The following is a 141,106-nucleotide window of genomic DNA, read 5'->3' as shown; positions in this document are numbered from 1 at the left end:
CTGGCTATTTATAGACATATTTTTAAAAGGAGGTGGGAGCAATTGTCTGAATTGCAGAGAAGCTCATTGACTTTTCCTCGCACTCCCCTTCACTGGGGACAGCAGCTGCTGCGGGTCCTCGCTCAGCGCAGGCCTTTGCTTGCCGGCGACGCAGGTGAGAGGCGTCACTGTCCTGGTTAGCAGTGATCCCGTCCAGCCTCCGAGGTGTGGGTGATGCTCTCCTTGCGGGGGGGGACCCACCAGCTGGATGAGGCTGTTGTTTCGTTGCAAACTGATTTGGGTTAGAGGAGGACGCTCTTTCAGCTCTTCCTAGTTCCCTCGAGAGTCTCCAGTGCCAGCAGGTGAGTGAATTCCCTGGATTTCTCTGCTTGAGCAGCAGGGCTGTAGTTTACATTTAGGGGAGCTCTCATATTAGTTTTTCTCTCCGTTTAGCTCTGAGTGATGCTGTTAGCAAACTCTGTAAGGCTCCAGCTCTCCTGCTGCAAAGGCGAGCTACGATCACCTGCACCACTGCTGGGTCCGGCCCCGTGAGAAGCTGGTCCTCCCTCCCCCAGCATCCTGCACGCTCGAGCCCTTATTCTCAAAGCTGGTTGCTATTTTTCTAAGCGCTCAGGTGAGCTTTGCGATAGTCCTGGACTGAGTTACTGTGAGGCTAACTCTGTTTGACTCAACCCTCCGTATTTTGGGAAATTAGACAAATGCTGGTGCAGGCTTTGCCCGCCTAATCAGCGCACAGTAAGCGAGCTGGCATCCCCTGCAATGTGTACTGATGACACTAACCGCACAGACCTTGCCCGGGGATGGCTGGTTTTGCATGATACTTTCTGCAGCAGGACAGGGGTAGCAGGGATTGATTTTATAGAGCGTTTTTCCTGTGTGGAGTCCTGCCCTGTCCCACCCCAGCAGGCACGGAGAGGCCATGGGGATGAGGTTGGGCTTCCCCACCGTGCCAAGCACTTCTGAATAACACACTCCAAGCCCATTCCCAGGTGTTTTTCCGATGAGCATGTGCAGTGGGAACGGGCACTTTCAAACTGTGTTGTGGACTCCTGTCCCCTTTCCCAAACTGGCCCAATAACTCCTCAGATTATTTCTCCTGATTATTTCTGCCTCTATGAAACCGTGTTTGCAGCTGAGCTGCTGGTGCTGAAAAGTGCTCAGCTTCATACCCGCAGCTCATTTTCCTGCACAGATGAGGCCAAAAAGTCCAGTTTAAAAAATGATGGGGGAGAACAGCTCTGGCAATTCAATTAATGCAACAATAAGGAGATAACAATCTAGCAAGAAAATGTTATGCAGGTGGTACTTACTAGGTAGAAAAATAGTAACATGTTCTTTGAGAATTAATATGAGACCAATTAATCTCAAGGGGTCAGAGTAAAGGGTGAGTGTGAGCCTATGTGCTTAGATCTTTACGCTGATTTTGCTTTATTTTCAACTGTTCCAAAGCAGCTTCACTTTAAACTGTTTCTTGTACAAGTAAGAGTGAAAACAACAATAAATCCTTCATCGTGAAGTGCAAAAACATTACTCTTCTTTCAGACTTGTTTATAAGTTACCATATATTACGGCTGCAAAAGCAAACACTAGCTCAGCTGCGTGTCCACTAAATAACACCAAGCTCATACAGCGCACAGCACGCACCCCCCACAGACGCAAAGCTCTTGCTATTCATCAAAAAAGCCCAAGGATACCATGAATTAACCGAGGAAGGGAAGCACTTTACATTTTTTATCGTCCTTTTTTGAAAGGCACCAAATTCGAGCCTTGCTGCTTGCTGTTCAGAGCCAGCTGCTTCCGATTGCTGGGAAGGCAGGCCAGACTTTTGAGCTGCAGCCCCCAATTTTGCCTGCTCATTACTTGCCTGCTAATCAGAGCTTTTTCACTTGGGAAAGTAACTATTTCCACATGCAGGCCTGGCTGTGATGCGCTTTGCACTGGCTGCTGCGTGCACGTCTCCGTGGGCGAGCGCGTGTGCATGATCACACCCACGTGCGGAGCAAGCTGCCGGCCAGCTGCAAACAGCTGCGAAACCCGCGCTGCAGGAGTGTGAGCCCTTTCTTGGCAATTCCCGTCCTTAATTCTTAGTGTCTGTATGTTTGGTCGCCTGCCAGGTACAATGTTCGCTGTGCTGGGGTCGTGTTGGGAAAGGCCAGCTGGTCGACCCTGCTGGCCCAGCCAGGGCAAGGGGGTTGCGGGCCGGATTAACAGCTGGGATTGTTCCAGGGTAAGGGGATGGGCTTTTCCGATGCGGAGGGACGTGCGAGCAAGCTGCAAATTGGAGTTTCTCCTTTAGTGTCTGGAAGTACAGCCCTGTCCTAAATGCTTGCTGGTGAACGAGGCAGCTGCAGAAGGGAAGTTGTCATGGGCAGGGTGTCTCAGGGGACTGTTCCCTGTGCTCATGGACAGGCTTTAAATGAAGGAGCCTCTTTGACCTTGCAGGAAGGTGAAGGATATATGGATGGATGAAGGCTCCCCTATCTACTCGCAGGAGGTGAAGGAACCTGCCCTGAAGAGCTGGGTCTGCAATCTCCCGACGCTAGCTGGCCCGTGAGCATGCTTAGGTCCTACACACTCTTGCCAAGCAGCGGCTCTGACTCAATCCAGCCAGGAAAGGAGTCATCAAACTCTGCCAACTCCCTGACTGTCTTCCCTGCATGGCTGGCTGGTTCCCCATCCTCCTCGTGCTGGCCCCGAAGCTGGGTGCATCACCTCGGTTCGGTCTCTCCCTTCTCCTCTCTTCCCACCTGTGACCATTGTGTCTTCTCAAGGTGCTGGGGCAAGAAGTTGGGAGTCTGGATTTCTCTGAAGGAAGACAAATATTTTATAGGTCTCATTTTCTCCTTTTATTTTTTCTTTCATTTAAAGTCATGATGCCAGAAGATCAGTAATTACCAAGAAGCAAAAGTAGTTATAATCTCCTGACGCACTGGGGTTTTGTTCAGCTAAAGGAAATCAAAGATGTTTGTTTGGGGCTTGTTTTTAAATCTCATCTCTCTGTGGTAAGGAACAGAGAGGCTTATCAGGATCTCTCTTAATGCTGCTCTCCTCTCCACTTAAATTCCTCCGAAGGAAGATACATGAATAACTTCTGCTACAGGATTTTGAAGCTGCCTTCAATCAGTGTTAGTAAGTCCTACAGCTTCTATTTAGATGGAAATTATTAACCTGCCACTATGGCAATGAGGACAGGTAGGTCCCTGAGGTGCTGGCCAGGTCCAGCCTGGGACTGTGCCCGTCTCCGTCACCGTTTCTGGGACCAGAGGGTCGCTGGGGCAGGGATTGCAGCCCGCTGCGGTCCCCTTCCCTGGCAGCCTGCAGCTCTGCCAATTCACTGTGGGGTCTAATATGGGGGAAAAGCAGCCCAAAAAAGAAGCAAACATTCCCCCACATATTACCTGCACGAGGGGTGGGGGGTCGGAGGCACTGGCAAAACCGTGGTGGGAAGCTGGAGGCGTTAAGCGGGCAGCAGCGAGCATCGATGGTGAGGCTGCAACCGCGCAAGCAGCCACAGCCAGCAGCAACAGGGAGCAGGCGACGAGCCGGAGAGGGAGATGCAGCCTCGAGGCTCGCGGGGGAGCTGGCAAAACAGCCGCTCGGTACTTCTTTATGGACGTTCCAAGGCAGCTGAACCGGGGTTTGGGAGTGCAGGGTGCTTTCCAAGACGTTTTGGGGTGGGTTGTGCGACGGCTGCCTGCCTCGGTTTCCCCTTTGGAAGAAAGGGTTACGGAGAAGTCAGCTCCCCTGGAGCCTGGGGCCCGGCAGCGGCAGTGGGGCCGACCGCAGCTCCCGGCGGGGAGGCGCGAGGCTGGTGTGAAGGAGGCGTTTGGTCTCTGCGTGGTTGTTTTGGGGGCTCGTGAGCAGCTCCGGGCTCATAACTGCATCCGACCCGCTCCTCTGGGAGCCGTTCCCACGCTTTCTCTCCAAAACCATCGGAGCTATTTAGTTAAACTGTGCCAAATCTCCGTGTGGGTGCTGTTAGACCCGACCTGCGCTAGGAAAGCGCTGCCAGCACGGCTATCGCGGCACCGCGACCCGGCAGAAGGGCGAAAAGCTCGTTATGTGCCGCAGCAGCGTGACCCTGCAAGGGCTCGACAGCGATGCGCTTCCAGCAACGGGGAAATATCGCGGTGCATCGTCCCGGCTCAAGGACCTGGTTCTCGAAGACAACAATTTTGTCTCACGCGAGCCCCAGGGAGCATTTATTGCATGTATCAGATGGATGCAAGCAGGAGAGCCCCTGCAGGTATTACACCCAGGCAGATTTTTTTCTTTTTCTTGCATTATTCTTAATCCCCCCAAGTCCTAGGAAGGGATAGAAGGAGATAAAACTTTCACCGTGCGCAGCGTAGAGACGTTATTAGAGCAAGCTGGAGAAGGTACCTCCTCGCGCGTCAATATTTGCCTGGAGGTGATGCGGGGCGGCAGCGAGCGCGCGGCTCTTCGGCTTTGATGCGTCGTCACTTCAAAGCGCAAAACCCCCCGGATGGCTCAGTCTCTGTGCCGACGTTGGCAGGTGATTATAAATCCAGGCAGAGACGGGAAAAAAACGGTCTTTGGGGAGAGCTTCAAAGCTGAAACTGAGAATATTGCAAATGTTATGAGATATTTCAAAGTCTGTCAAAAAGGAGCTACGTTTTTAGATTAAGCGAAGGAGCGTGTGGGCTAGTTTCAAAAGGCTCTCAGGCACTTCTCGGGGATGATGAATTCTCTTTTAATCTTTAAATAGCTGCACCTTTTCATTTTCTCTTTGCAGTAAAAAACTCCGAGAAACCTGACCAGGAACAAGTGTTTTCCCTGCACGCTCGGTCTGTGGGAGTGGGAAATCCCAAATGACCCCGTTCAGTGAATCAGAGCTGGTTAGTAGCTGATAAAAGCGGCCAAGCAGACCCCGCGAGGGGCTGGCGGCTCGGGGGGAACATGCTGCACGCGGATGCTGCGTCGGTGCTCACCCCGGGAGAGCCCTCGTCTTTCCGGGCCGGAGAGGGAGGCTCCCGCGGGAACGCTAAGCGCAGGCGGGTTTACAAGAGACGGCGTCCGGAATGGGTAAAAAGGAGTGGGGAGCGTTAGCAAATTTGGCAGTTTTAGCGATTTGATAATTCTTACAAATTAAATGCGAACGTGGGATCTTGATTCTTGCAGCGTGCTCAGAGCGATCCCCCGGTGGCACTTCCATGCTATCAGCGTAGTTGTGGATGGGGTTGTGGATCCGGGATGACTTTGCTATCGCAGGGAATTAATCCTCAACGGGCTGAGCTGAATGGCTTAAACATCTCCGAGGGGCACGATAGTCTCGGTCCTGAAGAAGAGGAAAAGCAAGAGGATGCTTCTAACAACCGCCCGCTGCTCTCGGGATCTCCTCCCGAGACACTTACCTGCCGGAAAAAGAAACGAGTGGCCTGAGTCTGTTCTGCAGTTTGTTTCCAGCATCTGACTGCAGTCATTAAAGGCAGAGGTAATACCACAGCAATTCATATCAAGCTGTTTTTTAAAGCTCTCCAATAATGATTTCAGTTAAAATCTGTAATTTACCCAGTAGGTGAATTTATGTCCCTTATTCCAACCGCACTAACTTATCTCTCCGGGTGGAGTTAAAATGTACCTTCAGAAGAGGTTGATGTCTTTATCAATGCATACAAAGAAGTTGGGCTGGAAATAATTCTCCTTCCATACAAAGATATTTGTGACTTGGGGGGGGGGGCAAAAAGCTATGCACACTCCAAAGAGAATGAAAAGGAAAATCTCAGAAATCTTTACTAAGTTACAACCCAGCTTCACATTTTTGTTCTAAGGTTTTTGAAAAATGTTACTTTAATTTCAATCTTTAATGTTCAAGCAGAATTGTCTCAATTTTTAAAGCAAAAAGTACTTTCAAACTAAGGACAATGTTGTAGGTATAGGGTTTTATTTTGGATAGGGGAAAACAACAGCCAGCAGAGTCCTTATTTCCTATTCTGTCTTCCAGCAAGTGGGAAGTGATGGCATCCCAGCAGTACCTTTCTTCTTGCTACTTGGAAGATGGGATTTCCTCGGAAAGGCCGCGGAGCACGTTGCAGTGTAACGAGGAGGAAAGGCGGCCGGCCGGCTCCGCAGCGAGCCGGGTAGCAGCATGCAGTAAATCTTACTGTTGTCAAGTCGTGATCAACACTTTCCACCTGTACTCTTTTTTTTTTTTTCCAGAAAACTATTATTTGATGAAACAAAATCTTGTTGAGACAGCTTTCCTTGGACAATTGTGCTTATTTTATTAGAAATGTATAGTTTCTTTTGCTAATCCTTATTCCTCCTTTCCCCCTGACATATGCCCCAGCTTTCCCCAATGACTGATCATCAGCTATTGCCAAGTGGAGGAGCTGGGGTATCATATGAATATTTAGGCTTTTTTTTTTTTTTTTAATCTTGCCAGCAGGAACCTGGACACTTCCGTCAGCCAAAAAACCCTTTCCCTACATGATGTACATGCATTGCTTCTCCTTTCACGAGCCAAGCAAGGGATCGGGAGCGAGTGCAGCCTGCGATGGGACAGACAGCGCACTTGTGCCAGATTTTTAGAAGTGAGAAAAAAATGTGCTTGCGTTTTCCAGTTCCTCCTATTCAGAGATGCGAGGAAGATGCCCATCACCTGGGCATCCAGACACAACTGGTTACAGACTGGCAGATGGACTGCGGGAATCAGGTGTTCTCTTACCCAGCCAAAACTGCTCGGCTGCAAATCCTGCTGCTCAGTCTTTCACTTAAAGGAACAAGGATGAGTTCAGTTTTGCATCTTTGCCTCCTTCCCTATTCCACCAGCCCCGTGGAAGGATGTCGAACCTGAGATCTCTGCTAGGAAAAGGGCCTGTTGGTCCCCCTCGCTGTTAGCCGTGGGCGTTGGATTTACAGCAGGAATTTGCTGGGCTGCAGGTTCCAGCTGCTGCTTTTTTAATACCTTTCTCTGCTAAATTAAAAAAGTCATCGGGCGTGTGGCATTTCCTCCCCGTTTTCCCCAGTGGTGCCTCTGAGCACATTTAGTGCTGCTTCTCCCTTTTCTGTGACGTTTTTCCAGGTCAGTGTCCCCCATCCCCTAGGTGGGCCGTGTTCCCTCATGTGTCGCTTCATGTTCAGTGTATTTAAAGTGCTTTTTGTGTGAACAGCCCCAGCTTTCCAAAGCACCAGATGCTTCTACAAACTGTCATTGCCACTGATTGCCTTTGCCTCGGTCTCCAGTTCCCCCCCTCCCCCAAAATGTTCTCTACGTTCATTTTGTCACTGCTCCCATTGACAAAAACCACAGACCTTTCTGAGAAAGTGGTTGGTTAGTTGAAAACCCAATTTTCCATTAGGCAAAAACGTTCTGGGGGAAGGTTTTCACCTAGCCTTTATGGAAACATATGAACGTGCATGATCCGAGCAGGTCATGGCTGGGGGGGAAATGGGTTCTGGTGCTCGCCTGTGACACCAGCTTTTCTCCTGCATCCGTCCTCCGGTCCCTGCATTTCTTAGGGAGCGTCGCCACACTCATCGGGCTTGGGGATGGACCTGGACCTTCTCCAGCAATGCATCTCCTACGGAGCTTCTGCCTCATCTTTGACTGCAAATCACCAGCCTTCCTGCTGTACCCACGTGTTAACCAAAATATGCTTTTAAGTGGCCTATTCTAGCAAGTCCCACCTGTTAGTGCTGTTTTTTTTAACTGCCTTGGTCCCCCTGCCATGCACCGTGCTCGGCTAATTTTAGCCACATGAGTCACAGCATTGATTTCGAGGGGGGAACAATTATTGCCCGTTAGCCGGTGTGGCTTTGCGCACCTCGGCTGCTGCCCTGGCTTCGTTAGCGGTGCCGGGGAGAACACGTGAGCGGCTCTGGAGGAAAGGCTCTTCGCCGTGCGCCTGGCCCCGGCCAACAGCTTCTGCTAATTAAGGCCCGGCTGCCAACGGAGCACAAGCAAAACACTTCTGTAGCTTGTTTTTCCCTTTTCCTTGCTGTACGCAGAAAAAAAAAATGAGTTCTTCTCTTCTTGAGCCTCCTCATTGTAAGCTAATGTGTTATTTGCTTAAAAACCTGTCAAAAGCAAGAAGAAAGTATGGTATTTTTGATGTTCCACTACATGATTTTTTTCCCTTTAAACCAAAACATTGTTTTAAATGTTTTCAGCCATTAAAGCTTGTTTAGCAGAGATTACAATTCAAAAAGGGTTCAGGAGAAGGTAAAGAACCATTTAGCTTGCTTTAATTTTGATTGTCTTTATGGAAGTTAGTGTGAGTGAAACATAAATGCACATTTGGGTATCAGTAGTGGTAGAGAACAGAAAACAAGAAGAATCTGAGCCTAAAAACCAACATTTATATAGCCTTGTTGTTTTACTTTGCAGGAATCATTCATTTAAGATATTTCAGGAGCCCAAGACATTACAAAAATGATGAAAACGATGAAATGTCCTGCTTTATACCCCAACTAGGCCCGTGGAAGAGGAGGCTGATTTTTTGCAGCATGTTTGCACTTTGCAGCATGGGAATTTTACTCTGGACTTCGCATTAGCTTGAAAACTTAACCTCTCTGGTACCTTCCTGTATCTTTAGGCATCTTCCCACAAATTACACTTCACTGTTATAAGCAAGGGTCATTGTGCAGGAGTGAACGAAAAAGAGCATTTGGGATTTCATTCTATAATAGTTGCTGAATCTCTTTGCAGCTAGAAAAATAGCATTTCTCACAGCAGTGAGTCTCACACTTTTTCTTGCGTTCTAAAATGAACTCATGAGTTTCCAATAAGGGAAACTGTGAACGGCAAAAATCTAATATTTGCTGCTGAATCTCCATCGTGGAGCTCGCTCGCAGACTGCGAGATGCACGGAAACTTTGCAGCAACATTTTCCCCCGATGGCTGGTTGCAAACAGAGCTAATAAGACACAGGCTTATTGCTTTTTGTGCTGGCTGCTTGAGGAGACGGGACCGAGGCCCTCAGAAAGAGCCTCTTAAATCTGCTCCACAGTCAACAGGTTCATGAGATCTGCAGCGGGCTTTTTTATGCCGGTTCCTGAGATGCCGCTTCCTCGGCCCCGGAGGAGGAATTCGCCACGTGAGGATTTGCGTTGTCAGTTCAGCCGTGCTGCAGGGTTTCTTCTGAAAGCAGCCTGAGGGTGTTTTACAGCTCTTCCCTAGGGATTTCCAACAATAAGAGATGTTCCCTTGTCACCCTAGCCAAAAATAAGCAGCTATAATGCCGCATTTTTGTTGCGATTCCCTACTGTCCGCACAACCAAGGGCACATTTTGGAGACACGTGATGGTTCGGCTCTCCAAATACCCTTGCTTGGGATCGTGGTAGGAAAGCCAGGAGCAGGCACAGGAGAATAATCCTGACCTTTTCTGTATCTGAGTAGACAAGGAGTTCAGAACGGAGATATAACAGCCGCATATACTCAGATGTTAAGACACACAGGACCTATAACAAAATTCAGTTTAATTAAAGTACATAAACGCATTGGTGTTCATAGGCATTTGCCAACAAGGCTATGCAGAACGCAAACCTGCAGTCAGTAATTTTAACACATTCAATATTACTCCAGTAAAGCAGTTGCCTCCACTCTGAGGCTGAAGCCTTATAAAGGGGTAAAAGAGGAGATTCAGTGCTGAGGTTTGCTGCCAGCTGGCACGAGACAGCTCTGTGGGGTGCCACCAAGGCCATCAGAGATGAGGCTCATCCTCCTCTTCCTCCGTCCCAGCAGCCTGGGACAAAAGCCTGCAACATGGGGACTAGGGCAGGACTAGGGAAAGCAGTAATAAGCATAGCTCAGTTGCAGGTAATTAATGAACTAACGCTCCTTTCCTGCCTATAAAGGGCAGAGGCCTGGGGCTGAGCTGGTTCTGCTGGGCAGGGGGGCTGGGGGAGCTGCCTTCTCAGCAAAGTTTTAGGTAGGGTTGGTCTGAGCAAATGCAAGTTAGGCTATCAAGGGACAGAATTTTTTTTCCCCCCACATTATTATTACTTTTATTCTTTTAAGTGCTGCCTTTAAGCTGCCAGAAAATTTTCTAGAAGTATATGTAGGAGAACAGGGAAAGCAAAGCTGATTAGTCCCCTGTGCAGTGGCAGGGTGTTACTGTGCAAGCAGATAATATTTTGAAGGGTCACTAGGTGGTGGAAGTCAACACTGTATGAGGTCTTCTGCAAGCGTAGCCTCTTCTGCTGCCTGTGCATCACTGGAGGAAGAAGCTGGGGCCTCAGGTAAGGCCTTGTGTCCACATCTGGGGTTGGGCAGATCTACCTATGTACCTTCTTTGGCTCTTTCCTTCCTCCAACAAAGGAAAAAGCAAATGAAAGAGGCACTATTCATCCTCGTGGTGAAAAATGAGAGCTCCCTGCTTTCCTTTGGGGATCCCTGGTGTTAATTGTATGATCAACAAATCCAAGCATCCTTCCCTTGAAAGGATCAAGAATTTGGGTCCCTGCAGCCCATTTGTACAGCACTTGTGAGGAGGTCGTAGGAATTATGGTTCTGGCTTCAGCTCTGTAAATGCTGACCAGTGTTTGCTGTCTGCCTCTGGGACTGTCTGGATGAGAGGATCCCCCTGAAAAAATAGGTCCTCACCAGAGAGACTTAACTTTTCATCAAACAGTAAATGGTCTTGAAATGAATGGTCACTCACTGAGAAAATACAGAGCTTTCTCTGAATTTTGTGTGAAGGCACAGTTGTGAGGGGAATGGGAGGAAATTCTCCCAAAAGTAAGCTAGGAAAGGTTTTTGCTCAGAAGTTTACAAGAAACTTCTTCGAGCCCAAATTTTTTTGCTTCTTGAAATCTAATTTGATGGATATGTGCATTGCTCCAGCAGGGAAAAAGCTACTTCTCTTAAATTCTTCCACTTCTTTAAGTGATTCTTCCATGCTTTATACATTTTCTGAAAGCCTCTGTTTCATCAGTCTTTCCAAACAGGGCAGTGAACATTTTGGAGACCCTCCCAAGCTGTGAAGCAGGTGATGGAGATGACAAGGGTGATTTCCCCTGTCACTGAAATGCAGCTGGTTCTGGGATGGGAAGAGCAGCTCTTCAGCTGTGCACTGCTAGGATACCTGCAGCTGCGCAGGGCGGCAGGTTGAAAAGCGCTAATGTAGATGCAATTAATTAATCCTCCAGCTTCAACCCCTCCTTGTAAAATACTCTATTCCACCTGGGCACGTTGACAGTCAGACCCCGTAGAGACCCCGAGCAGCCCGAGGCTGACAACCAACAAGAAACCAGGGACCACGATGAGAGGAAGAAAAAGCCAGTAGTGTTTTCTTGATCAAAATCACCAGAGATGCTGTGTAGTAGTCAAGAGAAATAAAAACAAGCAAATATAAAGTGCCACAGGAGGGTAAGAAGGAGTGAGCATTTTTCTAATCCCAGAATTTGACAGCTAGTTTATGCGAAATCGGCTCTGAAGGCTCCTGCCTTCCCCAAGGTATTTTCTTTCTAAATAGATCTATAGATACACTAATTAGCTAAAGGAGAAGCACAGGAGTTAATCCCTAATCATGTAAATGTGTTGTTTCAATTAATGAATGCACATGGCACTTGTGCTCTAGTGATAGGCACCCTAAGGAAAGATAGGCATGAGAGAGAATAATCATATTTAACTGTCTACTCCCATTTATGCCTCCATGTATTAATGGTGTCGAACCTGCCCACAGTCTTTCTCTGTAGCTCCTTGTTGGGCCGTGTTAGAAACTAGCTGGAATCACAGGCTGGAAATGAGTTTTTGCAAGAAGTGTTTGCTCGATGAATTGGTGAAGTCACTAAAGATGTGCATTTGCAGCCATTAAAAAATTCTTCCCTTAATTGGCCTTATTGGCCTCCTTAAAACAGCCGCTCCAGACGTAGCCCGGGAGGTCTGCAGCCTTGCGTGAGCACAGTGAAAGCGAGATTCAATTTCCACTGCTTTTTACTAAATGAGCATTTCGGCTCGGACAGTGACTGCAAAGGATAATAAACAGGACATGTTTATATAAACCCGGGAGGACTATAGTGTCCTTTCCATGCCGTTTCTCAGAACTGGAAGCACCGCACCAGAATTAAAAGCCACTTGGTTAAGGGATGTGCACGAAAAGGAGTGTCGAGCCTGGAAGGAGAGGCTGTTTCTGGTGCAGTTGAGGGACATGTAACCGAGGACCTGAGTGTGCCCAGCATGACAGGAGAGGCTTGGAGGCAGGTTTTGGCTCCTCTGAGCAATCGCCATTTTCTATCATTAAGAAAAAAATAAAAGGCAGCTCTGTGTGCCCAAAGAGAGCAACGGAGGCATCTGTGGAGCCTCTAATTCCCTCCCAGACCTGGCAAATGCTGCCTTCATTAGTGGTCGGGGCACTGTCGGGATCATCTGAGGTCTCTTTGGAGGGGTGGGAGGCTTGCAGAGGTTGCTTTTTTTTCTTTCCCCCCGCCTTGAGGATTTTACTGGAAAAAAGTGGTGGCACAAGCCTTTGTCACAGATGGTCTTGTTGGGTTTGGGGCTCCAGGGTGAGGGGTGATGCTGAGGAGAAGGGCGAGCAGCGTTGCTTGGGGACGTGGGGGAAAGCCCATGGGGTGGTGGTGGTCCCCATGGCACCTGCCGGCCAGGGAGTCCTCTGTGCTCCTCCAACATCGCAGCGACGTCCTCTGCCATGCAACACTCGTGAAACCAGCGGTATTTATCCACAATAAATGTAGTTGTTTGGAAGAGCTGAAGTAAAGAAGTAATCAGACAAGAGGCAGGAGTGGATTAAATAGCAGAGGCCAGGATGTGCCGCAGGTGCGGGGCAGCTAATCCTGCATCGGCACTGCCGGCACCTAGCAGTGCTGCTCGCGGGCATCGGAAGTTGACTTTCTTGATCCAACAAGAAAAATCTGAGTTTTCTGTGACTTTTCCCCCTGATTGCTATGGAAACTGTTCTATCAGGGCATCAGCTTTGGTGTGTGAGTGAGGGAAGGTTTAGTTTTGCCCTCAGCAAGTTAGTCCGTTCCTTTAAGCGCTATTTCCTCCATTGGAAGATTCCTGCTGTAGCTTCCCGTCGCCTCTGTGAACATCCTCAGTGGAGATTGTCTCTCCCCCTTTGGTCTCCACTCAGTGTGAAACCTTTTATTTGTCCCTTCATTTGACTGGCTGCAATGCAACTTCTGTTTTGAGGACCTGTCTCCAATTTATGTGACCTGATGCTTATTTTAAACCACAATCAACTCAAACAAGTCCTTGGTGATTTAAAAAAAAAAAAAAAAAAAAAGGAATGGGGGAGAGAAAGTGTGCAGATTGCATGGGTGGAAACCAAGGGGCTGCTTTGGAGCCTGAGGATGTCAGTGAAAAACCACGTCTGCAAGAATGTGCTGCTTTATCCAGATTGAAAAAACCCTTGTCTCTGCCCAGGGCTGAGCTGTGGCCTCACTAGGAGTGTGGGACTGCGAAGGAGCTGTGGTTGCAATTACCATGCTGTAGCAACTCTTCCCGTACTGGCCCAGAACTACAGCAAAATAAGGCTTTTTCTTTCTTGCTTGTGCTACTTCCTTTCAGACTTTTTTTTAGAACTAAATTGCTCTGCTGCTTAGAAACTGTTATTCTGCAGCTGAAATGTATTCATGGCCAGTTTATCTCCATTTGTTTAACTGAATTGTAATGGGGCAGCACCAGAGAGGACCAGCAGGAAGAAATTGCTTGTTTCCAGCACTGCAAATAGCTTAGGAAGCAATCTGAAAACCCAATATGAGAGGCTGAAAAGCTAGTGTTTAACTCATCGGTCTCTCTTACACACGTACCCCATGAGGCACGTTCCTCACGCTAATCCCATTGCAGCTGGGGTAGTTTCCAGGCACCTGCCCAGGTCTCCTGCTCCATCAAAGACAGATGTTTAGAGGAAAAAGTGCTGAAGATATAAGCCCAGCAAGAGGAAAGGTACCCTTTTATATACAGGGTAGCAAAGCTGAAAATCAAGAATTCTGCTCTGACTCTGTTGTGTTCAGCCTCAGGGCTCAAATAATATTAGCAAAATCACCTGCTCAGCTCTGAAGCAGCATTATAATTTATTACAGCTATTCTTGTCTGCTTGGGAGTTTGCATTTTCTTTCTCAGTTTAAAATTCCTGTGGATGCGTTAACTCTTTATTTCTTTCCCAGGAAAACTTTCTTAGAAACATCAGCAAAGACAGTGTGGCGTGTTTCTTTTTTTCTTTATCCCCACACATGCCAAAATCCACAACAACTGTTTCTGCTCCTTTCCAAGTAGCTACACACCTGATTTACATGCCGATATTCCAGTGAGACTGGAAAATGTGGAAGCAATTTGGCGAAGCAACAACCCCGTTGCCATCAGCAGTCTCCCTCAGCAATGCCCCCCCAGCGCGTAGGGAACCTCGCGTTTTCCGGGAGAGGGTCGTGCAGGTTCCCGTGGCGTTGGGGCTGCTCTGGCTGCAACGCAGCAGACGACGAGCGATGGAGCTCTGCCACCTTGTGGGACTTTAACCTTGCGCTGCCGGTTCGGGGACCATCTTCCGACCTCCTCCGTGCCCTTACGGCAGGTAACGTACCCGGAGGGTCGCTTCCTTTACTGCTGGGGGAAAGTCTTAGAGAAAGCTCTCCAAAAATGCAGCACGGTGGAAAACATGGAAAGTTGTTTGTGGCTTTAAGATTTAGGGAAGCAGGAGCTGTTTTTCATTTGCACTGAAAAAGGTGCAATTGCAGTGCAGCCTCTTGGAAGAAGTGTGACATTTGCCTTGACTCCAGGTGCTCTTCCCTGCTGGTTTTTTTGGTTTTCCCTGGCTCCCTGGGCAGTTGGGCTGGGAACACGGGGGAAGCAGGGTACGGCCGGCCGTGGTCCCCTCCGGGGACGAGCTTTCTGCAGAGCCGCTCTGCCATCGTGCGGCTCCGGGGCTGCCGGAACGCAGCGATGCCGCGGGCCTCACCCGCCCTCCGCCGGCACCGCGCTGCTGCTTCGGGATGTGCAGGGGTTTGTGCGGATGTGCAACCGGGTTGTCTGCGGTGCAGCCCGGAGATGCGGGGCTGGGGAAGAGGCTGCTTGCAGGGTGGTTCTCAGCTGCAATCCCTGGGAAGAAAACTGCTAAACTTATATCTGAACGAAAAAGGTAGTAAGAAAGATGTGGTGAAGTGGCATTCCCCAGGCCGGCTGCATCCTCCCTCCCTGAGCATCAGCCACCAGGAGATGGGGATGGGTTTGGCTTCAAACACCTGCATTTTTGCCATGGACTTGCATGCAATGAAAGCATCAATTAGCAGTAGCATTCGGTGGGTTTTTTTGTTTGTTTGTTTTTTAGCCTTTGAAAAACAAAGGGAATGAGCTAGTGAGGCTGTGGAAATTCATTAATTAGCACTTCCTCTTGCGCACATATGTTCGCTAACAGATCAACAGCGCTTTGAACACCGATATCATTGAATTGTCAAGTGGCAGAAAATATTTACGTGGCTGCGCGTGGCTCAGCCTTTCGTGCGGTGATTTGCAGGGTTTGGCTACGTTGGCAGGCTGCCGCTTTCGGCTCCCCAGATGTGGCAGGCATTAAATCACACCCGGCACCACCCGTCGCTGCTGCAGCCCTTTGGAGGCCCAGCGCTGCCGCCAGCCCGTGTGCCGGAGGTGCGAACTCACCGGAGCTGTGCTGGCTGTGCCCTGGCAAGCGACGCAGCTGCAGTGAAGCTTCATTTCAAGGTTTAAATCACTATTATGCGTTAGTGAGTGGGTCTGAGCTCCTGTCTGAAACTCTAAAACCTCTTGCCATGGGGGGACGTGAGGACCCTGGGCTGGAGGTGCAGGGACAGATGTCACATGTCCGAGACTCAGGCACAGGGTATCCAAAGCACTCCAATTCCACAAATGCCTAAGAAGTCCCCAAGGCTTTGAAGATTTCTTCATCCGACATGATCCTTCTGAGGATCTGACAGAGTTATGAATCTGATCTATTGGGCAACAGCCAAATACTCCGTGGCAATTATTTTGAGTTAAAACTTTTGCTTTAGCACCGGTCTGTCTGTACAGGCAGTGACAAGGATATTGTCCCATCTCTTGAAGTTTATCACCCAGGTAGTTCTTCAGCAATAAATAGCCATGAGCGTCTATTCTGGATGCATATGATCTGTGCTTAGGAACGTTTTCCACAATCAGGGTGGCTTGTTGCAGTTTAATAGAAAGAAGGAGCTTGGCGGGTGCCCTTACCCAGCTCGCTGCCTCGTGGCAGAGTTGGCTCTGCCCAAAAACCCTCAGCAGATGTTTTTGTTCTTTGGTTTCAGAACTATGCAAAAGGTTAAAAACAAGTGAAAATAACCTTTTGTATCATAGGACATGTTTCTGATCTCTGCTGCGTTTACACTCCTACGGACTTGATCTGCCTTAAAAGAATATACCCAGCTGCTGAATTTGGAACAATGAATCTGTTCTGGTTTTTGTTTAGGTGGTTGCTGTTGTCTGCGCTGCTCCTTTGGAAAGCAATGAGTCACCAGCTGAAATCGGTATGTTCCCATTAAATGTTTCAATTTGACTAGAAAGTCAACAGAATTCATTTCCAACCAGCTATAAACATTTTGTGATATCAAGTTCTGTTTGTGACAGTATGGAGTATAAAAACACTTCCCCCCGCCCCCAACCAGAGAATTCATTTTAATTCTTAAAGGAAATTTGGAGAACAAGAAAGCTTGAGCTGACACCACTCAGCTGCAGGACAGTCTGTAGGACTGTGCTTTAGGTATTGATCTCAAGGAAAAGAGGAGCAGCTGCAGAATCCTCCCAGGGGAAAATAAGGGTCTCTGAAAGCTTGTCTGACAACTGATCTGTATCCAGAGCTAAGGAATTACTCTGGCCTTTTTGGGGAGAAATGCCAAACATGATGATTTTGTTTTCTGAGTGGTGCACTTCATGATGTTGGGAATGGCTTGCAGCATGCTAAGTTCTGCCTACTGGTGAATCAGTGAAAGGTGTCTCATTTCCCTGCAAGGAAAACAATCTTTTAGCTCTTGGAAAGGCCACGTGGTCCTGTTTCCTCCCCCTTAGAGCTAATATCCCTCAGCCAGATCCTTCTGAGAAGGCTGCAAACAGCAGCACTCGCAGCCCCTGCTCTGTTCCTGCACCCGGCGAGGCTGCCTGGCTGTTGGAGGGAAGGTGTCCGTCCCCACCACGTCTGTGATGGAGGTGGCAGTGCAAGGACGTGATGACAGATGGGCTGTGTGACCTGTGGAGGTTACACCGGTGGCTGGGGCTGAAAATAGGCGTAGGTGATGCTGGCTGCAGGGCTAAACTGCTCCCTGCAAACTCCCAAAGCGGATCCAGCTCTGAGCTTATTTGCACTGAAACCAGGAACCTCATATTTGATGTTCAGCGACAGGCTCGTGCAACACAGCCCCATGTTTAACACTTGGGGACAATCTTTGGAGAGACGCCTTTCACTTGTGCAAAACACTCATAAGCAAAATGTCCTGAAAGACCTCTTTGAGAGACTTGCTGGTGTTAGCAGTGGGCCGTTCCTTGGTGGTCGGCCCGGGGGGAAGGTTGCCATCCAGTTCTCAGCCGGCACCTGCTCGCTCTTCCTGCTCGATGGTTCCTCTTTCCCATTTTCCTTGCATTTCTTAGAAACATTTCCCCAAATCGGGTCACCGACTGTGAAAAATCAAAATAAGTCATAACAGAGGGCTCTGGCTGCCGCCTCGGAGCAGGCACAGGCAGCTTTTCATGCATTGCTTGCAAATTTGTTTATTTTTGGCAGAGAGGTGCCACAGCCTTTCCACGATGGCTTCTGGTGGCCAAAGGCTGTGAGATTCCGGAGGACGTTACACGGCCGAGCACAGAGGTCTCCCCGTGCGAGGGAAGAGCTGTGCATTGCCGGAGCGATGGGCAGCGGATGGGGAGGCTGCCGAGGGGCTCTGCTCCCCCCCGCATCTGGGGTGAGATGCTCTGTGGGCTCTTTGTGCCCACCAACAACCCGGGGCTTGTTCCGGCGCTGGAGGAAGACACAGAGCAGGAAGGAAAACTGACTGTCCTTGCGGCAGCAGCTGCCACAAAGCGTGCATTGAGGAAGGGGGCTGAGCCGAGATGGTCCTTTTTGTCTTTGGAAACCTTCCTGTGGCTTTCAGAAATGCTTCGGAGTTGGCTGGACTTGCTAAGCGCAGGGATTCATTCAGAGAGCCCGACCTCGTTTCCCCCACAGCACACCCCAGCTATGTGTCATCCCTCGGCTTTATCGCTCTCAAAACATTATCATGCTCACGTTTGTTTGAATAAGTTCCCCGCAGATCTTTCCCAGGCAGGAAAACCTTTCCCAGGTATCTACCGGCGTCTTCGTGCGTGTGTTCTGAAAATGAACCATCCAAAAATTAACTATGGACTTGTTTATACTATAAAGTGTATAGTATAAAGTAGTTCTTTTAAAACCTCCATTGGCATAAAAACCTGCAAATGGAGCTCCCTCTGAATGCCGTGCGTTCAGCCCTTAAAGGTAGCTTAGAGCTATCCTTATCGCCGTCCTTAGCTGGGCTGCAGTTACCCCGGGGGGATGGGGACCCTGCCTAGCCCCCTCCTCATTCCGGCTCCCGTTGCACATTCCCAGTGTGGCACAAGGTCTGCGCAGCCCCTGTCATCGCTGCTCGGCTGCAACGGCTCTGCCCTGGCCTTCGAATGCGGTTACAACTTGGTCCAGGTGATTCTCTCTCTCCGCTCCTGAAATGGATCTGGCCAGGGGGCTTTTTCCATCCAGGCCATGGAAAGTGGTATTTGGGAGGCTGTTTTCCAGACCTGAGCCTGGGATCAGCACTTGCTCCAGGGAGGTTTAGCTCAGGGAAGAGTGGATGCCTGCAGAGATCACAGCTGCTTGGGGTTTGTGGTCTTCCTCACCAAGGCGGGGAAGGGCTTGGGCCAGGGACAAGCTGACACTGGAAAATCCAGCTCGGAGAAGCACCGAGGAAGCTGTCTGAAGGTTTGCAGCGATTCTCCTCTCTAACTTCACCCAGCAGAGAAACAGCTAAGCTGGATGTACTTTGCAGCACGTCAGGCCTAAGGACACCTTTGGGTCTCTTCCAAGAGCGAAGCTTTTTGAGGAGGGACCAGACTGCGAGTCTCAAGGTCTCAGGTCTGGGCAGGTCATCCAACCTCGCACGCGGTGAAGTTACTGCCACGCTTTCTCCTCGGCTGCTGCTCACAGCTCCTTTGCCGGGTGCCCTGTGTCCCTTAGATCAATAGATGGCAGCAACTTCCCGGGCGCTGGTGGAGAAAGCCTTGGCTCGGAAGAGCTGGAATGGTTGTATGGAGTTGAGCCTTTGGAGCCTTTCTCTTTCCTGCACTTCCCCCTTTCTCTCAGCCCAGCCTCCTAGCACAGCCCAGACTGTAGGTGGCAGCAGGAAAAGGTTTTCTTATTTCTTTGTGACTCCTGTTCTGGATGGTGTTTTTCTGCTAATGGCTGCTCTCTGAAATAGCCTTTTGGCTTGGCTGTTTCTCGCCAGCACACAGCCCTCTCTTGACTTCATGCCAGTTTGCGAGCCCTGTTGAAAGGGATCATGAGAATCTTCTACGTGTGCTCCGGGTCCGAAGGAGCAGTGCATTTGCGTGCGAGTGAGGGATGTCTGTGGGTGTGCGTGGGTGAGTGCATGGGCAATGCTTCCACTGGATTTCACATCCGAGCAGTCCAAAAGTTTTGGTGCAAACTGCTGCATCATGGCCAGGAGAGAAATAAGACTCTTGCCCGCTATGAAAAGAAGCAGAGAAGAGCTGAGGGTTAAGCAAGGATCATATTGCAGGGAGGTTGTGGCATCTCCATCCTGGGAGTTTTTCCAAACTCACCTGGATGAGGCTCTGACAACTTGATTTGCTTTGAACTTAACCCTGCTCAGAGCAGCAGGTTGGACCAGGGACCTCCAGAGGTTTCCTGTGACTTTCAGGCTGTTCTCTGATTCTCTGCTCATCCTGTACTAATTGCATTGGTATAGGTTAACATAACTCTTTTTTCTTGCATTGTACAGAGAAATGCAGTTTGTTACCCCTTCTCAAGCTGGGATAGGTGACAACTCAGAGGTACCATCGAAGCTGTTTGCCACCTTGCAAACAACTGCCAGCATGTCCTAGATCTGGGAGCTGGGCCATGAGGCCACATCCGTAGGGGAACAGCCACGCTGCGGCTTTGCAAGGAACTTTTCTGAGGCTTGATTTGGTTTAATGCTTCCCTCTTGACTGATGTAGCTGGAGTTTAACAAGCTGATGTCCTGATGGCTGTGGGTCATTCCAAGTATATAGCAGTCAGTGGAGCAGGAAATTTTAATGTGATACATGCTAGTTAGGAAGAAAAATCAAGTTTAAGGGGGATCACAGAAAAAACTTCCTCAAAATGAGTGCTATTAGCTTCTCGAGTAACTCACGGGGACAGAATCCCCACTATTTAGGCTATTTAATGCATCATAAATTACACAGGGAATTCTTGCATTTTAACTCAGTAGTGACTTGATTTAAATCTGCCTCTGTCTCCATCCCAGCTTCCGACAACTGCAACGTAGCTCCCAGCCTCATCCGAGCTGCCTGCAGCTCCTGCTCCCAGCGAAAGGCGGTTGCAGATGTTCGGCACCTCTGGGCCCAGTGCGCGGGGTCCCGGCCGGTGGCCGCGCAGCCAAGCCCTCGGCAGCGCCGGGGCCGTCACTGCGGCACGCGAGCTGCCCGGCTGCTCTTCACACTGGGTCTCTTTTTGTGGAGCTGGGAAGGAATCCAAAGCAGCTGTGTTCAAACCTGTCAATCTCAAATTGCAAAGTCATAAGGAGGGAAAATAACCATAATAATAATAATAATAAAGTCATCAGCTTGTCTTACCCTCAAACGCAGAAAAGGTTTTGGTTGGAGGTTTGCATTGGTTATAATTTTCTCCAAGCTGATTTCTCCCTGCGACGCCACTCTATAGCCCATAAATGATACTCGGGCAAAATCTCCTCTGACATTCAGCTCTGTTTACAGAGCTCATCCAAAAACAAGAGGCCTTTTCTTCACTTTATTCATCATCGCCAGGCCTCAGTTGCCAAGGAATCAGCATTTGATTCCTGCAGTTTGGCTCTCGCTAGGGATCGCTGACACCTCCGGACGGCCGCCTTGGTGCCTGCAGCTGGGCAGAGCCGCGTCCCGGGGCCGGGCGCTAGCGGTGGACCTCAGCGGGCTCCTCCCCAAGCGGGATGTTGGCATGTGCCTGGGCTTGTCAAAGGCAAAGGAGCAAGTGGGAAGGACTCAGGCACCACCTCTGATAAAATCTTTTTTGCCAATGTGGCCGTTCAACCAAGATCACCTTTGGCCACCCCACTGCATTGAGGGCTCTGGTGCAGGAGACCCTGAAACGGAGGGTGACGCGGCCTTTCGGCAGGTCAGGAGGAGACCTGAGGTCCTTTTGGGCTCTCCTGTCTGCTCGCTCTGTCTCGTACCACCACCACCTTCCCTAGCTGATGCACAGCTGCACTCGGACATCCACACCCCTTGAACAACACTGTTTCCACCTGCAAAACCCACTGCTCTGGATGGCACGAGACTGGAGCGGTTCCCCTCTGCATCCAGTGGTCTGTTAGCAAATCCCTCCGGAGACTCCTGCTCACCCATCGCTGCCAGGTATGATGTTACCGGGACCTCCTGTCCCTGGTCTGATCACTGGAAAAAGATGTTTCTCCTTTTCTGTTTTTCCACCAAAAAAAGAGAAACATCATCAAAACCACCTAGCACGCTAAGGGAGAGGAGAGGAGAAGTGAGTTGGAAAGGGGACAGGTAGTGCATCTCGATGCCTTTAAGTCACTCAGATATGAAGTTCATTTCTCCTTGTCTGTACAAGGCTGGACTCTCTGCATTTTCATGGTAAATTTGTTTACCGAGCCGTTGTTGAAATTCTGGAAGCAGAGAAAATGCATTTGCTCCATAACCTTTCCGGATCTGACAAGTCCTATAAAATCTATTAAAGCCTTTAATGAAATCCCCGCTCAGAGCCAGCTCCCATGAATGAATGTGGAATCGGAATTTAAATTAATATGTTGTTTTTGTAGTCCGTGGGCTTTAGCCTTGACAGAAATTAAAGGGACAGTTCACATTTTGGGGGTGGTTTTTGTTTTTGTTTGTTTTTTATTCCCTTCTGCTTTGCGCTGCCACGAAGAGCCTCTTGCTGCGGTGAGGATGGCTAATCCAGCCTCTTCCTCGCAGTGAGGCGGTGGCCGGTGGGGAGCTGCAAGCACAAACCCCAGCACACTGGATAATTTCAATTAGAAAAGAGTAAACTGGTTAATTAGCAGCACTGTCCATTAAATGAGATGCAGAAGCCTCGTTAGCAAGCGGAGGAGCGTTGTGCCCGGTTTCCCTCTCCAAGGTGCACGGGGAGCACCGGGCGCAGTTCGCCCTCGCCACGGAGCTCCGCAGCCGTGCTGCCACGTGCCGCTGGCACCCAAATTGCCTTTCCCTCTGCCGTAAACCCTGCCAGGACACATCGTGGCTGGGCCCCAAAGCCTCGGCGCTACGGAGATACTTCCAAGCAAGCCTCGGTAAGACGCCTGATCTAAATCCATTGGATGTGCTTGGCTTTGCATAGCCAAGGATTTAATTTCCATATGTAAATAGCGGTCTGCGTGTGCAGGGGGTGTGCAAGCAATTAATTATTTTGATCTCTTCTGCACGGAGCAAAGCGAAATATCCCACGGTGAAACATGCACATCTGAGCCGTGGAGATGAAAGGCCGCTCGGGGCTTTTGCTTGCTGGCTCCTGAGCTGGACCCTGGGTCGGGGACCGCGGCTGGGTGGGCTGGGAGGGGGTGGGTGGTGTGTGCGTGGGCACCAAGCCCACCGCGAGCGAGGGGCTCCAACTGGCAAAGCTCCTGCTCTTTGCAGGCGGCTTGTGAAACCAAACTCCCTGTTGGCTCTGGAGCAAAGAGGCAGCAGCAAAATCAGCGGTGGGTCACGGCGGTGTCTGCCATAACGTCCCAGGCCATTTGGGGTGGGGGTTGACCCCATCCCGGCCCAACGCAGCACAGTTCAGGCACTCGAGCTGGGTTCACGGATCTTCGATGCCTCCCCTCCTGCAAGGAGACCTCGCTGGGCTGGTGGCTGGGCAGAGCGCGTGCCCCTCCCTGCTTTGCACGCTCGCTGCTGTGCGCCTGGGTGCTGCCCCAGTCCATTTGCTGGATCCACCGGTTTGGGCTTCTTCATGAGGCGCCCGCACTGATGCAATCAGCTGCGCCTGCTCTCCGGTGTGCGTGTGTGTGCATGTGTGTGTGTGCGTGTTTTCCTACAAAAAACGCTCCCAGGAGACTCAGCCTGCACTGCTTCTCTGCCCAGGTTTGCCTCTTTCGGGCCCATTTCGCTTTGGTTCGACATACTTGCTCGCAGTTGCATCAGCTCCTGCTGTCCCCTGCCAGGAGCCAGCTACGTCTCCGGAAGAAGGAGATCGTCTCTCTGCCTTTCCTCGATGCCGAAGGCTGCCAGCGCTGCAGATTCCCCCAGCCGCTGCTGCTCGCATCCCCGGGACGGTCGGGGAGGCTACGAAAGGCACCCGACTCCATCCTTCTGCTGCCTCGTTTGGCGGATTTAGACTCGCGGCTGCCGCTTTCACAGCTTGCGACTCCTTTTGTTTTATTCCCTCCCTTTGCAGGGGTTATATTTATCCAGGGATGCTTTTTGCACCTGCGCTGCAGCCGGGATCCCCGGCAGGATCGCTGCGGGGCGATGCGCTGCCCTCGCACCCCTGCAACGGCGGCAGCGGAGGGAGCATCGCTCCGGGTCTGGACATGTGCCTGTGCCCCGGGGTTTGCAGGGTTATTCAGCTTCTCGTTTCGCTGCTTTTCATCATCCTGCTCCCGTTTGCCCTCAGGTTTCCTTGCTGAACAGTTGGTCTCGTGCTGCAAATCAAAGCGTGGTAGCTGCAGCTCCGTTTCCAAGCCTAGAGGGAGACGCAGCCGGCTGCAGAGGGCCTTTCCGCGAGAAAAGCACTCCTCTGCTCCAGAAGGTCCTCGAATCGGTGCAAGGGGCTAGCTGGGCGGCAGGAGGGTCCCGCACCCCGCCCCGTCCCCAGGCCCCGGAGCCCTTCTCGCGGTCCTGCGCCAGCCGCCCTCCCCCAGCGCCCGGCGAAGGCAAGGATGCTCCCTCCGAGAGGAAAGGTGGGAACGAGAAAGAGGGAGAGGAAAATAAGGGGCGAGCTCTCTCTGCCCGGAGCCCACGTGCGTTGATGTGTCTGAATCGAGCCGGATGCACCAGCTTACGGCACACATTGCCCGTGCAAAACACCAAACTTCTGCCGAGGCCGGAGGGAAGGAAAACCCACCGACAGCAGCGAAAGGGTGGGTGAGGGCTGCTTCCAGAAACGCATCCAGAGCTCCCCGAGCCCGCGCTGGTGACTGCTGGGTTGCAGGGCCTCCGCGCAGGATATTAAATATTACGAACTCCGCATTGCGAGAAAGGCTACAGATCACAATAACTGCGTAATAAACACGTGTAAACAGCCCTTCGGTTCACGGCTGATAAACTTTCATGGTGCATTTTATCACCACGCGCGCAGGGGAAGGAGGGCTGGGGAGTCAGGACACTGCCGGCCCGCGGGCGCCCGGCGCTTGCACCTCTCTCTCTCTCTTGCTGGAGGTCTGGGTGTGATCCCGAAGCGTGCACTCATCCGATCCTGAAGCGTGCACTCATCCGATCCCGAAGCATGCATTCTTCCGCCGTGCACTCATCCGCCGTGCACACCAGCCCTTGGTGCTGAAGAGTTGCAACAGGTCGAGCCAGAGGTGAACGTATCTTCCCAGCTTTTTCCTTGTGCTTGCGGCACGGCCAAGCGCAGGAAGAGTCGTCCCAGAAGGGAGTAGCTTGGGCACGAGATGCTCCCGTCTGGTTTTGGTTCAGCAAAGTGAGGGAAATCGTTAGCACCATGTGAAGCAAAACAGAAAACGCTCAAATTTGTTGGCAAGATGGGAGGAGGAAGGAAGGAAATTCTCTCCCTGTGTCAACGTTTTGCTGGAAGGACGGCGAAAAGTTTGTTTGTGTTTTGGTGGCCGTCAAACCTTTGCATTTTGCTCCTTTTTCCTCTTTTTCAACTTGGGTTATTACAAAGCAATCCATGCTGTTTCTAAGAAAAATATCATTAAGTTTCATTTTGAAAATGTCAAAACAAAATGTTTTGGCATTTCTGAAGTGAAACATTTCATTAAAAATGCTGCATCTGAGTGTTTTGACATTTTTTAAATCCGCTCTCCTCCTCCTCCTCCCATTTTTTCAACCTAAATTTGTTAATATTTTTAGTCCTTCTGAAACTTAATTTTCCAGCAAAAAAAATAAAAGTTACCCTGCGTATTTTGAAAGCTATGAGCAGTGAGCAACTCGGGCAGCTGAGGCTGCCACTGTCTTACAGCCTTCGTTGGCATTTCCATGGGGCAAAAGGAACATGTCGTCACATAATTTTGCATTAAGAGCTTTATTCACTTTTTAAACCGTTACAGTCATATTTCTAAGGAAGCCCCAAATGCAAAAATTGTCACTTTTTGGTTGGGGCGAGATCAGTTTTGGGGTCAGCGCACCAAAACCCTACAGATAGTGCGCCCAGCCCTGTGCTTGCAGTGTTTAGTGATAAAACCTCGTGGCTGAAGGTCTCTGCTCCTGGCCGAGGAGCTCCACGGGGCTTCCAGCCGCCCCATTCCCGCGGGAGGCGCGAGGTAGGATTCAGCCACGGGTTGATGCGGGAGGTGAAGCTGAATCATGCACAAAACCGGGGGCTGCTCACGGCGTCCCGCAGAGCACCGGGGCTGTGCATCGCCGCTCGCCTGCGCAGCAGCACTGGGCCCGGCCGGCCCCGGCATCACCACCCGAACCCAGCGTGTCGCGTCCCGCGTGGGACGGGGGAACATGCTGCCGCCGGCTCCAGCCCGGCGAGGCCATATGGCGCCGGGCTAATCCCCCAGCGCGAGCCGGGCTGCTCCGCTAAGGAGATCAGCTCAGGGAGCACCAGGGCCGTCGTAGCCACGCGGCAGCGCGGCGGGACCACGGGAGAGGTTCAGCGTCCCGGACGGGGAAGGCCAAGGGGGAGGCAGAGGGGCTGCTTCGCCCAGCGCTGGGTGTCTCTCGCTGCCGGCAGCAGCGCCCGTGCAGCCAGGACCCCGCCGGCGTGCTTTCGGCACAGCGTTGGGGCGCAGGCCCCCCTCCAGCCGGCAAACGGCCGTTCAAATACTATTCGATTCAAATGCAATCCAAAGCTGCCTTCAAAGTGCGGCTTTTCGTGCAGCGGAGGGAACCACGTGCGGGGCACATCGCCTAAGACAGAGCGCGACGGCCGCCTGCCAAGGCCGGAGGTGTTCGGCAGAGGGATGGGGACGGCTCTGAAGCCAAGAGATGCTCAGCAGAAGAGCGACCGAGTGCACGCTCCGCGCTGTGCTGGATCATCCAAGGGTTTATACCAAGAAATACCACTCCTAGGAGGTGGTGACACAGCGGAGGCTACTTTGCTATTGAAATACCGAGCCTCATCCCAGCTCTGCTGGTCGTAGGGAGACGGACAATGTGGTTGCCCGAGCCTTGGGCTAAATCTTGGCCTGTCCCAGCTTAGTTTGTTGGAGTTTCGCGGATTAGGCTGAACTATGTAAGGCTGAACAGATTAAATTTGTGAGCTTTTGTTTCCTGCAAAAATATTCTGCAGTTTTAAATGGCTATTTGGAAGCTTTCCCGGGACTTCAAGACCCAGAAGCCGCCTCAGCAGTATGAAATATTGACAGTAATCCTAATCTGCTGAAGAAAGATCCAGTTGTTTTTAATCCAGATAAGCTAGTTATCTTGGCGCAAAAAAACCATGCTTGTGCTTGCGGGGAAAGCTGCGGGGGGGTTGGCTCGCTCCAGGCCGCGGTCCCAGCTAACGGCTTCGGTTTCGGTGTCCCTGGCGCGGGCCGGGCAAGCGGAGCAGGCTGAGGACCTCATTTACATGCTGGCTACTTGCAGCTAGATTTCGGAAAATGGACAAATCTCTTTGGAGTGCTGCCCCGTGCGATGGCACCTCCTCGAGCCCACAGCTGTGCAAAGAATACCCTTTTTCCCCCCTCTCTTCTGCAGCTGCACATTTAATTCCCGCATGGTGGGAACAGCCCTAGATCCTAACTCTGCAGGGCTCTAAAAACGACGTCCACATCACCACTTCGGGGCGACGGGGTCATGCTCGGGGATGGGTTTTCGGAGCAAGCGCAGGCACGTTTTCGCACCGAGGCAGCCAGCTTGCCCTGGCAGTCTCCACCTGAAACCGCAGCGGAGACGAGGCACCGGCAGCTTTTACAGGGGCAGGCTCAGGTGTTGGCGACAGATGAAAGGCTGCACAACCAGAAAGACAGCTCTGAAGTGGCTACTTAAAGAAAAAGCAGGAAAAAATCGCCTCTGCTCTCCTCACCTTTGGGCGAATGGATTTTTTGACCACATTCTGCAGTCCCCCTGCCCCTTTGGTGACAAGCTGCGTTCGAAGGGCCACAACGGCCTCGTCCTGCCAGCGTCAGGTCGCAGACCACCACGAGCAAAGCTGCACTGCCCAGTGCCCGCGAGCCTCCTCAGGGCCCCTCTGCTTCTCCTCCTTTCCCCGCAAACATCAAGAAAAAAGGGCGGAAAGGAGGTGGCGGTTCAGGAACATAAAGTCCCACAAAGAAAATTATCTTCCTTTCACTTGCGTTTTTTTGAAAGCTGCCGGGCTGCAGAGGCTGTTCTGTTGATTGCAGTTTCACTCTCTGATTATGAAATAATGGAAGCATCGAAAAATCATCAAGCTTCCTTCCTCAATTTGAGTTTGCCCTTCATCCCGTGGTTTCACGCTAAGGAGAAAATGGTCATTTGGAGAGGAAGGGGGGGGAAAACACAATATTGTTAATCTCTCTTAAAGTCGTAGCTCTTTATTTGTTATTCCCATTTTACAGCCCGGAGATTTTAAAGATCAATTAGCAACTCTCTTACACATGAACAATAAAACCTTTCATGGGGAAACCTGTCCCCAGGCTGCAAAGTGCCTCTCTATCCTCCTCACAGCAAGAGGAAAGGACAGGCAGCTCCACAAAGCAGGAATTCCCAGGGAAAAAGGTGGCCCGGGCTGGAAAGGGACTTTTTTCCAGGCGCTGATCTGCTGGCGCCGGAGGACCGGGGTGGTGCTTGGAGCCCAGCGCTGTGTCCGGGTGGGTTGACTCCAGTCTGGCTGACTCACACCGCCCAGTGAGCCACGGGGAGAAACCTCTGTCCTCTCCCTTTACTGTGCTCATCCCATAATACTCGGGATCATGGAGGAGCTGAGGAGCTAAAACTGCTTCATGTTTATTCGCTCACGCTTTGTCCCAGAGACAAGAGTGCAGCCTTCGTTTTAGTGGTTTATAACACACGCACAGACACACGAAAGGATTTACAGACACCGACCTAAGACAAAATGGGCAAAATAACTGCAAAACCCAAACGTGTTTCTTTAGCGCATGGCAGCTAAGCACGGCCCGTGGCTCGGGGATGCCGAGCGACTCCGCGGGCTTCGCGCCCCGTTCCCGGGAGAAGGGCGAAGCTCTCCCCACCCCGGCGCGCTCGGCCCCTCGCACGTCCCCACGCCAGCTCCCTCTCGCGACGCCTGGACACTTTTCTTTTCTCTCTCTTTTTTTAACTCCAATCTGTTTGCACTTCTCCCCCCCGCCCCCCCCCCATCCATTAGGCCTTCTGGGGAAAGAAAGAAACAGCCTCTCTGTTTTTAATCAACCTAATTAGTGTATCTTTAATACAATTAGAGGGAAATTTTCCCGCTCCCCCCCTCCCTGTGTATCAATTAAAGGCCCACAGTTGCAGGGTAAATTCCTAATCCATTTAGGACCGTCTCCCCCGGCCCCCCCCCGCCTGGCAGAGCGTTGCTTCCTCCTCCCTTTTCTTCAGGAGTCTGTTCAAACAGCGCTTTGTGAGCGGTAAATAAATTACGCCCGGCCCCCGCGGCCAGGCAGCTGCGCGACCGTGCGCGGGCGGCGGCGGTGGCTCCGCGCTCGCCGCGGCGGCTGCCGCCCTTCTGCTTGCCGTCGTGGTGGTTGCTTTTTTAAATTAATTTTATTTTTTTTTAAGGTTTGGGGCTGGTTCTGTGCGGTTTGGGGGCTAGGCGCTATTTTTAGGGCATGCAATTTTTTTTTATTTTTATTTTTTTATTTTTTTTTATTATTATTCCGCCAGCCCCCCCCACCGCGGGTTGGGGTGCGGCCCCCGCAGCTCCTGCCCCTCGCAGCTCTTTCCCTCCCGCGCCTGGGTGCTGGGTGCGGGAATCCCAGCTCAGCACCACTGGGCTCGATCCTGCCCCGCGCGCTGCAGCAGTAACTTGGGGAGTGCGAGGTGCAAGCTGCCGTTTACCAGCTGGTGTAGCAGCACCTAAACAGCAATGCCGTTTCCTCGTTTTGTATTTTTTTTTCTTTTTTCACCCCCCTTCTTGTAATAACGACAGGCCACGGCTCAGGCTGGGAAACCCGAGTGCGATGGAGGTGCGTGCGGTGCTCCTTCCTCCCGCCGCGGCCTCAGTGCCGTCCCCAGCCCAGGCTCTTCGCCCCGGGTGTCCCAGAGCTCGAGCACCGAGACCTGCTGAGTTAGCGCGAGCTTATTTGTAAACTGCCGAGGTGGGTTTAGGGCTCTCGGCTTGGACCGCTGGAGCGCGGCACCCCTGGGCTGCTGCCTGCCGAGGGGACGAGGGAAGGAGCTGGGCTGGAGCCGGGAAGCCCTTGGAAAGGACGGGGAAGCGGGAGCACACAAACAGCACCTGACAGCCTCTCCCCGTCGTGCAGGCGGGGCGAAAGCGCTTGTTTGCACAGGCAGCGAACACCAAAAAGTTGGGCCAGCGGCTCGTTATCGTCAGTGCAAACACAATTAGTAGCTTTGCTGCTGCTTTCTCGAGGTAGACGAGCAAAACTTCCTCCCTCTGGTTTTCTCTCTGGCTGGCCCAGAACTACGAGGTTCTGCCTTTATGGATCACTGAGTCCCTGCGTTTTCTTAATGAACCTGTGTTTAATGCTTGACTTCTCTGTGTCATGTTTAATTACAGCAGCTGTAACTTCCTTGTTGGTTGGCTTGAAATAATATCTAGGCGCTTCTGAGCTTCAGAGCCTTGTTATTCTTCCATAATTAGAGTTTTAAAGCTGGTGTGAGCCCATCTCTATGATCTAGTGCAGCCATTTCTGAAGCACGCGTATTGCCAGGCCTCGGATTTCCCGAATATGGGAAAGAGATATTATTTATGGTCTTGTACGTATAGGTGTAAGGAAGGGTAGGCCCAGGGTGCAAGAGGTGACAGCGGTGCTCTGAGGATTGATGTTAGTGGAATATATTACTGAGCATTTTACAATTCAAATACTGCCAAGGAATAGATATGAAAAAGTTCTGCCTCAAAAATTGGACATTGCAAAAAAAGGAGAAACCCAGCAAGAAAACAGCACGTCCTGATGTGACAGGGCCGGTCCAAGCCACGAAAAGGCTTGTGCGCTGGGAACATGTGCCGAGGCCCCATTTCTTGCTCCTGGGCCTGTGCCCTGCAGGTTTCCTGTGGATTTCCTGGAATCACAGCAAAATCCAGCTGCGGGAGTCGGGAGGTGTCAGAGTCCTCGCGTGGTGGTCGTCGCTCCCCAGGGCGCGGAGGGCACGGTGAGATGGTTTTGGCTATGCGGGGCGCGCGGCGTGTGTGCTGGGCGATGCCTGCACGCGGACATTGGCCGTTCGTCCCGGACTCCAGCGGTCCGGCACTGGCAGTCCCTCAAAGGCTGCCCTGCTGCGGCGAGGGGGACCAGTCCCTGCGGCGTTACTGGTAAAGCTCCTCTTGCCCTCACAGTAACTCCCCGGAGAGACTCCGGAGGTCGTAAAGCACATGGCAGAGCTCCCACTGCAGAGGACGGCACGTGAAGATCTACCACGTCTCCACGTCTGTGCAGCAGATGACCGTGCCGCAGGTTAGGTTGCCTCTCCCGCCTTAGCCTTGCCGTTACGAAAGCAAGATGCCAGTTTGCACCCTCGAAGCTCGAATCTCATGGTGAGATGTCAGCTTGAAAACTGGCATCATGCAGCTGTCTCGATAAGGCATTTGTGTTAGCAACTGTTTATAGCATATTCTTGCAGCCAGCTCTTGGATCTGGCCTGCTCCTGACTTACGTCCTGCAGCAGGGAGCTCCCCGGGTGTCTGCTTTGTCTGAATCCTGAAAATAGACTTTCTTTGGCTTCGGTTTGAACTTGCTTCCTTTCTTTTCTATTTAATGTGCAGCTTCTTCCCTGAGCAGTGCTGGCACTGTGAGGATTTTGGGTTCTCACTGTCCCCTCCGTTTTGGTCTGTGTTTGGTAACGCTCCTGGGAAAACAAGAGGCAAAAACTAGACGGGGATGAGCGTGAACATGGGCCGGCGCGGATGAGTTTGGGAACCTGAGGTGACACTGTGCCTCCCCATGAGAAGATGGGCGAGACACCAGCCAACTTTCGAAACAAGTGGCCTTTTGAGGAAGTGCCAATTCGGGAGAGAAGGGGGCTTTGAAAGGGTAGAGATGACCCCATTGATAACAGCCCAGCACATCTGCACTCCTGGCAAAGGAGACGCAAATGTTCCTCTCCTCTCAATCTCCTCCTCTGTAGTCGTTTCCTTTAAAAGAAAGATTTTTTTATTCCAGTGAAAGTGAAGGGATCGATGTCTCTTTCTTGACTTATGCTCAGCTACCTGTATAGCCAGGGCAGCTGCAGCGGGAGTTTGAGCACAGAGATGTGCACACACACGCACACACACCCACCAGCTGTTGGGGCTTTTCTTCGGCAGTATTCAGGGGGATTTGGGGGAATTCAGCCGTGTAACCCGTCCTCGCTCCGCGTGGAGAGCGCGGGGCCCTCGCACCACTGGCGTTGCTAGTGCCAGTATTGATCCAGAGGGTTGTTTTCCCGGGCTGGGCACGGCTCTTCGGGGTGGACGGGTTTGGGGCATGCCTCCAGAGCCTGGCAAGGCCTGCAGCACCGCATCGCCGGAGGACCCAGGGCCGTGGCCAAGAGGGAGGTGAAAAGAAGAGCTCCGAGCAGCCGGCACGCGGAGCCTGAGGGCCACCTCCTTGCAGAGCCACCACGCGCTGGCCGGGCTCTCGCTGGCCTCGCTGCACCGAACTGCAGCCCGAGGAGCCTGGGGAGGATCTCAGCACCTTGATGGGCCCCTCGGTGCAATGCGCTGCAGGAAGACCTGAGCCGCTCATCCAGCGAGATGGGCACGTCGGGATGGTGCCAAGCTCGCAGGGGCTGGTGCAGCAGGAGATGGGACTCGCTGTGGGCCAAAATACTGTCTCCCCAGTGTGGCTTTGGGAAATCCCTTTGCCCTTTCGAAATCCAGTTCTCCAGAAGATCTAGCCATGTCAATCCATCCCTAAATGGTGGTCAGTAGAAACAGGCAGGGATGAAGCACCTGGCTGTATCCACGTACGCTGGAAACTCTTCACTGAAGCATCTGCCGCTGGCCACGTTTGGAGAGGAGATCCGGCATGCAACAACCCGAGCCCTGGGGTTGTCCCCCTGCGACGGGAGCAGGAAAGCCCACGGGAGGGTCACATCGGCTTCCATCCAGAGCACCCCAGTGCAGCGCCCACCGTCCCGGAGCTGCAGAAGGGAGCTTGTCTCCTTGAAAGGGCCCCGCAATACAACTTCTGCGGAGCATTAAGAGGCCTTTTTCCAGAGAGAAGGGGATGGCTGGAGTGACAGTCTCTGAATTGCAATTTGAAACGTTTACAGCCCAGTCAATCCTAATTCATTATTAGCTGTAATTGTTTCAAAGAAAGTGTCCACTGTTATGTAAAATGCAGTCCCAGATGCTTCTAATGGTTCAGGCTCTCTGATTGCTGTAATTTGCAAAGCTTTTGCCTTTTTTTTTCCCCCTCTGTAGTTATGATGTGCCTTTTATGAGAGAGCGAGGAAGAAAGAGAGAAAAGCACGCCATTAGAGGAAAATAATAATGTTGTACCTGAAAGGCCATTAGCGAGTCTCATATGAAAGTATGCATCTGGTCTGCAGCGAGCCCGGCTCGGATGCTCCCCCCGGCACATGCGAGAGCACCGCACACGCCGGGGACACGCGTGGCCCCGCTGCCGGCTGGGCTGGGTGAATCGAGTGGGGGTGATTCTGCTGCTGAGGGATTTCTTGTCCCGTTTTCTGCACGAGGGAAACACCAGCTTCCCGACCTCTGTCTTCTGATGATGCTTTGCGTGGAGCCAAAACCGCAGGGACGAGGTTTCCTGGGATAGGGAGCTGTACGGCACGGGGCGTTTCGCGGGTCTTACTGCTGGCTCTTGCCTCCAGCGCTGCGTTCAGCTCAGGTGTCTGTTTTAGCCTGGTGCCAAGAGCTTCTTAAGTCCCTAATATCGATCTAATTTAAGGAGGGCTTTACCTGATGAGGCAGGTTTCAGCCCCCGCTGTGTGCAGAAGGAAAGGGATGGAGGTCAGGCCGTATTTCTGCTCCAGCCCTGCCTCGAGCGTGGTCCCACGGGGCCGGGCCCAGCCCTGGGCTGGGTTTCTCGGTGCGTTTTGCTTGGCTGAACCGTGCTAGAGCTGGGATCGGGAGCGGACAAAGCGGCAGCGCTCTTAGGGCCTCCTTGAGTGCTCTTGGCAGAAAAATACCCAAACTCACTGTGCAAGTGGCTAGAGGACGAGAAAGCTGAGATTAAATACGCCGTCCGCTGTGTATTTACCCGGCAGATGCTGCGTTCATAAATTGTCTGGGAGGGAGATATTTTATTAATTGCGTCGGGGTGTGTGTTTTCCCGAGGCCGGATCGGGGAGCAGCAAGGCGGGGATACAAAGGCCGAGGCGGGAGAGCCGGCGGGAGGGGAGGTCCGGCCTTTCACCTCTGCTCTCCCGCTCCTCGGACAGGATCGCTGGCCGGGCGACCCAGCGGGACGAGGGCGGCGAGCGCAGCCCGGGGCTGCCGCTTCCCACCAGCCGACCCTGCCCCGGCTCCCTCCCCACGGCCGGCTCCCGCGGGACAGGCTTTGTCTGGGGAAGATTGAGAGGGCTGATTTAGCGGGGAGGCCGCCCTGCCTCTCACCCCGCCGAGGGTGGTCCTCCGCGGCCGCTGCCGGGGCCATCGGCAGGGCAGAGCGGGCCGTATTGTGCGCTCAAGGCGGCTTTTCCCGGGGAAGGGAGGCACGGCACGCTGCTCCGTCCCTGCGGTTCCCGCGCTGTCCCGGTGCTGGAAGTCTCCTGCTGCTGGGAACAGGAGGGAAAGCTCTTCACTTGTGTGATGGCTTTAATATGGATTAACTCAGGAGTCCTGGGCTGTGTGTCCAGCTCTGGCCACTGGCCACCTGCACGGGCTTGGAAGAGTCAATTAGGCTTTCAGTCATCATTTACTAGTTAACGCGAGGTCACTAATTCCCCTGACCTGACGTTCCGGGGGTGCTGAGGTTGGCTGGTCAACCACGGGCAGCTTCCACGGGAAGGCAGAGCTCGGCAGCGAGCGCAGATGCCCTTTACACAGCCAAGACGGTGTCTTTGGGGCACTGATGGCAGCATCACGGTCTCCATTTAGACGTAGCCCGGGAGGGTCGGGAAGTGAGAGCGGGCGGCAGGGCCGGCCCCGTGTCTCGTCGCGCTGCCAGAGCAGCCGGCGGGGCCCCGATTGCTTTGCTGCCGCCGCGTCCGCTGCCCCGGCTGTGCTGCGGCCGGCGAGCGCCCGGCTCCCGCGGGATGCGGGAGGGCCGGTCCCGGAGCGGTCGGATGCGCGTGCAGGCGGGATGCCGAGAGCAAGCTGTCCGGCATCGGGAAGGGCTGCGTGACCACGCGGCGAGGAGGCTGGAAAGCTCTGCTTTTTAACCTGCCAGAAAATGATGTCTGGGGGGGGCGAGGCGAAAGGCTCTGAACTCCCCAAATTGGCGCTAGAAAACGGATACACCAAACTGGGAGCACAATGGTCACGTACAAACCAACGCAGCCTTTCTTGTTCGATTATTTTTTTCTTTTCCCTCACATCTCAATTAACTCTCTCTATTTTTTCATCATGGAAATTGTTTGTGCCTTTAACAAACGGGAGGAACATTTGCAAATGCCTTTTTGTCTGAAGGCAAAGCTGCTTGGTGCTACTGAACTTCAAGGGATCGTTCCCCGTTTCCGCTCCTCTCCTTTTCTTTTCTGAGGCAGAACGCAGAATAACTTAAAAGTCAGTGATTCAGACTGCAATTATAACCTAAAAGCACAAATAAAAGATAAGCTGGCATCCTACTGTTCCCCATTTGCATCTGTGTCACATGGGATGAAGGGAAAAATAAAATCTGCTTTTATAAAATGTTGAGCCAGAGAATCTTGTCCAACGGCAAGGAGAAAATAAACAGCTCCCCTGAGGCCCGGGCTGCTTGAGCTGCAAATGACGGCACGGTTGGAAAACGGGATGAGGATGGCACCTCCGGCGCGGGGAGAGGTGCGAGGCGGGCGCCCCGTCCATGGCACGTGCTGCACCACGAGCTGCTGCCGAGCTGCCTCCCGCCCGGCTTCGCGCAGACCGTGAGCATCGCACCCCTCCGCCGGGACGTTTCCCATTGCACCTTGGATACCCTTTCCGGGGTCTGTCCTGCGTTAAAGCACTTTTACCGTTATCCTCTGTTGTGGGGAGCAAGGGTTTATTTTAGCATCACTGAAGGTTTCTGTCCTGCTAGCTTGAAAAATCACCTCCCAGGGTGTTTTGGATTTCTTTGTTTGCAGAGACAGTTGGGGAAATTAGTGGGGTCCTGTGAACGTTTGATGAAAATAGATGGGTTTTTGAGGCAGTGGGCTTTTCTTCCGGCCTGCTCTCGCAGGCGTGGCCCTGTCCTTCACCACCTTTTGTTCCCAGGCACCTTTCGATGTTTTACAAAAGCGGATTTTATTTTCCCTGCTGCTACCTGTGCCTGCTCAGGGCCGTGCATGGCCGATGGGCGCGGGAAGGGCCGTGGTGCAGGACAGGCAGTGCCGGGGCCCTTCCCGAGCTCAGGCCGGGCCATAGCGTGTGTTTCTCCGTGTCCGGGACCCGGCAGGACGGAGCGGCTCCTCGCAGGCTGCCGTGCCCACGAGGGAAGCGCGGCAGCTGGACCCGGCTCCGCTCGCCGAACAAAGTGCTTCTCCCCGCGCCGTGCCGGCAGCCCGCGATTTGCATACAGATGCTTCCGAAATCCTCGCCGTCGAGGGGGAAGGGGGCCGTCGGCGCCGGGAAAGAGGTGAGGCCGGCCGCCCCGTGCCTCCTGGCTCAGCGTCTGTCCTGTTCTCCGTCCGTCCGTCCTTCCCACGAGCCCGGTCTGCCTGCCTGCGTTCCCCGGTGCGGGACCGCAAGCGGGCTCTGCTCGTGGTGGGACCCTGCGCGTAGGGAAGGTCCCTCGGCTTGTTCGTGGCTTGCTGTCCCCTGCCCGTCCTCCCACCCCTCCTTCTCTTTCCTCCCTTTTTTGCCTCCTCTTCTTCTCTGTTTCCTGATCTTGCCTTCTTCGTCTGCCTGTGTTCATGCTCCCCCGCCACTGCTTTTGGTTGAAGGCCCTGGGAATTACTTTAAAACGACTTTTAGCTCCCGCTCACAGCGAGCCAAAAGCTTTGGGTACCGCGTGCTGCGGTGGCTGGAGTACGACTGCATCCGACTGCATCCGGCTGGCGATGCTCGGAGCCTGCTCGGAGCCGGGGTCGGCGGGGGGGCTTCGGCGTCCCCCCGGCAGAGTTGAAGGATTAGTGTCGTCTGGGCCCGAGCAGTGGGTTTTGCAGGTGAAGGAGGGCCGAACGGGCCGTCCGTCAGCAAGGGGGGGGAATAGCCCGTGATCCGCTCCCCGCCGCGCAGCGGAGGAGCTCGGACCGGGGCCTGTCGTGGCCACCAGTAGTCTGTCTGTTTTACTTTAAGGAAAAGTTATCCATCAGATATGTTTGAACAGCGAACGAGGAGGCTGTGAGCTGCCGCGGACGGTCCTTGGGCAGAAGGGGAGGATGAATTTGTCAAACGCGCTATTTGCACAGCTGGGCCGCGGAGCGTTTTGCGGCGTGCAGGCAACCGAGCTCGCACACGCATGCGGCGCTGAATTCCTCACCCCTTTTTCACGCACATCTCCCCGGACCCTGGTGGCTTTCGATTATCTTTGCTGGAATTCAGATCCCACCGGACCCGGGGGCGGCTGGGGGCACCGGGCAGCACACGTCGATTCCGCGAGCTTCGAAATGAGCTCGGAAAGGTAAAACACAGGCGCCACAAACACCGCGTCTTAGGCGCTCAGCCACCCCCCGCCTGCCGATGTTGCATGAAAGGGAACAAAACCCAAACGCTGAACAACAGCAAGTCGCTGGAAATGACATAGCTCATCCGTCGTCCTTGTAGCGCCTGTTATCAAAAATGGAGCACGACACCCCGAACGCGCGGCCTCGGCAAATGGCCCGTTGAGTCGGCGTGTCGCGCAGCGGCTGAAGAGGTGCTCGCGTTGCGAACGGCCTTGGCGTATGTTAGCTGAATAAACCGTGCCGTTGTGGCACTCCTTCACGCGCTCTGCTCAGTTAACCCGCTCAATAACTGTTTGTTTGCGCAGATTTCCCCGCACAACCCTGGAGCTGAGCAGATGTGTTTGGAGTAGGCGCTCTCCCGCTTCCTCCCATCAAGGTGTATTGTTGCCTCTTTTGAGAGCGCCAGCTCTCACGAGCGTGACTCATTCAGGCAAAATTTCTGCGCTGTTTTCAGGGACCCTGAAAGGTTTCCAGGCGTAATTTACCTCTTCTGTGGCTGTGTTTTGAACCTAAGCAAAAACTTACTTTGTATTTTATTGCAGAATATCTGCACAGGAGAAAACACTGAATATGAGGGGCACCCGCGAGGTGTGCAACTGCAGTTGAAGCAAAAATTGAGCCAGGAGAATCAGCTGAAAAGCCTACATTAAGCAGGAGGTTTGGATAGATAATCTCAATCCGTCCTGGCATTAACGGCTGCAACGCGTGTGTCAGCATCTCCCCTCCGAGATTCCTCAGCCCGGGAGAAGGGGCCTCGCAGTCCTCCCTAGTTTATCGGTCCTTTGCCTTGCCCTTGCAGCACTGCGCTTCCCCAGGTCTTTCCCTGCCTTGCCGAAGGAGCTGGAAACAGCAATGGCCTGGACTCTACTTCTGGGGTGCGAAGGCTGACTTGTCCCTGCGGCTGGAACGTCTACTTGGCCCAAAGCAAAGCGGGACCTGTGGTCCATCCCTCGTGCAAAGCCGCACCCCGGCAGGCACCTCGGTGTCAGGAGCCCTCGGTTCCAGCTCCACGATCTGGAGGATTTTCACAAAGGTGACCCTTCTCCGTTTGCAAATGGTAAGTCGTTTGGCCTGTAAATTGTCAGAAATACCGCTCGTGGCTGGTACCTCCTGCCTTCTGCCCAGCAGCAGCAAAGCGCGGTCTAACTGTCACCAATTCAGGCTGAGCAGGTGCAATCTCTCCTTGAGACAGAGACCGAGCAATCTCCCTTTTTTTACCGCTCACTGAGTGGCCCAGAGCTTCATGGAAAACCAGTGTTCAGTAGTAAAGACGAAGGGATTTTCCCAGTTATTTTAAGAATACGGGTGGCTTTTGGTAAGGAGTAAGGGCACATCCCTCAAAACAAAGAAGCGGCAGCAAGTTTGGAAGTGCCTGAAGCTGCTGGCTGAAATCAAAGTCAGCTTGAGGTTAGCTAAAAATACGGCAGACACGTTCTGCGCGCCCGTGAATGCCAAGTCCCAATAAGCTATTAAAAGTTCTGGAGATTTAAAATGCTTTTTTTTCCATTGATGTATCACATGAATCACAAATACCCTCAAACGAGCCATTTGTGCATCTCCCTCCAGACGGAGCTGACAGGGAAATAAACCAAACGCATGCAAATATTATTTCAGGGCAGGCTGAGATTGGACGGGGTGAAAGAAAAAAAAAGTTAAACCTAGAAGCATATTTATTTCTGCATATTTTTGTCTGCTTCAGCTTTCTGCTGGCGGCGAGAGACCAAACTTTGGAGGCACCCGACCCCGGATTATCCGAGGGAAGACGTGCTCGCTGCTTCGAAGTCGCCATCTGTGCAGGGAATTGCAGGCGGGGAAGGAGCCTGGTGCAGAGGCGGCTGCATTGGTCCGACCCCGCGAGGGACCACTCGGCCCCTCAATTCCTGAGCATCCTCGAGCCCTCTCGCTGCGTTTATCCCAGCGAGGAGTTTTTGATGGGCTCTTTTAGCTTTTCTATTTTTTTTCCCCCGCTGCCCTCCAGCCCAGCTCCAGGGACTTTCCCCCTCCCCATCAGCCCGGCGGCGGGTCCATTTGCTTTTGTCTCCCGTTAATTGCTTGCTACTTTTCACTGCCTGCTCCTCCCCCTTTCAAAGATAAATTTCGGAGCCGGAGCGGGGTGGAGAATGGCTGGGCCCGCTGTTATTTCTGACATTCGCCCCGGTGACAGCTGGACCTTGCGAGGCTGGGGCCGTCGGCACACAAAGCCTATTAGCTGTGCCCACTCACTTAATGAGGCCTGAAGTCTGGAAGGAAAATTTCCTCCCAGAAGTGTGGCAGGGCCCTTTGTCATTGTAAACAGGCGCTGTTTGCCGAGTGCTGCCTGGCCTTTCTCCTTCCTGCCACCGCCGGCTTTTCTATTTACTCAGGGAACAAAAGCGAGGCCGTGTCGGCGTGCAGCGAAGAAAACGCGCCCGGCTCCTCGGATTCGCATGCATGCGTGCACACGCGCCTGCACCGCCTCTGCTGCCCACCTACCTCGGCCCCAGCGCACACGCAGCCCCGCTGCGCGGGACCCCCGAGCAGATCCCCGGTGTCCGGCTCCGCCGGGGCCGCTCGCTCTAGGGATGGCCGTGCGCAGCCAAACCCGCGCGATGCTCCCCCCAAATCCCGCACCGCAGTGTTTTGGGGCTCCAGCAATTCCTGCACAAAGTCTGATTTCCCCCCCCCCCCCATGAATTTCTCTGGTTGTTTTTTGAACGTATGTCCATTTTTTAGCATTTGCCGCATCCAGTGGCGAGGCGTTTCCCAGCTCTGCGATGGGAGTCACTCCCCAGCAGGATGAAACCAGAAGTCTCCATAAAGCATTTTACAGAAGGAAACACTCTCCGTGTAGCTGCTTGCGTAGGTTTATTAAGACTTCTAGCAATGCGCAAGCAAAGAGCAAGGAAAGAGGAGAAAGCCCAGACGGCTTTCCCGAAGCGCTGCCTCCTTGCAGACGGTCCCTCTCCGGCCCGAAGGTGTTTGGTCACTTGCCATAGGCCCTGTCACCAAGGAGCAGCAGAGTTATTGGGATAAGAGCTTTGGAGTAAAGGTCTTGATTTAAATAATAAGATGAAATCTCCAGGTCTCGTGATTTGCAAGATAACCTTCAATGTAGGCCGAGTATAAAGGAGAGCAGGAAGGTCCATCCGCTTAGGCCAGGCTGGGGATGAGCGGAGAGGTGGGAGTTGTCCCTTCTTTGTAGCATTGGTACCGAAGGCTAAAGGGTGTTTAAACGCGCTGCTTTGGGTGCAGGAGAGGGCAGGTGAGGCTGCTGCGACGCTCCCAGTCTGCGCTGTGGCAGTTTGCTTTTGTGGTTCAAGTGGGCAGAGGTGACTTGAGAGACAGACTTAGGAGAAGAACTTTGTGCTGTTGTTTTCCCGAGCTGCCCTGGTTACAAACTCCAAGTGGCTGCAGAAAAGCAGCTCCCAGCCTGAGATTTCACTTTCTCTACCAGCACCCCTTCCCCCTCTTTTTTTTTGTTCCTTCTCTAGGGGTTTGCTTGCTCGTTTTTTAAATATTTGCATATTTCTGTGCTTGCTTTCTGTCGGGAATGAAGGCTGTTTGGTAAAAGCTGAATCTTTCTATAAATATAAGTCAGGCAAAAAATTGCCTTTTTTGTGTGCTTTGCAATTATCACAGCAAAATGACTCCTTTCTTCCTTTCACAGGCAGTTTTTTATTTTTTAACAGAAAAACTAAAATTTTACTTCAAGAATGCTGGGTTAATGGCGTTAATGCCATTTTCCCTGTGAAGTTAAGCTGGCTTCATGACTGAAGTGTTTCTCTTCAATTATAAAATTGCTTGTGGGTATGTCCCACTTTGGGAAGGCACGAGAGGCATTCGCAAGCAAGAAAACTCAGGTTCCAAATTGGTTGTTTAGTGACAAAGGGAGGGAAAAGACCAATCTTTATCCTGTATTTTAAATTTGCCTTTGCCAGTGTTTCTGAAGTGGCTTCTCCCTGCTCCATAAATCATAAGGCATAAAACTGACTGTCTCAGGAAATATAGAGCAATCTTTAATCACCGAGGCTCTCAGCACGCACTGCTTGCTCCTTGAGCTGCTGCTGCTGACGCCAGCCCACCGTCTGCGTCTTGCTCTCCGGAGCTTCTGCTCTGCCTTTGCCGAGGACAAAAGACGATGAATAAAGAAACGGAATAAATAATGTTGATGTGAAGTCGCCAAGTACTTCCCTTCACGTAGACCGTGGTTGCCCTTTTGGCTCCTTTGATGTGCAGAGGGATCAGGGGAAGGGATTTTCTCCTCTCGTTTGCCTGTGTCCGAGCTCCTTGGATGGCAGCAGCTTTGGTGGAGCTCCTTTTTCGCTTTCCAAACTTCTGCTAACTTGGGCGAACACCACCTGTTTTGCAGCAACCTGGTTTATCTGATGGGACATCGGGTTTTGAGAGACGATCATGATCCAGAAATCTAAGTTTCCTACTTTAGTGGGCCTCCAGTTGAGGAAAGCGTGTGTAAATGTTGATTGAGAGGTAGGAATGGGAAAGCCTGGGTTGTGAGAGTGATGCTGATGCTTTAGCACTCCTAATGGGCTACCATGCTTTATCTACTGCTTGAGCAAGCTTTCCAGGTACTCTGTTTGACCGCTTCCAGCACATGTGAAAGCCTCTCGGTTGCATTTGTCCATAACTCCTTGAAAATTTCTCCAGTTTCAATGGAGAACCTTTCTGTTGCCCCATAGTCACCTTGCCTGGGGCCAGTTTGGAGGGCTAGGAGCCTGCCACGTTTCTCTTTTCCCTTTGTGGTTCTGCCTGATTCTGGGACTGGGTTTTGATACGGAGAGCCCTGCAGAAGCCCCTCTTTCCCGTGGTATCGGTTTCTCCTCAGCAAGCTCTGTGCGTGAGGGGATTACGACACGGCAAAGGTGCCACGCAGACCAGGGAGGAAGCTGTGCTTCCCTTTGATGTGAAACAAGGTGGGGGCCAGGAGGTCTTCTCCATTGCTGTGGCCTCTTCATCTCAATGTCCCTCTAATATCTGCTAATCGGATTTTCATTTGTAGGCTCCTTTCTAATTCACCGGTGTTCCTACCTCCAACGTTAAGTTGGCAAGCTTGCGCCGGTGTAAAAGCTGTAAGTTAGGACTGGGCAAGCAGCTCCAGGAGTGCCTGCGAGCTTGGCGTGTGTCAAAGGGATTTGCATTTTGAAGTCAGAGCTAATCCCTTTTCTATGGTCCGCACTCGTAGGCAGCTGCCCCAGAAGCATTTTGCCTGTCCTCTCCTCCCTTCTCCCTACCAGTGGGGATTTCAGAACAAAGAGGGAGGGTTGTTCAGCGCTGGGAGCACTAACCTGGCACTCAGGAGACCTGGGTTCAACTTTCTGCTCTCAAACAGCCTCTCCGGGTGACCCTGGATGAACCTTGGAGGCGCGAGCAGGCGTACGCGTGCCAACACCTAGCCCTTGCACCTTCTACCCACGATGCTGGCCTCCAGCCCAGCTCCAGCTCGAGCGCTGATGTCCCACCAGGCTGAGAGGACTCCAGGCCAGGGAAGCTGCTGGGGACCTGGCTGTGAAATGTTTTGGTCTGCTCCTGTCCACCCTGTCCTGATAGCACCAGCGCACAGGTACCCGGAGAGCCCACGTGCATTGCCTGCTCGAGCACCAGCCATGGCATGCCAGGCTCAAGGGGGACAGACCCACCTCCCCTTCAGACATATCCTTCGTCCTACGTGGGCAAATACTGCTTCCTTTCCTCAGCCGTAAAGATACACGCATGAGAGCTCAGACACTCTATAAATGAGTGAATGGATAAACATCTTACCAAAGCTTTCAACCAACTTTTTAAAATTGGAATTACAACCAATTAATATTTCTGGAGCTGTATTTTGAGAGGTCTCTGAAAATCTAGGCACTTATTTCTTCTTCAGTCCTCAGAGCCATCTAAATAGCTGATATTAAGCGAGGGTTAGATTTCAGGTCATCTCAGCTTAAAGATGGACAAACTGTAAGAGCTGCTCTGAGTGCAGCAGCTGACGGGGGAGATGTTCAGAGAGTCCCTGGATGAGACTGCACTTTTCAAAGCCAACTGCAGCGTGTAGGTACTCAGCACTCACGGAAATGAATAGGAGTGTTAAATCTCAGGATTCAGCTGCCTTTGCCTATTGAGTGAACAAGAGCGTTATGAACATCCTATTTATCACTGACTATTTCATTAGGAATATTAACTTCAAGATCTGGCCTGAAGGTGGGAGAATTGAATACCAAGAAATTCAGCTGGATTTGAGTAGTGATTTCCAGTGCTTCCTTTGCTTCCTTCACAGAGGCAAGGATGGTCTTTCCATAGTACGAGTGATTATTTGCCCCAAACCGACTGCAATTTTAGGCAGTTGTGATGACAGGCGTTGAAGCTGAGGAGGAATTTTTGGGGCATTTCCAGCCCCAGCTGCGCGATTCTGCAATTACCTGCAGAGGCATCTGGGAACCCGAGGAGGCCAGGCCCTCTGCTTGCCCCGTGTGGAAGAGGTGAGATCGGCAACACCAACTTCAGGTCCATGAATGCTTCCAGTTTTAGCAAATCAACGTTTTCCAACAATGAGGGAAAAATGTTTTCCTTAGAAGACCACCTACCAACTTTACCACTTTGGATCGCACCGGGTCCATCACTAGATCCCTGCATGTGTTTGCAGGTAGCTGGTCTCAGGATGAGCTCCATTCTGCATTTAGTGTGCTTAGAAAATGATCCAGAAATGTCTCGTAATGCTTTTTGTCTCTGCCTCCCTCCTACAGTCAAAGGAGCGGGAAAACTTGCACCAAGGCAAATGGCTCCACATCCACGTTGTTCCCGGGAAAACCGCCCAGGACTGGCAATCCCCAGGGTGACTATTTCTCGTGGCAAGGATGGCCGGACAGCGATGATGCAGCCTGTGCTGCTGGAGCAGGATAACAGCACGGCACAGCAGAGCCAGGTGGGCTTTTATTGGCCAGGAGAGGAATGCAGACCCCCCCCCAAGTGGGGAAGAAAATATATTTGGGTTGCATTTGAAATAAGGCTTGTGCAAAAATTTGCATAATAACATGTAAAAAAAATGTGATGCAAAACTAAATATAGTGCAGTGCTATTTTACCAACCTCTGGTTAATCAAAGTTAACTGCATTATAATGTAACTTGCGTTGTCTCACCGCGTATCAAATTTCCATTCTTCCAAACCCGTGGCATGTCTCTAAAATGCAGCTCTGCAAAGAAGTACAGTGGGTCCCTGGTAAAACAAACTCCCAGCCACGCTAAACCTCGCTGTGGAGTCATCCCTAAACTTGCCTTCATTTTAATAACAAAGTTTTCATTCTTTATTTTAATTCTTGCCAAGTCTTTTGAAACAAACCTGGGTGGAAGGGCTAGCGTCAGAAATAGCTGGTTTCCAGTTTTCGGGGGCTGGAGAGGGGGAGATTTTTCTGTCAAGTCTGGAACAGAGAAACGAAAAAATTTCTTGAATCAAAACCCTGATTCCTTCAGGAAGAAAAAGTTTTCAGGTAAACCCTCTCAGCCTGCTCTGCTTAATCAGTAGTGTTTTGAGCGTGGCAGAGGCAGGTTTAGTCACTCTGTAGCCAAGACTGGTTCTGAAAGAAAGGAGCACCAGTTTTTTCCTTTTCTTTATTTCTTTTTGAAGTGTGTCCTCCGCACCTCAAACTTCCCCACTCGCTTCTTCTGCAGTTGCTGTCATGAACCATGGTCTCTGTCCTGTTTTGCTCTAATCCGTAGCTCTGATATGGTCCTGTGCAAAAGCAAAACCGCCCGAAAACACAGCCCCGACCCCGGGGCAGAGCCGCTCCCGGCGAGCAGAGCGTGCGGTGGCGGAAAGCTTCCCCGCTCTGAGCCGACGGTTTATCAACCGCCCTCCCTCCGCTTTTTGTGCCGCGAGGACCGGCGGCACTTGGCACGTTCCTGGAAACACCTAATACTTGGCGTTAAAAGCCCCTGTGGTTTGAACTCCTCCAAGGCTGCTGTTAATAGGTTAATGAGCCCCTCGTCTGGCGGAGTGAGAGTGCCTGGCTTTCCAAGATAAAACTATCCAGCGACATTCGGAGGCCGGGCCTCTTTATGACTGAACGCCATTCATCCTGAGTACACAAGAGCTCGCAAATTTAATAAGCAGAATCCATTTCAGCCCCGTGGCCTGCCATGGCAACAGGGAGAGGGGGCTCCAGCCTCCGCGGCTCAGGCATCATTATCTCCAGGGCCATCTGCTCCCGGGAAGCACAATCCCAAACTCATTTAAATAGAGCCAGCCTGAAATATGTGACGATTTTCTCCTCCCCGCCGGCCCCCCCTCCCCGCGCGCAGATACACCTCCACGCGCAAGCAGGGTAAGATGTAATATTCAGAGGGTGAGGAGAGGGTACGAGAGATAAGATTATAGCGATAATGAACTGGGGGAAGGAGAAAGGAGGAGGGAGGAACTTTCCTCCTTTGGCTGCCATTCCCAGAGAAAGCGGAGAGGTTGCAATAAATTATAAATGTATTTTTCAACTCATCTTCTTGGAAGAAATATTTCACAAACAATGATTCATCACCCTCCCCAGAACTCAGCCTCGCCGGAACAATTAAGTGGCGAAGAAAACTAACCGGGCTAATCCATTTCCCTGCCGGCTCGCTGACTTACGGTGCACCTTCCTCGTCATAAACAGACACAATAAATGAGCACGTCCCTACACACGTATGCCCCCGTATTGACGAGATGAGGATGTTTTTGAAAGCCAACGGGAGGGCGGGAGGAGAAAGGGGATGCTCCGCAGCAGCTCGGGGGGGGGGCTCGGGCTGCCGGACCGGGCTGCCCGACGGGGCACCCCATGACGGCTCGCTGTTAGACGAAGGGCACCGTGGGCTCTGGGACGTAAACACCAACCTGTGGAGTTGCCATGTGCCTGAGCTTCCCAATTAACTCATTTCTACACGCATTTGGTGTATTTTCTTTACTGGCCCCCTCTTCTGCTAACCAGTGCGGTGGCAGAGGCACCTGCGGCCCCCCCAGCGAGCTGGCTGCAGGGGGGAGAAGTTACTGCAGGAATTTTTGAAAGATGTCATCTCTCATTTGTTGTCTGTCAGGGTTTTCTGACCTCCACTCGCTGGGTCGCGGGAGTAAATCCGTCATGGGGTGGCAGATTAGTTTCCTCCACTGAGGTGGAAGCAGCACCCCTCCCCGAGCACCCCTGTCCCTGCGGAGGCTCGATAAACGTGCCCAGGAGCACTCGCTCCGACTGTGGTGTTGGCTCCTTGTGCTTCTCGGGCTGCATCCGTGCACCGCGCGATGGGAAGCATCAGCGCTGCTAGCTCTCCGGGCAGGCGTGCAACGTGATGTATGACTTTGCCAGCTCCCGGTTCATGCATATGCAGCGCTGGGGTCTCTTTAGCCTGCAGCTCATACCTGCCAAGTTCCCCGGCTTCACTCCGTGACATGTGGAGTTCATGTGGATTATACGCTGCGCGGCTGCAGTACGCTGATGAGATCAAATGGAAGTGCAGAAATGTGGCTGGGGGGGAAATGAAATCATATATATTCATTACATTTATTTAGTGATGTTAAGCCTCCCAGTGCCCGTAACACCCTGTATATGCAGGCATCATTCACCTGCGACGGATCGGCAGCCACTTCTGGCAGCGAGCGTGGCAGATGGCCAGGAGCTCGACACAGCACCGTCGAGCAGGAGAGGTGATGGATGCCTGCGAAAGATGTACGTCTTTGCTGGAGCCCTGGGGAGATCTGGAGGAGGCAGAGTGGAATTATATATCTTGGAAATTGGAAGTTTTCCATCTTCTACAGCATCTTGGAGTATTTTAGAGGCCGCTCCTGCAGCTTTTTGCATAAGCAGTACTTGCTTGGGTGAGGAAATCATGGTTACCAGCGGTGCAGCAATGCAGCCACGTATATGCAAAAGATGACCAAGATGCCTGGTTTCTCCTCCTGCCCCACTGGAGCCTGAAACTGCTTTGGTCACATCTCTTGCTTTGTACAGATACAATCTTTAAGTGTTCACTAACTCAGGTTGTAAAGTCATTGATCAGGAATGCAGACTCAGCAAACCCCTGGTGATAGATAGTGGATGACATATTAACTTACAGAGAAAACCTCTATTGCTTTGAAATCTTTTTCAGTTGATTAATTGGAAGATCTACCAAAAAAATCCATAATAATATATATTTTTTTCTAGCTCTGCTAGAAATGATAAGGTACTAAGTGTTATCAGTGGTGAATAGACTTCAAAGCATTTGCAGAAGTATCCTAATCTATTAAATCTGCAAAATAGTTAAGAAATTTTGTAAGAACTTTTTCCTTGCAAATGTCTTAGCTCTTTCTGTTTCTGGACTGGCTAACAACACACCGAGAACTGCATCTTAACAGGCCTTTTAGTTCTTTTCCTTACCACAGTTTTGACCAATAAAAAAAAAAAACAAACAAAAACCCTACTGAGACACAAGTTCAGCCTCCATTTTCTTCATTAGAAGAAAAAGGATTTCTAGACTATTTGGGATCTTAATTTTGGACCTGTCTCTCTCCTCATGTAAATGCTTGTCAGAAATGTCTCAGGAATTGATATTCATAATAATATGCAGTGTCCACTTCATATGAAAGGAAAACCAGATGTCTTTGCTGGACAGATTAATGCTACAAACTAAAACTGGATGCTGCAAAATCTCAGCCTGGAGGTCCATGGCCTCCCTTTCACCAGCCAGCCTAGACTCTTGCCTTAAGCGCACGCATTCAATTATTTAGCGAGGAAAATGGGCTCCTGTAACTAATAAAATATCTGCTTCAGCCCCTTAATCCCATTTTAACATCTTTAAACCAGTGCCAACACAGGTGAGACCTCTGGGATAGGAAAGCTAAATATTGCTCGCTGCCTGGTGGCTTGCTTTCCAGTGTACGTTTCACTCCGTCTCTGCTGCTCGGAGTTAATGTTGCAGGGTGAGCGGCGGAGAGCTCTTCCAGGAAAGCGTGGCAAACGCCCAGCTCCAGCAGCAGCGAGCCTACCACGGGTAGGGTTGCGGATGTGTCGCGACACGGGTAATTCCTCCTGGATGGCGATGGCTGGACGTGTTTTTGAACTGCTCAGCTGTTAGCAACGTGAGAAAACTAACTCACGGGTCAAAGCTCTCCCAGCAAATCTTTCTGCATTATTTTTCAGGTTTTAAAAGATAAAGCCCAGACGGTGGGAAGGAAGAGACTGAACAGGGCAGTTTTGCATTCTTCCATAAGCAAATTCTTGGCCACAGTCTCTCCAGCTCCTGGTGCGGGGGCCTAACGTAAGTAGACAGCCCGGACCAAAATCTTTCCCGTGTAATTGTTTGCTTCACTGGACTGACACTGGGAATGAATTTAGCTCACCCTCAGCTCAGCTGGGAAGGGGGTGGCTTTCTAGGAGCCTGTTCCGCTGCATCACCCATCAGTGATTGATCACCTGCTCTGCAGACCCTGACAGGAGGTATGAAATTATCATTAAAGATGCCCCTCGGAAATGCTCTAAGCCATTTTCGGGTCAGATTTACACCGTATTGGGAGGAGCGGGGCAACTGGCAGCTCCCTTCACAACCCTGTGTCTAATCCTGAAGCTGGTGGAGCTGGCTGGGGCTGAAGGGGCTGCGCGGAGGAAAGCCCGCTGTGAGAGCGAGGCCCGGGCAGGCCCTGGGAGAGTGCACATACCCTTATTTCAGCTATAGTCTGAGACTACTCGGCTCTAGATTTTGATCACATTAGCAAGAGTCAAAAAAAAAAAAAAAAAAAAGAGAGAAATTAGGCATTTCTTGACAAATAATAATGGGTGAATTGCGTGTGGTGGGGAAGTGTTCGGTTAAAAGTCTATGGAAATTTGGGACAGGCTATCATTATAAATGTACCTAACACAGTTCCTGGCATCTATTTCTCACACAGCCTCTTTTTCTTGCATATTTTCTATTTTTATTTTCTTTAATGGGTTTCGGCAGCGATATTTTTAAGACTGCGTTTCTCTTTGCTGTGTGTGTAGCAGCTGCCATTGCCATGCTGTCAGCCTCGTTGCCATGGTTTATATGCAGGGTTTGTGCCAGAATTTTGTTGGTCAACAAGCCACCGTCAGCGCTGTTGGGCAGCGTGTTTCCATAGATATCCATGGAGAGGTGCGTCTTCAGGTGAAACCATGCTCAATCTCCATTTTCAGGACTCGTCCAAGCACACTTTCAGGTCTGTACTTTTTACTGTGGCTATTTACCACCCTAACAAACAGCTGAGCCCTCTCCAAATTTGCCTGAAAAGCAAACACTATGATTTTTAACACAGGTCTAGCAGAGCAGCTCGTTTGTGCTAATCAGAAGGGAGTGACCAGATTGAAAACATTCCCCTTTAATTCATGGGCTTCCAAACTAAATTTCTTCAGATGCAGGTGCCTTGAGAACACCCATTTTTAACTCATTTGAAGTAGTGAATTCCCCTTACCGGACTTAATTAGGGACAGATAGTAAAACAAATCAAGGAGGAAAATCTAGAAAGAGAAGTGCTTTTATTAGAAAGGAACTATAGTTTTTTGGCTTTTTTTTTTTTTAATTAATGCCAGAACAGCTGTCCTTATGGTGTTTCTCTCTTATGAGTGTATCATCTGAACGAAGGGTAAGTGGCCTCGCCAAACAAGGCGCAAGCTCTGTTCAGGACTTCTGGTCCCTGTCCATGCTGGTATCTTCAGAAACCACAGTGCTTTTCTCTGATCTTTGCTTGGATTGCGGCATATTTCTGTTTTCTTGCATTATAAAGTCGTCTCAGTTTTTTTCTAAGTGAATTGCTTTTTTGTTCATGTTGCATATTCCCTAAACAGTTGAATTAGTGGTGACAGCATGTCATTTTGATGGTGTTATGACAGTATGACGCCAAACTAGTATTAACATAACATTTCTTTTTTAAATCTTGTCTGAAAACATATTGTTCTCCCTTGCCAGTGCTCTTCTGTTTCTCTCACCCTTTACCATGGTTCTGGGTTGTTGTCTTTTTTAATTTAACTCCGTTGTTGCAAGCGGTTTGATATGCAGCATATATGAAGGCATTTCGCTGATCATTCCTTTGGGTGCTTTCACTCCCACTCGAAGACCTAGAAGGTCAGTTCTCACAATGTGATCTCCACTAAGAAATCAGCATTTTCAGCTCTCACTGTGTCTGAAACGCTGTGTTTTTCTTCATGGCTGAAAGCAGGCCAGAACAGCGATGACACAGGTCCGAGGACGGGCTGGATTTGGAAAGGATGACGGTCTAGTGGCAACCACTGCCAGAGAAATTAGGGAGTACCCAATGAGTGACATTAAAAGTGACCTCCATAGATCAGTCTTGGAGAAAAGAGCATACCTGTCTGTGGTGCCCACCCCTAGCTAGGTGACTCCCAAGGCATTTGTCAGCCCTGCAGGCTGGTGGGGTGGGAAAGTGCTTTTACTGCCTTTTAGAGGTGGTGAAACTGAGGCAGAGAAGAGAGAACCCCTTTGCCCAAAGTCATCCAGACGTCTCTGCTGGAGGAATGTCTCCAGCCCACGTTTTCCTGCCTAACACACCACCTTTGTCTTGTGCCCGACCTGGCCCAGGTTTATGGAGTTTAGATTTACGAAGTTTAGATTTCAAGGTCCAGATCGCTACCACTGAATTATTTGTATTTCTTCTGCAACCTCAGTTAAAAGTTGAACTCTTATGTCCCTAAAAATGGTGAAGTTAGTCTTAAATTCGGAAAGTTTGTGAAGAAAGGAGAGCTGTAACTTGGGAGATGAGGAGCTCTCTGTGTACCAGTGGCGGCTGAGCAGACACTCTCACTGGTTCGAGTGTGCTGCTTTTCTGATGTGAGGTCTGCAGGAAGCTCGCTCCAAGATTGAGCTAGTTTGGCCAAGAAATCAAAATTGTTTGCTAAATAGCAGGCATTTTTTAGAAGGAAGGTAAGATAGACCTTTGTTCCTGAGGAGGAGATTTTTATGTTTAATGTGAGCAATAGGAGAGCAGAAGTGATTTCCAGTCCCTGCGACGTGAACGCAGAGAGATGTACACTCCTGTGTAAAACCTGCATCAGAGGGAGGCCAAATTACCGAAGAGGAGCTGCAGTGACTGAAATGACGTGGAGAAAAATCCGAATGGCCTTTCCTGAAATATCATTCCTTGAGGCAGAAGCCTGGCTGGCGGACATCAGCTGGCCCGGAGCCCCTTAGCAGAGTGCTTTTTCACTGCTAGTCAAGAGGACGAGAATAAGGTGAGACCCCAACCCGCAGCTCTGTCCTGGGGGGCCCCCAGCAGACCCCGAGGGCCGGACACCTTGCTTGCCGGCAGCCTGCACTGAGCAAAAATTGGCAGCTGGCAGTGGGGCAGGTGTCTTTGCCTGCCCGCTCTCAGGAAGGTGGAAAACATGCTCCGGCTCGGATCAGCTTAGGGTACGGCTGGCTGCAGGGATTTCCTAGCCCTTGGCCTTTTTTGAGGAGGAGGGAAGATGGGAAGGGGTCCTGTGACACGATGCATGGTAAAGCTTCCTGCAGTGCTCCCCGACAGCCCAGGGATGACCAGGGTCCCTGGGCTCGTGGCCTGAACATCTGCATCCCACAAGTCTTCCTGCTCCCCTTGCCGCAGCCCCATCCCCACAGCAAACCTTTGCTCAGGTTTTATTTGTGCCTATTTGCTTTCCCACCCCTCCCTCTGCTCCCTGACCTGACAAGCGCTCCTTTTAGCAGAGTATTAATTATCATCTCAGTGCTGGGACTAGTAATTATCCCTCCCTCGTGCTTTATGGGCTTCCAGCACGGCTCACGATGAGGACAGGGTGGAACGGCCCAGCTGGCAACGGGCTCGTTTTGTTTTTCTCAGAGCTGTGGTAATTGTCCTGTGCCAGAGAGAATGGAATGAGGGGAAAAAAAGAAGGAAAAGGAGAAAATTGGTTTTTGGAATACCTTAGTGACTTGGAGAACTCACCTTGTAACCTTCAACCAATGTGTTTTCTTCCCATGAGGCCTGCAGACCTTCATGGGGGTGGCTGAACTGGGCTTGGACCACCAGGTAATCAATAGTTTTGCTCTACTCTGAACTGATGGGTAGAGGTGGAGGTTGGATTGCAAAGGGCACCTGATAGACCTGCCCGTATCTGCTGACCACTGTCTCCTGCTGCCTGAGCCCTGCTGAGGATGCAGGTGTGGCACAGACGACAGCAAGGTAGGAAAATGTCTCCAGGCTCAAGACCCTCCCTCCTTCCCTCAGCCAAGTAAATGGGGCTAAAACCACAAAGCCTTCCAGCCAGGCTGTACTGGTGGCTTTGATGTCAGGACTTGGGCCAGAGCTTGCAAGGGAGAGGAATGGAAGTAACCTTAGGATGCCCATTAGATATGGAGAAGGCCGTGAGGGCTGAGAGGATGATGAGGATAATGGTGATTGTCAGTGGTAAGAAATTCCCCTGTAGCAATGTGCATGAGACAAATCCCAACAGGAACCTGCAGAGGGGTTGTAGGGAGAAGATTGCAAGGTTGTGGGTACACTTGCCTGTTCCACGTGCCTAGGACAACTGCAGAAGGCCATTGCTCTTTAAACGGGGATCGTTAACATTTCCTTGCAGCTCTCAGCAGGGGCTGCCCAGGCATGAGCACTGGCAGAGCAGTGTCCATTCACTTGATTGATTATCTCTCTGATATTTGCTACCATGTTATTTCCCCAGTTTGCAGGTCTGTCCAAAGTAATTTGTACTCATTTAATGCGCTGAATTTCACCGAGCGCTTTAAATGAAATCCTCTGTGTCGGCGTTGGGCTCTGCCCCATCGCGCTCAGCAGCCAGCAGGACCCATCAAGGGTTGTGCTAAAACCTTTTTGTCCTCGTGAGCTGCTGGCCACCGCTCCGCCGGGGACTCGCTGATGTGGCCGGTTTGGGTGGGACGTTTGCTGCCTTCTGCTCCCGCTTCTGCCCGTCCAAACCCAGCGAGGGGGCAGAGCCCGCGTAAGCCCAGCGTGGCGTGAGCCTGAGCGTCCGTGGAGCCCGTCCAAGGCGGAGTGCTACTGCTGCTGCCAGAAACGCAACAGCTTTCTCTCGTGAATAGGGTAAAAAAAAAAAAAAATCACTCTCTGGCCAAAACTGTGAATTTTTCTTCAGCAAAATGACAACATTTTGCTAGTGAAAATTGCCTTTCATTACAACAGGGAGGGAAAAGGGAGATAAAAATGAAATAAGCCTTCCTTTTCTTCCCTTTATGTCCTTTTTTCAAACCTGTAAGGATTTTTTCTTTTCTTTTTTTTTTTTTTTTTTCCAGTTTCCTCCAGCAGTGAGAAGTTTTATTACATTTTTTTGGGTATTTGACTAGGAATTTAGGGATCTTGAGCAAATGACAGCCCCAGTGTGGCAAGCACTGCTGACAGAAGTAGTAAGATAGAGTCTGCTTTGAGCACCTTGTACTTTAGAGAGACCAAGTGTCCAAGTGTCAGAGGGAAAATGGATGAAGAGACTTGCCCATTGCCATCCGCAAAAATTGGTGGCAGAAGCAGGAATGAAATCCCGATCTCCTGGCTCCTAGAGCCTTGTGAAAAACTGTCCACCTGGGGATTTTTCCATTATCAAGGAGCAAATTTGGCAACTGCAATGCTTAGGTCCCGACCTGGAAACCAGCATCCTGCTCTCCCTGCCACTTGCCCCCATGCCCAACTGCCCCCCAGTTGTGACAAACTGCACGTGTGAGAAGGGAGGCCGTGTGCCTGTGCGCTGACCCGCGTGCCGGCTGTCGCTGCAAATTCCCACCTGCAGCATCCCAGCAGCTCCGGCTCCGAGGTCAAGCTCTGCAGCCTTCCCCTGTGCCAGTGTGGAGCACGGGAGGTGCTGGGCTTTGGCGGGCCAGCACGGGAGAAACCCTTGGAGAAAGCTTGGTCCGTGGAGATACACTGGGTAGGTCAGTCCCCGAGTTCAGGCCGGGAAGTCTTTCCCTGTGGAATTACACAGGGCCCCTTTGCCAGTCCCTAATGGGAACAGACATAAATACGCCCACTGAGGTGGTGATCAGCTCTGCAAATAGAGCTGTCCGGAGAAACCTATCCCTCATACGTAAACGTTGCCTTTCTGTCTTTGCAGCAAGCGACCTTTCAGCATCTTCTCTGCTAGAGGTGAGCCAGTTGGGTTTTTTGGACTCTGGGCTAAGGAAAATGACATTTAGCTCTTAGCTCTGCTTTTGACTCTCCATGTAACCTTGGTCAAATCACTTAGCACTTTGAAGACAGTGGACAAAGAGCAGCTCTCCTGAGGCAGCAAGCCCCAGCCCTCCACGCGCACGGGGCCACGGTACCCCAGTGAGCTGCTGATTGCGGCAAAGCAGCTCCAGCTTCCTCCGGTCGCTGGCTGGGGCTGCCCTGGGGGACAGGCACTCGGCACTGACCGTCGCAGTCTTGCTCCATCGCTGGCTCAGGGCAGACAGTCCAATATGGTCCCAAATCCCGGTGTGCCTCAGTTTCCCCATCTGTTAAATGAGGATCATCGTTACTCTCAGTTATGTGTTGTCAGCGTCGCCTCTTTAGGGTGCTTGCATGCAGGGGCTGTGTGCGTGCAGAACCTGATAGAAAGGGGCCTCTCACTGCAGGTAAGTGACACCGTGGGAGCTGAGTGGCTCCCCCGGCTCCAGCATCCCCCATCTGCAGTGACTCCACTTATCTGGGGCATGTGCAAGTCCCTCGCACGCATTGCGGTGGGGTAGTGTACTGGCTCGGGAAACCGCCTTCATCCTCCATCTCGTCTGAAGGCAGATTGTTCACGGGCGTAGGAAATCTCCTGGAGAGTGAACCTTGTCAGCGAAAATGCAAATATTTGGAGACAAAGTGTTCATTACAGCAGAACTTGATTTCAGGGTCAGCCCTTTTTGCAGCAAATTGTTAGCCAGCTAAAATGTTTATTGTCACCACACTCTGGCAGTTTTGACAGTACCTATCAAGTTGAGCCTGACAATATCTGCATACTGCTTCTCCATCTTTTTCTTGCAAAAGTGATGAGCGAGGTGGTGGAGTAAGTGATTTAAGACATAAGCAAACAGTCAACAGATAATTGGAAATATCTCCTCCTTTGTGAAAAAGCTGCTGTGGACTGGGGGGAGCGTTTACAATGAGGAAGGTATAATACAGTCTGTTGGTAATATGGTGATGGGGTATGCAGCAAAACGTCTTGGGGATATATATATATTTTTTTCAGATGCAAAAACGCACACATGGACCAATAAACTACACCCCCACCCCCGGTCTGGCACTGCGTCAGCAGAAAGCAAAGACAACAAAGGGGTAGTATTTCCTTCAGTCCTTTTCCATGTGAGCCACGTGGCTTCCCAGGACCCACGGCAGGAAACGATTTAGATACCACTGGAGTTTCCATGATTTTTCTCCTTTCCTTTTTCTGTTCCCTATTCTGCTCGAGGGTTGAATTCTGCCCTCAATGCCTGCACAGGACTAAGGCCAGCAGCATCTGCTATGAGGAGGTGTGATCGCATCCTTGGTGAGCCCATAGCCCAGACTAATAAGCTCCCATGTCTCTGCACTGTGCTCCGAGATCAGAGGACGGAGGAAGTCAGGACCTGCTCTGCCTCGCTGGTAAAGAGCAGTAAAGGCATTTGGGGGAAACTGAGAACCAGTACGAAGTGACTGATAAAAACAGGAAGAGGGGATGGAAAAGGTGGCAGCAGCCTTTTTATAACATTTTGGGGCTCTGTCCACTAGGCAAAAGACAGGAGCTTCCACCTCAAGGATGAACCGTCTTTACTCTACTCTACTCTCCCCCACACCTTCACCTTTTCCCCCAGCTAATGTGTGAGGAAGGTAAGCCATTCTGGAGCCACCGTGAATTGGTTTTGTTTCCGTGCTTGCCAGTGCTGAATGAGGGCTGTTTCATCTCAACAGGCTTCTCCCAACACACCTTAATTTGAGATCTCCTGCATGCATGAAGCAATGGAGTTAAGTGACCTTGCTGAATCTCTGGCCACTGCAACTGCAGGAGAACAGGGAAGGAAAAGAAAGGAGGGGAGGAGGAAGAGGCGCTTTGCTGTCTCCCATTAAAGCCCCAAGAGGCTGAAGATGAGAGAACGAAAGTTTCAAATTGCCAGAATGTAATTCTGAAAGTCATTTTCCAAGCACAGAGCTCTCCACAATGTCACCTCTCATCTTCCAAGGTGGGGATTGAAGGAACAATAAAGCACAGAATATTCTGCAAAGACAGGGCTGCTAATTCAAAGACAGAAGAGTTTCCATTCCCTAAACAGACTGTCTCACACCCCCTTCTTCCGAGAGATCTGCACAGCTAAGATGTAAATGTACTGGGGGCCCAGTTCCAGCTCCTTAGTCATTTCTAACATGGGAGAGTGATCTAGCCAAACTGAGCATGGCTTTTTCAGATTCTTCTAAGAGAAAAGATGTCGAAACAAGCCCACCTATTTTACAGTTGCACTTTTAATTTGACTCAAACTCCTGATGGATGCACGGAAGAAAAGGTGAACTTAGACACTTACCCCCCAGATCCCAGCAAAGCTGTTCCTCCCCTCCCCCTGCTTCCAGCCCTCCATCTTCAAAGAAATCTGGATTAAGGAGTTAGATTCTTTCAACAAAGACTTCAGCCCGAGATCTTGCACCGAAGTGTGAATTAGCCTCTTGTTCTACATTCTTTGCTGACCTTTATTCCAACTGCATTCCCCCTATATTTATAAAATAAAAAATAACCCAAATGCACAGACATGCCCTGCTGAGATAAATTGCATTCAACCCCCTTTCAGTTAATATCAGCTTTGTCCAGAGCTCCTTATTACTGTTGCCACCTGTCTCTCCAAGTTTCCCCTTTCCGTTTCCCAAATTACTCAAGCTGAGGCTTGGGTGGGCCTGCCCTCTCTCTGCGAACACACTTATTTACCCGCCCAGGTCAGGGTGTAGAGTTTTCATACTGACAACTGGGCTTTTTACCATGCAATCCCTCCTCTCTTCCTGCTTTCAGAAACGGCACTTTCCCCAGGGCTGACCCACGGAAGGAGTTGGCCCTGCTTTTATCATGGGTGAGGAGCTGGGTGCAGCAGTTCACCCAACCTACAGAAAGCACTTTGCCCTCCAGGCCAGCTGGGTAACAAAGTTCACTGCTATCATACATATTAAACATAACCCTGGTTAATTTTCATTTTTTTATTATTATTTCCTGGTAACTCAGTTCCCTGCTTTTCCATCTGGGAGGCCAGTGAAAGTGTTCCTTGCTGGCCTATAGCCAGTTTTCTCCAGCTGGGATCAGTTCAGTCCAATGTTGCCATCTGTCCTTTGAGACAGAGGGCCGTCCTTTTCCATTTCGGGTCCCTCCCAGAAGCAACTCCCCTTTCTGTTGCCCCACACACCCTGGACTTGACCAAAGCGTATAGCGAGTGGTACGTGGCTGTCACGGGACTGATGCATTTCCAAGCTGTCCCAGGCCTGCAAGAGGTCCAGCATCCCAACCGCAGGGCTCCCGCGGTGCCCTCCAGCCGATGGGCTGCCTGCAGGGGACGGCTGCGGGCACAGCCCCCTGCCCAGCCCTGGGCTGAGCTGGGGGGGGACGGTCACTCTGCCAGCAGAGATGGTGTCTCTCAGGATCTCCCTGACACAGAGCAGGTGGATGGGGCTCCCCGGGGATGCTCGGAGTGAGGGGGGGGGGTGCATCCCCCCACCCCTCCACGGGCGATGTGCACGTTGTCACCCCGGCTCACTACTCCTCAAAGCCACAAGCGGGGCCCTGAGGTCGCCCCTTCCCCCGCCGCCCGGACGCGTCTCCCCTTTGCCCCCCGGGCCCACCGCGGGGGGGGGGGGGGGGCGGGGGGGGGGCCGGGCTGCGGCCGGAGCCATTGTGCGGGGCCTCGGCAGCGCCGCGCTGCGCCCGCCCCCGCGGATTGGCCGCCGGGTGCGGCGCAGTGATTTTGCGGCGAGGTCCCATTGGCCGCCGCGCCGCATAAGTTTTTGCTCCGGACGGCAACTTTTCCCAGGGATGGAGTGAGCCCGGCCCGGCTGCCCGCTCCCTCCCCGCGGCTCCCGGGAGCGCCGGCCGCGGCCCTGGGACGGCCGCTCCCCTCCTTCGCAGCCCGGGCGAGGCAGGCACCGCTCGCCGGCAAGGATGAAGCTCTGCGGGACTTTCCTCGGTTCGTAACCGCTCGCTGCGGGGTGGGGGTTGCTGGGTCCCCCCTTCCAGCCCCCTCCCGTTCCTCCCCCAAGGAGCTCGCTCTCCCCAAGCCACGCCTTGAGAAAGGGGCTCGGTTGCGAGGGGAATCGCGGACCCACAAACTACCCCGTTACCCCTGTGCTGGGGCGGCTTCTCCCCTAATTGCCTGGTGGAAAGCGGTTCCCTGCGCGTGTTGCAGAGCGCAGGTTTCTCGAGCTTACATTTAGCAAGCGAGTTTCTAGCGTCTCTCACTTGCTTTGCTCTCGGCTCAGCCGCAAAGAGCTGTGAGTACGGGTCCCCGGTACCGCTGCTCTGAGGCTCCGACCGGGCTTTGTCGCTGCTGCCGCTGATTACAGCTAATTTCAAAGGGTGGGGGGGTCGGGGGGAAATGAGGAGAAAATCCTGTTTTCTGGTGCTTCTGGTCAGTTTTGTTCGGGCTTTCTTTGCTCTTGCACATTGTCGAATAACTGGGGGGGGGGGGGGAAACAAATATAAAGTTGGTTCGTGTCTGTTAATCTGGGTGTGCTCCAGTGCCTGCATTAACTGAGGCACAAAGGGAAGGTTTGAGGTAACGCAAGGTGCCTGTTGCAAAAGGTTGTGATTGCTCCAAATGTTGCGCTCTGGTGGAAAAAAAGAGCTCTAGATTCGGGTTAGACAAAGACATTGTCCCTTCGGGAAGGAACCGCCCAAATCAGCGAGAAGGGGCGCGCCGGAGAGCGAGCAAAGGGTTATTAAAAGTTTTTGTGCCTGTGCATGTTGTTCCATCTGCCAGGGGCCTGTAGTGGGCAGGTTTCTTCGCAACCCTTCAGCTGTTCCATATACAATATTAATGCTGGCCATTTCTATTCGGCATACAACAGCACTAATTGTAGTCTGAGGCATTAAGGCAGCCAGCCCATCTGCATAGAAGCTTTCAGAAAGAAACAAGGAAAAATCTTTCACCCCCAGCTGGTAACCGGAGAAGTTGGTGCCAATTACAAATGCATAAAGTTTGAGATCTAAATTACTTTGGAAGAGTCTCGAAGAAGCAAATAAAATACAGCTTAGCATTTTTATGTCTGTATTTACAAAAGTAATGGCCGTTTTATTTTAAATAATCTTAAACTCGAAACGTTTAAAATAATGTGAAAACATAAATGTAGGAAGTCTTTTTTTCTTAAAAAAGAAAACTACTGAAGTGTTGGGGGGGAGCATAAAGAGAACCCACTTTTTAAGTCTTTTTGGCATCCATTTCTGCAGGCTAAACAGTCGGTGACCTTCAAAACACCCGTTGCAACCTGCACACTCCAAAGACCTAAATATTCAAATATTTTTCTACGTTGTACTGTTGTCTTTAGGGAAGCAGCAGCTCTTTCAAACCTGGGAACACACGATAACTATCTCCTGCCTGAAAACGGCTGTAAAGTGACTCCAAGAGCTTTTTCGGCAGAGAAAAGTGGGCAGAAAACGCCCCGCAAGGCGCTGTTAACCCCTGGGCTGCCGGGGCCGGGCCGGGCGCGGTGCTGGCGGCGGCCGGAGCTGTCCGCCCCGGTGGTGCTGACCCCGCCGGCCGCGCGGGGCTCCGGGCTCTGCCTCCCTCTCGGAAACCGAGCGTTTCGCCTATATTCGCCTCTCTGGGCTTCTCCCCTGGAAGGGCTTGAGCGGTTGCTGGCGTGGGGGGTTTCAGGGGGTAGGGGGAGAGCTTGTGGCTGTGAAAGAGGTGCCTACTCGCTTCCAAACTTCGTGGTGATAAGTAGAAACTCCGAGGAAGATGCTGTTTGTTTCACTGTTTCGGGAGGCTTTGAGGGGAGCAAGAGGAGGTGAAATCTGGCGAGTTTGGAAACAAAGAAAAGCCAGGCACCCTCTTCCTACCCCGAACTTGGTATCAAAGCTGTCAGCCTGATATGCCTTAGGGGCTCCTAGGCGCATCGTGTGCTAATAAACACAACAATAAAAACAGTCTGTGCTAATATTTAGATATGGGTATGTTTCTGTGTGCATATACCTATATATGCAGTGTGTGTACTCATATGTATGGGGAAATACAAGCAAGTAAACATGCTTCCCTCCTGCTTTCTATCCTATCCATTGTGCTTTTGTTTCTCAAGTTTTAGTATTACATATCTAAATGAAATAGCGGTGGAGAGCACCAAGCAGCTTTGTTAGCAGAGAGGAGCTGAACCTCCCATCCCTCCCTTTGATTCTATCGCGGGTGCAGAACAATGGAGATGCAGTGTAGCACCAGGCCTGCTGCCTGCAGATAAGAGTTTAATAGAATTTCTGAATGCCAAAGGTTTAGGATGTAAAATATCCCCGTCTTCGTGGTGTGTCCAAAGGAGATAGAAAACGGCTTTTCAGGAGTACTCTCCACTGAATGCGTCCTTTATGTTGCTGGTTTAGGAGCACACTAGGCTTGCAGACCATGGAAATGGGCATTGTAAGAATCTCCAAATCAACTTCAACAGCCTAAAATTAGTATTTGTCACCCTCCCGAAATGTAATGCAAATTAGGAATAAAATCAGCTTCTCCTGCAATGGTCTGTGGGCGGGACGGGGTTGCATCTCGCACTCGCTGAAGGCTGAACTGCCAGGAAGGTGTGTGGCCAGGTCCTGGTCTTGCTGGTAACATGCCTGGGCTGAAACTTTGATCAATGTGCGGGGTTTTACCTCTTCCTGCCTGGACATAACTTGGTTAGGGCGATTTCGACTCGGACAGGGGGGCAGTTTGGGTGCCCGTGACTCTGCTGGGACCAAGGGCTGGGCAGCTCCGGGGTGGAGTGTCACAAAGGCGGAGGCAGGAGAGCTCGTCCCCGGCAGGATTCAACCTTCCCGGCCGGGCATTGTCTCCAGCATCTCCGAAGGCTCCCGGGGTTTCAGCCCATTTGTGAGCTCACGCATGTTTTCGAAAATCTTCATTAAGATGACAGTAAAGTCTTAATCTTCTCGGTGGTGCTGGGGACGGCATGGGGGTGCAGAAAACGTGCTGGGCAGAAAGAAGGACTCCCCCCCCTTGCCCCCCGCAGCTGCAACACGCCTGTGTTTTCCCCACCATTTCCGAAAAGTTGCAGTCAAAGTGCTAATGCTCCCGTCTGGCGGGGGGGATGCGCTAATGCCGCGCCGTGCCGGGGGGCTCTCCCCAGAGCCTTCCTCCAGCCCGGCGAGGGCTTCCTCTTCCCAGGGTGGCCAGATTTCCTTGCAAACGCTTCTTTCTTGGAAAGATGGTGCTAGCTCCCGGAAAGTACAGTTCTTTCCGGGAGAAAAATACGCGTAATGGAAGAACATGCACTTTTCCCCACTTAGAAACACTCCTCAAACTATTTTAGTCATCGTGTTCTTTAAAGACTTATCCTCTTTCCCATCACAAAGCCAAAGATGTAACCATCTGAGACGCGATCCATCCTTCCTGGGGTGAGGCGATGTCTGCTGGGAATATGTTGTGTCATTTATTTTTAAGGGGAGAAAAAAAAATATTTATACACCTTTTAACCACTCGCTTTTGAATATGCATATCAGCTAATATGCAATACTTCCAGGTTCATAGAGGCGATAAATTTCGCAGTCTGTTCTTTATGGTGATAGGTCATCTTCCTAACCACCAATAAATATTGTAAAGTACTTTCGCTGGAGCTGTGCTAACCCAGGGCATCTGTCACTCGCTGCTTGCTGCTATTAGGAATTATTGGGCTGTACCACGCGTTGGGATGCGCGGGGGGGATGGCACGGCGGTTGTAGCACTCGCCGTCCTTTTGTGTTCCTGCCATCAAAGGAGCCCTGAGCCTTGCGCATATTAATTATGAATCAGCTCCGGCAAAATCACGCACCTTCTGCTGGGTCTGGGGGAGGGGGGAGTGCGAGGCGAGAGGGGCTGCCGGCGCTGGGAGAGCCCCAACTCTCCGTGCACTCAAGTCAGCAGCTCCATCTCTCTCTCTCTTTTTGATGCTATACTGTAAATTTATTTCACCTCAGAGAGTAAACAGATATATTGCAACCCCAAGGGTTCATGGGTAGTGTATTTACAAAGGGAAGGCGCAGCAAGCCCCCTCTGTGCCATTTCCATTAATGAGAGCGGTCATTAAGTAAATGAGACATTGCCTTTAGCAGGCTTAAGAGTTCACACACTAAGGAGTATCAGATATTTAATTGAAACCAACAACCCGTCTTACACGCGTGTTACTGGTGTAGGGAAGTGGGCTGCCCTCCAAGAACTCTCCCCCCACAACCTCCCCCATGCAAATTTCATGATTGGTTTCCGTGATGTCATTTTGCAAAGGGGCAGACAATAGCTGTGGGGAAAGGTAAGTCAATATTATGTTCTTTCGCTGACAAAGGCAGATAATGCTGGCTTTTTTCTTTTCTTTTCTTTTTTTCCTTTTTTCTTTTTCTTTTTTTCCCCTCCCTCGGATTGAGACAGAGGGAAAAGGCTTTCGGAGCACACGGTTGATGTAAACAGACGCAGGCTTTTCGCCTTTAGAGCATGAAGGCTGGGTTGTTGTTTTGAAAATTGCACTGGAGAACCGAGGGGATTTTATGATGATCATCATGTTCCTAGGTCCATCTTTGCTCGCTCGCTCTCTCGCTCGCTGCGAGATGCTAGTGGACATGTTATGCTTCTGACTGAAAAGAGGTTGAATAAGACGAGGAAGGAGGAGAGGAGGAGGAGGAAAAAAAAAAAAGGCAAGCACAACATCGCATTCAGCCGGGAAACTTTCTGAATATTTCTGGAAGAGGATGGTTGCTGGGTTTGTGCACCTAGGGATCGGTGGATGTTGCTCTGGAGGAAAGCGTGCGCGCTGCTAGCGGAAGACGCGCCGGGAGCCGGGGAAGAGTTTGGTGCCGCCGCCGCCTCCGCGGGCGCGGAGCTCTCGGAGGTGCTGATCCCGCGGCCCCCCCCCGCCCCTCCCGCAAGAGCTACAGGCCAGTATCTCAAGCCGGCAATTTTCTTACTCTTGAATCTTTAACGAGCTTTGAATCTCCTCGCTCCGCAGCGCGGGTAGTTTTTCTTTCCGTGAGTGTTTCCCAGGCAGGGGCACGGCTGCTGCGGGCTCGCGTTGCTCGGCCAAGTTGCCCGCCGTGTTCAGAGGGACTTTTTCCTCTCCCCCCCCCCCCGCCCCCTTTATTGACTACTTTAGACTTCTCTATTTATAGTAGCGAGGAGCAAGGGAAGTGTGCCATGTTTGTGGCTCTCTCTCTACATTGACCGTGACAGAAATCTGCGGGGTCTTATTTTTAGCTGGCTCGGAAGAGGCTTTGCTTGGCTAATCTCTTTATCGATATCGGCAAAGTTTTGTTTTGTGGGTAAATTGGGGGGAAGGGGGAGGGACGAGAAGGGGGGTTGATGCTCGGGAAAATGTCCGCGCTGCCGTTGACCCCGGAGAGTTAGGTGGGAGTTTGGGGGGCAGTTTGCCGGCGGGCAGGGGGGATGCTCCGCGGGGCCACAGCCCCCGGGGGGGGGGCGGGGGGGCACGGGCCATGGCTGTGCCCCTGCGGAGCGGGGGCTGCGCCGTGCCCGGGCGGGGGGCGCAGGCTGCTCCCCGCTCCCCGGCCCCGCCTGGGCCGCGTTTTGCGGGACAACCGCAGCCCCGCAGAAGTGCGGGGGCCGGCGGCGAGCGGTGCCCGGCGCTCTGCTCTCCACGGCTGCTGTCGAGCCCCCTCTCCCCGAGCAGCGGCTTCCCGCAAGCGCGAAAAGGCCAAGCAAAACCCTCGCCATGGCTCTGCCGCTACTTTTAGTTATTTTCTTCTTCCCTTTCCCTCCCTCTCGTTGGCTCATCTGCTGTTATTATCAGCCTTTTCCATATGGCCACTTTAATTAATGGCAGACAAAAGGGGGCTGGGGGGGGGGGGAGGAGGAATCCAGGAATTAGAGTTTATAGTTGGTTTGTCTCTGATGCTGTCATAGAAACCAGAAGCAAAGATGCCGCCTTTCCACTTCTTTGTATGATCCTGTTTATTGTTCCCGAGCGGCGCAGATTGGAGCAGGCGCATGTTGCAAAGCACAAACCATCGCCTGCTGCCCGAGAAATCCGGGCTTGCACGGAGGAACTTGTTTCCTTGAACTCTTTCTCTCACAAAGCTGCCTGCCTTCTCCCCTTCCTTCTCTTTCTCCTGCCTCGAGAAGGCTGAGGATAACTTATCTCGGTTTTATTATTATTTTTTCCAAAGTTTGTAACGATCCGAGGGAACAAAGGCGAGAAGCGTAGGAAAACTCCAGGAAGTTGGGTTTATGCCTCTGCTAAAAGCGGGCGTGAGGCGCCCCTCGGTCCCGGAGCGGTTCGTTAGCTGCTCGTCCGTGTCCCCGGGCGGGAGGCACCGGAGCGGCTGTCGGGTCCGGCCCGGGTCGCGGTGCGGAGGGGCGAGGGTGCCGGCGCCGGGGGGGCGCGGCCGCCGTGGGCCGGGCAGCGCTGAGCGGGGCAGCAAACGCTCGGGGGTCCCGTCGGGGAAAAGCCCTGTCCGGAGGCGTCTGTGCCGGCAGAGCCCTCCTGTCCCTTGCCGGCACCGCCGAGCAGGGTCCCCGGGGGTCGCAGCCCTCGGGGGGGGGGCAAAAATGCAGCCCCATCACCCTGCCCGCAGGTCCCTGCAAGGGGGGGTCCCCAGGCTGGGGCTCGGCCCGGCGCAGGGGGGGCAGGCGGTGCCCAGAGTCAGTGAGAAAGGTGGCATTGGTGGCTTCGGGACGGGTGTGTCCCCCCCCCCCCGCCCCTCCTTGGCCAAACCCCGGGGCTGGAAGCGGGGAGAAACCCCCCAGGCGAGCCCAGACCTCTCCTTGGCGGTGCCACTCTCGCAGCTGTGCAGCCTCGGTGCGCGGCCCCCTCCCAGCCCTCTGCCCGCTGGGCTCCTCCTTGTCCCAAAAGCGGGGGGGGGGACCAGCCCGGGGGTCGGGGGGGGGGGCGTGTGTCTCCCCCCACTTCTGTTTTCTGAAGCTGGCTGTGTTGGTTAAGCCTAGCCCCAGGCCGGGATGTGGGGCGGGAGGGGGGAAACGGGGAGCACAGCGGGCCCAGGTGCCTTCAAGTCGGGGGCTGGGGGGGTCGCGACGCCGGTGAATAACGCAGCTGGGCCGAGCCCCCCTCGGCTCGGGGCTTCCACGGAGCAAAGCGGCGGAGCGCGGGCCAGGCTGCGCAGGGCCGAGCTGCGGGGGCCGGGGCTCCCCCAGGGAAAGCGCGGAGCGGGTGCAAAGTGCCTCCGCGCCAAGTGCGAGGGGTTTGCAAAAAACCCTCCGCAGTTCAGAGCCCCCCGGGGGCTGCCGGCTTGGGGGCTCCCGACGCTTAGAGCCAGCCCCCATCGCTCGCGAATTGTCCCTTTCCCGGGCGCGCCGGCTGCTCCGGAGCAGCGTGGGCAAAGCCCATGTCCTCCGCACCCCGCTGTGCTTCTGAGCCCCCCCCGCACCCCGAGAGCCCCGGGGAGGGGGCAGGAATCGCGGCTCTGCCGGCGCCCAGCCCGGCCGCTTCCCCCGGCGGGACCGGCGCTGGGAGCGGATCGGCCCCGTTTCCCGGCAATCCGGCGAGGAGGGCAGGGCCGAGTTTGCGAGACGTAGCTCGGCGTCAGAGCAGCTGCCATTTTAGCAGACATTTTTAAAACACCCCCCCGCCCCTTTCCCCTGTAAGACTCGGGTTCGGGGTGTCGCTTCCAAACTTGGCTCCTGGCTGGGGATGGGAGTCTCCTTGTCTTTTTGATCTTGGGGGGTGGGGGGAGGAGGAGGAGGAGGGGGAAGCAATGCACCCTAAACGAGCTGAATTACACCGCTTCTGGGGCTCAGGATTATTACAGCCCCCCTCCCCAAACCCCAAAGCGGAACCGCGTTGGGGCTTGGGGGATGGAGGAGAGCTTATATTCCCGAATCCCCCAAATCTATAGGTGCAATGCAGAATGGTCCCTATCTCCCTACATGGCAAGGACACATCCTCCTTTTGCATCCTCGAGGGAACTTATTTTGCAAGGAGCACTTGCATCTCCTCACTGGAAAGTTTGGGGGGACCCTCTGCCCCCCGGCAGAGCAAGGAGGGGGAAGCAGCGGGTTTACAGTAAGGCCCGGAGCGTGCGGGGGAAATCGCCGCGGCTGGGCTGGGCTTCCCAGAAGACATGAAATCAGCCGTGGGAAGGGGAGGGAGAGTGGGGGAGGCATCGCGTTACCGCTGGGAAGTCAGACACGCTGGAGTTTAATGGCAACGTGGGGGTGGGACCTGGTCTCCCCTTCCCTTTGCATGTGTGTGGTAGTTTGTAAATGGGAAGGACTTATTTTTATGGCCATAAACTGTGCAGCTTGATTGCTAGACCTCTTCCTCTAATGACAAAGGGCATCTTCCTCCATCGCTTTATAGCCATTTCCCTTTCTCGTACATGGAGCTGAAGGCAGAGGATCCACACCGCAAACCTAGGGAGCTGGGAATACCCACCTTGCGTTACTTTTCCTCACCTCTGAAATCCCTCCTGCAGTTATCTGTTGTGCAAATGCTGTTTACCCTCTGGCTGTGCAGGCAAGGCCGCTGAGCCCCAGGAGGGTGGCTGAGGTGGGCCGCAGGCCCCAGGTTTGTCTGCGTCTGTGAGAGGCAGACCTATAGCTGCTGTCTGAAAGGGGCTGGCAGTAACTCCGGCCCATCCTCAGTTCCCAGGTGTCTGTAGAGGTCTGACAGGGCAGAAACCCCTGACGGGAAACCTCCCCCTTCCTACCCTGCTGTTGCACCTTCCTTGTGGGTTTTGGTGGGTTCTGCAAAGAACAAGTCCGTCGCGTACACATGGATGCTGGTATCCCTTGGACGCGTCATGCAGAGTCCCCCGATGCCTGCTGGCCTCCCTCTCTGACATCCTTAAAGCTGGCTTGTGTGAAACGTCGTATCTTAAAATACTCCGTATCAATTTGGAGGCGGTTTACCTATGCCAAGCAGAAACTTCAGCTGCCACCCAGTCCTTAAAAAGGGAGATTGTGGTGTGAATAAAGAAGCGTGATGATAAGCACACACTGAGATAAGTTTCTGGGGTGGGAGAAAACCCCCAAACCACCTTGCTCCTAGATGAAGTGACTTTACATGAGATTTCTGCTCACTGACTCTGGGAGCCAGGTCACCAATAATGCCATAAAGCAAGTGCCATGGCATCCCTTCTATTTTTTTTCCAGATGTGGAAAGAAAACCTATTGCACCTTCTCCCCCCCTGTCCCCCAACTGCCTGATTTATTTTTGACGAGGAGAGGAGTGCTTACTGTATATATATTTGGGGAAACTTCCCCCCTTGGTAGGTAAGTCCGTAGAAGTGGGTCTGCTTGTAACTGGTTGTAGTCCAGACTTCTGAAGGCACCGTGTTTGTCCTTGTAGACCTCCGAATTTGCTGCACTGTGACTTGGCCCTGTGGGACAGGCCTGAGACACAGCAAATGAAGAGGAGCTTTCTAGAGTATCCTCCCCATCCAGTTTTCTCCAGCTTTCCAAGCACGTGACAGCAGCAGTGCCTCAGGATGTCACACGGAGAGGGGGATCTGTGAAGTTCTCAAGTAGCTGCTTTGCCACAGCATCTTTGGCTGGGGGAAGGTTGTTTTTGGCCTGTGAAAATCTGGAGATAGTCAACAACCTGTGTTGAACTCCAGAAATTACCTGGGTGGGCTGACTTCCTGGAAACTTGAAGTATTTTGCATTTTCTGTGGACTCTTATAGCAGGTATGAACTGGAGTTTTAAGGGAATGTGGCTACATTTGGAACACAAAACTAGCAGTTTTCTATCGTTGACACTATTAACACCTGTGTTATGAGGCCTTGCTGCTGTTCCCCAGCTGGGGATGATGGGGCAGAGAAGATTTCTGGGCCAGAAGGGTTCAGACTAATAGGACTTCAGTGTGAAATCTAGTCCTTTTAGGCAGGTGGACCTGGAGTTTGCCCTTCTGGGGACTGTATTTCAGATATTACTGGTTGTTTTTTAGAGAAAAGCCTCTGTATGAGAGTTGAGAGCCGTTGGGGAGGAAGCGCCTCTGTGAAACTGGCCTCGAGGGCCCTTGCAGGGGAGCCGTGGCCGCTTTTGGGCAGACGCGGGAGGGTTTGGAGGCAGCTGGCTGCGGGAGCTGGTTCATTTGCAGACGGCTGTGACGGGCTGCGGGGAATAGGCGGGCTGTGAGCACGGCCAGGGCCTCGGCCTGGATACCTGCTTCTCCGCTGATGCGATTAGAGCGTCCTGGTGCATCGATTGCGATCCGCGCTCCCGTACGTGACTCAGAGGCCCTGTGCGCTTTGTACCAGCACGTAAATGAAGTTAGCTGCAAAGGCTTGTCTAGGAAAGGGCCTGGAAGGAGAGCGGGTCTGGTACGAGAGGATGTCAGGAAAGCACACGGCGAGCTGCCAGGCACGGTTTTGTGGAGGAAAGGTGCAGCTCAAGAGGCTGAGATCACCTCGTCTGAGCAGCTGGATGCCTTCCAGCAAGTGCCAGGATTTTACAACAGAATAGCGAAGTGACACATCTCTGTAATACTCCACTTTCCATTTTGGTTTAGCTAAAAAAAAAAAAAAAAAAAAAGACTTAAAAATATAATTTTCACCTGAATTAAAATACTTTTGATCTTTGTCTTTCATTTGAACTTTTTGCTTCAGAGAGAATAGATTAATAAACACTTTCAAATGGAAAAACATAGTTTGAAAAGGTCCCCCTTTTATCTTTAACAGAAGGCTTCAGTACTAACCTGGGTATGGGCTCTGACCCCCATTTCCTTTTGTGTTGTCTTTTTATCCTAACAACAATAAATTTGGTTTTATTGTGATCACACTGGCCTTTACTGGTCACTTTTTATTCTTTCTTTTATTATTTTATTTTGAAGTCAGCACATTAAAAAAATTGCAATGTTATTTTAATCAGACCGAATGAAAGAGCAAATCAGAGCGAGAATTTTAATCTGCCCCAAGCAAAACTGCCTTGTACATCTGTCATGTTGGGATTAGTGGAACTCTTTAAAGAAGCTGAAGACTTTTTAAACAAAGTATTAAACATTTGTGACCTGATTTCCATTCTTCCAATATTCTCATTAATAAGAGTGCAGGCTGAAAGACATCTGTTAGGTCCTATTTGTTTTAAGAATATTACAGAATAAAAAGAATATTATGGGGTGGGGGGGGGGGAGGAGGGAAGGAAGAATCTAAATGTAACATTTAGAGCCAAATCTCTAAGCTGCGCTTTTCCAAAGTGGTTCCGTGTGCCCAAAATGGGGCAGGGAGGGATCGCGATATTGGTGAAGTCCGTCAAGCTGGACGCTCAAAACCATTAGTATCGCTCAGACAATTTAGCGTTAACTCTTGAGGGGAAACTTCGCAGCACGCCGTGAGCTTTGCCTGGCTGAAGGGTACGTGCCGGGGGCTTCACCCCAAATTTGCCTCATCGTCTGCGTGCTACCATGGTGCTGGGGGGGAGCCCGGTCGTGCGCCCCAAACAGCGCAGCAGCCGTGCGGGAACCTCCCCGAGGGGTGTCACCGGGGTGGGCCGGGACTCGCTATAAAACTTGCAACCTCTGCAAGCCGCGTTTGCGGGACTGTCTGATTGCTGGGCGGTGTTGCGGTGCCAGCCGCGTGCGTGCCCCTGCGAGGGGCTTTGCACCTTCTGGTGAACGCCGCCTCGACCTCCGTAGCGGAGATGGGGCGATTCTGCCGTCCTGAGATAAAAGCTAGCTTGGATGAAAAGCAAGGAGAGACTCAACCTTAAATTGTGTATAAATATAGATCGTATGTATGCAGCACCTGAACGCATCCCGTGCTGCTATTGTCCGGCCAGAGGAAGGGAGTGAAAACGGCCGTCTTGGGTTTGCTGCTTGTGTTTTGTTTGATGCAAATGCAGACAAAGTAACTGGCCCAGCCTGGACCCCTAAGGGGGGGTGGGGGGGGGAGCCAGGCATGTGTTCAGTAAACTACTCGCTGAAAGCATCCTTCATTATTAACATGGGTGTATGGTTTAAGAGAAGGTTGCTGTCGACTGCAATCTTTGCATCTTGTTTATGCTTGCTGGGTAAAATATTAACTAAAGCATCTGAACATAAAGTTCTGGTGTGAAAGAATATCAGCAGGGGAGAGCCATATGGTGCCAGCATGCTAACAAAATACCAAACGTTGGAGATTCCTTTTTGCAGAAGACTGAAAACTCTCATTCCCATACATAATACATGAGTTCACGCCTTTGATTACTCTAAACATTAGCCCAAGCAGTGCAGGCGTCTCTTTGGAGCTAACACAACTTAGGGCATGCAGTTCTCTTCCCCCTCTTCCTTTACATAAAAGAAATCAATGTCGAGCTGTTAAGATACAAATATCCAATATGCTGTAAGACAATATGTTTCCGAAACTGCTGCATAAGCTGCCTGTGCTCTAATTAAATATAAACTGCAGTAGGGACTCAGGTTTCTTCTGTTTCGTTCCTTTGCTCGAAACCATTTGGCAATCAAGGAGCTTTTCTTAGGACAACATCTGCAAGTCAGGCCCCTGCTCCTTTTGTGGAAGTCGTGGGCACAACTGAACCTTTCTGATCGATGCTGGGAACAAAAGCGGGGAGCTGTAAATGTCTTTTTGAGCAGCAACTCGCAGGCGTATTTACCTGAATGCTCTCTGTGAGCGAAGGAGTCAGGTGTATTCAACAGAAACAAATTCAAACCCCGCATTAGGAGGATCCCCTGGTGAATATTATTATAAGGTATAAGAGATGTCCATGGGGGAGCTTTTATATATACAGTATTTAAAAACGAAGGTATTGCTGGCAAAATCCATAGGTGACACTCGGAGCACGTTTTTAAACAATCCCTCAAACCAGGCAATTTGAGGTTGAATAACTCTGCCTTTTGCTTGTCCCTGGGATCCCCAGGTACGGCTTGTTAAGTCTTGTGCTGGGTACCAAATTACCTGTGTGTAGAAACACCTCCGTAGCGCACAGAAACCTCCTCCTCAGCTGGCTCTGATTAGCTTGTGCGGCCCTGGATGCTCCCAAACCCGAGTTTGTCATCTTTTTCCTGCTCCTGGCTCTCTTCAGCCTAGAGATGGGGAGCTTTGGGCCAAAGCCACTGCTTGCATTTGAGTCACTCGTTTCAGGGCTCGGGTATCCAAATCGCCTTGGAAGAACGTCAAGTTCAGCAGCTAAATGTAGACTTGGGCTTTCCTCTTTAGGCGCTCGCGCATCCTATTCTGGGTCCCTGGCGTAACTCGGGGATGGTCTGCACTGGTGAGATGCAGACTCGTGACAGCCGGAGAGGAGAGACGGACTTGCGCTGGGAGGAAGGGGGCGGAGGTGACGCTGGAGCTGCTGGCTTGCCGTGGAGGGAGGCGGAGAGCTAGGTCAGCCTCCGCAGCCGCTCGCAGCTCCCCGCAGCCCGCACAGGCAGGCGTCCCCTGCCTCTTGCCTTTGGGAGGCAACGGGAGGGAATTAAAACAAAAATTCAGGCATTTGCACACCAGAGCCTGTTTTCAGAGGTGTCAGAGACTGACGCTTCTCTGGGGCCAGGACCGTTTCTATGAACGTGTCCGAAAATGTGTCCAGACTCTAGGAAAGCTCTGGCAATGAGCTTGCTTCATGAGAAACCTCCCAACGTGCTGCTACCTGTCTGTCTTTCGCATGTTACGGGAAATATGTCAATAGATTGAGAACTCGGAAAAGAGCAGCAAAAATGTTGGGGATTGGAAGCATTACTTTATAAAGGAAGAGATATATGTTTAGCTAAGCTAAAAGAAGCAGTTAAGATTGTCTAGGCTGTATGGGTAAAATGGGGTGATGGAGTGGATATGAAGTAAAAACCCAAACTTTGGCTGAAAGCCAGGTGAAAGTTTTGGGGAAGGAAAAGATCTAGTTTGCAAAGTGGTGCCCAAAGGGGAGCCTGCTTCTGTGCACAGCTGGAATAAACAAAGATGTCAAAGTACGTGAATAGCACTGCAGGAAACTGTGAACAAGGCTACAGCCTTTGACATCGCGGGCCCTGTGCGCTGGCCCTCGTATTTGCTGCTGTGTCACCAGAGCCTCTCCTTTGCCATTGACCTTCTGGCTTGAATTTTCATGCGAGTAAGTCCATGACTCTGGGCAAACCTGCCTCTCCCTGGTTGTTTTGCTTAGGCAGCCAAGATGAGGTTATGCCTTGCAAGTCAGAGAAAACGCCCTTGAAACGCAGTGGCAGTTTAGTGGGGGATTTTGAGAGGAGCTGCCTGGCTTCAGCAGGAGCAGTTAGGGCAAAATTCTGGGTAAAGTTAGCTTGGGCAAAATTAGCTCCACTGAAGTGGTTCTGCAGAAACCAGAGAGGAAGAAAGTTCATGCCTCTGAAACGTGACGGAGCAGCCCCGCTCCTCACAGTCGGGAGCGAGTCTGGAGTCCCAGCTTCTCCTGCTGATGCATCTATTCCTCCTCCACGAATTTGAAGCTTTGCATCTAACAAGCTTCTGGCAAGCGGAGTTAAAGGTTTGTTTGTTGCCCTCAATATTTTGATGTAATTAGTCAGTGAGCAACTAGCTGCTTTTGCCCAGAGAAATGCTCTCTCCAAGAACATAAGTGACAGGGGAGGATTAATAGCCTCCTAGAGAGAGCTGCTCTGGTAAAGAGTGCCTGGGAGCTATGTTGTTACTTTAAAAAAAAATGACAGCCTAAACAGCTAACTTTGCCCGCAGTGTCTCGGAGGAGTGCGGGGAGTTGTCAGCTCCTCTCGCACTTCCCCCTAGAAACTTTCGACTTCCTTCTGTCAAGGAGAGACTTTCCGGCTGGCGGGGAGGCAGGTCGCTGCCGAAACGGCAAAGCAGCTGTGGCAGGTCCCCGCCGTCCCTGCGGTGCTCACGGGCTGGCCCGCCAGCTCTCCCGCCTCCAAACAGCATGTTTCTGAGGATAACGAGAAGATCTTGTCATGAGGAGAAGGGCTGGGAAAAGGGGCTTGCATGAGATAGGGGCTTTCAAGTTGTGGGGCACGAGCTGATCTCCACCGGCTGGAGGGGCTCGGGAGAGGAGTTTGCACAAACCTCCTGTGGCTTCTGTGCGTCTTCTGACCTTGTTGAGGAGAAGATGGGACCGGACAGGTCTTGGCATGGTCCTTCCTGGGAAGGTCGTGGGGCAATGTTGAAGTGCCCTCCGGAGGCGTTGGGGGACAGGAGATCGGTCTGGCTCACCATATCAGACAGGGCCCTTCCAGGGACTTGCATTTTTCCTGTTTTTCTCCCCAATCCCTTGAACATGGTGGGTGCTGCTTACCCAGGCCTCAGGTTTCCCACTCCAGGCCGGGCTGGAGATGGACGTCATGGCAAAACCGATGCTGGGGCTGAAGGCTGAGCCTGTGCGAGTGGCTCTGGATGCGGCCGTCATGATCGCAGCGCCTGGGGCCGGGATGGAGACTGGAAGCTGCGCTGGGGGTGCTGCCACTGGCAGGGCACCGGACTATCGCCGTCGTCCCCCCTCCTGTAGCATGTTATCCTGCTTCGTGCTTAGCAGCAAGCGTCGGCTCCCGTGCAGCCTAATAGGGAAGGCAGAAAGGTATTAGTTGCCTCTATTTAATTTCAATTATACGGGGTCTGCAGGAGCGCTCGAACAGTGCCAGCAGGGCTATAAAGTTAACATATTTGATGATGCTCCGTGTTTCTGAGTAAGCGGCATGCAGCAGAAGCGCCATTCGGCGTGCGATGATCCTGGCGGGCCACGACGTCGCGGCTGGCAGATCGGCGCGCCGCTTCGGGGGCGACCTTTTTATTAGAGGTATTTGAATGCTGTCTGCTCCCACAGCCGTAAACGCGGTCAGCTTAATAGACTCGTTTCATGTCAGGCGGCGCGGCACCCCGCGAGCGCCCGTGGCCGAGCTGCCCGGGAAGGCTGGAGAATGGGGCTTCGTCCCAGGCGGGTGCCCGCGAGCCCGAGCCGGCGGAGGTCCAGCACCGCGCGGGGGGCTGCCGTCGGGAGACGTTGCCCTTCCAAGGCTGAGCGTCACTGGGCGCTGAGCAGTGCTGTGCGTTGCCCCAAGGGACTTCTTATTCCACGATGACCTCACCTCCTTTTATGCCTTATTGCTTCTGTCTATTTGCCTCCCTGTGACACACGCTTATGTGTCAAGTTTTCACTTCTCATATGATAGAAGAGAGGAAAAGCTTAATATCATAAAGACAAGCTGGCAGTTGGGAATTAGCCCACTTAGTCATCGAACTTTGCGTCAGCGGTGCTAACAGCCTGTTCCCTGGCTCGTCGGCCGCCTTAAAGGCAACCTCTCCTTCACCTGCTGTGGTGTCTCGTGCAACGGAAACCCTCGGCACAGAAAACCACCCGCTCAAGCAAATGCGATTTGTGGCACCAACCTGGTGCTGCCTAGGAGATTTACGTGGGTCTTTGGACCAAAAGGTTCAGCTGCTCTGTGTCGCTCGGATGCCTGTGCCCCGTCTCGGGGCATGAGCCATGGGCCAAATTCAGGCAGCAGCAGCAAAGGGATTTTTTGCAGCTTTGTGCTCTTGCTCAGAAACCAGTGGGCCAAGGGTAAGGTCCTGAAGCAGATTCAAGTTCACTTGGGCTGTGACAGTTAGAATTGGGGCATCTCCAGTGCTTTGAAGGCCAGGAGAAACTTAACAGTTGTTCTCAGCTAAAACAACAGCACAGAAAGATGGGAGAGGAAGGATCAGTCCATACGTAGCCTATTCCTTCCACTCTTTCCCTGCAGATTGAGGAAAGGTGTATTTGCCACTTGGAGAAAGGTACTTGGCTAATGACCCCTTGCCCTGTCCCAGGAGACCTGGCTTTTCTCACTTGCTATTTCTAGATGCAGAGAACCTCATTTATCACCTTTGCTTTGTATGTTTGGCTTTCCGTTAGCATGTATCCTTGTGTCCCCATTCACAAGCACGATGCTTAGGCTCTTTCTTTCTCTTCTCCCTTGATTTCCATATTCATGATGGAATGGCTTTGGCAGGTGGTGTCAAATACCAGCGCTGGGTCCATGTGTCTGACTCGAGCTGCCCGATGTCTGTCCATGCTGGGAGTGACTCCCTGTGTGGGAACAGACCATTTAAAAATGCCATGCGAAACAGGAAACACCGTATAGGTTGAAAAGGGAGCTGATCCCTCCTTTCAGCCCCTTGGCTTGCTGCTCGTGCCAGGGCAGGCTCACTCGTCTGGCTTGCGAGCCACGTGTCCCGGCATGAGCACCCGTCCCCCAGCCGGGTGGAGGTGAAAGCCAAGGGCTGGCTGCTGCCTTGGGATCACAGCCGTGCTGGGCGGGAGGAGGTGTAAGTTGCACCAGCCTTGATGTCCCCAGAGTTCACCTTCCTCAGTGGCTGGGAGAGAACAAAGCTGGGCTGGGGGGGTCTTGGGGCTGAAATTCTCCTCTCTGGCTTTGCCCCGCTGAATGCATCTTCTCTTTCTGGCTGCCTCGTCCCCTCCTTCCCCACCCCTTCCTCCACCATTCTTGCTGCTCCTCTGCCTTTAGCCCCAGAAGTCCTAACATGGCACCAGGGCCCCTGGCACAGCACAGGCACATGGCATGCACACGTGAGGTCTTCTCACGTCTTCAGAGACCACCTCAGGCGAGAGGGACGTCCTTGTCGGACACCGGCCACGGTGGGTCGGTGCTGTGGGACTTGCTGCCGTGACCCCCTTCTGCTGGCTTTGCTCATCCCATGTAACCTTGCTGTGACAGGAAGGTCATTTTCCGCCACGTCTGCAGTGCAGTTCAGGTCATTTTGGGTCCCTGTGTGATGCCTCAGTTTCCCCAAATATGAAGCACTTACAAACCTGCCACTGAGAAGTGCAGCAAAAACCCAGGGCCAGGTCCACATCAAAAACTGCTTCCTAAGGGCTTATATATGTCAGCTGCATGTGCAAAAAATGTAACTTTACCCTAAGCCATCGGATCACTCTTCCCGGCAGCAACGCCTCTTGGAGTTGCTTCCTTCCCGCTTGCCTAAGACACGCTTATCCAAAATTGTCTCTAAAAATCTATCTGCAATGAATTCTCCTGCTGGTGTTTCGACACATTGGCTCCACGGAAGCTTTTGATCTGGTATGAAAAGTAATTATTACCGGAGTGCAGTTTAGCAGTTGTTTTTTACAGTGCTGGTAAGGTTAAAAGAAATAATAATAATAATATAAAAAAGACTCAGCCAGAGTAACTGCTTGCAACATGCTATTTGCATTTTTAAGGAAATACTTCTTTGAGACAGCTTGGGTGAAAGGTCGGCATTTGCATATAAATGGAAAAGAAAGTGTGTGATGCTGGAAGTTACATCTATATTATTTTCTCAGCAGTGAGCTGCTGTTGCGGAGATTAAGGGATGCAGTTTGCATTTGGCTTTTATTGAATAGAGAAGGTACCAGGAAAGTCAAATTAGAACAAAATAATGAAGGAAACGTGCAAGAATAAAGAAGCAACATCCTGTTCCTTGCTTCTTGGGGATGCTCTTCTGCACGCCTGACGTGTTATGCGCCTGTTCCCCCGCGCACGAGGCACAAACACACCGGCTTCGCCGAGCAGGGCTCCCTCCGCGCACAAAAGGACGCTGGAGACAAAGCCGGCTGCGGGAAGGGGCTGTGCGGCGGGTGAGCCTGGCAGCAGAGGGAGGCTGGCGGTCGCTGTTTGGGAGTGAAAAGCCAGTGCTTGTTTGGTGTTCAGGCTATGTTTGGAGAGGAATTTATCTCCGGGCTCGTAGGAAGTTCCTGCTGTTGCAGTAGGAAGAAAGATGCTTGGCCAACTCTTGGTGGTTCCCAGAGTAAAAGCAGCAGGCAGAGATGCCCGTGGCTTGGGCCTAGCCCGTCTCTCGGATGGGGTCATCATCAGCTCGCAGCTCCTACAGCCTCCCTGCTGTTGCCCTGCACCTTGCAAAGCCCAAGGGATCGGTGCGTAGCGTTCCCATCCCTTCAATTCACTTCCCATCCACAGCACTGTTTGCTTGGCCCTGTCTTCTGACACCAGCAAAGGTATCTGGGCTTTCCTGGGAAACTTCTCTAAGCAGAGGCAGAGCAACGCAGGCTATTTCGGCGACAGCAGCTGAACGCAGCCCCGTCTGTAGCCTCAGAGCCTGGCTCGAGCGCTGCGTGAGTGGGAGCAGCCTTGGAGGCCGGGCTGGCACCGCTCGCTCCGCCTGAGAGCTCCCGTGCTCCGGTGGGAAACCCCACTGCTTCCCTCTTCCCTGCTCTCGGGGCCGCGCTCTCCGGGTGCAGAGCGGCTCTGCGTTTTGACAGCCGCAACCCGAGGAGCCGGGGGGAGGTGGGAGGCTGAAGCTCGTTCACGCTTTATTCTTTCCGACGGGGTTAAGAAACTGCAGAAAACCAGTGGTGCTACTGTGTGCGTGCAGCTCTTCTCCTCTCTGGAAGAATACACAAGTGATAAAACCACCAGGGTGGAAGGTGAAAAGTGCTTTATTTTAAGCATTTTTTTCATGTGCTCCTGTCACTCTGCAGAAGAAAAAAGGCTTTATTAAGAAGTGTTATTAACTGGCCGTGAACACCGGAGCGTGAACGCTGCCGTTAATGAGCAGCGGCTGCAGCCTCGCGTGCTCGTTTGGCACGCAGGTGCGCTCAGGGCTTCGGCTCCTGGTGAGCCGGATCGGATACGGATACGGAAACGGAACAAAATCCTGGTCTTGCCCTGAAGCACTTCGCAGCTCGGCGTAGGAGCTACTGGGCAGAGAGGGAGAAGGGGGAGCTGGAGGTGGCAGGCGCAGCTGGAGATGCTCCACGTCTGCCCTCAGCCACCGCTTCCACCCGGAGGTTTAACTTTGGGTACAAGTAATTTTGGCTCACGGGGATGTGCGAGGGTGTGAAGTGTGGAGGCAGCAACCTTCTCCCACAACCCAGCAGAGCTGAGATGGCACCAGAGGCAACGGGGATGGGCCCAGAGGCCTGCCTGAGCCCCTGCTTTGTGCTGAGCACCTACAGAAAGCGTATCCGAATGGAGGGCAGAGCCGGAGAAACAGTGGCACCGGGCTAGCAACGACCTGTCCCTTCCCTTTCCCTGCGTTCCCTTCCCTCTCCTCCGTCCTGCCGGTGCCTGCGGAGCGAGGCTGCGATATACTCGGCCGTTGGCAGTAAACACCTCCGAGCCGTGCTCACGGCGGGCTGGTTGCTTCGTTGGTTGGCAACGCAGGCTTTGCCGGCTGCATCCATTCAACAGTGAGAGCACTGAAGAGACCTGACCCTCCCGAAGTCACAAACCTCCCTTTCCTTTGGGTAAGGGGAAAATAAAAGATCAGAGTGTGCAGCACAGGTTTCATGGGCTTCGATGTCGCAGTGCATGAGCTGGTGGTTTGGTAGCACAGTGGGTGAAGCCGGTACTGTGTCTTCACTGGGCCAGGGGGATCAGAAATGCAGCTCACAAGTGTGATGAGCTGTTGGGTCTCGCCTGAACAGCCGTGGAGCCCAGCACAGGGCCTGTGCCTGCTCTGCAGCTGATGCTTGGTGTCGATGTAGCCGCAGGACGGGTTTGCTGGGGCTTGGCCTGGGCTCTGCAGAATGGGAATGGTCTGTGGCTCCCATGTCTCGTTCTTTCACAGGGATTATAAACTCTCTGGGGGTGTCTAGGTAAGGTTTCTGTGTGAGAGCATGAAAGCTCAACGTCTCCTCAGCAAGCAGCGAAGCTCCTTTCCAAATCCACTAAGGAAAAGTATCTTTAGATGAACAAATAAAAAACAAAGACTTACCAGCAAGCTAGCTAGACCTGCTGCGTTTCCCATCCATACATCCCGTTCTAATTGATTATTAAATCATATTTGCTGATAAGTATGAGATGTAATATCTATTACACAGCTGTTAAACCTCAATTAATATGTTTTAATGATCAGTCGTTTACTGTGCAATATACAATTAACATCCGGTATTAAATCTGAAATTAAATGCATGTTTGGGAAGCTGAATTTGAAGCACTGAACATAGCCATGCCGCAGTAAACAGCGGTAATTGCGTTGAATATGTGGTATTGCCGTGCCCTGAGAGCGGGTTAAACCAACATTCATGGTATCAGACAGGAGTGGAGAAGAATTACTCCAGTAGCCTGGATTTGCCTTTTCAGGGTATTTTGATCCTTATGGAGGTTTTAATTTATCTCCCTTGAAAAAAGCACCCTGACGCATAGCTGTCACACTCCCGCGTGCTCGAAGGCTAAACTGGTACGTGCTCGCGCAGTGTATCAGTTCAAGGAAATCCGTGTTCTCTGCGTGGAAGGATTAAGCAGGAGCACGGGGCAATTAGGCGCATTTCAGGCTGGATTTCGTTGCGCCAAGTCCTGGTGGCTGTATAACGGGGTTCAGCGGTGCAGCTGGTGTCCGAGGGACCGAAGCCTTAGGTCAAAGATGAAAGACTCGCTCATTTTGCCTGCAGGAAGGAAAAGCCCTCGCTGCACCGTGGCTTTGCAGCCGCACGGGAAAACAAATTCTGGCCATCGGTGCTCCCCACATAGCGGCTGGCTGGACGCGTGGAGAAACTTTCCCCTGGCCACGAAGGGCAGCTGGCAGAGTCTCTGGTGCTTTTCTTTGTAGCAAGCCTCTTAATCAGCATTTTACACTACTTCTCTTAGAAATATTGGGAAGGGGAATTAGTAACTCGAGGGTTTTCAAGGGGAGGAAAAAAAGGAGCCCTGCACCACTCTGTTTGCTACCATAGAGCTACTACTGAGAACTTCTTGCCTTTATAGCGCGTGCTGCCTGGGCGCAAGCACAGAGTGCACGTGTGCATAGAGGCTGCAAAGGCAGGAAGGTGTCCGGCTGCCTACCCTGAGCGACGCTGGAGCTGCTCCACCCCATGCCCCCGCGCCTTCTGCACAAAGTTGCAGGGAAGTCTGCAGAGACATCCAAGCACCGATTGATGAAGTAAAAAACTCCCTTTTCTTTCCAGTCCTGGCGAAAGAGCCAGGATCTTTTAGAGGCTGCCTGAGGCTGTGCATTTCCCTCCCACGAAGGACCGTGCAGGCTGCTGCTTCGGTGCAAGGGTTTGGCTTTCCCTTGGTTTGGATTGCACTCCTGTGCCTTGGGTGGGCACTGGGCGCGGAGAGCAGTACGCGTGGGCGATACGCTGCGTCGGGCATCATGTGTGCAGGTTATCTAGCAGTTGGCTGGGCTTTTGCAGCTTAGGAAAGACGGATGCAAGCAATGGCTGTAGGTGGGTAGGAGGCACCACTTCATGTCCCCTGCTGCCCATGCTGGCATCGCTGTTTCACGTGCACGAGAAAAAGTGGGCTCTGTTTCACCTCCTAAAGCACAAAGCTGAGCCCCGTCATTTCCTAGGCTTCCCTCCCAGGGAATGTTTGGATTCACTTGAAAGATGGAGTCCCAAATTCACCTTCCGGTCACTGGCTCTGCCCCGGTAATTGCTCCAAGAACCGAGCCGGTGCTCCAGCAGGGAAGCGGAGCAGCTCAGCCCAAGGACCCAGCGTGTTCGCAGCGTGATGCTGCCTTGTTCGCGCAGGGCTTACCTTCGCCGTGAAAAATGGGCCTGAACAGAGATAAGAAAAATCTTACCTTCTTCTTTTCTCTTTTGTTGCACTTCGGGGAGCAAATGAAGATTGATGTGTTTTTCTTCTGGTCTTTCAGTTTGAATATGCAGTGATGCATCTTATGAGAAAATGAAGTCTTTTCCCCATCTTTTCTCCAAGGACTTTTTTACCCTGTGCCTTTGCTATAGCAAATGTAACCTTTGCCAGACACGGTGGTTCTGCTTTTGGAGGCAGCTGGCAGCAAGCGAGCTGGGCTTTTCCTGACACCGCTGCTGTGGCCAGTGCAGTGAGGACACCCTCCTCCTAGAGCTTTGGGTGCTGTTTTTTTTCTTTTTTTTAATTTTTCCTTCACCTCCTTCACTTCAAAGTTTCATATGAGGCTTTGGGGAGTTCTTTTTTGAGGAGCTTTTTGCCATTGTTTGGAGGGTCTTAGGGTTTTTCCTGGCAAATGAATGCTTTTTTTCCTCCTTGAAAATGGAAAGCAAAGCACACGTGAGTCTGCAGGGTGTCTTTGGTACTTGATTAACAGTCCAAATTGCATGTGGGTTCTCTCCAAAGTTTCCTGACCTTCTTGTTTGGAGCTGATAAGGATGACCCCAAAATTCTGCAGAACTTGCTTTTCCATGCCAGGATTTTGCACAACACAAAACGCCCATCGGGGGCCTAGTTCCTATGGACGAAAACTTGGGTTTTAGGCAATATCCTGTGTCTCCTCCTGGGTAGTCTAGGCAGAGGTTAGAAGTGTCCTTCACAGCTCCCAGGTGAGCCGTGCTTCTGCTGAAGCCGGGGTCCGAGGCAAGGTGGCAGGGGCATGGCTAGAGGGTGCAAGCTGATCCTCCCTGGGGAGCAGACGCATTTCAGCAGCACGGAGTAAAGGAAACCTGATGCAGGTGTTGACAGCGCTGTCCCAGCTGCCCGGACCAGGCTGGGCAGAGGAAGGGATGGGCGAGGAGCCAGCATGTGCCTCCAGCCTGGGTCCGTCATGCCAACGCAACCCCGTCCCCGCCTTGGGCACGGCATGGCCGGAGATGCGAGGAGATGGGGATGGGCTTCTGCAGCGCTTAACGGGGGCCACGCTCGCACCTCACAGCCGGATTTACCCCATCAGCTTCCAGAGGTCACTCGTAGCCTACGACTTAGATACGTGAGTGAAACACGCTCAAAAAGGATAAGTGTGTGTATTCAGCTATTTTTTTCCTCCTCGGCGTTGAATCTCATGACCTCTCAATCTTTCAAAAACCTTCCGAGCTATCTTTAGGATCTGCAGTTATTTTGCATCCGCAAACCATCGTTTCTGTAATTTAAGCCCACTCCCTCCTCCACCCACCACTGCCTCCCACGGAAGATGCTTTTACTCCAAAATGTGGCTTTCTACTGCTGGGGGAAAGGCTGTTCAAGGAAACATCTCCCTTTAGCTAAGCAGGCAGGCCACGATGTCCTATGTAGGCACTATAGAAATATCTTTTTTTTTCTTGTTATTTGATGTTTTTTCTGTTCTTTCCTCTGTCCCTCTCTAGCTTCTTTCCCATGCTTTGCTTCGTTTTTCATCATCTGCCTGGCCATCTGTGTTTCCCTGTTCCTGTTCCTCATAGCTTCTCCAAAGCAGACTAATGTTTCAGCAGCTCTTGGATTTAATTCCCAAGCCCCATGCCTTTCCCGTGGCTCCCAACCAAAGAACACAGTTCTTCGGGCAGTCTTCTTTGGGTTGCAGTCTCCAACACGGGTATTTCTGAAGTGAAACCTAGAAAAGTGTCTCAGACTGCCCTCCTGGCTTCAGAATGGTTCTATTTTAGGACAAATAGCATGAAGGTGACTTTCACGGTCATCTGTCTTGGGTACTAACTTGGACTATATGTCATCGTAGGATCTAATTATCCTCGTCTTTCAATGTACTCACGCTCACAAGAGCACTGTGGGATATACTGCTTATTCCTTAACGTATCACACGTAAAGAACAGACACAGGCAGGGAAGAAATAACTTCCCTAGTTATTTGCTGCGCATCTTCCTGGAAGGTGCTTTGCAGCAGAGCAAATCCGAAGGTGTTAGGCTGGTGTCCTACAAGCTCATCAAGCCTTCCTTACCAATCGCTGAAAGCACCTGCCATCCATGGGTTTTATTCAAGGTGTGAGAGTTCTCCCTGCCTCAGAGATCTTTGAAATTAGCCAAGCGACAGAAATATCACGGCGAGGAAGCACGGGAGCCTGTTACAGCAGTAGAAATGAAACCTGTGGCTGTGAGTGCTTCTCCCAGCTACGAGCAGCCTGAGATGAGCGAACGTGAACGGAAAGCGGAGCTCCCTCACGTGACTCCTTCTGGGGGATGCTCTCCTCTTCCCTCCGCGCTGGTGGTAGGAGATGAATGGAGCAAGGCTTGGAGAACAAGGCAGTAAATTACGCAGCGCTCAGTGCCACAGGGAACCACAATTAAAGATTCAAGGGAAGGCTTGTGGCCGCGTTGCCCAAAGCGACAACGGTTGGCCAAGGTGAGCTGTGACGTTGGGGGCTTTGGGGCACACACTTCTGATCTCCTTGCCACCGGCGGTAACTCAGCGCGGGGAAGGGGAAGCTGCCTAACACCGCGCGTGGCGGGTCCCACGTCGGGGCATGTTCTCCGCCTGCGTGAACTGGCACAGGCTTGCAGTTTGTGGCAGGGCCAGTGTCAGCCCGTTGAATCCACACCTGATGTTGTACTAGGTGAAAGACATGTGCTGAGAAGCCACTTGTAGCATTTTGTGTTTCCCACAGATCCAGTTTATTTCCTAAGTCTACTAATAACTGGCGCTTCTAAGTGTTTAAGTCATAGTGCTTATTTCTTTTTTCTTCCCCCCGGCCTGATCTCAATTTGCCATTAAATAAGTGAGGCAAAGTATCTCTTCCAAGGTCAGAGACCAGGTTAGCAGTGGGGGCAGAAACAGTGCTCAGATGAGGGGAGTTTCTTCTAGCTCTGGAACATCTGCAGACCTTTAGGTAGAGAAGGGCGGTGTGGACATCACAGAGTGATGTAAAGCACGGCTGCCTCCAGCCTTCCTTTGAGTCGGACACGCAGATACGTCATTCCACGGGTCCGCGCTGTGTTAGCAAAACATTCTGCTGTTGCCGATGGATACTGAGGGCAGCCCGTTCCCGTGCTGGTGAGATGATGCCCCTGTGCCCCACGGAGGATGCCCTCGGCTGTGCCGGACAGGGGCTCCTCTCCTCCTGCTCTCCCTCACGCCCGGAGCAGCTCTGCCCCTGGGAGCCTTAACTCCCCAACCCTCCTTTAGCCCCTTTGCGACTGGCAGGCACCACCACCGCTCTCGTTCTCCCACTAAGGCCCAAGCTGAGCCATGTGCATGCAGTAGGCTGAGGGCACGAACAGGCTGCTCCTACGGCTCAGCCCATGCACGGGCGCTTGTTAGGTCTGAGCCTTCGTTTATCCAGACTGAACTCATGGTTGTGGCTGCTCAGTTCTGGGGTGGCACCGTGGGATCCTGCCCTGGGAGGTCCTCAGGCACGGCCGTGGCTTTAACGGCAATTAAAGAGAGCAAGCAGGGAATAAAACCTGTGTTTTCCCCTCTCTGGCAGAGGAGGTGGAGCGGGTGCTGGCCTGGCTTTGCTTCCTGACACTGTTTTCCTCTCGCCCCTGCAGAAAATGAGTTTCGGGGCGAGCTGCTGAACCAGCGGTGGACCTGCGGAGAGAAGATCAGCAGCTGCGCGGGAGCGACCAGCCTACGCGGCGGCACACGCGTCAAGGTAAGCGGTGGGGGCCTCGGCCCCCCAAAAAGGCGTCCGCCCCCGCAAGACCTCACTTCTCTAATACGGGTCCCCCTCACCTCACATCAGCTGCTGGACCAGGGCTTCAGCCCTCAGGGATGAGGTGGTCCCCAGGGAGCCTCTCCGGTGCCCGAAGCAATTGGCCTCCAAAGCAGGAATTGGGAGTCTCTGTCCCCTTATTGAAGCTGAACCTCGGACATGGTGTATAAAAGCGGAGAGGGCTTCCAGCTGCCGCGATTTGGCTTTGGGTCCAGATTTTTAAATCCTTCCCTTCCTTTCGGATCCCATCCTTCAAGGATAGCTCAGATCTGGTTATTTAGGTCAATCCCAGGCCTCTTAGGGAAAAAGGAAAAAAAAAAAAAGCCCTTTCTCTGAGGCGCCGGCTGATCGGAAGAAGACCCTCGTGCGCCAGGTGAAGCGTTAATGCCTCCAGAGGGGACAAACGAGTCATTCATTCGCGCGGGCCCGTCGCGGGGAGAGGAGGCAGCTCCTGGTCCCAACAGAGCCGCTCAGTCACCGCCGCAGCTGGGCTCGATGAAAGGGGTCCAGCCAGCGCCGTCCAACCCCGGGGCAGAGCCACTGCCAGCAGAGGAGGAAGCTTTCATTGAGCATAGAACTGGGCTGCTCATCACGCAAGTGACGCTTCCTGCCCCATTTTGGGCTCTTGGTAATGAGGCACCAACCTTGGACTGGCAGACGGGCCCACCTGGGCTGCGGAGAACCGTCCGTTGCTGACCGATGACACTGACTCTTCCTAAATCCCCAGATAAACTGAGCCCTGGGAAAACCAAAACCCAGCAAAAATCCACCCTGAAAGAGCCCTTCTTCGCTAACAAGCTGCCAGCTGTAAGCAGGTGCTGCCAGGAAAGCTCACACCTCCTCAGAAAGCAGAGTAAGCAGTTGCTGCTATATTTAACACAAGCCCAATTAAGACTTTTCTATTGAACCTGCCAAATAAGCACTTAGATTAGGTTTAATAAGATTGTTGTGCGTTAATAAAGCAATGATTACAAAAGGTAATATTCCCTGTACCTGGCGCTCATCTGGCGCTGGGCATTTTGCAAGCGCGTTACTAAGGTTAGCTGTTTCTCGCAGCGCTCATCTCCGCTGTGGCTCCTCCAGAGCAACCAAACGGGGGGACGAGGGGAAGCGGCCGGGGGGGCTTTGGAAGTGGGAGCGGGATTTGGGGCACTGCAGCCTGGGGAGCAAGTGCCTGGAGATGTTAGTGCTGGTCCTGCTAAGGACGCCTGGGCCCCATGCTGCGCACCTCTGTCTGCAAGACCGAGCCTGTCGCGGGCGGCCCGAGGTGCACGAGTCGGGGCTGCTCCCCTGGGCAGTGATTCGTGAAGTCAGGTCTTCCATCATTGCTATTTTTCCCCCATGCATTTCTTTCTTATTTAGGAAAATTAGAAAACAGGTATCTCTGCACATCAGCGCAGTAAAATATTTATTTGCTGATACACAGCTACTGTATTCCCAGAAAACGCAGGCAGGAGTTTTGTTCCGGACCGTGTGTGCCTGCGTGCCTGCAGCCCCCTGTTTCACAGGGCAGAGCGCGGTCCCAGACCCTCTCTTGTTGGTGCATCTGCACCACGTGTGTATGCTTGCACTTGCACATGTGCTTGCAAATAAAGAGTATATTTAAATGCAGTTTTTCATGCCAGCTATGGCTTGTGATCCACGGGATGCACAGCGGCAAAGGACGATCGGACGCGGGGCGCGTTGATTTATTTATTTGTGCCCGGGGAGAAGCGCAGACGCAGGATAAGATTTCGCGTGGCGGGTGTGAAATGAGATCTCCGAAGGGCGCGAGGCAGAGGTGCTCTGCGTGCGTCTGGCCGGGACCCTCCGTCCATCCGGGGACTCCGGCGTGCGATCGCCCTGGGCCCCCCCGGGTGCCTCGGGGGGGAAACGAGTCTCTCCTGTCTGAGCCTCCTCCTTGCCGCGGGGGTGAGCTGGGGGCTGAGCTGCGGCCGCTGCGGGCTGACGGCCCCGGCCACGAGCACCTATTGCTGCGGCCTCCTCGGAGATGCGCGCGTAGCATCGGCTCGGCAGTTTCCTCGGATTGTGCCGCTTGAGGGTAATCTTATGAAAACGGCAGCTTATTACGGAGCTCGAAAACAGCGGGGTTGGGGAACTGCCTTTTTTTTTCCTCTCCTCTCCCCACCCCTCCTCTTTGGGAGTGAGCGAACTGTTTGCACGCGCTGCACCGCTCCGGTCTCCTGGCGCACGAAATGGCGTTGGGATTGCATGTCGTAGCACTTGCAAACAGTCGCGAGGAAAGTGTGTGTCAACTTAAACTACGGCATCGGAAATCACCCCTGCCTAATGCCCGAATGTCAGCGCTGCGGAGGTGCGTGCTACAGCTGGGGCTGTGTCAGATGTGATGTTCGGGAGCATCTTTTCTGGTCCGCTTCACCCGTGCGGAGGATGCCTCCGCTCCCGCTGGAGAGCATTAGCGCTCAGTAAGTGTTTCATTTGCAATGTTGGTTTTCTTTTTTTTTTTTTGGGTGGGGGTTGGACCCTTTCTGCAAATGCAAACTGACAGCGCAGCTTCATTAGGATGTTTATGACACAGCTGTAATTCTTAATTTGAGGGTTGGTACAAGCTGCGGTTTTGCATGTAAGGATGTCAAGGCAAAATCCTCCCTAGACTCCGAGCCGGCGCGTACCACACAGGGTGTCCTTTCTTGAGAGCAGCGAGAGAGCAAAAGGCAGACGCGAGTTTATTCAGCTGCGAACGGGGCTCACAATAGGTGGAACGTCAGGAGGGTTTAAATCAAGCAGCAGGGAAGACCCTAAAGGAGGAAGGGAAAAAAAAAAAACAACCTCCGAGTGCGGTTATAAAATAGCAGCTGCGAGCTACTGGACTGATGCGGAGGCTTTTGGCCGTATTCAGTCTTTTTTTAAAAGTAGGGGGGGAATTTTGACTTTCGTCCATCGCCCCTTGTTTGTTTATTTTTCCAAATCAGCAGCTGCAGAGGGTTCAGTATGACCAAGACCTCTCCCTTTCCCGCACTGACTGGCATTGCACGCCGCAAAGCGGAGGGCAGAGATTTGGAAACCCAGATCCAGGTCTGCCCTTAGGAGGCTCGGTCAGTGCCCTGAGGGCTCGCCGGAAAGACCTGCCTGCGTGTTCAGCCCGCAGCAGCCAAGGGGGATTCCTCACGGAGGGAAAAAAAAACCCAAAAACCCAAATAGCCCCCCTAAAACCCCAAATCAAAAAAAAAACAAAAAAACAAAAAAACACCCCAATAGATGGGAGGAGAAATCAGGGCAGGCCATTCGAGCTCATCCCTGTTGCCTGGTGGCCCCGAGGGCTGTTTTGGCTGCCTGGCTGGACGTGATTTGCCCTTAGCCTTGCTGGCACCCGCGGCCAGGGCAGCGAGGCATAGGGGAGCCGTGCCTCGTGCGGGAGGTCCTGCCCTCTTTGCCCTGAGGAACTGAAGAAAAGGCTCTTTGGAGGTGGGAGAGAGGAAGCCTTGAGCAGAAAATTGCTGTTCAACCCCTCTGTAGGAGAACTGTCGTTTCCTCTGGAATTTTCCTCCTCCTGCTTCACCTGCTGTTGGAAAATTTAGGTTTTGGGGGTTTTAGCTAAAAATAGAAGCTCCCTCTGTCCAACTCTGTCCTTCTAAAGCTCTGATATGGCTTCCTGCAAACAGCATTTTTTCTGTATCCACAAATGAGCAATGATGGAGTAAAACAAGTATCTCTCCAACCCTTTGCCTCCCTTAGTGCAGCTGGAGGCTCTTTCAGTGTGTTTATTTTCCCTGGGCTCCGTGGGGCTCCTGGATACGTATAAAGTATTGGTGCTGACCGTGGGGGATTTCAGCCCGGCCCTTAAGGATACCTGTGCATCGAGCGGTCACAGCGGCAGCGGCAGTCGCACCCCGCGCGGGGCCCAGGGCTTCGCGCACGCAGGTGTCGGAGCAGGGGAGGCTCGAGCAGCTTTACATTAGCGCTTTGGTTTTCCATTGGAAACGAAACGCGTATGGAGATAAGAAAGAAAAAGAAAGAAAATATCAGCCCTGTAGGTAGTCCATAAAATTAAACCGCAGATCCGTGCTGCTGTTCCCACGCTATCGCTTAGTCTTGGCAGCAGAGCAAGAGAGTTACGGTAGAAGAACATTTCTAAAATTCGTGTTGCACTCAGGTTAAACTGTCTTGCAAGTTCATCTCTCTGAACCTCGGCGTTTTAGATCTGCAGCATCAGGACACCCTCGGTATTACTCGTATTATGGTAGTGGCAGGAAGCGCCTTAGTATACGGGGTAAGCGCACATTAAGGAGTAGCTGCTGCATCAGAGCAGCATTGGCCGAAGAGAGAGAAGGGCAGGAGGGAAAAGGGGGGCCCAGACCTGCTCTGACCAGCTTGTCTGGCAATGTCAGTTTAGTAAATCCGAGAGACTTTTATTTTGGCTTAATGCGAGAGGTGCTCTAATGATTAGGTGAGGAGGAACAATATAAACCCGTGTCTTGTCCTCGCTGAATCCTTGGTACGCTGCGCTGGACTGATACTCTGGGGCTGGCAGCTGGTAGCAGTAATTTATCTGCAGGTTTCCTTTGGGGTAGGGGAGATAGCTTTGTTTTCCATTGCAAGTTAAAACAAGAAGAATGAAATCTGGAGAGCTTTTCAACCTGGCTCTTATGAGAGCAAGAGCGAGAGCAACTGAAAACACCCCGTCCGTCTCTCAGACTGCAAACACGCGCTGGGTGACCTGAAATTTCATGTTAAAGTGATCTTTCTAGAGGGCTCCTCGCTGATGAGGCAAACAGTGAAGGACAACGGTTTCCCGTAACCTTCATGTGCGCCAGCCCGATAACCGCAGAGGCCTCCGGAGGCACGGCAATGGCAATGGCAGCAGCAGCTCATTCAAGCTGCCTGGGAGAAGCAGGCGCTGAGCCTGAAAGGGATCTTTCTCCATGCATTTCTGCACTTGGGTTGGAAATTTCATGCTTAGAAATAGGTGCGTTCCTAATTGCTAGGCTCACGCTCGGAAAGAGGTGTATTTGCAGCTGCTAGACTTTGCAAAGTGGTGGAAAGAGGTGTATTTGCAGCTGCTAGACCTTGCAAAGCGGATGCCTGTTTGCAGGGCTTTCTCTCTGAGCCGAATGCAGGAATAAGGTGGGTCAGCTGAGGGCCGGAGGTGCTCAGGCACAAGCAGTTGCCCGTGCAAGATCGGCCGGGGCCACCCGGGGCTGGGGTGTGTGTGGGCGACGGGGATGCTCCTCCATCCAGGGCTGTAACTGCGCAAGGTGTCTCGAACAGGGAATCTGGGGTCTGTGGGATCCTAGATACCAGATATCCAGTCTGCTTTCCCTTGTAGTTAATAGAAAGGAACCGGTGCCCTGAAAGGGGAGGTTTATCCTGGCTCGGAAGAGCTGTCGGAGGCAGCGGGAGGGATTGCTCTGCCCAGGTGCTGCGGAGTAGAGAGGAGCCTGGATGTTGGCTTAGATGCAATACCAAGGTTTTTGAAGGCAAATGTTACATGAAATAGGATCTGTCCCTTCCGGCACTAAACTGTCAGCATTGCAAGCCAGCAGCCTGGTCCCTTCCCAGCCGGTCTGTGCTCGAAGGTCAGGCTTAAGGACACTGCATTTTGGCTCTGTGTTTCCTCGCGGACATTTCGGAGGCTGACGGGCGGCGAAGGGGACGGCACACCGCGACACGAGAGCTGCGGCATCGCCTTCACCGCTCGGGGCTGGCGTTGGCAGTCGGTGCCTCTTCCCGCAGCCCTCGCTGTCCTCTGCCGCTTTGAATAATGGACCTGCAGGAAATCCCGCTTGCCAAGGCACCGGCAGGACACGGGCCAATTCTCTGGGAAAACCAACAGAAAAAAAACCCACCCACCACTCTGAAATTCATTTCGGTTGAACGCAGGCTCCCAGCAATCAGACGTATTAGCCCTATTGTGCGGCGCGCGGCGGAAGGCATTAGCTAGCTAGCGCAGCGCACGCCGGCTCTGAAGGGCTCATAAATGTAATGAAGTCCCTTTGACACCTGCTCCTCTCCGCACTTTAAACGTGAGCCATTGGTCCACAGGGAACCGGGGCTTTAAAAATAGAAATTATAGTAATTGTCTGCTGCGTTATTGGGAAGATTGTAATAAACGTGGAGCACGCCACCACGGTGCCGCCAGCTCGGTGCCGGCGGGATGCAGAAGCAGCTCTGGGTTTTGATTTTATCCCTCCCTTCCCTAGTTCTCCCCATTCTCCCCATCCCCAATCGCAGAAGTCACCGTGGGTTTGTACGGTGTTTCCAGAGGGGGGAGTAGGAAAGCGGTATTGGGGGAAATTTTGTGTCTCCAATTTGGTGTGTTTTCGTGCTTTCTGCTGGGGATCTTCATCACCCATCGCTTCCTGCAAAATGATCTGCCTTTCTTGGCATCGTTCCCAAAACCTCGTCTGGAAAAGCAGAGGCCCAAACGGAGCAGCGTGCTGGTGGGAGCTGCAGAGTTGGGGACCCCCGTGCCCCATCCACCGGGGCTCACACGCAGCATCGCCCCACGGCGGCATTGGCGGCACGGGTTTGAAGGGGGCATCAGCAATTCTCTCTCAGATAACTGCAAATCGGAGAATTGCAGCGGCGTCCTCCCGAACCCCTCAGCCACCCCACTCCTCTGCCGCGAGGCGGGCTGACGGCTCGGTAGCTGGGGAAGGATAACAGGCTTTGGCGTCGGCAGGGCTCTGCTGCATGTCAAAATGAACTTGGCCTCCTTCCACCTGCGTTGGAGCTGCTCTGTGATTACCCCAGGGTTTTTATCCCCTCCAGGCAGCTGCACAGTTTGGCTCAGGCTCGCATGCACCAGCCCTGATATCTCACGGCCTTTGCTGCCCACAGCGCTGCCCCAGAGCCGGGATCCCACCGGCAGGGAGACTCCCGTCTGGGGGGGAAGCGTAAACCCGGCTCTGTGACCACCCCACTAACTTCACCAAGTTTAATGAAAGCTCATTCCTGTTATTCTGGCCGTATTCTGCCTCGTGCATTTGTGCCTTGCCTCCGAAGGCCGATGGCCCTTGGCTGGTGGGACCTGCTGGCGCCCGGGATATTTCGAGGCTCCCTGCCCAGGCGGCTGCGTTGCGCCCCGGAGGTGGCCGCGTTTCAGCCTTCCGCTACCTCATGGCATGTTGTGATGTTTAATTAATACGGGGTGCTTTGAAGTCCCCAGTGTTACTTATTCATGCCCATATTCCCTGCAGGACTTGGCGTTTGATGTCCGTGGTCCGGGGGTTGTTTAGACACAGCCCCCTTTTGGTGTCAGATTTAAGCGCGGAGGAAAGGTTGCTCTTCAGAGCATGACATAAAAAGCTACCCTTCCCGGGCATGAGATCGGTGCGACTGAATATGCAGAGATTTCCAAGCAATGATATGTGCTGGATGGTTACCTGCCAAAGGGCACATCGCTCCTGGCCAACAAGGACCCAGCCAGCACGGAGATCTGCGCCTTGTTCTGCTCGCTGCGCCTCAGCTGCACCTCTCTGGTGTAAATCCGGAGAAATCGGCTCTGGTTTTAGCAAGAGATGTGGCGTGAGCTGGCTCTCTCCATCGCGGACCAGCGCATCCAGGTGCCCATCATTCTGTGGCACCCTGCCAGCAAAGGGTCCCTCTCGGGGTGCGGGATGTGGGGAGGAACTTAATGTCCCGAAATCTGGGCATTCGAAAGCAGATCAGGGCTTGTACCTTTAAAATTAGTATTTTTGGTCTGAACGATGAAAACAATGCTAGAAACTCTGTCTCAAACAGGTGAAAGCTTCCCCTGCTGCCCGGAGGCAGGTATTTACACGGAGCAACTTTTGCCACCACGTGTGAGGTTTTCCTTTAATGACAATTTTCTTTATTACCTTTTAATAACTATCTTTTCTCTCCATTCCAGATGAGTTTAGAAAATGATGATAAGAGAGCACGCACGCGATCAAAGTCTATCAGAGGTGAGCAGCTTAATGCCCGCAGCTGGAGTGTATATACACCTGAGAGCCATGTGCTTTGCTTGTTCCAAATGGGCTTTTTTGTCAGGCCCAGGATGGTGGTTTTTCACTGCTTCCTCTCCAACCCCACCAACGTTTGTCCACAAGCCTGGAAAAATCCCAATCACAAACCTTTGCAGCTCCTCATAACACTTAACCCTCTTTCTCTGCTTCCCTCATCGCCTATGCCTGGGGCGGGGGGAAGGGCAAAAAGGAGAAGCCCCTTTGCATGCTCTGCTTTATGGGGATGGGATTCACGGGAGCTTCAGATCAGCTCCTGAGCTTTCATCACGCACTCCCTGCCAGCGCCTTTGAAGCTGCACATCTGAGAGCGCCTGGCAGAAGGAGTGCATGTTGGAGAAGCAAACAGGGCTGTCACACGGCAGGGACGTGAGGACAAATGACTTGTTAATTCAAAGCTTGATTGCTATTTATTTTCTAACTTAAAAAAAGAAAAATGCGCATTTCGGTCTTTACATGTTTTTTTTTTTTTCTTTGGGAGAAAGAAAGGTGCTCTGATGCAGAGCATGGTATCACCTCCGATGGCACTTTGCCTCATGTGATGGTCAGAAATCGGCCTCCCAACTTTGTTCCTTTTTGTGTATGTGGATTTGAAGAACTGCTAAGGTCACTGGAAGTGAGGAATTAATAGGGCTGGTTAAATGAAGGGAGATGTTTGCAGGTACTCTGCAACTTCACCCACACAGCTGTGCTGGATCATGTTATCTCATCTTGACCCACCCTTGTCCTTGCTCTTTTCAGCATTTGCATCTTCTTATAAACAAAGCCCAGATGCAGCCAATTGTGCTGAATCAAGGTGGATTCTAGAGGTTTTATTGTTTGGTAGCATGTATATAAGATGTTTGCTAAGGTTGCTAATGAGAGCAGCCTGATCCTACTTCTCTTCTTGCACCCTGCCTTCACCATGCTTGAATCGGGGTCTCTTGATGTGAAAAGGTAATTTATTGAATACATCATGGGCCTTGCCACTGCCTCCAGTTTGCTGAAGCTCGTGAGTCACCCCGCTGGGAGCTGGATCCCAGGAAACCCAATTAGCTCAAACAAATTGAGCAATGTGTTATGGTTTTCAGCCTGGGCAAATTTAGCTTGTGTTGTGGGTTGTTATTGTATACGGCGGGATATTCTCTTATTCACAAGAGGGGAGCAATCCCTAAAAAAGCTACAGACCATCGTTCACCCCAAATAGCACATCCGCTACTGCGTGCCTGAGCACAGGCAGGGCTCCCGCGTCGGCCCAGGGCCATAAGCAGAGGAGTGAGGGTCCTACGCCTGTAAACCAGTATAGCTCCATTGACTCTCAAGCTGTTGTGTATCTACAGAGCGAGGTAGTCCCTAACGCAGCAAGCATGCACTCACGTGCTTAAAATTAAGCACAGACCTGAGGATTTACGAGGTGGGGGCTGCAGGTTTATGATTTACTGCAAGCTGGCATGCTCGACACTGCATCGCAGAGGTTTGAGATCGTTCAGAGGTGCTGGCAGGGTGGATTTGCCTTTTCTTTCCCAAACGGGGTGCTTGAAAGGCAATAGCAACCCAGCCCAAGGTAGCAGCAGATCCCCCCAAGGAGGGGAGACGTTCCCATCACATGCGTGGGGCAGACCGGGGAGGGCAGGGGCGCCTCTGCCGTGATTTTGACCTTGTGTTTGTTTCTGTCCCCACGCCCTGCCCTTGGCTCAGTGCCCACGGAGCTCATCGGCCAGGAGGTGAGGTAAGGAACGGCCCCGCTCGGCCACGGACGCCGGGGAGGTGGGAGGTGTGGTGCTGGGACGGGTGCCAGGCGAGACCCGGGGGGGACTTTGCAGGGGAGAGATCTCCTTGGGGAGATTACCTGGGTGCTCGGCGGTGGGTGGTAGGGTAGGTCCCTCATTGCGTCCACGTCCTCTGGGCACCGCTTGGCCACACGTGCCAGAGGGACCACGGGAGTTAAAGGTGGTGAAAGCATCAGCTCTGGATGGGTCACATCAGACCAACGAGCCTCCAGCCACCTCTGTCCCTCCCCAGAGCTAAACCCTGGCAGAGCCTGATGCCCGCGTTTTATGTCGCAGGGTCATTGAGGACAACATCCTCCAGAGCAGAGTTTCTTTTCCGTGTATTTTACATCCTCTCTTTGCCCCCATATCTGCACCTTCCCTCCCTGCTTGGGAGGACAGGTCCCAACACAGTATTGGGTGGCACCGGTTTCCATGCTGGCCGCTCCACCGCATCCTCCCGTCCGGCCCCGTCGTCGTTCCTTCGGCAGGCCCGGCACGCCAACGGCAGCAGCCGGAGGAGCCGGCACGAGCCTTTGCAGCCCTGCCGAGCGCCTCATTATAAATAACAGCCTCCCCGGCCTCTCAGCTCCCTTTAAACCTCACCCGAGCGCTTACGCGAGACGCAGGAGTCTTTAACCTGGACGCGTGCTAATGGCAGAGGCTGCCTTGCCCAGCGGCCCCCGTTAGCAAGTCGAAGCGTAATTGGGCCTCGAGCAGCCCAATTCCAGAGCGTTCCCGTGCCTCCGCTCGCCCGTGGGGCAGGAGGCACCGGCGCCCGGCTTGCCACTTCTCCAACTTTTATTGCTGAACACGCGAGCGGAGGTGGTAATTGGAGCAGGTGACATATAGAAGGGGCAGGACAGAGCGCGCCACAAAGCCATCTCTGCAGCTGTCACCTAATTGCCTGATTAACTGGACGATTAATCGACTAATTGGAAGCAGGGCACGGTCTGCATGACAATAAGAGAGTCTTTTGTCGAGCGCAGGAAGGCTGCGGAGCGGGGAGAGCAGGTTAGCACGCGATTGTGGGGAAGCAGAGCGGCTTTAATAAACCAGGAAGCCCCTTTCCCCCCTTGGGATTCCTGCCAAAAGGCTGGAAACGTCCCCAGAGGGAATCTGGGGACAGGAGGCAGCGACGCAGGCGCCTGAGCTGGAGCGTGCTGGGCACCCCGACTTCTGCAGCCAGTGCTTTTTAACAGGCCCTAAATCAAGGATCCGAAACCAGACATCCCAAATCCCTACCCCTTCTGAAAACCTGGATATTAAGCCACTTGGCTCTTTCTTACTTATTTTTTTACTGCAGGCGTCACTTTAGCACATTAAAAATGAGAGGGTTGGGGGGAATCGGCCTTAATCGATTCAGCAAAGCTTATAGAAGCCTGTAACATCTCCATCAGAGCGGCTCTTGTTTCCCACTGAATAAGGCCTTTTTCAGGCAAGTCGCTGGTAACATAAACACGACTCTGTCTTTCCGTGCGCAGTCACTTAACGTGTGTCTGGGGCTGCTCAGTACAGAGCAGCCTCAGTCATGACCAAACGCAATTAAAACTCAATAGACTTTAAGATCATCAGCAGAGGGAGCAGGGAAGCGGGGAGCCCCCTTTTCCAATTAGGCACGTTAGCGGGATGAGAACTTTTTGCACGTGGTCTCGTGTGCTTTGCTGGGAAAGGGCCGTGTGTGCTCGGAGGCTGGACCCCGCGGAGTGGTGAGGCTCCGCTTCCATGTAGACGCACCACAAAGCTGGGAGCGTTTCTCCCAGGGACGGTGGATGGCCTCTGGCCGTTGCCCCTGTGGCCACACATCCACCATCCATCGTCTTGGCCAAAGCCACATCTCCTTAGGGGACGTGCTGCCCTCTTATGCCCTCTTAGTACTTTGCCGGGTTAAAGCACACCAGTCTCTTTAAAGGAAGGATTCCTGCTCCTCTGTCAGTTCAGTAGCCCCTTTCTGTCCTGGTTTTGCGTTGAATTATCTTCCTTGGACACAATGATCTGAACTTTGCATGGTATTCTGGGTGACCAAGCCCTTAATAGCACGCTGGTACACCCAGAGTTGTGGGATCCGTTCGTATGCTCGGATCCTCCTTATCCGTAGCTTTTTGCACAGACCAAGAGCTCTGCTGAGAGCAGGAATTCTTCCAAATCCCTCCAGCCCGACTTGGCACGTGGGGCTGTTTCCTGCTGGCTGCCTGGACCCCCCATGGGCTGGTGATGCCTCTGCCCTTGCGCTGGTGTCGGGAGATTTCATTAGCACCTCCAGCTTCCCAGGCTGAGGGTGCTGAGGTGCTAAATGAGGTTGTTAATCCTATGTGACTCCAGAGTTCCTCTGATGGCAGGCAAGTCACTTGGGCATCCCATAATCAATGCCACTATCTGGTTTTGCCAGAAACTGTTTGCTTTAATGTTTCGTACCAGGAGCCCTCATAGTTCCTGGAGCTGCGACTAGTTATCCCTGCAGGGGAAGAGCCCACAGCCCCACGCCAAGGGACGGAGCAGACAGGCCACAGCAAATGCAGGGATCTGGGAGATCTGCTCACCTAAATTCCATCCGTTTCCCCCAAAATGAGGCTCCCAAGTGCTTTTGAGGATTTGTATCCTGGTGAACTTCACCCAGTGTGCTCTGGCTGAAAGCATAATCTCTGCAATCCATTCCCAGCCCGCTCTTTTCAACAGGCCACCCGTGTTTTAGTTCAAGAAACACCAGTTCCCTGACAAGCCGTCAGATGGATGAAAAGCCCATGTTTTCTTCCTACACCAGCAAAAACAGAAAAGAAAACCGAAGAGTGGCAGTGGGGAGGCAGAGTGCAGTAGTTGTCTGGTTTTTAAAAGCTTGCTCTTACACATGCAAATCTTTAATTAAACATACTCATAAAACTATAATGAACTGTTCATCTAATTAAATGGGGTGAGTCATTTCATTAATTTTTAGCAAACGGCAAAGCTGCTCTCCTGCCCTCCGCACTTGGAATTCAAAGGGACAAGCTGAACCATTTGAAGGAAATTATCTTCCCTTTCGCAGTTATTTTTGTTCCTTCTGCACAGAACCTATGTAAACTATGGTCAGTTAAACACTTTTAATTAAAAATGAAGTCTCCAAATCTTATTGCTGTTCTTGATGGTTGCTCGTTTCCCTCTCCAGCTGTCCAACCCCAGGTTGTAACGGCTCCGGACACATCCGTGGAAAGTATGCAAGACACAGAAGGTAAGGCTGGGTCTGGGAGATGTGGGCTCCGAGTTAGCAGGGATGGAAAAAACATTAGCAAGAAATCCAAAGAGAGATGTGCGGTGTGGGGAGACTGGCTCCTTGGAGGCTGCTTCGGAACAAGAACCGAACTCCTCTCCTAATCCACCTACCGCAGAGCCCCTCTCTGTCTCTTGATCAACTGATAATAAGGGATCCTGGGGGATCTGCTTCATCAGGCTAACATTGGCCTTGATGGACCCAAAACTGATGCATAGGTACCTAGCTCAGTGCCCGGAGTTAATGGGAGCATCTTCAGGCAGAGATTGTCGTCTGCTCACTGTCCCTGCGACTGGGGGGGAGAAACGAGTGCATGTGGGCTGCCTCAGACGTCATGCCAGCATTGACTGATTATTTTCATCACACCCTGTAACTGTGAAATCTGAGTATGGTGCCAATGGGTAAACGTGCCCCAGGGCTGGTTCTGCATCCCCTGTCCAGTTTTGTGGGTAGCACTGGTGGCCATCAGCAGCTGCAGCGCGGGGAGCCGCTGCCCCTGCTCTTCTTTGGACACTAAGTGGGGGCTGGTGGGCCAAACTGCTATAGCGAGTCTGGCAAGCTTGCTCTGATTTCTGAGCAAAGCTGGCACCAGGAGCTGTGCAAAGGTAAAGTCTTAAACCAGCTACTCTGGCAGCGATGAATTAAAACAGCTGAAAATCTGGGACGCTGCGTGCCTTTCTTAATATTTGCACATTTGTCCCGCTTGCCTTTGTCAAACTGATTGAGCTGCTTACGTGCTGTAGACTTGCCTTTTCACGTGGCAATGCCTCCTCTCTGCTCCTCGATCCCATCTGCAGTTTACAAAGCTGCCCTCTAGCAAAGAAGAGGAAACTTCAGGATGCAGAGGCCGAACATCTGGTGTCGAAGCGAAAATCCCATCCGCTCAAGCTGGCCTTGGATGAGGGCTACAACGTTGACAGCGATGGCAGCGAGGAGACGGAGGTGAAGGAGGAGTCCGGCTCCGACGAGTCGGAGGGGACGTTGGAGGAGGAAGAGGCAGAGACGGTGGAGCAGGAGGAGACCCGCAGCCCCAAGCCGGCAGAAGGTGCTTTATCATTATTGATTGCAGAACTGTATTCTGCAGACGAGTAAAGGGCAGCGAGTGTTAATAACCAGGAGTTATAGCTGCTCTGAATTATGTACGGGATGGGTTCTTCAATTATGGCGTTCAGTGGGAGCACAACAGAAGAGCTCTGCTTAGGCTGAGGTGGGATATTCCCAGATCATCTCCAATGTCTTAAAAATGATGGGTCTGAGCGCCGCAAGTAACTTTCACGCGGAAATTCCCTTTTTACCTGCCATTCCAAAATACAATAAATCAGGCTGCTCCAGGGGTGTTACAGCAAGGCTCTGGTTTCAGTTAAGCTTAAGGAAGGCAAAGAAATGTTTATAAGCTCATATTGTTTCTTTCTTTCATTTATTTTTTGCTTTTCTTTCTCTTTTTTTTAATTTTCCTTCTTTCCCTCCTCCCACCTCAGAGAGAAGCCCAGCAAAATCGGCTCATTATGGACAAAACACAGGAACGAGTACATCTGGGCCCAGCAAGGCCAACTACAGCAGCTATCAAGAAATAATCGCCAACTCTCTCCTAAACCTAGGCCAAATAGCAGAGGAAACCCTTGCGATAGAGGGGCAGCTGCCCGAAGCGGAGCTGCAGGTCTCCAAACCACCGTCTAACGTCGTGCACCTGGTCCACGAAGACACAGGCGAGGAGTTAGCGGAGGAGGAGTGTGACAAGGAAATCATCATCCAGACAGAAGATGCGGAGGAGGTCATCGAGGTCACCAGCGAACGCGGCAGCGAGTTGTGTCCGGAGCACCGGGACAACGCAAGCTGCGAGGAGTCCTGCAAACTGCAAAAGGCCATGCAAGCCGAAGCAGAGGAGGAGGAGGATGATGAAGAGGAGGAGGAGGAAGATGAAGAGGAGGAGGAGGAAGAGGAGGAGGAGGAGGATGACGAGGAGGAAGAGGAGGATGAAGAAGAGGAGATGGCTTCTGAAGTGATCTGTGAAGAGACTCCTCACACTTCTCAGGACACCCAGAAAAGCCACTGTGAAGGGCAGTTCAGCCCGAAGCCCGAGTACTCGGTCATCGTGGAGGTCCGGTCGGATGACGACAAAGACGACGACGTGCGCTCCCAGAAATCGGCGGTGACCGACGAGTCGGAGATGTACGACATGATGACGAGGGGGAACCTGGGGCTGCTGGAACAAGCCATCGCGCTGAAGGCTGAGCAGGTGAAGATTGTGAGGGAGCCCAGCCGGCTGCCTGGAGAGCACGTGAAGCACTTCCAGGTGGACGAGAAACAGAGCAAACCGCTGGACAGCATCCGCAAGAGCTACTACGGCAAAGGTGGGGTATGGGGATGGGCCTCCACGTCTCCTTCCTTCCCATCCCCAGGGAAAGGGATGCACTTCTCTGCTAAGCACCCCATGAAAACTAGGCCACTGGGGGTTTTCGCAGCCCGTGGAGGGAATTTAGCCCTGTGGGCTCAATGCCTGTAGAGATGGGGACATCCTGGGGATCAACGGTGAATAGAGATGATAGTGTCCCATACGCCTCAGCGGGGGGATTGCTGGGTAAATTCCCCTGCTGGCCTTGAAAATAGTCTGTGCCTTAGGGCTCCTGGGCACTGAGCCTGGTGGAGCAGCTCGGTGACAGGGCCACGGTGCGAGCGGTACACACCGGTGGCCCGGTTGCTCCTAGCCTCACTGTTTACTAAAATTGCTTTCCTAATTTGGCTTTTGAAATTCTCAATGGTGGTAATTCCACCTTCAGAAAACAAGCTCCAAACCCAAAGGTTAACCATTTCTCCCTGTTTGGCTGGAGAAGCCGCAGGAAAAGTCTGCAGAAATTTTAATCTGAAGCATTCTTAACCTTTCCCGCTTTCTTGCTCTCCAAATCTGCTTCCATTTCCCTTCCCCTACAACCCCCAGATCCCTCAAGACCTGAGAAACGAGAAATCAAATGTCCGACTCCCGGTTGCGATGGGACGGGCCACGTTACGGGACTCTACCCTCACCATCGCAGCCTGTCCGGTTGCCCGCACAAAGACAGGATCCCTCCGGAGAGTGAGTACACGGCCGGGGCGCCTGGGTGGCAGAACAGGGATTGCTTAAATAGTTTGAAGCTGTAATTCCAAGGGGGAAATTCACCCCAGATGGGCAGAGCCGTCTCAAGGCCATCAACTGCAGACAGTCCCAGGGTGCTTCTATGCACCTAAGTGGTGGTGATCGTTAGGGGAAATGCTACGGAGATTAATCGAAAGATGCTTAAAGATTTTTAGCACCATCCTGTGGAGAATGAGGTCCCTCCTCTGAAATTCAAAGAGGTGCTTTTAAAATTACTGCCCACCTCTGGTGCTGTCTTAAGCAGTCCCTGCCTCTACACTCAATTTCTTATATTTTTCCCTATTTGCGATAGTATGCTGGGAAAAAGAGGAAATCGTTCTTTCCTGCCCAAATATGATGCTGGCGTTGCCATACAGCAAACGAAAGGAGTTGCTCAGGATGCTCACGATTGCTGGTTCTCCTCCTAAGCTCTTGTCCCTGTAAAACTCACAAAGCGTTATACTGAGATTCATCAGTTCCACAGAAAATACTCATCATCCTCATAACAGATTTTATATATAGCATATATACACACACACACACACACACACACACACAGAAATTTCATTTCTACCTCTCTACCAGCATCCTAAATAGCTTTCTCTGCACATATACATAAAAATCAATGTTGTATGTTTATGATAATGGCATAATAGACCAAAAAAACACCCAGTCCTTCCTTATCAGTAATTTCAAAGGTTGCAGACCTGCCATAGACACAGAACAGCAGGAAACAAGGCGAAAGGACTGTTATCTTCATACAAGCTTGAATGCGAGGAAAAAATATTAATAAATAAATAAATAACAGAAGCTGTGTGCTTTAGAAAGGCTTGCAAATCAAATTATTTTCTTTACTTTTAAGGTCAGCGCTGCAGGAAGCAATAATCCTGAAGATTAAAATTAAAAAAAAAAAAAAAAATCAAACAAAGACTAGTCCTAAGGATAAAAGCAGAGATACAACTTCAATCACTTAAAATTACCTGAAATTGGTAGGCCTGGCTCCAAAAATGATGGTGTGAGGGAGGGGCTGGATGGGGGAACCGGATTGCAATCAGCAAACAAGGAGAAAACCCAGGCTGCGCGTAGAGATGCTAATCTAGCGCTGACCCGAGCAGCGCCGCCTTGTAAATCTTTTTTTCCCTCTATGCAGGCAAATTCTAATTACAGCATTTCACGTTCCCTGATTTCTAGGAAGCCAGCGTACAAGACTTGATGATTTTGTCTTTTTTTTCCCCTGCGCTCTGTTTTTTATCGTTGTTTTTTCTTCCCTCCCCGTCTCGCTCCGAAGTCTTGGCCATGCACGAGAATGTGTTGAAGTGCCCCACGCCCGGCTGCACAGGACAGGGCCACGTGAACAGCAATCGCAACACGCACCGCAGGTACCCGCTCCGGGGCCTCTCCGTAACGGCAGGGCAAGGGTGGCGGCGGGGTGGACAGCCAAAACCCATCGTTTTTACCTTGCATCGGGGCCCTCGCACTCAGGAATGGTGCAGCTCAGACGGGCAAAGGAGGGCTGACTGAAGACGAAAAATAGCATGGGAAAGCAAGACCAAAGCGGCAGTGAATTATGGCTGGTGGTGTGGCACTTTGGGGGATTTTCCGTGATATTTAGCCTGAAATTACTCCATGATTCCCATGATTTTAGGTCCCCTCATTGTAGGATCCCAGCCTGGATGCAGTCAGGAACAGCTTTGTGCTTTGAGGGCCGTAATTGTACCCCATGCGCTGGCTTTGCTCAAACTCTAGCACTTTCCATAAATAAGACTGCTGCTGTTGCAGGGGAAGGTACTCCTAAAAATTACTTTCACAAAAAGAAAGCTTGCAAAGAGCCGGCCTAGCCTGTGCTACAGAGATATGCTCATGCACGCAGGATTGCAGCATCCGTTGCACTTGCGTGTAGTCGGCACGCGGAAAGCACCAGTGCTGCGAGCACCGACGGGCTTGCAGGCACGAGCTGGGCGTAACTACTTGCTCATGCGGGAGCTGGGGGCATGCCGAGCTGGTGGGTGCTTCAGTGGAGCTGTAGTTGCGAGAGGGAAATTGGGGAAAGTCTGCTCGGCCCAATTTGCTGTAAGCAGAGAGACGAGCGCCTGTTCAGCTCGTATTTAGCCCCGCTGCTGCTGCGTGGTGCCGGGGCTGGTGGTGAGGACTTGGTTATGGAGCACCACGGTTCAGACCCAAAGCCTGGTGGGAACAGCGGCATTTATGATAATGGCATAATAGACCAAAAAACCACCCAGTCATTCCTTGTCAGTAATTGCAAAGGTTGTAGAGCCTGCAAGCAGGTCCCGGTGTCCCACGACCTCCTTCCTGAGGTGTGCAGATGTTGGAGGCTGTGCACGTCAAAAGTGCAAACGCTTCGCTGCAAGTGCTCCTCGGATGGATTCCTGCAAACTGGCTCAGCAAAAGAGCCAAATAAATACAAATCATGAATGCCAGTTATCGGTTAAAAGCACTTGGAGAAACCAGCCCGTCCCCCTTCTGCCTTTGCTGAGCTGAGCCCGGTAGATCTACCCGTTTGATCCATCTCCAAGTCTTCAGGACGCTCAGGGGCTCTTGTCCCTGCGAGATTTGGCACTTGATGTTTGGCTGCTTTGCTGCTTGCTAAAACTAAAAATGAAATCAAAAAATTAAAAAAAATAAGAAAAGGAAAATGATTTCCTTATGGGGCTCGGTGCAGCTCTGGGGCAGATTTGGGTCTCTGAAGGGATTGAAGATTTTCATGCATGTCCCTCATGCTCGGTTTCCCCCTCTCTCTCTCCCTCTTTTTTTTTTTGTTTTTTTTTTGTTTTTGACTCACACAGTTTATCTGGGTGCCCCATTGCTGCTGCTGAAAAATTAGCCAAATCGCACGAAAAGCAACAAACCCAGTCTGGTGATCCTTCAAAGAGCAGCTCCAATTCTGACCGGATCCTCAGGTGAGCGGCTGGGAGCGGCCCCCCGAAAGCAGGGGCTGGCGAGAGAAGCCATCGCAGCTCGCTCCAGTTGTATCCTCATCCTGCTGCGTCCTGCTATTATGATCATAGGTCTGGCCAAGGTGGGGAGATATTTAATTGATGATCCCAGGGAGGGCATTGAGGACAATGAATTGCTTCTGTAGCATCAATTAATGCTGAGGCTACAGGCCAAAGGGTTTTACCCGTGCAGCAGAAGGCATTCGTGCCGCTCGCGCTGCAATGCAAACTGCCGGAGAATTATGGCTATTATATTAGCATTATAAGTAGGGTGGGCTCGGTGAGGGGGGGGAGGGAGGAGATTTAGGCTTCACATAAATCACTTCATTGCCGTTTTGTTTAAGTACACCCACTTTGCTTTCTTCGTCTCCGCGGTTCGGAGGGGAGAAACCTGCCACTCGTTTTTGCAACGCGTGTATTTGTTTTGTTATTTTGCTCGTGTCTACCTTCCTGGGAGAAAGGGCTGTCTGATGTTGAGAACATCCCTGATAGACCCCGGCCTCCATAGCTGCTGTGATTCAGGAGGCTACAGAGGGGTTGTAATATGGGTAGTTATCCCGCAATAAGAGCGGGAGGATAAAATCCCCAGTACGGACCCTTCAAAACACGGCTGAAAGCACCCCCCAAAAGCATCAAAGGCTGTTTAATTTATTTATTTGCTCCCCAGGAGGGCCGGGCACCCCAGTGCACTGATGCTGAGAGCTCGGTGCTTGGAAAAGATGGCCATTTAGGGCAATTACTTATTTATTTGCAGCAGAGCCCATGACGGACGCAGTGTGCTCTGAGCACATCACAAGGACAGTCCATGCTCCAAGGAGCCCCCACTCTGAGGACTAAGCTGGTGGAAAGAGGTCATGGGAAGGAGAATAACAATAGGACATTTATATACAATTTATATGCAAGACAAATTGATTCATGATAGGCAGCCCGGCAGAAGCGGGTCTTTAAGAGGGACTCTGCAGCTAGGGCAGAGGCCCTCTCTGCTTGTCGGGGAGTTGAGCTTGCCGTTGCAGCAAGACTGCAGTGGAGACTTGAGCTGAACTGGGGTCCTCGTGCCTTTGGGTGCCATTTTGCACCGGGACCCCCACAGGAGAGTGACACCCAAGTCTTTCTGACCATCGGAAAAGCCCTGCCATGCCACGGCAGCCTGCAATAAAATTGTTTTGCATGGGATCAGCACCTCAGTGTTTGGTTTAAAAAAAAAAATAGGGGAAAAAAAGAAAGGGGGAAGCTAAGAGCCCCACCTCAGGTGCAGACCTACCGCAGGAGAGCAAAAGGGCTGTCTCCTGCTGTACCCCCGCAACCCCTCGGGGACAAGGTGCAGCTAAGCGTCCCCATCGCTCCTGGCTCTCCCTGAACAGCTGTGTCTGCAGACCATCCCTGTCGCTCGCACGTACATCTGGCAGCATCGGGGTCCACGGCAGTGTCCAAGGGCACGGCTGTTGGGCTGATCTGCCCTCGTAGCACCAGGAAATGGAGGGGGCAAAATGCCCAAGAAAAGGATTGCTTTGTTTCAGGTTTAATATTTCCCCACCACCTCAGGCAGGGGCTAGTTTCGGTCCTCCCCAGGAACGGCTTGCGGGGAAGGGAAAGGAAAGGAGAAATCACTGTTGCTTGTCGTCTTGTCCCCAGGCCTATGTGCTTTGTGAAGCAGCTGGAGATCCCTCAGTACGGAAGCTACCGGCCCAACATGGTCCCAGCAACCCCCCGGGCCAACCTGGCCAAGGAGCTGGAGAAGTACTCCAAGGTCACCTTCGATTATGCAAGTTTTGATGCTCAGGTTTTTGGCAAACGCATGCTTGCCCCAAAGATTCAGACTAGCGAAACCTCACCTAAAGCCTTTAAATGTAAGTTGGGAGCAGGGACGGGTTGGGTTTTGAATCCTCTCTGACTTTCTCATCCCGTGTCGTGTGCTGCGAGGCTCTCGGGCGCGTAGGTTGGGGCTAACGGGAGAGCTAAACCAGGTCCCACGGAGCCCGCCTTTGGTGCGGGGAGGGGCCTGCGGCTCCGATTTTGAGCCACGGGCTCAGATTTTGAGTCTTATTCTGAGAATGCTTCGCAAGACTCTTTGGCTTCAGTTTTGGGAAGAATTGCATCGAGCAGTGGGAACATTAATCTGAGCAATGTCTCTAGGTGGGATAAGTTACGCAGTTGTCCTCAGTTGGTCCCCACTGCTTTGCAGTTCATATCTATTGATCTGTCTTTTCTCATCTAGCTAAATGGATTATAGTTTTCTTCTCCTCTATCTTATATATGACCCACTCGAGCCATTTGTCTTCTCTGCCGTACCCTGTTCTCCAGCTCCACCACCTATCGATCATACACCTTCTAGCTATCAGCTCTTCCATATCCGAGCCACCCACCTCTGTTCTTTACCGAGGATCTTGCTCTGTTTACAGCGCTGCGCGAGCACAGCGCGGGTGAAAATGAAATGGCTAAATAAACCCTCTGAGGATGGGCTGTCAGGAGCAGGAGAGATGCCGGGGGGGGACAGCCTGCCACACAGCAGTGCAGGGAGGACCCATGCTTACATCCCCGCTCCCTTCGACTCCCAACATCTTTTAAACCTTTTTCTTAAAAAAAGAAAAAAAAGATTTAGGAAACTGGTTTGCAGAAGTCAGCAGCCTCAAGAGGGCTTTCTGTCTGGCTAATCCCACTTCCAGAATCCTGTTTAATCCTGATGCAGCTGCTCTCTAAAAAGTGCTCGTACTTGAAAGCATCCCGGTTGTTGCACTACAATGGAAGCTCCCTTTATTACAGTACTAAATCTGTAAAGGATCAGACAATGAAATTGGATGGAGGCCAGAGAGCACAACTGCCACTGTCATCCTGGGTTAGGGCTGATGGAAAAGTAATTTGTTTCCCAGCACAAGTGATTCTCTTGCTGAATAGATTGTGTTATTTGCAATATTAGCAAAGAATTTTCAGGGTAATTGTACTGACAAAAATAATTCCAGCAGACCCACTAGGATAATCCTTTCTATTTTTTCTCATCACTTATTTTACTAATTTGCTGATTGCGAGTCTATTAGTGGTAGAAATACTTACGAAATGGAAAAGCATCGCTGAGTCTACAGTGTGAAATTGAAATTGGCATCTCATGATCCTGGATATTGTCAGGTTGGGCTCGCAAATACGCACACCCCACCGAAAAGACAGGGATTAAACCAGACTTGAAAACAAGCAGTAATACACAAGAATAACCATTTGGGCAAGCCTCCAATGAGTTAATCAAAGCGACAAGATGAATATGATTGCCAATCATAGCAGGGAAATCTGCTCCTTTCACTGAGAACTTATTTTAAAGAGATCTTCATCCAGAGGGATTTCTATTCCCCTGCATGTGTGTGCATAACTCCCATTAATGTCAATACGCATTATATGCGCACACAATGAGGAAGAAAGCAGTCCTCGAGAAGATTAGCATTTTATAGTGTCTTATATTTCGACTTCATAACGGTAATAAGAAAATCACTTTACTCTGTAGCAACATCAGCCAAGGTTGTCTAGCTGCTCTACAAACATCGGGCCAAACCTTACGTGTCTTCCTTGGGCAAGACTCCCACCGGAGGGGGTGGAAGTTCTCCCTAAATAAGGGTGTAGTGAAACGAATTAAGAATGTGAAGATTTTGCTGATCGATTCAGAATACAGCCCCCAGCCCTGTGAGGTGCATGAGATGAGAAGCTCCCGTTTGCACCAGTGGAGCTACTGACTGCAGAGGGACTCCATGTGCCTCGGGGCCCTTTGAATTGGGTCCAGTTTCAAGATTAGGCCAAGATTTTTGGGGGTTCAACCTGAGAAATACCAAGTCTCACTGACTGCCTTTCGTTTCATAGGTGTGGAGGGAGCTTTGCCTCTCCAGCATTGCGGTGCTGTGGGCTGTGACACACGATAACGAATAGTGCAGTGTGGGGATCGCATGCGGCTGTGTAATAAATCCTATTATTCAGATATGTTCAAATGATTTGACAGCTGTCAGAACATCCATATTTCACTGGTATCATCATCAGAAGCTCGTATTTCATGGTCACATTTTGCTATTAATGTAATTTTTTAAATTACAAGTTTTCATATGTGACACAAGAAACCTCCCTGTAAGTCAGTTCTGCAGATAAGTTATGAACATATGGGGAACAAGGAAAGAGCTGGGAAGCTTCCCTAAGCTTCCTCCTTTGAAGTCTTCCACTGAGGGATAGTTTTAATGAAGAAAAGTGCTGCGTTTGGGGGACTTCATGGCCGATTTAATGAATTAACTTTCCACGCCAAGAGACCTTTGCACGAGTTCCTGGCTGCAGCCGCGCTGCTACCGTTGCACGTCCCTAGCAATAAAGCAGCCTGTGGACTTATAATAAATACAGGTTGCCACTGAAACTGCTAATACGTTAGCTATGTCACACTGACTTAATGTCTCACCGCTACTTGTGCCAGTTATACATTAGCCTTGTGTTGTTCCTTCTTTTTTTTATTCCAGCCAAACCTTTTCCAAAGGCCTCTTCCCCCAGCCACAGCCCCTCCAGCAGTTACGTGAAGAGCACTTCATCTTCCTCCACAGGCTTCGACTACTCCCACGATGCCGAGGCTGCGCACATGGCTGCCACTGCCATCCTAAACCTCTCCACCCGCTGCTGGGAAATGCCTGAAAATCTCAGTACGAAGCAGCAAGAGGCTCCCAGCAAGGTGAGCCGAGCGCGTCGGTGCTCAGGGCGCGCTGACCGCTGCTGCCAGTGCAGGGAGGAGCCGGCTTGCCCAGGCTCTTCACATCTGCAGCAGAGCTGCAGGCTAATTCTGGTGTGGAAACTAGTGGGTTAACACTTGAAGTTTGGGATGCAAGGAATACTTTTAGGGTTTTTTTTTTTTTCATGCCTCTCATTTTGATCTTACAAATAGAGAGGAATTGCAGAGACTTTTCAGAGTGAGGAGTCAGGACTGAACCCTTTCACTCCTGAAATGCCACGGGTGATGCACTGTTTGAGGGAGGTATTCTTGGCTATGAGCATGTTATGGAGATGTATCAGGGCTTGAATTACCCATCTGAGACAAGCATAATTTCCGAGCAGATTCTCAGGGCTGGATTCAGTTGCTCACGGGTAGGTATCCGATGCTATTTGAGATTGCCTCGTGTGTCCAGGTCGACCTCCAGCTATTTTTCAGAAGCGCATCAGTTTTCCAGAGGACCTGTGTTGCACCTCCAGCCTTGTGCAGATGTCTTGGATGCCCTGGGGCAAAATAAATGTCACTAGCGGTCTGTGTTCAGGCAACTGAGTCAAAACCCTGGGGTGCTTTAGGCAGAGGCATACATTTGCATGGCATGTTTCTGAAAATATTTATGAAGGAGCATCCCTTACCATTAGTTCCTTCTAACTGACTGCAGAGAGGAAGGGACATGAACGGCCTCCCCCCTGCACTGCAAAAGACAAATGAGGGCAAAATCCCTCTGGGGAATTGCTGGCAGCAGCTAACTTTGGGCCTGTTTCCAAACTTTCAGTCCATGGACATTGAGGTGGATGAAAATGGGACTTTGGACTTGAGTATGAACAAGCACCGCAAGCGGGAGAGCGCCTTTCCCAGCAGCAGCAGCTGCAGCAGTAGTCCCAGTATGAAGTCCCCAGATGTGTCCCAGCGCCAAAACAGCACCAGTGCCACGAGCAGCACCATGACCTCCCCCCAGTCCAGCCAGACCTCCCGTCAGGACGAATGGGATGGACCCATTGACTACACTAAACCAAATCGTCAGCGGGAAGAGGAGCCAGAAGAAGTGAGTGGCAAATCTAGATGTTTAACTATCACTTTGTGGGGGACTGAATGCCGTGTTTGCTTGCACAGTTGTCTTGTTTTACCCAACCACCTACTTTACCCTTTGAGCCTAGGAGAGAAGTACTGTCAGCTTTGGCTTCAGTGCTGCTTCAGCAGACTTCAGCTGCACACAAGCAGGCAGGGCCAGAGCCGTCCTGGGGGAGAACATGGCCCCCGCTGGCCGGTGGGTGCTCTTGGCCTCACTGGGGAGCTCCTGCCAGGGAAGAATCCCCCACTTCTGTAGTTTCGGCTCTACATTGCTTCCTTCTCTATATATCCTTTCAGCTTATCTGCATTAGTGGTGCTTCTGATGCCGTTCCCCAGGATGATCTACACCTGCCACTGGCAGATACGGCCCCTTGTGCCATTAGCGCTAGTCCTTGAAGGTGGGATCATCTAGCCGTTGCTGCTTGGCTGGGTGCAGCTCCCGGCACAGGGAGCAACGCGATGCCTCCCTGCCCGTAGGGCAAGGTGGAGGCAGGCGGTGCCGGGGAAGAGCGTGGGGGGAGTCACACTGGTCCCTATCCCTGCAAGAGCTTGGGAAGCCCAGGTGAAAATCCCGGTACCTATACAAATATGTTTTACATGTTTCCCCTCCTGTAAAAAGAGGAAATGGCAGCAGCAATGAGCACCACTGCAACTACTTTTTTCTGGCTGTTTTCTTGCAGTCAGAGCCTGCAGCCCATTCTTTTGCCTCCTCGGAAGCTGATGAGCAAGAAGTGTCGGAGGAAAACTTTGAAGAACGAAAATACCCAGGGGAAGTTACTTTAACCAACTTCAAGCTTAAATTCCTCTCCAAGGACATCAAGAAAGAGCTGCTCACGTAAGTGCTGCCTTCTTGTCTCTTTGTCCAAAATGCATAAAATCCGCAGGACAGCCAGCCAGGTAGAAGATGGAATTTGTTAGAAAATAAATACATTTTAAAAGTTAGTTTAGCCATGCTTCTTACTGTGATGATCTTCTTTCATCTGAGCACTTCAAATGAAAGCTTAAAGAGAAACTCCATCCTCTGACAGCTGCTGATCATTGAGGCAAAATATATTCCCACATGGCCTTCTTGAAACTCTGTACTCATGGAGACAACTTTCTGCGGAGCTCTGTGTTCTGGGGATTCATGGACGTGGCCATGGAAACATCTTTGCAGGGTCCATTTTCCCTGGTATTTTCCTACAAAAGTTCTCCTGACGCAGTGGTGTGGGTCTGTCCGATTTTCTGCCCCCTCATGTATGGGACATGGATGGTCCTTTGTAGCCAGCAGACGCAAGGGAGCTCAGTACCTCCTCAGCGGAGATGTTGAACCACAGACCACGAGATGTCTCATTGGGAAGGCAGGACTTGTTGGCTAATTAATGTAGAGCACTGAGTCCCATCACCGTGAAACTGCAGAGACCATAAAATGTGAGCTATGGCTGCAGTGAGATTGCTGCTGTGGTGCCTTTTAAATTGGAGAGAGACCTTAACTAAGCTCACACTTACGTATTCATGACATTGGGGGGAAAATAGGCCCAGATCTTTTCTATAAGATACAGTATCATTCCTTATCCTCGCTGATTCCTTGAACTAATGGTTAACGTTTAAAGCCTGACCCAAATGTTGCAGCTTGGATCTGGCTCAGATCGAAAGGGAGGTAAGGATCAGTTTTGAAGTTGTGGTAGGAAGTCTCCTTTCCCATCTGCTGCGTTTAGGCCTCTTTCCTGTACGTCTTACCTTTCTGTATGTTAAATAAGAAAGAGTTGGTGGGCTTCATTTCCCTGACCTTATACAACTTGGCTCATATGGCTACGCAAGCAGGCAGCTGAGGGAGCTGTGTAGATAGTCAGGGAAGAGATCCATGGGTGCAAGTAAGAGCAGGAACAGTATATTCCCTAAGTGAGCAAGACACATATTAACTGCCCCATACAAAGCTCTAAAGGCTTTTGTTTTGTTTTTTTTTGTTTTTTTTTGTTTTTTTTTTTTTTAATCCAGCAGTGATGTGAGTAGCAATTTCTGAGGTAGAGCCCTGAAGTCTTTTTGTGCTGTAGTTGTATTATGAAGGTAGAGAAATTTCCTAAGTGGAAACATCACTGGAAATGAATAGTGTTGTGGGCAGCCCTGGGCCTTCTTTCCCTATTTAGCATCCTTGGTCCTTTCTGACCCAATGACTATAATGAATTAGCTGAAGTTAACCCAAGAGCAGATTGTATATTTATATATACACTGTGTATATTTGACTCTCCATGTCCAAGTGTAGTCCCTGGGCCTTCTCTGGGTACCAAAGGCAATACCTGTGAAAGTGCTTCTCACCTCTATCCCCTCGTAGCCCTCCTGCCTGTTCAAGAGTGTGCACCACATAGCTATGTATTACCACTGCTTGAACATCTTCATGCCAGTGCTAGCTGCAGGCTTCACCGCTTTTGTGTGGGTGTTGGGGCTGTGAAAGGGACTTGAAGGTATTTCCCTTGCTGTGAGCAACCTTTGCGTGTGCTCCTTGTCCCATAATGCAGAGGGACAAGCAGAGGCAGCAACAGCAGAGGGTATAGAACATGCTGTTTAGTGAGGCACCAGAAACAGGATCCCCAGCACCACCCCATGCACAAACTGTGAGCTAGCTTTCCAGTCTTAGTACCAAAAACTACCCAGTTCCTGTGCACTATGTATTGGCGGGGGTTGCCTTTCCCTGTTTTGGGGATGTAGACATGCCCAGCATGGTCCCACGCCCGTTTTCCATCCCTCGGGTTTTGCAAGTGCCTAGACTGCACAGCCTTCTTTGCAACACCTTGTGTCAACCAAAGCCAGATGCTGGCTCCTCCCAGGGAAGAGCCGTTCCGGAGCCTCAGTCTGCTGGGCCAGGTTGGCACTGGCCTCCCTGCACATCCCGGGACAAACCTGCTATCTCGCGTTTGTCCACAGCCACGGGGCAGGCAGGGCAGTGCTGGCCAAGGACCTCACCTGCTCGTGCACGAGACATGATTTGAATACCTGGGCACCATGAAGCTACGGTGCCTTTTCCTGTTGCCCATGCGATTCGTTAGGAAGTCAGGGGAGAGGAATGGGCATGAAAAGCTGCCAGACTGAGCCATCAGTCAGGGATGCGCCGGCTTTGAGTGTCCTCAATCTAGGAGCCCCCAGGCACTAGAGCCAGAGGTTCTTTTTATTTCCTATTGGAGTGAAGAGCGTTTTCAATCTTTTCTTTGCAGCTATGAGGGCTGAAAAAAAGTCTTTTCAGAAAGCTGAAAACTGAGGCTTTCAGGGAATAACCTGATTCCAGCAGCCAGAGCTTTAATATTGCAAAAAAATCTTCTGAACTGGCAACACCCAGGCAGTAAATTTGTCTCTTTGTTCATGCTATCCAGCAGGATGTTTCAGGTCTTCCGCTGTCACCAAGCAAACCAAGCAACCAAATATTTTTAATGCTTTCTTCACTTTTTGCCACAAATTCCTTTCTTAAGGAGGTTTGTTGTGATCTTTTGGAAACAAAAAAGGAAAGAAAGGAGGCTGGAATGGAAACATCTAGTTTATCTGCATGCAAACACATGAACAGCTGCTGAGGTGGTGGTTGAGGTGGGGTAGGGAGCTGGAGGAGCCAGAGGCTTGTCCCTGGGCAGGGGCCAGCTCTGGGCAGGGTGGTCCTCTAGGCAGACCCCAGGAAGGCTCAGCTGGTTTTGCACAGACGTGAGTCTTGGCTGAATTCAATTCTTTCCAGCACTTACCCTTGTTGTTGTTGTTGTTGTTGCTCAGTTGCCCTACGCCAGGCTGCGACGGCAGTGGACACATCACGGGAAACTATGCCTCTCACCGCAGGTTGGTTGACCTTTCTTTCACGACAACTTTTTTTTAGTGTGTTTTTTGACCATGTGGATGGTTTGGTTCTGTTTCCTCCCCACTTCTGTTCCCCTTCCCCACGCCCCAGCCCTTTTTCTTTTTCCTCCCCCCCCCTTTTTTTTTTTTTTTTTTGCTTATCCAGATATTCCATCTCTTCTCTTTCAGCCTTTCTGGTTGTCCTCTTGCTGACAAGAGCCTCAGAAACCTCATGGCTGCCCACTCTGCTGACCTCAAGTATGTTTGCGCTCAACTTGGAACTCCTTTTTTTTTTCTTTTTTCCCCTCCTTTTTTCCCCCCTTTTTTTCTCTCTTCCCCTCCCAGCCCGCCCTCTCCTCGTGCTATGCTTTTGCTTTTTCATCCCCTCCCTTCTCCGATCAAAAAGCTGATCAAAATCCTCCTGTGATGAGCCCTGGTGGAGAGTCCAGTCTCTCAGTGTCCTGTTGAGCAAAGGCAATAGCTCACGTGCAAATACAAATGCTTGGGAAGGCTCGTTTTGGGGAGAGGGCGCTCAGAGCTAGTCAGAATTGACCTGAACACCTGGCAGACTTTCTTAGGGCACTATAGAAATATGCTGTTTTCTTTTCCATTTGGAGTCTTTTCCTAAGCTCTTGCTACCTAGTTTGTGACATAACCCTTTTCATTCAGGGGTTTTGTGTAGCCATCAAATAATACAAAACCCAGAGAAAGGCACATGCTTTTTTACTGCATAGAGACACAGCTGGGAAAATACCACCAGGACATAGCAGAAAAAAGCCAACTCTTTCGGAGAACCTGGTATGCTAATTATATGCTAAATTTTAGGGACTGTTCAGGATCCAGGGACAGAGATTTCTATTCATTTCAATAGGAGTTTGATTTGCGGGGGAATGAAAGCGAGAGAAAGAGCAAACAATGGTTCGCGAGGCCGGATCCTGAGCAGCTGCAAACGGGCATGTTGGAGTCCAAGTCCATTAACGGGCGCTGAGCGGCTCAGAGGCGCTCGCGGCGTCTTCGTCTCCATCTCCTCTCCTGAACGGGGGAATCCGCTCTCGAAACTTTCATTCGAATCTGCTCCTCCGAATCCTGTTTTCAGCTTTGCCGACTTCTTCCCGAAGCTGCCTCATTTTCGGCAGGGGATTTATTCCTCATAAGAGAATTTCCCAAATGTGCCCTTATGTGCCTTTCCCTAAAGAAAGGCTCAATAGAAATCGTATTCAAAACAGGTGGAGACGGTGGGGATACTTCTCCACTAAACTCAAACCGTACCTTTGGGGGAGAGCTAGTTAAGGATTTGTTTTCAGCATCTCTTCCACGGACCCAGCCTGACTTTTGGGGCTGATTCCCCTCTTAGCATCCTGCTTTGCTGAATCCAATTTTAGGATTATTTGGACGGCAAGTTATTCATAATCATACATACAACTGAAGAGGCCTCTACCGAGAGTAAAACCTCATCGAGGGGCTTTGCATTGCAAAGGCTTATCATGAAAAGCTGCATGTCCTAAGGAGAGGAAAGGAAGAGAGGAGGGGAGGAAGATGAAGGGATTTGCCTGAGTGTGTCCGTGGCGAAGCTCAGACTCTGCTGTCCCACCGCTGCCGTGGGTGACGGTGCCAGGAAGCCCGTTCGGTATCACAGAGGTACAAAAGGAAAATGGCTTAGTCGATATTAATAGCATATTCCAGTGGACAGAAAGGACACGCATGATTAGTGCTAAGTATACTTAATGTGCATTATAGCCAATATACATTTTAAAAGCACCTCTAAAGAGAGCTTTGCTGAACTGGTGTTTCTCCAGCAGCCTGAAGAATAGCCAAGTGATCATACAATTAGTATTAAAGATATTAAAAGCTGTCAACCCCGGTGCCTGTTTTCAGTACAGGCCAGGAGAAAAAAGAGACTCATTTCTGAGACTGAGTCACTCAGAGCATTTGCTGTTCAGGGCATCCAAACCTGACACGGTCCCCTGAACCCTCCGAGCATCTGATGTTAACACCATTTATCAAAATCATATATAAAATAGGAGAACTGTGGCCAAAACAAAGCTTTTTAATGCTATTTCCCAAATATTGCTTTGTTTTTATATCCTGGTAAGGATGGGAGCATAGAGAGGGAGGAAGGGAGTAGGATTCAGAGATCCTGCAGATACCATAGTCATATCTTTTCCACAACTTCAGATATGGCTATGTCAGCATTTCTATTATAAATTCTGTTTCAGGGGTTAATATCCCTGATATAAAAAAATAGCTCCAGGCTGGAACATCCAATAAAAGGTCTCTGTCAGAATGATTTGTCTCCAGATAATTAAAAATAAAAATCAAATCACTTCTTTCACCTCTTTAAAAGTACTGAAAGGCAAAAGGAATTAGACATTAGTGTTTTCATAGTTTCATCCCACCCCTGAAGCTAGAACAACAAAGCAATAGTTTTGCTTTCTAATTTAACGGTGTATAACAGCCAAATGTCACAAACACACAGGAGTCTCCTAAACCTGTGTTTTCTAAATGATACAGAGGATTTGTACCTCGTCGAGGTCCTGCTAGATCTGTCTCTGCCATGGCCCATCATGTTGCTGCATTTCAGTTCATCTCTTACTGCGCTGGACCTAGGTGTATTTATATTTCCCTGGGGCTGAGCGTTTTTCCTTACCTAGTCTCCTAGATGTCCTTTAGGGACCAGCATTTGTCCCTGCTGTCCCATCCTGTGGGCTCTCTCTGCCCTCCCCTGAGCTGGTCCCCAGTTGCTAACTGCATTCCTTCCTGAAGGTCCTGTGTTGCAGGAGGTCCAGATTTACCTCTCCCCTCTCTCAGGGACGTGTGATCACTCTTGAACAAGGTTTTCGTGATCGCTGAGGTTCACATGCTTTGTAACATCTCCAGAAAAATCATTCACTCTTCGCTTTATCGAGCAGGAAAGAGGAAGAAAGACAAAATGGCAAAATATCTCATCTATTTCTGTTCCTTACTTTTCCATCAAGCTTTCCTTAAATTTCGAGAAGAGTCCTCCAAAGAGCTCAGGATCCCTCTGCCTCAAATTTGCTTTCTCTTCTGGTTCATGGACTCCCTCCCATCTCTCCAGCTGGTTCCCTTCTGTCACCCCCGTCCTGCGGTGGAAGCGGAGCCCTTTTCCTCTCTTTTGGCAGGGGCTTTTCTGATCGGTCCTGGCAAATGACTAGAGTCCCTCTACTAGCAACCCAACTCCAGGGTTTTCCTGCTGGAAAAGCTGGTTTGCACTGGCCAACGTGCTATCATCTTAGCCGAAGATGCTCATCCGAATGGATGATCCGCAGTGTTAAATCAACCTTGACGCTCTAGGTCAGGTGCCAGATTTTTTCCGAGTGGGAAAATTTGCATAACTCTTTTCCCAAATATACTGGCCTCAGAGGCTGGATATACATCCGCCACGCAGTTGCCCATCAGTTTACTGAGGTGTCCTGAGATATTGGGCATCTACACAGCCATCCCTGTTCTGCTGCAGCCAAACAACCAGCGGTACCGGGCACTAGTGGCTTTAAAAAGGGGGATCGAGATGCTGATGCAGTCCCGGGGCAGCCAGGTGAAGCTCCTCTCTGCACGTCGGGCAGTGTCGCAGCGGTGAGCCGCGCTCTCACGTTCAGCATCCCTCAAAACGGGTGGCCGGCCCTCTCCCATCCATCCTACAGAGACAGCGTGGATTTTTCCCCCGGATACTAAACATTTGACTCAAAACACCGCTAGCTAATTGGCAGGCTGGCGTGCACATCCTCGGCTGGGACTACTCGCCTCTTTTCCTTGTCCCTATGACAACTTTTATGTCTGCGTGTCACCTACAGCATTCGGAGCAGATCTTTGTGCTCGTTGTACTTCATATTCCATCACCTTTCTCGCTTCTGTGGCCTTAATGATGCAGTGCTTAACTCGCACCGTTATCTTCTTTCTTGCTTGATAACGTTTGGAGCCTGTGCTAGCTTTTGTGCTGTTTTATGTGATCACAGAAGTGTTCTTCTGTGCTTTAATTTCATTCATGTCTTCGAGCGCTGGATGCTTACCTTCAAACCGATGATCACAAATGTATCTTCAAAGATTCCTTTGTCACGGGCAGAGGCTGAGGAGGGAGGGGGAGATTTTTCACTGAAACACAAAAAGCTCCTGGTACATGATGTGAAAGGACCTGGTGACTTCCAGCCTAGGGCCTCGTGGGAAGTGGTTTTCTCCCCCCTGGAGAAACACTCAGGTCTCTCATCCGCAGCACGGGAGACCTCAGCAGACTGAGATTAACCGAAATGCCATTTGGCTGAGGTCCTTCCAGCCCAGGGAGGAGTCGTGGCACAAGCAGCCAGGACAAAGTGGTCCTGCTCTGCCGCTGACCTGCTCTGTGACTTGTGGCAAGTTGCTTCTCTGCTCCTCGTCGGGAGCCAGTCCCCTCTTGTCCACGCTAACAGAAAGCTTTGCATATTCTGACCTTCTTGGGCTTTCAGATGACAGGAACTGCTAAAAAGACAGCGATTTCTTTGCACTCACAGGCACTTGCCGTGCTCTGGCCATTTCTGTGCCTGCTCTGTTGCAAATAGATGGGCTCAGTCCCTGAAGCTGCCTGTCCTCACACCATGCATCCTCCTGGCACTACTGAGATAGCCATGTCTCGGTTGCCTACTTCTCTTCCCTGCTCGCTTCATATTTCCCAGAGTTTTTTTAGGCTATGCTCGCTGGCTCTTTGGGATCCTTCCTAGGGTGATGCATGTTGCCTGGAGAGTGCAATTCATCGTCCCTATCCAACACCTTCTGCTTTGACTCCTTTTTTCCTCTCATTCCTTTTTCATCACTGGCTGTCAGAGGAAGTGGCTGGTTTTGGACTCTGAGGACTCTCCCGTGGCTGGGATGGGGTGTCTGTCCTCAGCGAGTTTAGCCCCCCCCCACCATGGCAGACAGATCTGAGCTAAGACCTTCTGATGGGCTTCGCTTGGCCTTGGCCAAGGTGATCTCGGGAGGAGAAAGCTGGATGGACAAGTTCTCCAAGGCTGCAGGGTATTTTTCTGGTTTCTCGTCTACACTTGCATCCAGCCAGACGGTAACCGCTTGCTCCTTGCGCCTTCCCCAGGAAGATGGACGCTGTCTGGGGGGTCTCCTTCTGGCTCCTTTCTTTGCATCCCGTGAGCCGTCCCTGCAGTGAGCTTGGGAGCGGCGGTGCTCAGGTGCCGTGGGGCCCCGGGGCCTCCGCTCGCGGGGAGCTGCCTCGGGCCGCGCTCCGGGACCCCCCGTCTGCCCCCGCTGCCGTTCTTCTCGACGCCGACGTCTCGCAGCACGGCGACTTCTGTGCTGTGGGCATTACGGACTGGATGTGATTCCTACGGACTATCGTGGTGAGGGAGAGAGGACTATAAGAAAGCAGCTTTCACGTGGATGGTCCCTAGATTTTCCTTTGAAATAAGCTGTCCCAGTGCTTCGATCCACGGTGTTCATCCCCGGGCTAATCGGAGCCTCCCTTTCTTCTGCAGGTGCCCTACTCCTGGTTGTGATGGTTCTGGTCACATCACAGGAAATTATGCATCACATAGAAGGTAAGATCTTCCTTCAAATTATTTTTTTCCACAGCCTCTTTCTGATTTTTTTCTCTGCAGTGGGCAGAGTTGTAAAGTTCTGAATAAAACATTAATGTTACTGACAACTGAAGCCTATTTTCATCTCTTTAATCTGACTTTTTTTTTTTTTGAAGTTTCCAGCATCTGATTAGAAGCTCCCTTCAGCAGAATAAAAGACAAAGGGTCAGATTTTAGCTGATGCAATGTTCCTGTTAATAATGCTACCTATTTATGACTTCTATTATCACTTTAGAACATTAATAGAGGAGATCTAAGCTTTCTGTTTCAACAATTCCATTAAACATCGCAGGCTGTTAGCAGATATCTTCTTATCTAGACACCATTAATTACTGTCCATCTCCCTCAAATGTTTTTTTCTCCTGACTTCTCCTCGTGATGTGAAGCTGCAAAACGAGCGAGATCAAAACACTGTGCTAAATTCAAGGGAAAGATGACTGGAGCGGGGGAATATAAAATGCAGTAATTCTGCCAGTGAGACAGCCCTTTCTTCTCTTTTTAAACACAGTCTGTCAGGCTGCCCTCGTGCCAAGAAAAGTGGAATCAAGATAACCCCAACAAAAGATGATAAAGAAGACCCCGAGCTGATGAAGTAAGTGTGGATAAAACTCCCAAGTGGATCTTTCAGCAGGTCGGTTTTAGGCTGCGCAGATCCGCGCGCGTGAGTCGCTTCCCGAAGTGTCCCCGAACCTCCTGCCGCTCCCGGAGCCGAGCGGGAGCACGAGCCGGCGGCGCAACCCGGCCCCGCGGTGCCGAGCTCGGTGGGTCCGCGTGAGGCTGGAGCCAGCACCGTAAAAGCTTTTCCACTTAATTCCAGTGAGTCCTTCCCCCGACATCCAAAGCGTTGTTGCAATTTCGAAATTTGATTGGAAAATAGCAGGGGGGAAGGTGACAGTGTATTTTTATTTGTTTTCCAGATGTGAAGTGTGGGCACAGACGGTTCCTCTCCTGTCTGTGCTCTGTATAATTCATGCAAAAAAATCAGTAATGTCGTAAATGAGGGGTGAAAATGGGCAAGTTGTGGCAGGTTTTGCAGGGCAGCAACAGGCAGACTAGGGGCCTCAGTCTCTGCCGCCGAACGCAGGTGCAGGACATCAAAGCCTTTACTGGAGGGCAGGGGCTAGCCTGGGCTCCAGAATCCCGTTTTTGGTTAATCCAGAATAACCCTAGCCTTTCTGGAGCCCGTCCACTAATCCAGCAAGTGCAGGTGGAAGAAGGGTGAAAAGAAATGTGGAAAAACTTCTCAGCCCCTCCAGGAGTTCCTGGATGTACCGCAGTGGCCCAGGAGAGCCGGCGCTTGCAGCCGGACCCCTCTGCCAAGGCAGGCTGTCCCCAGATGCATGGGTTTTCTTTCCGTTTTAGCTCCTCCTTTCCCAAAGCAAATGTTGTCCTTGCAAAACAGCGAAGGTGAATAGTTTGCACCTCTGGGTACCGAATTCTGCCTTGGATCAGACAGATTAATTAGCTGTTTGCGCTTCCCACTCTTGTGCAGGTGCAGGAATAGGGGGGTGCGTAACGAGCCTGAAGTGCTGTGCAATCATACACCCGGGTGTCTGCTGGAACAGGGATGCAATAGCGCGGAGAAAGGACATTTAAGAAACCGATGATATTTGAGCCATCTGCTCTGTTCTCAGTCTTCGGTCTACAGGAAGGAAAGCCTCCGAGTTAAATGAGCTGTGTGATAATTAGCGGGAGTTAGCCGAGTTTATTAAAAATTAAGCAACCTACTCGAGAATCGACAAGGCAAAAAACCCTTTTTTGACTCCAAAGGCCTAAATTGCCGGTGCAGGGGTTGCGGAGGGGGAAGAAGGCTGTAATGCCGCTCCATTAAGCAGTGGCAAAGCAAAGGCAATGCTGAGAGCACTAGTGGGTTTTCTGGTCTGTGCTTGTCCCGTTCGCCCCCGGGCCGCGAGCATCCTCCGGGCTGCCGGGCAGCTGGCCGGGGACAGGGCAGGGAGGTGCCAAGTGCCTCTCCCAGGTGCAATTTCTTTGCAAAGGGGCCAGTTCTCAGTGCAAAGCAGAAATTTGGCCATTACATCGCGGTGCAGCCGCTGCTTGTGTAGGAAGGAGGCACAAGCTGTAAGTGCAGTAGGGGGGACGCAGAGCATCTCCAGCAGGACCAAGGATCCCCCTCAGCGTGGGCAGCAATGCCCAGTCCTCTGTTATTCCACAAACGAGCAGAGATGGGCAAAAAACCCAATACGGTGCAGTGATCCCGTTGTTGCCGAGTTACCCCGTCCCTTGGAAAGTTAGCTTTCAGTGTCCCGCGACAAGGTACGCTCCAGCGAAGGTCCCTGCAGGTTCGCGTTAAGGAGGCTTAACTCTAATTCCGTTGCTCCATCTGCGTCCCGAAAGCCACTTGGAGCGCGTCCGAGTTGTGCACGTTGCCACCGAGGAGAAAGTAATTTAGTCCCTGTTGTTTCGCTGCTCATCCTTCAAGTAATTTGCTGCAGATGTGATTGAGCAGATCACCTCAACCTTCAGCCTAGCCTTGGCATCAGACAAAACCCTCAAGGGCTGCCTAATTGATCAAGCACTGCTAGTGCTTCCGTTAAATAATAATAATAAAAAAAAAAGTAAAAAAGTCCAAGCCAGCTGTTTTGCACAATAAGGCTCTGGTTTATTTTTTATCAATAAAAGTGTAATGAAAGTTAAATTAACGGTGTAAAATATGTAACGGTTGGGCCATAACAGCGCACACTAAACGCCGGGGTTTGTCTCTTTCTCTCTCTCTTTTTTTTCCTCTCTTTTTCCTCCTGAGGATTCAGTAATTTGCTCGTGATCATATAAAAGCAATGATGTTATGAATTTACTGAGGATCCTGCTGGCAGGGATATTATAAGTGAATTGTGCTGCATTTGCAGCTGATTAAAATCGAGATCAGCATTTTTCAAATTATCTTGGGAAAATAATGGGTGTTCGGCTCCCCCCTTCAGCTGCCAACTCCCCGCGGTACGAAATATAAACAATAAGGGCACTCGTTTCGGCGCTGAAACGCAGCTTGCGATTTGCAGGAACAGTTCAGCGGGTATTTTGCTAGGAAAACTCCAGGTCCCTAATTGCTTCCATGTAGAGGACAAGAGGGTTATTTTTGCCGTTTCTTACCTACTTTTTTTTAATTTTCCTTTTATAGGTAGCCTCCCTTGCGTAATAAACTTTTAACTGTATTTATAATTGACTAGCGTCTTTAAACGAATGCGAACCACAGCAGAAACCTTAATAGATGCACCGTGCTTCGGTGAATGACGGGGTTTAGTTAGGATGCCATTAGGATGCCGAGGAGAGCGGGTCCTTTTATAGCGGCGCTCATCCGCTCAGCGACTCACCTACGCCGTGTCAGCACTTCCATCACCCTCTCCTACCTCCAAAATGTTTTCACCGGCCATAAACGTTGCCTGCAAGGCGGTCTCGCAGAACGCAGGGGCGGGAGGGCTCGCGCACCCCCCTTGCCCATAATTTGGATTTTTGGGCTGTCGGAAACGCAGCTTGAGCTGCGTGCAGCCCTGCGTCGGGGAGCCGGATGGGTGAGGACCCGAGACGTTGCAGGCTCACCCTGCTCGTCATGGGCAACGGTTGCATCCCCGTGGGTGCAGGGAATGCTCCTTGATCCGAAGTGGGAAAGAGGGAGCAGCACGGGGTGTGTGCGGAGTTGCGTTGCGATCGCGTTGATGATGCTATGGTTTAGGGTGATAACGCGGATAACCCTGAAGTCCTCAGGAGCAACACCCCGCCCGATTTGCTGTAAACGCTTTGATGGTTTGGTGCAAGCATGTTGGCCTTGGGCTTGCGTCCGGAGCCCAAAGCAAGGCAGCCCGATTTGCAGTCTTTGCCTTCGATGATGCAATCAGTATATATATATATGTATATTTTTAAGACACCTTTGTGACCTGCTTTTCAGTTGTTTTGCTGCAAGTGTGAGAGGAATGTGAGCACCACTGTGTCTTTTTCTTTTTTGGGGATTTATGCTGGTTCTCTTTGTTTTTTTCAAGGGCCAGTTGTAACTTTTAATTTCCTGTCTGCCTACCATATCTGTTGTTGTAAAAACAATGCTAATATTCTCTGGAGGGATTTTTCCATTATGTGTTTGGTAGAGGTAACCAAATATTTCTATTCCTCCCTTCTGGTGTGGGACTTAGAAAGCACCTTGCCTCCCACACCCACCCGCTCCTGCAGCTCCTGCTCCCCAGCACGAGCGGGGTTGTAGCAAGGGCTTTCCTTCTGAGCTGACCCCACTCTTCTGTCCTCCTTCCCTGCTTCTCAGCTCAGGATGAACCTCCAACAATGACAAAAGCTCTCAATTTTATTTCAGTGCAGTTAATAATCTGTAGCTACTAGAATAATGTACAAAGTTCTCTCTGAGTCATGCAGTGCGTCGTCTCTGTACGATGACCACGTAGGTTTGGCCATGAAATGTGTTTGGCCAAAAAAACAAGGGTGTGGGCCGCAGGTCTCAGGTCTGCTGCTCTTTCCTATCCTTGCATCGCCTTGCCTTGGGCCCCTGGTGCCTGTTGCCATCCTTGCAAGACTTTCCCTCTAGGTTTCATTATTCATACCCAGAGCAGGACCCACCTCCTCCTCTCGCTCGCCATACCCTTGCCAGCAGAAAGGTCAGGTATAATGACGTGGCTTCTCATCTGGCTATTGCATGGCAGTGAGCTGCTGTGCAGGGCCACATGTTGAAATCACGGCTGAGTTCTTGTGCTCCGTGCCAGGACGGCATTCGGAAAGCTGCTGTGTGCAGCTCGGGCAACTGCTGGCTATTTCAGGACTCGTCTTCAGATGTCTGTAAAGCCCTAATGCTAAAAGCATTTAAGCCTTGACTCAGAAAAGCTCCTGTGCCCAGCCAGCACATGGAATAAGTGCTAAAAGCCTTGTTCAGAGACCCACATCCTGGATGCAATATTTTGGACAGGATTTCAGCTTCTGTTTCTTTATTCGTTTGCTCAGAAGTATCTTTCCAGACCACAGGATTGTGGAAAAAAAGCTTGAAGCTCTGAGTAAGGGAACCTAAGAGCAAAGTTATTGTCAGTATTTGAAAATATCCTAGTTGGAGTTACTTCTCTGATGTCTCTCCAATAGCTGTCAAGTTGGAGGACATCAACACCTGCCCCTGGACCACTTTCCTTCAGTGCGTGGAGTCTTAAAACACGTGGAAGGTCAGATGCTCAGCTGATGTGAAAGGGCCATGGAGCTGTGACCGTTCACATCAACTAATCTTCTTCCACACAGAGGCCAGCTGAAAACCCCAAATGTCCAGGCTCGCTTCCAAGGCTTCCTTGCTTCTGCTCATCCCTAATTTTGTTTTTAAGCTTCCTTACGTCCTTCTTCATTCCCATCTCATAATTTTTGGTAATTCTCTGTGCCTAGGTGTCCAGTTCCCGGCTGCGTTGGGCTTGGCCACATCAGCGGCAAATACGCCTCGCATCGGAGCGCGTCGGGGTGCCCTCTCGCAGCCCGCAGGCAGAAAGAGGGATCGCTCAACGGCTCCTCGTTTTCCTGGAAGTCGTTGAAGAACGAAGGCCCGACCTGCCCTACCCCGGGCTGCGACGGCTCAGGGCACGCCAACGGGAGCTTCCTCACTCACAGAAGGTAAATACCCAGGTTCAAGCCACCTGCAGCGTGACAACATTGCCATGGCACCTTGGCGGGTTTTTTGGGACTAGCCTACCTGCTTTAACGCCACTCGGATCTTCGGGAACGTGCAAGGCCTGATAATTGCTGCTTTTGATGCAGTGCTCAGTCAGGCTCCTGTAAACTTAGTTTTCTGCATGGAAAAAGTGCGTAGACTTTCTTACTTTGAAATGGTGAGATGTGAACTGGGCAAAATCATGAAAAGTGATAATTTAATGTTCTTCTAGCAGCATACCAGAACAGGACTTCGGCACCCAAAACAAGGGTTTGGCACCCAAAGCAGCCAGATTAGTTTCACTTTCCTAGGCTGTCACGTCCTCTCTTCTAGGAAACACTGCATTTCTTAATCTTTGCTCAGAGAAAATTGCTCTTGCTTTATAAATGAGGACTTTTGCGGCATTATTCATAAAGCAATTTCCTCTGTACCATAAAAAGCTTTTAGACGAACTGTCTCACAGCATGAACTCCACCAAATGGTATGAACTCTTGTTGGAAACACAAGCACCTATAAATACCGAGAGTTTATGAAACCCATTTTTACTTGCCTTTCAGTTTGTCAGGGTGCCCAAGAGCTACTTTTGCTGGGAAGAAAGGAAAACTCTCAGGGGATGAAATTCTCAACACGAAATTCAAGACCAGCGATGGTAAGGGCTTTCACTCCTTTTATCTTGCAGGTGTGGCAGGAAGTGGAATGTTTATTATATATTTTATCTAGAATGTGTTATCACGGAAACCAAATGGATCCGATATTCTTGTCCTTGATTTAAATGAGGAAGGGAATAGTCATGTTTAAGCTGTCATTGAACATCCAAAAACACACGTGAGGCCCTCTCTTGCCTCCTTGCCTAGACTAGGTCACACTTTCTCCCGTAAGCTGATGTGCCTGTGAATACTTATACGAATGAGGGTAACAGAATCAGGCGATGCATAGAGACATAGAAATGTTTGATAGATTTGGCTCCTTCCTCATGTGCCAATTAACATTTCATTAATTATCAGCCTTTCTCCCCGAGATGTGAACTCGAGGACTCAGCGGACACCTAACAAAAGTGCAGCCACGTAATATCCGTGCCTGCTTGCCCGCTACGCTGCCCGGCTGCGTGCGCTTCGTGGGGCTGCAGAGGGCACGTTCACACCTCTGCAAGTAAAATCTTGCCCACCATCAATGTGGGTTGCACACTCTATTCCCGATACTCTTGTGTCTTTCTGCAGTCATGCTTTTTATGTCCTTGAAAATTGTTTTTTCTCTCGATATTTTGTTTTTCATGTTTTCTTAGAAGTATTTTGCCTACAGAGTTCAATGTCGTAAATATTGCTTTGAATAAATGTTCAATCCTTATTTAACGAGTTTTTTTTCCTCCAAACTGTGGAGGGAAAAATGAAGGGAATGTATCTTGCACATTAATTATTACTCCTAATTATTATTCATCACAAATAGGTCTTTTCTCCAGTCTTTTTTTTTGGTGCAGACATCGCAACTCACGAAATGCGCATCCCTCTAGAAGCTGTCAAAGGGAAAGGCGACGGTTTTGGGAGTTGCGATGTCTGCGCCAAAGAAGAGGCTCACGCGGGCGCGAGGGGGTCGGTGGACAGCCCAGCCTTTCTGCTCTTCCTCTGCTTGACCGAGAGCGTTGGCTGACGGTCTGCGACTTTCCCCCCTGCAGTTCTGGAGAACGACGAGGAGATCAAGCAGCTCAACAAGGAGATCAGCGAGCTGAACGAGTCCAACTCGGAGATGGAAGCAGCCATGGTGAAGCTGCAGTCGCAGGTGGGTTTGCGGGGACACGTGTCCGTGCGGGGCCCGGGGAGGTGCCGGGCTCGCTGCGTTGTGGCCCTGGGTGCTCTTGACCGCGGCACGTAACTCTCCGGGGCTCCTTGCTCTGCAGATATCCACCATGGAGAAGAACCTGAAGAACATCGAGGAGGAAAACAAAATCATCGAGGAGCAAAATGAAGCCCTGTTCTTGGAGCTCTCAGGGTTGAGCCAGGCTCTAATCCAAAGTCTTGCCAATATCCGCCTTCCACACATGGTAAGACCCCGTTGCAGCTCTGGCTCCTAATCGGCGCAATCGAGTGAGCCAGGTGAAATCCAATTTCATGATAAGGCTTATGTACAATTAAAGAGTGGGAGAATTTCTCTTTATGCACCTACCTCTCCTTTATAAGATCAGTACTTTTGCCTTATCTCTGAAGCTTGCATTGTATCTCCCTTTTGTTGTCATTTTCTGCTGATCTCCCTTTGTATCTATTGTTCTGTCTCATTACATCTGGCAGCATTATCACAAAATAGGAAACTTTATCAAGGGCACCCAGTGCCTTTTAGGCTAAGACAGCACAAGCAGAGATCAGGAGGGATTGGATTTCAACGTCAGAAAGATCTTACAGCTCCTATTATAATGCAGGTAGTTTCAATTCAGTTTTGAATAGCTGGCAGCCAAAGAATAGCATTCTTAAAGAGAATGTATTTTGTTTAATTTAACAAGGTCTAACAGCCCACAGCATGTTACCATAGAGTTACTACAAAATGAAAAGACTGCATTAAAATAGTAAAACCACAAAAGGCTATTAATTACCTTCTCTCTATTCCCAGGAATGTAATTACTGTTGTCAAAACCAGGTGTGTGTATGGGGGTCTGTGTGTTGTTGTGGAAGCTGTCCTCTTCCAAATAATAAAGACCGTCAGGATGATCAGAGGAATGAGCTTTTGATTTATTTTCCTGCCATCATTTTTTGGGAGTCCTTTTCATTGGGGTTTGCATTTAAATTCAGGCTTGTTGGAGACAAGCTGTCCTCCAGCAGAGCATTTTTGGATGGTATTCACCCAGCTGCCTAACTGGCAGAAAACCACTCACTGAGTGCTTTTCTGTAAAGCATTTGACACATAAAGGTCAAATAAACTGTTCAGCAAATATTTTTTCAAGGTTTCAGGCAACTCCAATTAAATAATGCCCACGAGATGTGCATGCTCATTTTATTCCTGCTCTTTTTGTTCCTCCCTCTCTCTCTTTTCCCCCCATTTACTCTGAGTTAGCTGTTGGTAAGGTTTCCACGATGCCCCTCAGAAGCACCCAGTGTGTTGCAGCAGCACCCTGGGGTGGGCAGAGCACAGCACCGCGGTGACCGGGTGCCTGTCCTGGCTTTGCCTTTGACTCCCGCAGCGATGCCTCAGCAGTCTCTGCCTCCTCTCTCCCTCCAGGCTTTCACTTCCCTGGTTTAATTCGGCCTCAAGCCTGTCGAACTGTCTGCACGCGCTTAACCTGATGCTCTGTTAATAGTTCCATCAGACCAATGCATAAAACCAAGCATAAAACCAATGCATAAAACCAAACCGCATAAAATCTTGCCACCTCAGGGACCGGACACCAAGATTGTGGGGAATAACGTCCCCAAATGTGTACAGCGCCTTGCACTAAAAGGCTCCGACAGTGAGACCGTTAGATGTTGCTCTACACCCAGGCACTTAGTTGCAGAGCGGCATCTCAGCCTCTTCCCGCGCAGGCTAATAACACCACTCCTGCTTTGCTGTGTCGGTTGCAGGAGCCGATTAGCGAGCAGAACTTCGAGGCGTACGTGAACACGCTGACGGACATGTACACCAACCAGGAGTGCTACCAGAACCCCGAGAACAAGGACCTGCTGGAGAGCATCAAGCAAGCCGTCAAGGGCATCCAGGTTTAGTGCCGCGGGACAGAGCCGAGTGAGCGAACGAACTGTAAGAGGGAACTTTCACTCCAAGTATTCAGGTTTACAAGTTAGAAAACTTGTTTAATGAATGAAAAAAAAAAGGACCAAAACGTAACCAAGAGGCCATTTATGAGACGTGGAGCTGACTGAACTCAATGTTCTCGTTTACTTAACTTTGGACCTTCTTGAGAAAAATGGGATTTTTCTACCTGGACCATGAGGTAGATCAGGATGGAAGGTTAAATTCTCCAGTAGGCTGTGGGGCTTGGTAGCTGGTGGAGAGCGGGCGTCTTTCATGGGTTGCCACGCTTTTGCAGAGCTGATCCAAGGGTTAGAACGTTGCAAGAACAGGTTTTGTCTGATCCGAGACTAGCGTGTGACTGGCTTAAACCCTCATGTTGTCTATGGTCGTACGTCCAGATCACCTACTCACACATGAATTATGTTATATGTTGCTATAAGTGCTGGAGCTGCAAGCTACCTGTAAATCTGAACCTGTGCTGGGCCGCCCAACCCCAAGGTGTTCAGATATCCACTGGGCATGGGAACTCTTAAGTATTATAAAGTAGCTTATTTTTATTTTCTGAAAGAAATCTGAAGAGCAGTTCTGGATCTCCAGTGGAAAGCGCAATGGAAAAAAGGTTCTCAGGGAAGCTTTTGGAGTTTGCAACTACAGTATTCCTTTGTCTGTCTTAAATATGAGAATAGCTATTATGAATAGGCCAATACCAGATATTTCATACAGAAGAATTCTAAATGTGTCATGGTCCAGTGTATATGATTTTTTGGAAGTCTATTTGATGACAGTTCTGGTTCTTTTCATTATTGTGATCATCCTAACAGTGGCGCAGTACTGCCAGTCCAGAGGTCATACATCAATGCCGGAGAACGTTTGAGATTGCGATGAACAAAAAAAAAAAAACCCAACAACAAAAAGAGAGATGTTAATTGAGGGCCAGCAAAGTGCTTACCCAACGTGAATCAGTTGATTTCCTAGAGATAGCCACATGGTAATGGGTTTTCTTGGTTTGGTTTTCTAGATTTTGTGCAAAATTACAGAGCAGGCGCCATTCTGAAAAAAAAAAAAAGAGTATTCAGGTATTGGGTATTCTTCCAAAGAAGCATTTTGCAGGCAGTTCGGTACACGCAGCCCACTGTGCACTCAAAGAGCAACCGCGTGAATGTCTGTGCTGGGCTGATCTGCAGCACCGTGAGGCCAGCGCGGCGGCGGGGGCTTTTCCGCGGCGCTCCGAGAAGCAGGGGAGCCGAGGTGGGACGGGGTGCCAGGAGGTCCGGCGCACGCTCCCCGCCGCCGCCGCGAGCCCTGCGGGTCTGCGCGCTCGGCTCGGCCCGTGGGTCCCGCGCGGCCGCTCTCGTCCCAGCTCGTCCCCGGGCTGGCGCCGGTGCCGGGAGGCAGAGCCCCGGGAGGAGTTTGGTGACCAAACTAAAGGCAAGACTGCTGGTGTCATTTTGAGCCCAATCCTGCAGATATTTAGGGCATAATCCCAAATTCAAAGTCAGCGGAAAGATTCCCGCTGCTCCCGGCGGACACTGGATCCGGCCTTTAAGCTCAGGAGCAGCTGGACTCGCGCAGGTCCCCCGTTGCAGCCAACGGGGCAGCTCCCGTGAGCAAAGCACTCCCCTGCTTAAGCGTTTGCAGGATCAGACTCCACGAGTTCACTTATCTTAGAACCCATTCCAAGTGCAAAACTACAAAAGAAAGGGAAAAAAAAATCATAATTTGAGGTGTTAAAAACACAATGTTCTTAACATGTAAATAGAGTCCAAATTGATTGTGACTGCAATTCAGTTAGTATTTAAAAGTAGAGAAATTGCACTTCCTGGAAGAAAGAGAGGAGAGAAAAAAAAGTAGTTAGTTTAATTATCCTGTAAATTATTTAATTTTGGCAAGATATATGTAATTTATATTTACAACACCTTATGTTAACTTTTTGCTATTTATTTAACTTTTTTATTTATTAATTTTATACTTATTTTAAACTGGACACCGCACCATAGAAAAGAAGATAAAAGAAGCAAAAAAATTAAAAATTAAAACTTTTGACCATAAAAAACGATATTCCAAAAAAAAAAGAAAAAAAAAGAAAAACCCCTATCTACAACTCCTACTTGTAATTTTGATGCAACCAAGTTATTTTTTATATATTTTGTTATTTATTCTTTTAACGATGGGAATTTTTTTAAAGATATTTTATAACTGAGACATTTTGATAATTTTTTGGTTTGTTTTTTTGAGGGGGGCAGGGGCACCGGGGGAAAGAGAGCCTTTTTCGGTTTTTCTTTTCTTTTTCATTCGTATGGTTTCAGGCACTGATAACAGGAAATGAAAAATTCTGTATTTATTATTTATTTAATATTTAAGTCCGAAATGAACTGTGCTCTTGTTGTATATTTATTTTGTCGTTTGTGTGTCGGTTACGTGATGACTGAGTACTCGTTTCTGTGCAGGAATACTGTCCATATTTAAATAATAAAGAGGCGCATTGAAAGTTATAGCGGGCTACATGTTATTCTGTGAAAACGAATACTGTGATCTACTTTCCTCAGGAAATGTATTTTGCAGACAGAACTTCCTCATGTACCGGCAGGGTCCTTTCGTAATAAACGCCCGGTTCTGTTTGTGCCTGGAGGTCCCCTGGTCTTTCTTGCGGCGGGCAGCGCCGGCGCCGAGCAGCCGGACCGGGGGGGCCCGGGGGGGCACCGCACCTTCTGGGTTTACCGAGCCGCTTTGCCCGGTGGGTCCCCGAGGTTGGGCCTCGGGCGCCGGCAGGGCTGGTTCTCCTCGACGGGGCGTCCCCGCTGCGCCCGCCTGGCCGTGACGCTGCCAGCTGAGCGTCCTGGGGGAGCGGAGCTTCTTCCCCGGCAAAACGACCTGTGCGTCGAGGCTGTGGCGACGGGGAGAAGTTGCTCTGCTCCGCTGCGTTGAAGGTATCATTGCCGAAGTAGCCTAGACTCAGGTTATCTTTGCAGTAGCTGCAGCTTCCACGGTGAAAGAAGGGAAATTGTATTAAGGCCACTCGGAGTTGAGTAAGTTGGGTCGAACGGGAATTTTCGGCAGGCCCCTCACCAGAGCTTCACTTCCCGCGTCAACCCGCCAAACCTCCCCGACTGTCCCCGCGCGAGAGGCAGGAGCACTGCCAGGGCGGGGGGAAACGGAGGTTCGTCCCACATGGATGGAGGCAGGAGAGGGCAGGAGCACCAGGGAACCTCGGCCGCTGGGCCAAAGCCCGGGACGGGGACCACAGCTCCTCAGCAGAACAGCCACGGGCTTAGTTGGTCGATGCTCGGAGCCCGGCAGCTCTTTTCCTCCGGCCTCTCCGCCCCGTCCGCTGGCTCGCGGGAAGTGCGGGTTTGTCGCGCTGTGAGCGGGGGGGCGAGGGCAAAGCTCAGCAGCTATCGGGCACCGCTGCGCACAAGGCCACGTCTCTAGTTTGCTTTTCACCACTTTCACAGCGGTCAAAGCCAGACTTCTAGCGGGAGATGCATGTGCAGAGGAGACCAGCACGTTCGCCTTCCCGGTTTGTTTTCACGTGAAGACCAGCTTGAGACGGCCGTCCCGTCCCCGGGCTGCCCAGCTCTGCCCGAAGCACGTGCTCCTCCGGTCCCTGCCCCGTCTCTTGCTCCAGTCTCTTCTAGCAGCATCTGTGGCTTTACTCCCTCTGAGCTGTCAGATTTAGGACCTGACCTGGATCCCTTGGCCACACAGACCCAAATGCGTGAGCAGAAAGAGGCTCAGGAGCGAGGACTGCAGGATCCCAGCCCAGCTGCCTTGGGAACCGAGGGCGACTGCAGTGACCGGCCTGGGGACTGAGCTGAGGAGCCTCCGGAGCCAAAACCCTGAGATTAGAAGGTCCCTGTGCAGCCTGAGCACAGGGCTACCGTGCTCAGCCAGGCAGGCAGAGCGGCTGGAGTTGCTCCAGAAAAATGAGGCTGTAAAAATCTGTCCAGAGTTTCAGGGCATGAAAGCCACTGTAACTGCAAACTCAAGAGCATCTGCAGGCCCCAAATGCTGCCATTTACCAGCTGAAAAACCTGGGTTTGCCTCTGCTGCACTTCCACCCGCAGCTGCAGAGCGGGTTCCCGAAGCCTCCCGGGGAAGGGCCCTCCGTGGCTTCGCTGGAGCAGCCAGGGCCGCGAAGGGCTGCAGATCTTCCAAGGGGGAGCGGGCAGCTCTGCATGCAACCGTTCATCTAAAACTGGCTGGCACGCTTTTTTATTCTGAAGGGCACGTAATTGTTTTAGGGTTTTTTTAGATAGACTCTGCACCGCCAAGCAGTTCGTTGTGCCAATATTTGATTATGATGATGGAGCTAATAGACATGCTCGCTTGTCCTTTCTTAACGAATTGGCTGTGCTGCATAATAGAGCGGTTAGATTTGTGTTAAATTGCAGCTTTGGGAGCCATCACTGTGAGATGTTATCTTCCCTGAACTGGCATCCTTTATCGCAGGGAAGGGAATTGAATTGGTTTAAGATGGTACACTGTAAGTTTATAGGTGTGCTTAGGAGAGCTCTTAAGCCTCCTCCAACACGCTTGGGGTGAGAGAGCTGAATGGTAGAGAAGAGCAGGTCTTTCGCTTCAAGCATGCAAGGGATAAGATAATCGTCAGTGTACGGTTGTTTCCAAACACGTCAATAAACCAGGGACCTAGGAGAGCATTATTTGGCCTCACTGGTGCCGCTGTTAATTGCTCAAAGCTGCTGGAGACCCATCCCTCCACTCTTCTGCCAAAATGGTACGTTCCACCCGTCAGCATTCACCTAGCCTCTCCCGGCAGGAGCATCCTTCACCGAGAGCCCCGGGCCCCAGTGATGGCTTTCAGGTGTTAGCAAAAAAGGGTTTTCTTTCCCAGTCGCATTCATTTATTCTGATTTTTTTTTTCCTAGAGCTCCTCTGGATGAAGTCTCAAGGCTTGGTCCATCTCAGCCTGTTCCTACGAGATGGATGTCCTCCTTTTTGTCTGCTTCTTGCTGCTGGGCTTAGTGAGTAAGCCAAAGCCCCTTGGTGAGTGGTGCCAGTGCTGAGCACCCTGTGCATCCCCCTCACCTCCCACCCACGAGCCCGTGTGGATGGTGGGGGTGAACACGCGTGACCACCTGCAGAAAGGGCAGGTACGGTCCCACCAAGGGATCCCAAAAGGTGGGTGGCAGCAAGGGGCCACCTCTGCCCGTCCTGGGGAGAGAAGAAAACTTCACTCTCCAGAGCTGCCACCTGGCACCAAGCTCGCTTCCTTGGGCCCCGAGCAACGGCGCGCTGCCGATCTGCAGCGATGGGACATGCCAACGGAGGCCGCTTCAGCCAGGAACCGGAGCAGCCCCTGCCTGGAAACTGCTCCTCTCGCAACCGGCGTTTAGCACAGCTTGGCTGGATTAAAGGCTCTGCACCGCACTTGTTAACACACTCGCTGCTCCTACACTTTTATGAGAAAATATACCCTTAAATGACCTTCTGCTTCATACAGAAGTGCTCGTGGGACTGAGGCTGTAGGAAAGCACACAGACGATGCATTCTTCAGACAAATCATTCTTGTTATTCCAGATGCCTTCATCTCCTTCCTTCAGCGTGAAGAGTAAATCACCGATCGTTGTAAAAATGGCAATATCAGATTTAGAGACTTTTTCAGCCCTGTCAACAAGGAAGTATAACAACCGTTAAGGCCTTCTTTCATTTTTATAACTGTGATTCAGTTTTGTTTGAATGTCTGCGATCATCTGAAGCAACATGAGCCATGAAGGGCTGGAGCAAGGACATACGCCCTGCCTGTACTCCAGGAGTGGCACGAGGGACCGGACGGTACCGCAAGGGGCCTGGCCGGCTTCTCCGGCTCACGCTGAGACACCACGTCCGACCCCGCAGCGTCGTGGGCTACGCAGGGCAAACGCAGCCAGGCAGACGCGGCTGGGGTTAACTCCAGCATGGCTACGTTGCAGTGAGGATGTGCCAAAGCTTTTCCCTGCCTCTTCCCTCCTCCCAGCAAGTCCCAGAGTTCACCCAGACTGAGCACAAGGCAATGGCCAAACAGCTGGGACACGAGAAAAGTTTGGGCTCAAATACGGGCTAACTTGGACTGAGCCCCAGTCTAACATCAGCTGACCTTGGGAGCCGTTCTCAGCCTAGAGCTCATTCAAGTCCAAGATCAAGAATCAGCTGCTCAGGTTTTGCCATTTGCCGGAGGAATCCTTCTCGGGCATCAACGTTTAATAATCCAGCCCATCCATGCGGAGGCTGTTTAGCAATTAAATAACATAAATCCAGGAGCTAGATTAATAAACAGTCTAGCCTGTCTAGAGTTGTCTACAGGGTGGAGAGATAAAACTGTAAAATATTTATTACTGGCTTGGGGATGAAATCATTAATTTAATAACTACCCATTGCTTTGGTTCTTACAGTTGTGAGCGGTCTGAAGGTTACAGGAGATTAGGTGGGAACCTCAGTGCCTCCCTGCTGGGAAGAGCCTTTCCCATGAAAGCCAGAGCCCAGCTCCCATCTGTCACCCCATTACATCCAGGGGTGGTGAATATATTACCGTGCTGCTTCTCCAAATAAAACAAAACAAAATTTGGGCTGCCCACATGGCAACACTCTGCAAGATTTAATGAGGACGCTGCCCTTTGTGTGCGGGGCCATTTCCAGCAGCTGCGGAGACGAAGGCAGCGCAACCTCAGACCGTCGCTCCCACAAACCGCCCAGCGAGCGCGGCGAGAGGAGGATGCTCGAGGATCTCCCCGCGGGCTGGCTGTTCTGCGAAGTCTGGCGCGCTGGCTGAACCTCCCTCTTCCCGGATTTCTCAGTGGGTCTTCACGTTTTCAGGAGGGGGAAACGTGGATATGAGCCTGGTTCCTGCTGCGATCTGGTATTGGGGCGCTTCCAGGACTCGCACACAAGCGTCCTCTCCGTGCTGAGTATGGAGGAGCCGCCGATGAGCAGGGTCTCCTGCTGACAGCGACAACTTGCAGCGATGCTACAGCAAAAGTGGGAGGGGGGAAGGTGTCCGTCCATGTGTCCTTGGCATATTTTGTCATTAGCTTCATCCAGGGACAGCAAAGAGCTTTCATCCGAAGGAAGCGCCCAGGGCAGGGCAGCACAGGAGGCGGCATGGGATGCGGGGACATGTCCCCCCCACCCCGGCTCCTGCCGACGAGGGGCCGAGCCTCTTTCAATTCTCCCCCATGACTGTGCTGGCTGCAGAGATAATCGAATTGCCTAAATAATTTAATTACATCTTTAGCCTGCTTTGTAAAACAAATAAAACAAGAACGGGCCCATGCTGTGAGCACCGGACGCAGCCCCGCGTCTGCGCCGGAGCACGGACAGGCGCAGCGATGCCGTCGCCCAGCCCCGGCTAGGGCTGCCTCTGGCTGCAGCCTCGCCCGGGCATTAGGAACCTGCTGCTTGGCACCTTCTGCGCTGGACCAGCTCCAGGGGCACGTAGTGCCTGTCCCTGCTCTGGAGGGAGACAGAAGAAACAGCAGGGAGAGCATTCAAGGGTGCTGGCTTTTTCCGGGAGCTCTCTCGGTAGCGCAGGAGCTGCAGCCTCCCCGCAAAGCCTGCTCCTCTCGCCCCACCACCCCTGGAAGACTCCCTTTGCTTCAGGGCATCTCTGGTACTGCCAAAGCCTCGGAGGACAGCAGAGCCAGATGGACAGATTCCAGGCCAAAGCGATGCAGAAACGAGAGGGAGCCCTAAGCCAACGTCTCGAGGAAACAGGAGGGGCTGGCAGGAGAGAGTGGCCAGCACTGGCAGGCCGGTGATGGAGAAAGGCACCTGGGCTCTCCTGTAACAACTGCAGAAGCGATGACAAGCACCTGCACACCGAGCAGTGAAGGACACCGATTTTTACGTGGCACCATTTGGTGTGAATGCAGTTCTGCTACTAGTGCAGAGAGCACAAGGTAGCCTTGGTTTGGGGTAATCCGTTTGACTCAAGTTATCCTTGATGACAACATAGGGGTGAAAGCAGAATAACATCCCAGAAATAACAGTGCTGCTGCTGCAGGCTCCAGTGAAGGAGAGGCTTGGCTAAGGTTTGTGGGCAGCTTGAAGCAGACAAGTACCATCCTGGGTCTCCAGGTACTGGAGACGAGAAGCTCTGGACACATTGAGCAACTGTAATGGCTTGACCAAGTCTTTAAGCTGTGATTTAATGATGTTGAGCTCAGTTTTATCATAGACAAAGTGAGATTTTAGTGGTGCCTTAAGCAGGGATGAAGAGAAAGAGAGCGAGCGAAAATGCTTGTGAATCAGATGGGCTTCATTAGTAGTGAATGGCATGACAGACCTGCAAGATCTTTTTGTTGCCACCAAAAGTAACAGAGAAACATCTCTGCAGAATTTTAATCTCAATTTTTTTCCCCCACAACAGACTAACTTGCACCCGTCAGCGCAGGCACCTTTGTCCTGACCATCCTGTGCTCTGGTACACATCCAGCAAGGGCAGGGATAGCTCCAGAGGCCCTACCCCAGTATCATGTCATCGCATTACCCTTTCATTTCTCTTATCAGTGCCACCACTCAGTTCCGCTTCTTATTCCCAGCCGTTATCACAACAAGCCAAGAAAGCACAGAGCTTCAGCCAGAAAAGAAAGAGAACAGGTTAAATTCTGATGTTGTCAGCTAAAGTAGGTTCCAGATGAGTTCTGTCCCTAAAGAAGCTGAATCATAGTGATTTAGTTGCCAAATTTTGTATTTTCTCCCTCTCCTCCATCTCTCCCTCCAGCTTCTCAAAGGGGAATCTTGACAATGCAGAGCGTTAATAGAATTAGTCTCCTGCTATAAACTGTTCACTTGGGCTTGTTAGCTCGATTGTTGATGCTAAATTCTTATCAGAAACACCTAAAAGAACGTTAATCAAGAAAGGCTGAACTCCCTGCCTGGGTCACAGAAATTTAATTAAACCCCAAGCAAAAATGGAAAATCATTTTGAAAAGAGAAGAGACAAATGCAAAACGGTTTTCATCATTTGACTCTGCATCTTTTTAGTTCAAACCCTTACTCATGATTTCAAAGAGAGTTTGGCCAGAGCAAAAGCTGAGCAAAACACAGACTTTCCTCAGTGCCTCCTTTAACACTAGGTCCTGACGCTCATCTCCTGTAAATGGGGGCAGTTCAATTGACCTAGATGGAGCAATGCTGATTAAAGCCTGCTAAGCACGGGGACCTACAAACGGGAAGGAGCAGAATGCCCTTCCAAGTGAAATAATAATGTTCATGAGTAAAACTGTGTTATGGTTATGGGTTTATGGATTTGTATCTATTTTCCATTTGCTGTACAAAAAGGCTCATGCAACTTCCAAATCTAGAAGGGAAAACACTTGCTCAGTAGACCCAGAGGAATATCAGTCCCAGCATACGAGGCACCGATAAGACCTTGTGTAGGAAATCGTGTGCCGTCCTGGGCCCTCTCTTCAAAAAAGCAAAAGATGAATCTACACTTGAACAGGTGCAGAAAAGGACTGGCAGGGTGATTAGCAGAATGGAGAACCTATCTTAGGAGAGAAGATTAAAAGAGCTTGGCTTGTTTGGCCTAGAAAAACAAAGGTTAAGAGGGGATATGATTACTCTTCATAAATACATTCAGGGAGGGAGAGCAGGGGACTGATTTAAATTAGAGGATAATACTCGTAGGAGATCAAATAGGTGCATATTGGCCTGGAATACGTTTCCATTGGAAATTTGAAGATGTCTCCCTATTGCTGTAGAGGAGAGGTGTTGGAGCGGCCCTCCAAGCCGGACAGCCGGGCAGTGAGTGAGCCCCTGGATTTTAAGGGGAGCCTGACGAAGGCTGTGGCTGGAGCCGTCTGACAGGCGAGGGTGAGTTTGCCGTTAGAAGCAAAAGCTCAGCACATTAAGACCGACAAAATTAAAGCAGTGGAAGGAAAATGTGATGACTGTGGTCTTTCCCCATTTTTATTTTATTAATTCCATGTTTCAATCCACGAAGCCCCTGAAAGATCCAGGAAGCATTTTTTTTCCCCCATGAATATGAAAAACTTGATTTTTGAGGTTTTTTTATTTAGCAACCTCTCCTAAACTCTGGCAGACAGGCCATCATGAGAGACAGGAGAGAGGCAGGACACTGACGGGGGCTCACCCGTGCTCCTAACAGCACCAAGAAGTCACTCAAGCACCTTGCTGCTCCGCATCCCCTAGAGCTGGGACCTCTGGTGATGCTTTCTGCCACTCTCCGTGGGACTGCACTGTCTCCTGGGTGTGCCTGCTCCTTTCCCTCGACTATCTAGGATTATATAGGATTATATAGCAATTTCCTCCTTTTAACTCAGACATCTCAGTTAAGTGAGATGAATCCAGGTCCTTCTTCCAAGTGGCAGTGGTTATGCATGGTGCAGTACAGTGGAAATCAAGACATATGTTATTCCTCTTAGTCCAGCAATTACTCACAGAGTCCTCTGATGAAGTGAGGCAGGAGCAAAGCTTTGGGAGATGCACACACACACACACACACACACACACACACACACACACGCACACAGGATGTTTTGAGGCAATTTGCTGTCAGTGTGTTAATAGTAATCCTAGCATATATGCATATGTGCATGTGTGTATCTGTACATATACATCCCTGTGTGTGTGCATGTATAAATACATGTCTATTCTTCTGAAAGTGGTATAGTGCTAAACGGACCAAAACCGAAACAGGGCATATTTTGCAAAAAAAAAAAAAAAAAAGGAATGGTGAAAATATATCCCTACGATTTAATGCTCCTCCAACTCTTAATTTATGTGAGTCATCCTTTCATCCACAAATTAGCCTGCTGACTTAAACAGCCGTCTGTATTCGGAGGGATGCAGGTTGGGTTGTCTGCCTGCAAGGGCAGCACAGTCCGAGCTCAGCCTGCCGGGCCCCAACAAACGCTCCCTCTGCTTGGGCCCTAAAATCAGTTTTGACATTTTGCTCCTTCAAATTAATAAAAATATCCCATTTTAACAGAGCGTCACTGAAGTGGGCTTCTGAAAGTTAGTTCATGTTGACTGATGTTTTAAACAGCATTCGTAAAGGAAATCAGTTTAAAAAAAGGAAGATGGAAACAACGTAAAATACAGGGAAGTAAATAGGAGGAAGTAAAAAAATCCAAGCACTGGATCCAGCTTGCCCTTACGGCTGGAGACCTGGTTTTTACAGGTGAGATGGCTGGGGCTGTGGGATTGCTGTGAGCCGGCACAGAGCAAACTTGGCCTGTGCTTGTGCCAAGGGTCCCTGCCACGCCGCAGCCGGGGAAGCGGCCACCGTGCAGCCGCCGGAGCCTGCAGCGATGCCTGCACTGCTGATGACACCTTGTGGTAAACAGCTGATAAATAAACGCTGTGATTCACCAGCATCACGGGCACCGAAGCGCTTCCTCCACCCTACTTGGCTTTCTGCCTCTCTCAGAAGCTGGTGGGGCTCTGCAAGGGGGGAGAGCTGCCCACATGCATTTGTGGACAACGCGGATTCGGGAGTTAATTACCCATCTATTGCCGACTGTAGGTCACGGATAACAAAGCCCCAAGTGAGCCGTAAGGATGAAGGGAAGATCTTTTTAAAGTCCAGGGCAAGAAGTATCACACAGATTCAGCAATTACAGACTCATGAAGTCATGAAAAACCCCAAGCATTCTGTTTTTCTAAGTGCGGGTACTTTTGCAATGATATTACACAACTTTGTGTTTATTCCAGAGCTAGAGCCCAGTGCCATTACCTACTTGGAGCCATATTTAGCAATAGCTAAATTTTTTTAAAAAAGCTACATTTTCAAAGAACCCAGAGGGGAAAAGTGCTCTTGGGCTAGCAGAGCCAGAGAGAAGCGCACAGCGTGCTGCAGTGAGGCCATACAGCAGCCAAAGCGAGTCCAACTGGGCACAGACTCGCGTGATTTCTGTTATTCAGGCCTGTTATACAGGCTTTGTACTTCAGAGATGTGTATGAATTAGGAGTGCAGAAAACCTGGCTTCTCCTGACAAATTTCTGTAATTCTGCTCTAGCCACTCTCAGGAGACAGAGGTGCCACCGTCTCACGTGTCCTGGCAGTGAAAGGCTGGAAGGGATCACTAATACACTCAGGAGGGCTCAGCATATTTGGGAATCCCTAAAACATTCCTCAAGCTCTTTCTGATCTTCTCAGGGACTTGCTGCGAGAGGGACAACCCACTCTGCCCGGCTGAATCTTTGCTCTCCCATAGGAGCAGTTTGCTGTGCGGCACCGCGGTGCCTCCCTCTCTTCTTGCTGCTGTGGGTTCAGCCCACATCACAAGTGAGCTAATGATAATGGGAAATTTCTTATCTAGCTTTTATTTTAACAATTTTCATGCAAAAAATAAATACATCACTATTTTTCAAGCAGCTCGTTGAGAAGGGGAGCAGCCGCTGAATGGAAGCTCTTGACTCATACATGTACGGAGCTTGTCTGTTCTGCGTTTGCAGATTTCAACTGCGTTGCCATTTGCTTGAGTGCTTTCCTTACGAAACAAGATGAGGCATGCACAATCAACATGTCCTGTTTTGGTTGAATCAGCAAGGAGGAGTTTCAGTGCTCACACTCCACAAATAATCCCATTCTCCCAAGCAGCTGCCTTCTGTGAAATGAAAGTGCAGACATCTACAGTATTACCCTGTGCCTGTTTGCACAGAGTCTGCTGTTATGTTAATGAAGGGAGCTGAGCTAATCACCTTAAAGCATAAATACATCTTGGATGCTGATTCACTTTCTCCTATTTGAGTCTCATCTACTAGGGTTATTTCTTTTTCTTCCACTACATGCTTGTTGTGTCTGGGAGGATGGCTATTTTGTTTCCACAAGTGATCTCCAGGCAACTTAAATCAGCAAGCCTCTTCTCTAGATGCTGTCATTCTGTTTCATTTTGTAGCCATGTATAGTATCAAATGACGGATCTAAGGCCAGTCCAGACAACTTTGTTGGATCTGCAGCCTTAGCGGTCACGCAGGTCACGTAGCCTCAGTGGATGTTGTGTGGGTCACTTCAGGATGACGAGGGACAGGCACTTTCAAAGGATAATTTCTCTCATCCTAAAATGGGTGGGAGGAACCATCTTTCCTGCCGTGTCTTGTCTGGTCCTGCCATGTTGGTTACAACTACCAGTGGAGCCTATGTGACTAGGTAAAATCTCAATGAGATGCCTAACTTCTAGCCAGATACCATTAGGTGACAGGGATCCCTCTACTGCACAACTGGAGAATCAGAATATGGTGGCACTCTGCATGTTTCCCTTCGAGCCCCAGCTCCTGGCATCAAGCGAACATGCTTCTCACTTATTTGCTTCTCAGCGAGTTTCCTCCTGGCATTT

At 51.2% G+C, this 141,106-nt stretch overlaps 1 protein-coding gene across 1 annotated transcript; it reads left to right on the top strand.

Annotated features, from left to right (window-relative positions):
- Positions 1-58,068: 58,068 nt before the first annotated feature.
- On the top strand, positions 58,069-130,300 carry MYT1 (myelin transcription factor 1). The gene is made up of 23 exons (XM_026092923.2): positions 58,069-58,175; positions 84,163-84,266; positions 92,161-92,215; positions 93,950-93,980; positions 97,163-97,225; positions 98,062-98,309; positions 98,743-99,615; positions 100,200-100,334; positions 101,662-101,752; positions 103,178-103,291; positions 104,960-105,174; positions 107,800-108,005; positions 108,814-109,083; positions 109,790-109,944; positions 112,839-112,901; positions 113,088-113,156; positions 118,370-118,432; positions 118,980-119,063; positions 123,839-124,060; positions 124,655-124,746; positions 125,767-125,870; positions 125,989-126,132; positions 127,640-130,300. The coding sequence occupies exons 1-23, from the start codon at positions 58,151-58,153 to the stop codon at positions 127,778-127,780; spliced, it is 3,567 nt and encodes a 1,188-aa protein (XP_025948708.2). The 5' UTR covers positions 58,069-58,150; the 3' UTR covers positions 127,781-130,300.
- Positions 130,301-141,106: the final 10,806 nt, after the last annotated feature.

Source organism: Dromaius novaehollandiae, chromosome 16, assembly GCF_036370855.1.
Source record: "Dromaius novaehollandiae isolate bDroNov1 chromosome 16, bDroNov1.hap1, whole genome shotgun sequence".
In the NCBI taxonomy this organism is placed as follows: Eukaryota; Metazoa; Chordata; class Aves; order Casuariiformes; family Dromaiidae; genus Dromaius; species Dromaius novaehollandiae.
The sequence above is the reverse complement of the archived record's forward strand: the minus strand, read 5'-3'. Positions and strand labels throughout refer to the sequence as shown.

Coding starts and splice junctions, on each gene's coding strand:
- MYT1 (XM_026092923.2), top strand. CDS start 58,151: ATGAAGCTCTGCGGGACTTTCCTCG. Junction 58,176..84,162: donor GCTCTGCGGGACTTTCCTCG/GTTCGTAACCGC, acceptor TCGCCCCTGCAG/AAAATGAGTTTCGGGGCGAG. Junction 112,902..113,087: donor AACTATGCCTCTCACCGCAG/GTTGGTTGACCT, acceptor CTTCTCTTTCAG/CCTTTCTGGTTGTCCTCTTG.